This window comes from Moschus berezovskii, chromosome 5 (assembly GCF_049115385.1).
Source record: "Moschus berezovskii isolate FMDL1 chromosome 5, NW_MosBer_1.0, whole genome shotgun sequence".
NCBI lineage: Eukaryota > Metazoa > Chordata > Mammalia > Artiodactyla > Moschidae > Moschus > Moschus berezovskii.
Genome location: NC_142464.1, coordinates 7,985,913 through 8,130,091, shown reverse-complemented (window position 1 = coordinate 8,130,091; position 144,179 = coordinate 7,985,913). Strand labels below are relative to the sequence as shown.

Genomic DNA, 144,179 nt, shown 5'->3' with positions numbered 1-144,179 from the left:
AGTAGCTCAGTTCAGTTCAGTTGCTCAGTCATGTCCAACTCTTTGCAGTCCCATGGACTGCAGCATGCCAGGCTTCCCTGTCCATCACCAACTCCCAGAGCTTGCTTAAACTCAAGTCCATGAAGTCGGTGATGCCATCCAACCATCTCACCCTCTGTCATTCCCTTCTCCTCCTGCCTTCAATCCTTCCCAGCATCAGGGTTTTTTTCTAGCAAGTCAGCTCTTTGAATCAAGTGGCCAAAGTATTGGAGTTTCAGCTTCAGCATCAGTCCTTCCAATGAATGTTCAGGACTGATTTCCTTTAGGATGGACTGATTGGATCTCCTTGCTGGCCAAGGGACTCTCAAGAGTCTTCTCCAACACCACAGTTCAAAAGCATCAATTCTTCAGCACTCAGCTTTCTTCACTGTCCAACTCTCACATCCATATATGACCACTGGAAAAACCAAAGCTTTGACTAGATGGACCTTTGTCAGCAAAGTAATGTCTCTGCTTTTTAATATGCTGCCTAGGTTGGTCATAGCTTTTCTTCCAAGGAGCAAGCATCTTTTAATTTCATGGTTGCAGTCACCATCTACAGTGATTTTGCAAGTCAAAAAAAAAAATAGTCTGTCACTGTTTCTATTATTTCCCCATCTATTTGCCATGAAGTAATGAGACAAGGTCGTTCTAGTCAAGGCTATGGTTTTTCCAGTGGTCATGTATGGATGTGAGTGTTGGACTGTGAAGAAAGCTGAGCACCAAATAATTGATGCTTTTGAACTATGTGTTGGAGAAGACTCTTGAGAGTCCCTTGGACAGCAAGGAGATCCAACCAGTCCATCCTAAAGGAGATCAGTCCTGGGTGTTCATTGGAAGGACTGGTGCTGAAGCTGAAACTCCAATACTTTGGCCACCTCATTCAAAGTGTTGATTCATTGGAAAGACCCTGATGCTGGGAGTGATTGGGTCAGGAGGAGAAGGGGATGACAGAGGATGAGATGGCTGGATGGCATCACCGACTCAATGGCCATGAGTTTGGGTAAACTTCGGGAGTTGGTGATGGACCAGGAGGCCTGGCATACTGTGATTCATGATGTCACAAAAAGTCAGACACAACCGAGCGACTGAACTGAACTGAATGACACTGGATGCCATGGTGTTAGTTTTTTGAATGTTGAGTTTTAAGCCCGCTTTTCCACTCTCCTCTTTCACTTTCATCAAGAGACTCTTTAGTTCTTCACTTTCTGCCATAATGGTGGTGTCATGTGTATATTTGAGGTTATTGAAATTTCTGCCAGCAGTGTTGATTTCAGCTTGTGCTTCATCCAGCCTGGCATTTTGTATAATGTACTCTGCATATAAGTTAAATAAACAGAGGGACAATGTACAGCCTTTATGTACTCCTTTCCCAATTTGGAACCAGTCTGTAGCTCCATATCCAAGTGTACTAAGGCCTATGCTTAAAAATAAAAGTCTATGCCTAAAAATAGAGGTCTATGCTTAAACAGGTCTATGCTTTAGGCATGCTAGTAAGATCATGCTTAAAATCTTGCACGCTAGGCTTTAGCATTATGTGAACCAAGAACTTCCAGAGGTCCAAGCTGGATTTAGAAAAGGAAGAGGAACCAGAGATCAAATTGCCAACATTCTCTGGATCATAGAGAAAGGTAGGGAATTCCAGAAAAACATCTACCTCTATTTCCTTAGCTACTCCAAAGCCTTTGACTGGATCATTATAAACTGTGGAAAGCTTTTAAAGAGGTGGGAATACCAGACCATCTTACCTGTTTCCTGAGAAATCTGTATGTGAGTCAAGGAGCAACATTTAGAACCCTGTATGGAACAATTAACTGGTTCAAGATTGAGAAAAGAATATGACAGGGCTGTCTGCTGTCACCCTGTTTGTTTAATCTATACCCTGAGCACATCATGAGAAATTCAAGGCTGGATGAGTTACAAGCTAGAATCAAGATATGTGGGAGAAACTTCAAACACCTCAGCTATGCAGATGATACCACTCTAATGGCAGAAAGCAAAGAGGAACTAAAGAGCCTCTTGATGTGGGTGAAGGAAGAGAGTGAAAGTGTAGGCTTAAAACTAGATATTAAAAAAAAAAAAAAACACCCTAAGAGCATGGCATCCAGCCCCATTATTTTTTGGCAAATAGACAGGGAAAAGTTGGAAGTAGTGACAGATTTCCTCTTCTTGGGCTCTAAAAATCACTGCAGATGGTGATTGCAGCCAGGAAATTAGAAGACGTTTGCTTCTTGGCAGGAAAGCTGTGACAAACCTAGACAGTGTGTTGAAAAGCAGAGACATTACTCTTCTGACAAAGGTAGGTCCATATAGTTAAGGTGATAGTCTTCCCAATGGTCATGTACAGTTGTGAGAGTTGGACATAAAGAAAGCGGATCACTGAAGGATTGATGGCTTTGAACATCTTGAGATTTCCTTGGACATCAAGGACACCAAACCAGTCAATCTGAAGGGAAATTAACCCTGAATACTCACTGGAAGGACTGATGCTGAAGCTGAAACTTCAGTATTCTGGTCATCTAATGCGAACAGCTGACTCATGGGAAAAGTCCCTCATGCTGGGAAAGATTGAGGGCAGAAGGAGAAGAGGGCATCAGACGATGATATGGTTGGATGGCATCACTGATGCAATGAACATTAACTTGGGCAAACTTCGGGAAATGGTGAGGGACAAGAAGACCTGGCGTGCTGCAGTTCATGGGGTCACAAAGAGTCAGACATGACTGGATGACGAACAACAACAACATGTGCTTTGCACCTTGCTTTTTTATTTAACAACAAATTTCTGCAGAGTAAATATGACCACATAGTGTCATCCTTTTCAATGTCTGCTTGATATTCTTTTGTACAATGCACCATACATTATTGTGTCATTTTTAACCAATTTATTATTATTATCTGGGTTATTTTCAATCTTACAGAGTTGCAATGAAGATCTTCATACACAAAAATTTAATTGCTTATGCAAGTATATTTGAAGGATAAACACCTCAGACTGGAATTTCTGGATTAATGGTATTGTGTATCCAATCTTTAATATTCACTTTTTGGGCTCCAAAATCACTGTGGATGCTGATTGCAGCCATGAAATTAAAAGACGCTTACTCCTTGGAAGAAAATCTATGACCAACCTAGATAGTATATTAGAAAGCAGAGACATTACTTTGCCAACAAAGGTCCGTCTAGTCAAGGCTATGGTTTTTCCAGTGGTCATGTATGGATGTGAGAGTTGGACTGTGAAGAAAGCTGATCGCCGAAGAATTGATGGTTTTGAACTGTGGTGCTGGAGAAGACTCTTGAGAGTCCCTTGGACTGCAAGGAGATCCAACGAGTCCATTCTGGAGGAGATCAATCCTGGGTGTTCATTGGAGGGACTGATGCTAAAGCTGAAACTCCAATACTTTGGCCACCTCATGTGAAGAGCTGACTCACTGGAAAAGACTCTGATGCTAAGAGGGATTGGGGGCGGGAGGAGAAGGGGATGACAGAGAATGAGATGGCTGGATGGCATCACCGACTCTATGGACATGAGTTTTAGTGAACTCCAGGAGTTGGTGAGACAGTGAGGCCTGGCGTGCTGTGATTCATGGCGTCGCAAAGAGTCGGACACGACTGAGCAACTGTACTGAACTGAAAGGGTTACATGAAGTAACATGTTCACAATATGTGTTCTTATGAGTTCCTTATTTCCCCAAACCTCAGCAAATTCCACATATAATTTCCCCAGCCCCGATTTCTTCTCTTGATTGTCTGAAGCGTGGTCTCCATCTGCTGACCCTACATTGCCCTTACCTCTCCAGATGCAATTTGGTTTCCAGATGCTGGCTACATTATTTCACTTTCCAGCCTGCTGACACTGTACCAGAAAATTAGGCATTAAAAGCATACTCTTAATAGTATTTGGCGGTACTATATCCAAAAATACAAAAAGTCCCCAAATCTGCCAATCCTTCCTCCCTCTCTCTTCTCCCCATAAGTTTCCAAAGATAATTCTATAAAAGAAACAAAGCAAAATGGAAAACAAAGTACTGCTTAGTGACCATGGAGTCAGTGACCAGTGACCACAAAAGCACATATCTGGCAGAGGCTCAGGGGCTGTGGCTAAGGGTGACCTTTCCCACACCACCCACCCCTCACCCAACTCTGTAACATGGGAGGACTTGACAACCTATTAGGTTAGGAAATTATGGATAGAGATGCTGAGTTTGTCGGTAAATTGCCTAACTCAGTCACCTAAGAAAGAAGAGCAGAGGAGAATATTTCAGGATTAACATGTATTTTTAACTTAAAGCTTTCTCACCACTGGTGAAGGAAGTAGAATTTCCTGGATTTATTTATATATATGAGAGCAGCAGCTCCTCTTCCTCAAGTGGATGCAGGAAGACAGGGAGGAACGGAACAGAGGGGTCCTCCTCCCCCAGCTGTCAGAGCAAGACCATAAACAGAAGCCACCCTATTTCAGACCAGGACACGTTTCCTAAAACTGCTTATTTCTGGACAAAGTGAGTCCTGTGACACAGGCAAATCTACAAACACCTCTCCTTCTTGGTACATTGTGTTAATTGCTCAAACATGCCTAACTCTTTGCGACCCCAGGAACTGTAGCCCACCAGGCTCCTCCATCCGTGGAATTCTCCAGACAAGAATACCAGAATAGGTTGCCTTTCCGTTTTTGAGGGGATCTTCCAGACCCAGGGACTGATCCCAGGTCTCCCGCATTTTAGGCAGATTCTTTACTGCCTGAACCACCAGGGAAGCCCTAAAGTGTCAGTGGCTCCGTCATGTCCAACTCTTTGCCACCCCATGGGCTGTGACCTGCCAGGCTCCTCTGTCCATGGAATTCTTCAGGCAGGAATACTAGAGTGGGTTGCCATTCCCTTCTCCAGGGGATCTTCCCAACACAGATTGCAGGTGGATTCTTTGTCATCTGAACCACCATGGAAGCCCTTCATGAAGGTCTAATTTATTTTAGGCAGCCAGTGTGGACATTTGCAGGGAGCAATATTCCCTCCAAGCTCCTCTGTCCATAGGAATTATCCAGGCAAGAATATTGCAGTGGGTAGCAATTCCCTTCTCCAGGGGATCTTTCCAACCCAAGGATAAAACTCGAGTTTCCTGCATTGCAGGCAGATTTTTTTTTTTTTTTTTTTTTTTTTACCATCTGAGACACCAAGGAAGCATGTAATTGTTTTTATCTTTGTTTTGACACAAGTGGAAGGAAAGTATAATGTAAAATATTTAGATGAAGTTGAACTTCATTTTTAATTTAAGTATGAACTTCACTTTTGAAGACCAATGTATGAAAATACATAAAATGTGCCACTGGTTTCAATTTTTTAGAAATTACAACTTACCAAAGATAAAATGATTCTGATATTGCCTAGAGTCAGCAGAACATAACTAAAATAAAGATGTGATCTCAGACTCATGCTTTTTCATACTCTCTGCCTTAGCACATGTTGTAGACTATTCCGAAGTTTGTTCCCTCTGTCAACCTGGAAAATACCTACACATTCATCAAGACACAGCACATGTGACACCTCCTCTGTGCTGCCTTCCCTGCTCTTTCCTTTATTTTCTTACTCCAGCTCATAGTTATTTCTACCAAGGCACTCATCTCACTGAACAGAAACCAATTTTTCCTTTCCCTGCAATCCCTGCTAGAAAATGAGGTCCTTAAGAGTTTGTGGTTTGTGGTTCAGTCACTATGTTTCCAGAACTGAAGGCATTATCTGGAACACAGATACTCACTAAACATTTACAAAATAAATAAAGAAAAATATATGGCCACTTATGCTCTGGCTCATTAATTGGAACTAGAAATGACAAGGAATTTTAAAGAATGTCTTTTCTATTAAAAGATTGCCTAGAGGAAGAATTCCATTAATTAGTGGTCCCATAGAATAGAGAACTCACAAAATATGAAAATTGATACCTTAATAAAATTTCAGGAATATTTGTATCTTCTGGACACCTGGTAAGAACTTAGGAGGAAAGAAATGATTTCCATCTTCTGGATCCATAGGAGCATTAAGTGACTTTCAGTGAATTTCAGCCATTTGCTGACAAGGTTTATATATTCTAAAAACTATCACCTCCTTTTTGTTTTAATCATCTCTAAGATTTACTGGCAATCAAAGATAACTGTGTAAGAAGAAAACCTGCACTTCTGCTTAAGAATTTCTCTGTAGCTCATTCAACTTGCTCTTTTTGGTTTAACAATTCCCTGGATCAGTGTAAGCTGATAAGCACTTCCCAAATATAAGAGTTTATGAATCTAAATGAAAAACATTTCTCTTCTTGTTACGTTAAATAGAATGGCTTGAGACAGAAGGAACAAGATGGCGGAGGAATAGGACGGTGAGACCACTCTCTCCCCCACAAATTCATCAAAAGACCATTTGAACATGTAGTAAAGTCCACAAAACAACTTCTGAATGCTGGCAGAGGACATCAGGCACCCAGAAAAGCAGCCCATTGTCTTCAAAAGGAGGTAGGAAAAAACATAAAAGATAAAAAGAGAGACAAAAGAAGTAAGGACGGAGCTCCATCCCAGGAAGGGAGTCTTTAAAAAGAGAGAAGTTTCCAAACACCAGGAAACACTCTCACTGGCGAATCTGTGGCGAGCCTTGGAACCTCAGAGGGCCACATAACCCGCTTTTTTTTTTTTTAAGATCTTTTTAAAACACACAGATTACCCGCCAAACAGTAACTTCCAGCAGAGAAGCAGCACAGACCTCTGCATATGCCTAATGGCAAGCGGGGGCTGGGCAGGGAGTAGCCGGCTGAACTGCTTAGAGAGGGGACTGGGCTTGAATGCTGCGAGAACAATCTGAGAAAACTGGGCAGAGCAAAGCAGACTGGGATAGCTTCCCCACGAAAAGGCGGAAAGCTCTAACTGAAGACTCCACCAGCCCCACTCACAGAACAAAGGACTCAGCAGAGCGAAGCCAGCTGCGGTCGGCCCATCCCCCATCCCCTGCTGAGACAGACAGGGAGGTCAGCCAGAGCCGGAGGGGGCAACCGCGGCCCCAGAAAGGGGGCAGGCAGGCTTCGTTGCTAATCAAGACTTCTTGGGCTTGAGCCGGTCAATATCTACCTGAGAAGGTGTGCCAGTTGTACACCCAGAAAACCGAGTGGCAGGGACTGGGGAGGCGACAAGTTGCAGTGACCGCTTTCACCAAACACCTGGTCACCTGAGCTGCTCGGACCGGGGAAGGCACAAAACGCAGGCCCAACCAAGTCTGCGCCATTGTGGAGTACCTGAGAACCTGAACTTGAGCCGCTCAAACCTGGGAAGTGCATACAACCCAGCACCGGCCTCGGACAGTTCCCAGCAAAGCAAACTAGAGCCTGTTCAGTATAGACTGGGACAGCACACGCGCTGTGTGTGGTCGAGACACTGCGAGCACTCCCCACAGAAGCCAGAGATATTTGTCTGCACTGTTCCGCCCTTCCCAGAACAGGACTGAACAACTGAACCTTTAAAATGTGTCCGCCCGCAACCGGAAATTAGACACTGAAGAGACCAGCAAACAGAAGCTAAAACAGAGGGAACCACCTTGGAAATGACAGAGTAGTCTAGACACTACTCCAAGAATAAGACCAAAAACCAGAGACAAGAGGCTTAAGCCCGAATCCTGAGAACACCAGAGAACTCCTGAATTCAGGGAACATTAATCTAAGAAGCTCATCAAACGTCCCCATACGTACACTAAAACCAAGCACCACCCAAGGGTCAACAAGTTCCAGAGCAAGATATACCACACAAATTCTCCAGCAACACAGGAAAAAAGCCCTGAGCTTCAATATACAGGCTGCCCAAAGTCACTCCAAACCCACTGACGTCTCATAACTCATTACTGGACACTTCATTGCACTCCAGACAGAAGAAATCCAGCTCCACCCACCAGAACACCGACACAAGCTTCCCTAACCAGGGAACCTTGACAAGTCACCCGTCCATCTCCACACACAGCGAGGAAACTACATAATAAAGAGAACTCCACAAACTGCCAGAAGACAGAAAGGCAACCCCAAGCAAAGCAATATAAGCAAGATGAAGAGGCAGAGAAATACCCAACAAGTAAAGGAACAAGATAAATGCCCACCAACACAAACAAAAGAGGAAGATATAGGGAATCGACCTGATAAAGAATTTCGAATTTTGGTGGTGAAAATGATTTAAAATCTTGAAAGCAAAATGGAGTTACAGATAAATAACCTGGATAAAAGTATTGAGAAGATGCAAGAAAGGTTTAATAAGGACTTAGAGGAAATAAAAAAGAGTCAATATACAATGAATAATGCAATAGATAAGATCAGAAACACTCTGGAAGGAACAAACTGTAGAATAACGAGGCAGAAGACAGGATAAGCGAACTAGAAGATAGAATCGTAGAAATAAATGAAACAGAGAGGAAAAAAGAAAAACGAATTAAAAGAAATGAGGACAATATTAGAGACCTCTGGGTCAATGTTAAACGCTCCAACATTCGAATCATAGGAGTCCCAGAAGAAGACAAAAAGAAAGACCATGAGAGAATACTTGAGGAGATAATACTTGAAAACGTCCCTAAAATGGGAAAGGAAATAATCACCCAAATCCAAGAAATCCGGAGAGTCCCTAACAGGATAAAGCCAAGGCGAAATACCCCAAGACACATATTAATCAAATTAACAAAGATCAAACACAAAGAACAAATATTAAAAGCAGCAACGGAAAAGCAGCAAATACCATACAAGGGGATTCCCATAAGGATAACAGCTGATCTTTCAACAGAAACTCTTCAGGCCAGGAGGGAATGGCAAGACTTACTTAAAGTGATGAAAGAAAATAACCTACAGCCCAGATTACTGTACCCAGCAAAGATCTCATTCAAATATGAAGGAGAAATCAAAAGCTTTACAGACAAGCAAAAGCTGAGAGAATTCAACATCACCAAACCAGCACTCCAACAAATGCTAAAGGATCTTCTCTAGACAGGAAACACAGAAAGGGTGTATAAAATCGAACCCAAAGCAATAAAGAAAATGGCTACAGGATCATACTTATCAATAATTACCTTAAACATAAATGGGTTGAATGCCTCAACCAAAAGACAAAGGCTGGCTGAATGGACACAAGAACAAGACCCCCATATATGTTGTCTACAAGAGACCAACTTCAAAATGAGGGATACATACAGACTGGAAGTGAAAGGATGGAAAAAGATATTCCATACAAATAGAGACCAAAAGAAAGCAGGAGTAGCAATACTCATATCAGATAAAATAGACTTTAACAAAGGGTGTGAAAAGAGACAAAGAAGGAAACTACATAATGATCAAAGGATCAATCCAAGATGAAGATATAACAATTATAAATATTTATTCACCCAACATAGAAGCACCGCAATATGTAAGACAATTACTAACCAGTATAAAAGGGGAAATTAACAACAATGCAATAATATTAGAAGATTTTAATACCCCACTTACATCTATGGATAGATCAACTAAACAGAAAATTAACAAGGAAACACAAACTTTAAATGATACAATAGACCAGTTAGAATTAATAGATATCTATAGACATTGCACCCCAAAACAATCAATTTTACCTTTTTCTCAAGTGCACACAGAACCTTTTCCAGGATAGATCACATCCTGGGCCATAAATCTCACCTTGGTAAATTAAAAAAATTGAAATCATTCCAAGCATCTTTTCTGACCACAGTGCAGTAAGATTAGATCTCAATTACAGGAGAAAGCTATTAAAAATGCCAACATATGGAGGCTAGACAATACGCTGCTGAATAATGAACAAATCATAGAAGAAATCAAAAGAGAATTTAAAATATGCATAGAAATGAATGAAAATGAAAACACAACCACCCAAAAACCTCTGGGACACTGTAAAAGCAGTGCTAAGGGGGAAGTTCATAGCAATACAGACACACCTTAAGAAACAAGAAAAAAGTCAACTAAATAACCTAACTCTACATCTAAAGCAACTAGAAAAGGAAGAAATGAAGAACCCCAGGGTTAGTAGAAGGAAAGAAATCGTAAAAATTAGGGCAGAGATAAATGCAAAAGAAACAAAAAAGACCATAGCAAAAATAAACAAAGCCAAAAGCTGGTTCTTTGAGAAGGTAAATAAAATTGACAAACCACTAGCCAGACTCTTCAAGAAACAAAGGGAGAAGAACCAAATTAATAAAATTAGAAATGAAAATGTAGAGATCACAACGGAAAACACAGAAATACAAAGGATTATTAGAGAATACTATCAGCAATTATATGGAAATGAAATGAATAACTTGGAAGAAATAGACAAATTCCTAGAAAAGTACACCTTTCCAAAACTGAACCAGGAAGAAATAGAAAATCTGAACAGACCCATCACAAGCACGGAACTACAGGCTGTAATCAAGAATCTTCCAGCAAACAAAAACCCAGGTCCAGATGGCTTCAAAGCTGAATTCTACCAAATATTTAGAGAAGAGCTAACACCTATTCTACTGAAACTCTTCCAGAAAATTGCTGAGGAAGGGAAACTTCCGAACTCATTCTATGAGGCCACCATCACGCTAAGCCCAAAACCTGGTAAAACCCCACAAAAAAAGAAAACTACAGGCCAATATCACTAATGAACATAGATGCAAAAATCCTTAACAAAATTCTAGAAATCAGAATCCAACAACACATTAAGAAGATGATACATCATGACCAAGTGGTCTTTATCCCAGGAATGCAAGGATTCTTCAATATCCGCAAATCAATCAATGTAATACACCACATTAACAAATTGAAAAATAAAAATCATATGATTATCTCAATAGATGCAGAGAAAGACTTCAATAAAATTCAACATCCATTTATGATAAAAACCCTCCAGAAAGTGGGAATAGAAGGGACATACCTCAACATAATAAAAGCTATATATGACAAACCCACAGTAAACAAAATCCTCAATGGTGAAAAACTGAAAGCATTTCCCCTAAAGTCAGGAACAACACAAGGGTGCCCACTCTCACCACTACTATTAAACATAGTTCTGGAAATTTTGGCAACAGCAATCAGAACATCAGTCAGTTCAGTTCAGTTCAGTCGCTCAGTCATGTCCGACTCTCCGCGACTCCATGAATCACAGCACGCCAGGCCTCCCTGTCCATCACCAACTCCCGGAGTTCACTCAAACTCATGTCCACAGAGTTGGTGATTCCATCCAGCCATCTCATTCTCCGTCGTCCCCTTCTCCTCCCGCCCCCAACCTTTCCCAGCATCAGAGTCTTTTCCAGTGAGTCAACTCGTCGCATGAGGTGGCCAAAGTATTGCAGTTTCAGCTTTAGCATCAGTCCCTCCAATGAACATCCAGGATTGATCTCCTTCAGAATGGACTGGTTGGATCTCCTTGCAATATAAGGGACTCTCAAGAGTCTTCTCCAATACCACAGTTCAAAAGCATCGACTCTTCGGCGATCAGCTTTCTTCATAGTCCAACTCTTAAATCCATACATGACCACGGGAAAAACCATTGCCTTGACTAGACGGACCTTGGTTGGCAAAGTAATGTCTCTGCTTTTTATTATGCTATCAAGGTTGGTCATAATTTTCCTTCCAAGGAGCAAGCGTCTTTTAATTTCATGGCTGCAATCAGCATCTGCAGTGATTTTGGAGCCCAAAAAAACAAAGTCTGACACTGTTTCCACTGTTTTTCCATCTATTTCCCATGAAGTGATGGGACCAGATGCCATGATCTTAGTTTTCTGAATGTTGAGCTTCAAGCCAACCTTTTCACTCTCCTCTTTCACTTTCATCAAGAGGCTTTTGAGTTCCTCTTCACTTTCTGCCATAAGGGTAGTGTCATCTGCATATCTGAGGTTATTGATATTTCTCCCAGCAATCTTGATTCCAGCTTGTGCTTCTTCCAGCCCAGAGTTCCTCATAATGTACTCTGCATATAAGTTAAATAAGCAAGGTGACAATATACAACCTTGACGTACACCTTTTCCTATTTGGAACCAGTCGATTGTTCCATGTCCAGTTCTAACAGTTGCTTCCTGACCTGCATACAGGTTTCTCAAGAGGCAGATCAGGTGGTCTGGGATTCCTATCTCTTTCAGAATGTTCCACAGTTTATTGTGATCCACACAGTCAAAGGCTTTGGCATAGTCAATGAAGCAGAAATAGATGTTTTTCTGAAACTCTCTTGCTTTCTCCATGATCCAGCGGATGTTGGCAATTTGATCTCTGGTGCCTCTGCCTTTTCTAAAACCTGCTTGAACATCTGGGAGTTCACGGTTCACATATTGCTGAAGCCTGGCTTGGAGAATTTTGAGCATGACTTTAATAACGTGTGAGATGAGTGCAATTGTCCGGTAGTTTGAGCATTCTTTGGCATTGCCTTTCTTTGGGATTGGAATGAAGACTGACCTCTTCCAGTCCTGTGGCCACTGCTGAGTTTTCCAAATCTGCTGGCATATTGAGTGCAGCACTTTCACAACATCATCTTTCAAGACTTGAAATAGCTCAACTGGAATTCCATCACCTCCACTAGCTTTGTTAGTAGTGATGCTTTCTAAGGCCCACTTGACTTCACATTCCAAGATGTCTGGCTCTAGGTCAGTGATCACGTTATCGTGACTAACTTGGTCGTGAAGATCTTTTTTGTACAGTTCTTCTGTGTATTCCTGCCACCTCTTCTTAATATCTTCTGCTTCTGTTAGGTCCATACCATTTCTGTCCTTTATCGAGCCCATCTTTGCATGAAATGTTCCCTTGGAATCTCTAATTTTCTTGAAGAGGTCTCTTGTTTTTCCTATTCTGTTGTTTTCCTCTATTTCTTTGCATTGATCGCTGAGGAAGTCTTTCTTATCTCTCCTTGCTATTCTTTGGAACTCTGCATTCAGATGCTTATATCTTTCCTTTTCTCCTTTGCTTTTCGCTTTTCTTCTTTTCACAGCTATTTGTAAGGCCTCCTCAGACAGCCATTTCGCTCTTTTGCATTTCTTTTCCATGGGGATGGTCTTGGTCCCTGTCTCCTGTACAATGTCACGAACCTCGGTCCAGAGTTCATCAGGCACTCTATCAATCAGATCTAGTCCCTTAAATCTATTTCTCACTTCCACTGTATAATCATAAGGGATTTGATTGAGGTCATATCTGAATGGTCTAGTGGTTTTCCCTACTTTCTTCAATTTAAGTCTGAACTTCGCAATAAGGAGTTCATGATCTGAGCCACAGTCAGCTCCTGGTCTTGTTTTCGCTAACTGTATACAACTTCTCCATCTTTGGTTGCAAAGAACATAAAAAGACATAAAAGGAATACAAATTACAGAAGAAGAAGTAAAACTTTCACTTTTCGCTGATGACATGATCCTCTACACAGAAAACCCTAAAGACTCTACCAGAAAACTCCTAGAGTTAATCAGTGAATACAGTAAAGTTGCAGGATATAAAATCAACACACAGAAATCCCTTGCATTTCTATACACTAATAATGAGAAAATAGAAAGAGAAATTAAGGAAACTATTCCATTCACTGTTGCAACGAAAAGAATTAAATACTTAGGAATATATCTACCTAAGGAAACAAAAGACTTGTACATAGAAAACTATAAAACACTAGTGAAAGTAATCAAAGAGGACACTGATAGATGGAGAAATATACCGTGTTCGTGGATTGGAAGAATAAATATTGTAAAAATGAGTATACTACCCAAAATAATTTATACATTCAATGCAATCCCTATCAAGTTACCAATGATATTTTTCACAGAACTAGAACAAATAATCTCACAATTTGTATGGAAATACAAAAAACATCGAATAGCCAAAGCAACCTTGAGGAAGAAGAGTGGAACTGGGGGAATTAACCTGCCGGACTTCAGGCTCTACTACAAAGCCACAGTCATCAAGACAGTATGGTACTGGCATAAAGACAGAAATATAGATCAATGGAACAAAATAGAAAATCCAGAGATAAATCCATGCACCTATGGACACCTGATCTTCGACAAAGGAGGCAAGAATATAAAATGGAGAAAAGAAAGTTTCTTTAACAAGTGGTGCAGGGAAAACTGGTCAGCCACTTGTAAAAGAATGAAACTAGAACACTTCCTAACACCATACACCAAAATAAACTCAAAATGGATTAGAGAGCTAAATGTAAGACCAGATTCTATAAAACTCCTAGAGGAGAACGTAGGCAAAACACTATCCGACATAAATCACAGCAGGATCCTCCAGAGAACCACCTCCCAGAATATTGGAAATAAAAGCAAAAATAAACAAATGGGACCTAATTAAAATCAAAAGCTTCTGCACAGCAAAGGAAACTATAAGCGAGGTGAAAATGCTACCTATAGAATGGGAGAAAATAATAGCAAATGAAACAACTGATAAAGGATAAATCTCCAAAATATACAAGCATCTCCTGAAGCTCAATTCCAGAAAAATAAATGACCCAATCAAAAAATGGGCCAAAGAACTAAACAAACATTTCTCCAAAGAAAACATAAAAATGTCTAACAAACACATGAAAAAATGCTCAACATCCCTCATAACTGGAGAAATACAAATCAAAACCACAATGAGATACCATTTCACACCTGTCAGCATTTCTGCTATCCAAAAGTCTACATGCAATAAATGCTGGAGAGGGTGTGGAGAGAAGGGAACCCTCTTACAATGTTGGTGGGAATGCAAACTAGTACAACCACTATGGAGAACAGTGTGGAGATTCCTCAAAAAACTGGAAATAGAACTGCCATATGATCCAGAAATCATACTCTGGGCATGCACACCGAGGAAACCAGAATTGAAAGAGACACATGTACTCCAATGTTCATTGCAGCACTGTTTATAATAGCCAGGGCATGGAAGCAACCTAGATGTCCATCTTCAGACGAATGGATAAGAAAGCTGTTGTACATATACACAATGGAGTATTACTCAGTCATTAAAAACAATGCATTTAAATCAGTTCTAATGAGGTGGATGAAACTGGAGCCTATTATACAGAGTAAAGTAAGCCAGAAAGGAAAACACCAATACAGTATCACTTCAGTTCAATTTAGTTCAGTTCAGTTCAGTTCAGTCGCTCAGTCGTGTCCGACTCTCCGCGACCCCATGAATCACAGCACGCCAGGCCTCCCTGTCCATCACCAACTCCCGGAGTTCACTCAAACTCATGTCCACAGAGTCGGTGATGCCATCCAGCCATCTCATTCTCTGTCGTCCCCTTCTCCTCCCACCCCCAACCTTTCCCAGCATCAGAGTCTTTTCGAGTGAGTCAACTCATCGCATGAGGTGGCCAAAGTATTGCAGTTTCGGCTTTAGCATCAGTCCTTCGAATGAACACCCAGAATTGATCTCCTTTAGAATGGACTGGTTGGATCTCCTTGCAGTCCAAGGGACTCTCAAGAGTCTTCTCCAACACCATGGTTCAAAAGCATCAATTCTTCGGCAATCAGCTTTCTTCACAGTCCAACTCTCACATCCATACATGAGCACGGGAAAAACAATAGCCATGACTAGATGGACCTTTGCTGGCAAAGCAATATCTCTGCTTTTTAATATACGATCTAGGTTGGTCATAACTTTCCTTCCAAGGAGTAAGCGTCTTTTAATTTCATGACTGCAATCAGCATCTGCAGTGATTTTGGAGCCCCCAAAAATAAAGTCTGACACTGTTTCCACTGTTTTTCCATCTATTTCCCGTGAAGTGATGGGACCAGATGCCATGATCTTTGTTTTCTGAATGTTGAGCTTCAAGCCAACTTTTTCACTCTCCTCTTTCACTTTCATCAAGAGGCCTTTGAGTTCCTCTTCACTTTCTGCCATAAGGCTAGTGTCATCTGCATATCTGAGGTTATTGATATTTCTCCCGGCAATCTTGATTCCAGCTGGTGCTTCTTACAGCCCAGCGTTCCTCATGATGTAATCTGCATATAAGTTAAAAAAGCAAGGTGACAATATACAGCCTTGACGTACTCCTTTTCCTATTTGGAACCAGTCCGTTGTTCCATGTCCAGTTCTGACTGTTGCTTCCTGACCTGCATACAGGTTTCTCAAGAGGCAGATCAGGTGGTCTAGGATTCCCATCTCTTTCAGAATATTCCACAGTTTGTTGTGATCCACACAGTCAAAGGCTTTGGCATAGTCAATGAAGCAGAAATAGATGTTTTTCTGGAACTCTCTTGCTTCCTCCATGATCCAGCGGATGTTGGCAATTTGATCTCTGGTGCCTCTGCCTTTTCTAAAACCTGCTTGAACATTTGGGAGTTAACGGTTCACATATTGCTGAAGCCTGGCTTGGAGAATTTTGAGCATCATTTTACTAGCGTGTGAGATGAGTACAATTGTGCGGTAGTTTGAGCATTCTTCGGCATTCCCTTTCTTTGGGACTGGAATGAAGACTGACCTTTTCCAGTCCTGTGGCCACTGCAGAGTTTTCCAAATTTGCTGGCATATTGAGTGCAGCACTTTCACAGCATCATCTTTCAAGATTTGAAATAGCTCAACTTTAATTCCATCACATCCACTAGTTTTGTTCGTGCTCTCTAAGGCCCACTTGACTTCACATTTCAAGATGTCTGGCTCTAGGTCAGTGATCACGTTATCGTGACTATCTAGGTCGTGAACATCATTTTTGTACATCCCTTCTGTGTATTCTTGCCACCTCTTCTTAATATCTTCTGCTTCATTTAGGTCCATACCATTTCTGTCCTTTATCGAGCCCATCTTTGCATGTAATGTTCCCTTGTAATCTCTAATTTTCTTGAAGAGATCTCTTATTTTTCCAATTCTGTTGTTTTCCTCTATTTGTTTGCATTGATCACTGAGGAAGGCTTTCTTATCTCTTCTTGCTATTCTTTGGAACTCTGCATTCAAATGGGCATATCTTTCCTTTCCTCCTTTGCTTTTTGCTTCTCCTCTTTTCACAGCTATTTGTAAGGCCTCCTCAGACAGCCATTTTGTTTTTTTGCATTTCTTTTCCATGGGGATGGTCTTGGTCCCTGTCTCCTGTACAATGTCACGAACCTCGGTCCAGAGTTCATCAGGCACTCTATCTATCAGATCTAGTCCCTTAAATCGATTTCTCACTTCCACTGTATAATCATAAGGGATTTGATTTAGGTCATATCTGAATGGTCTAGTTGTTTTCCCTACTTTCTTCAATTTAAATCTGAATTTGGCAATAAAGAGAACATGATCTGAGCCACAGTCAGCTCCTGGTCTTATTTTTGCTAACTGTATAGAGCTTCTCCACCTTTGCCTGCAAAGAATGGAATCTATCCGATTTTTGTGTTGACCATCTAGTGATGTCCATGTGTAGAGTCTTCTCTTGTGTTGTTGGAAGAGGGTGTTTTCTATGACCTGTGCGTTCTCTTGACAAATCTCTATTAGCCTTTGCCCTGCTTCATTCCGTGCTCCAAGGCCAAATTTGACTGTTACTCCAGGTGTTTCTTGACTTCCTACTTTTGTATTCCAGTTCCCTATAATGAAAAGGACTTCTTTTTTGGGTGTTAGTTCTAAAAGGTCTTGTAGGTCTTCATAGAACTCTTCAACTTCGGCTTCTTCAGCGTTACTGGTTGGGGCATAGGTCTGGATTACTGTAATGTTGAATGGTTTGCATACTGTCGCATATATATGGAATTTAGAAAGATGAAAATGATAACCCTGTATCAGTTCAGTTCATTTCAGTTCAGTTCAGTCGCTCAGTCGTGTCCGACTCTCCGCGACCCCATGAATCACAGCACGCCAGGCCTCCCTGTCCATCACCAACTTCCGGAGTACACTCAAACTCATGTCCACAGAGTCGGTGATGCCACCCAGCCATCTCATTCTCCGTCATCCCCTTCTCCTCCCGCCCCCAACCTTTCCCAGCATCAGAGTCTTTTCCAGTGAGTCAACTCATCGCATGAGGTGGCCAAAGTATTGCAGTTTCAGCTTTAGCATCAGTCCCTCCAATGAACATCCAGGATTGATCTCCTTTAGAATGGACTGGTTGGATCTCTTTGCAGTATAAGGGACTCTCAAGAGTCTTCTCCAACACCACAGTTCAAAAGCATCAATTCTTCAGCGATCAGCCTTCTTCAAAGTCCAAGTCTCACATTCATACATACGAGGCAGCAAAAGAGACACAGATGTATAGAACAGTCTTTGGGACTCTGTGGGAGAGGGTGAGGGTGGGATGATTTGAGAGAATGGCATTGAAACATGTATGTTGTCATATGTGAAACGAATCACCAGTTCAGGGTCAATGAATATTACAGGATGCTTGGGTCTGGTGTGCGGGGATGACCCAGAGGGAGGATAAAGGGAGGATGGAGGTTGGAGGGGGGTTCAGGAGGGGGAACTCATGTACACCTGGGGCAGATTCATGTCAATGTATGGCAAAACCAACCAATATAATATTGTAAAATAATTAGCCTCCAATTAAAAAAAAATAAAGAATGGCTTGAGTTGCATGTTCTACTTTACTTTATACACATATGAAATGTTTTATTTCTCCTTGTGATTTTTTTTGCTTTTGTTTCAGTCACATATAAAATGAATCACATAAATATATTACCTAAGTAGGCTTATTGTGAAATAAGATTATGCAGTAAGACAATAACTCCATTGACAGAGTAGAAAGACAATTAAAAAAATTTTTTTTCTCTTCCCACTATCCGATCAACAACCAATTCAGAATGTAGCTCACAGATATTTTTTCATGTACAGAAGGAACAGCTATCTATTCTTAAGTCTTAGCTAGAATCAGAAGGAGGAGGAGAGGAAGTCAGAAGAAACGATGTAAAAAAATCCTCTTACTGAGATTGTGGGGAGAACAGAAAAAGAGAAGGACAGTGAGGTGCTCATATGTGTGTCTAATTTGAGGTTCTCTAGGAGAAGAAAATATTAAGAAGATGTGGCAAGAATACATATAAGAACTGTACAAAAAAGACCTTTACGACAAAGATAATAACGATGGCGTGATCACTCACCTGGCACCAGACATCTGGGAATGTGAAGTCAAGTGGGCCTTAGAGAGCATCACCACGAACAAAGCTAGTGGAGGTGATGGAATTCCAATTGAGCCATTTCAAATCCTGAAAGATGATGCTGTGAAAGTGCTGCACTCAATATGCCAGCAAATTTGGAAAACTCAGCAGTGGCCACAGGACTGGAAAAGGTCAGTCTTCATTCCAGTCCCAAAGAAAGGGAATGCCGAAGAATGCTCAAACTACCGCACAATTGCACTCATATCACATAGTATTAAAGTCATGCTCAACATTCTCCAAGCCAGGCTTTAGCAATAAGTGAATCGTGAACTTTCAGATGTACAAGCAGGTTTTAGAAAAGGCAGAGGCACCAGAGATCAAATTGCCAACATCCGCTGGATCATGGAGAAAGCAAGAGAGTTTCAGAAAAACTTCTATTTCTGCTTCACTGACTCTGCCAAAGCCTTTGACTGTGTGGATCACAACAAACTGTGGAAAATTCTGAAAGAGATGGGAATACCAGACCACCTGACCTGCCTCTTGAGAAATCTGTATGCAGGTCAGGAAGCAACAGTTAGAACTGGACATGGAACAACGAACTGGTTCCAAATAGGAAAAGGAGTATGTCAAGGTTGTATATTGTCACCCTGCTTATTTCACTTGTATGCAGAGTACATCATGAGGAACGCTGGGCTGGAAGAAGCATAAGTTGGAATCAAGATTGTTGGGAGAAATATCAATAACCTCAGATATGCAGATGACACTAGCCTTATGGCAGAAAGTGAAGAGGAACTTAAAGGTCTCTTGATGAAAGTGAAAGAGGAGAGTGAAAAAGTTGGCTTGAAGCTGAACATTCAGAAAACGAAGATCATGGCATCTGGTCCCATCACTTCATGGGAAATAGATGGGGAAACAGTGGAAACAGTGTCAGACTTTATTTTTGGGGGGCTCCAAAATCACTGCGGATGCTGATTGCAGCCATGACACAAAAAGACTCTTACTCCTTGGAAGGAAAGTTACGACCAGCCTAGATAGCATATTGAAAAGCAGAGAAATTACTTTGCTAACCAAGGTCTGTCTAGTCAAGGCTATGGTTTTTCCCGTGGTCATGTATGGATCTGAGAGTTGGACTGTGAAGAAAGCTGATCGCCGAAGCACTGATGCTTTTGAACTGTGGTGCTGGAGAAGACTCTTGAGAGTCCCTTGGACTGCAAGGAGATCCAACGAGTCCATTCTAAAGGAGATCAATCCTGGGTGTTCATTGGAAGGACTGATGCTAAAGCTGAAACTCCAATCCTTTGGCCACCTCATGTTATAAATTGACTCACTGGAAAAGTGTCTGATGCTAAGAGGGATTGGGGGTAGGTGGAGACGGGGACGACAGAGAATGAGATGGCTTGATGGCATCACCGACTCGATGGACATGAGTTTGTGTGAACTCCGGGAGTTGGTGCTGGACAGGGAGGCCTGGCATGCTGTGGTTCATTGGGTCGCAAAGAGTCGGACACGACTAAGCAACTGAACTGAACTGAACTGAGGGAAAGAGAGAGAGAAACCAAGGGAAGAGAGGGCACTAGGGGAAGGCAGTTGTGTCCACAAGCTGCCCATCTGCCCATATCTACCTGGGCACAAGCCACATCAAAGTAAACTTGGCAGCGTGAATAAAAAATGCTGCCTGCCACATTAGCAAACAAGGGATGTTTCAGGCCTCAAGCCACTACAGTCCCCCCACAAGTGAGCCCGGATGCTATCGGACTGGAAACAAAGAATGCTTACCATGTAGCATTCAGCAGCTGCAGTCAACCATGTGGTGCACCTGATGGAATTCAGGATGGAGACACATAGGCTGCTCACTGCCAAGCCCTAGTGCACTGCAGCTGCTCCCTGTGGTGTGCCCTGTGCAGACTCAAGATGAGAAAGCACAGGACTCCGGCCCCAGATAGCAGAGGTGCATGGCTAAGCAATGGTTTCAGTGAGCCCAGACTCCTATGTGTATGTTCCCATACGCTGAAAAGTGGTAAATTCCTTAGCTTCTTTAATTAACAATAATCTTTTCATATTATGACTAACTGGTTTTTGTTGTAGAATCTCCTATGTATCCTTGCTCTTCCTTTACCTCTTCAGAGCAGCTTCTCAAAGCTACTTGAGAGACTGCCTTTTGGAATTGAATCCTCAGTTCAAATCAGCTCAGTCACTCAGTAGTGTCTGACTGTTTGCAATCCCATGGACTGCAGCACGCCAGGCCTCCCTGTCCATCGCCAATGTTTACTCAGACTTATGTCCATTGATTTGGTGATGCTATCCAACCATCTCATCCTCTGTCATCCCCTTCTCCTCCTGCCTTCAATCTTCCCCAGTATCAGGGTCTTTTCCAAGGAGTCACTTCTTTGCATCAGGTGGCCAAAGTATGTGAGTCCTCAGAAAATCTGAATAAAACAGAATTCTCAACTTTTGTAGTGCATTTTTTTTTTTTTTTCAGTCTCCAGCAGCACAGTGTCATCAAGTAGATGGAAGATGTTATGGGTTTCAGTTCAGTTCAGTTCAGTTCAGTTGCTCAGTCGTGTCCGACTCTTTGCGACCCCATGAATCACAGGACGCCAGGCCTCCCTGTCCATCACCAACTCCCAGAGTTCACTCAAACTCATGTCCATCGAGCTGGTGATGCCATCCAGCCATCTCATTCTCTGTCGTCCCTGTCTCTTCCCGCCTCCAATCCCTCCCAGCATCAGAGTCTTTTCCAGTGAGTCAACTCGTCACATGAGGTGGCCAAAGTATTGGAGTTTCAGTTTAACATCAGTCCTTTAACATTCCCCAAATTTTTATTTTTCCCAAAATTTACATATCAAAGCCTTAACGTTACTGAATTCAAGTTTGATCTGCTCACCACATGACCGGCCAGTAATTTGGAGCCAAGGTGTTGAGGCAAGGAATAGCGACTGTATTCAGAAAGCTGGGTTTTTGAGAAGATGGTAGACTAATGTCCCAGAGTACCATCTTATCTGGGTCTGCATGAACAAAGTGGGGTGGGGAGTGAAAAAAGGTGAAGTAAAAAGGCCATAACTGAAGTGAAGTGAAGTGAAGTCGCTCAATCGTGTCCGACTCTTTGCGATCCCATGGACTGTAGTCTACCAGGTTTCTCTGTCCATGGGATTTTCCAGGCAAGAGTACTGGAGTGGGTTGCCATTTCCTTCTAAAGGGGATCTTCCTGAGTCAGGGATCGAACCCAGGTCTCCTGCATTGCAGGTAGACGCTTTACCATCTGAGCCACCAGGGAAGCCCAAAAAGGCCATAAATCTTGCAAGTATCTCTCGGCTTGGCCACATTGGAGAGGGAATGTGTTAATTTCTTCTTTTCTGCAGCCATTCACTGGTGGTCAGGGTCAGAATGTCTCCCTGTGAACTGAACCTTATCATGTAGGCAAAGAAGCAGGGTTTCCTATGTCAGGCCATTATGTATGCTCACAGCTACAGATAGTCTTCTCCCAATGGCTCAGCGGGTAAAGAACATACCTGCCAATGCAGGAGACACGGAGGCACAGAGAGTTCGACCCCTGGGTTGGAAGATCCCCTTTAGAAGGAAATGGCAATTCACTCCACTATTTTGCCTGGAATATCCCATGGACAGAGGAGCCTGGAGGGCTACAGTTTACAGGGGCGCAAAGAATCAGACACGACTGAGTGTGCATGCATACACACACACAATTATAGCAGCATCTTTTAGCGATTATGTTAGGGGAAGCACACTGACTGAAACCGCCCACCCTGGCCAAGCACCATAGTAACCATTTGTGTGAGTTGTTTTACAACAGTAAGTTCTGGTAAGGAACACTGAACAAATAAGCCACCACCAACCAGAAGAGTTTGGGAAGGTTAGAAAGATGACACCACGAGTCCAACCAGACTGTTTCCTGTGGCTGTAACTTCAAACTCGGGCTCTTCCTCTTTCATCTGTCAGAGGATGAACAGTGAAAGAGAGAGGAGTCTCCCTGGCTGCCCCTCCGACGGGCCCCCTTCAGTTTCAGTGTAGGGCAGGGAGAGTGACAGGGCCCTCATGGGGGCTCATGATTGAAACGGCTCATTATGTTGACCTCATGAGCAAAGAATAAAGCCACAATGACCCTTGAGACTGACCAAATTGCCCAAACAACACTCTGTTTTCTCACTCGCTCCTACCTTCTCAATACAAGACCACCAGATTCCAGACCTCCAGCTACGTGATCACACAGGGTGCAACTACAGTCTAATAATTAACCATCCCTTCAGAGAATTTTTCATTGGCGGGGTATAAGAAAGACCCTGTCAGAAAGAGAGGACACTGGTTCTCCTTCAGGGCCAATCATCCTGTTGTTTCCCTCTAATAAATTTCCCTTTTCTTCACCTCACTGCCTGGCCCTCTTTCTTTTTCTCTGCACTCACCTTCCAGAGAGGAAGGGAATCATCTCACGTTCTGTTTCAGCACTGAAAGACTAAAGCTGTCAGGCTTGGTCCCCCACCTTTGAAAATGACCCGCAGCTTCCAGAAGCTCACGTTTGCTTTCTCTTATTCAGTATTCCAGTTTGCTTGAGTCTTGTCTGAGTGTTCTAATATTAAAACAACAGTGGCAGCACTACTGCATTTCGATAGAGACACCAAAGTCATGATTGTCGGAGTTTGAGTTATTAGCGGCATTGCTTGGAAATTTCCTGATTGTTTCTTAGACATTTGTTTCTAATCAGATTGTCAGCTTAATGCAGATTTAGAATATATCTTCTCCCTGCCTGTACCAACATTCGCTGGGTGATTTTATTAGCTCCTCGGACGTATGTGGCTAAGATTGCAGTTTCTGTTCATGCCGTTTCTGGTGTAACTAGCATTTTTGTAACAGGGAAGAACGGAATCTGACTTCCTGTTGGATCTATTACTTCAACCTTTGCTCTCTGTTGCTGTTGTTACTATAATCACTAAAAGGATGCTATCTATCGCTGTGAGCATACATAATGCACTGCCTTGGAGAACCCGGCCCCTTTGTCTGATAAACTGCCTTTGTTAAGTTCACAGGGAGACATTCAGTCTCTGCCTACTTGAATGGCTACAGAAAAGAAGAAATTAACATGTCCGCTCCCGGAGGCTGACCAAGCCAGTGGATATTTTGCAAGAGTTGACTCACTGGAAAAGACTCTGATGCTGGGAAGGATTGGGGGCGGGAGGAGAAGGGGACGTAGAATGAGATGGCTGGATGGCATCACCGACTTGATGGACAGGAGTTTGAGTGAACTCCGGAGTTCGTGATGGACAGGAAGGCCTGGCGTGCTGTCATTCATGGGATCGCAAAGAGTCAGACACGACTGAGCGACTGAACTGAACTGAAGGCCTTTTTACTTTACTTCCTCATCTCCTCCTCCTCCTGTCTGCTGTATAAAAGAAACTGGAATCCAGACCCTGATAAGATGTTACGCTGGGATGCTAGTCCACACCTCTTCAGATACCTGGCTTTCTGAATAAAGTTGCTGCTCCCTGTCTTGACACCTTGTCTCCTGATCATTGACCTATCATGCAACGAGAGGACTGAACTTGGGTTTGGTAACATCTTGTAAAATCGGCTTTTAATAAAATTGAATACACCTTTTGCTGTTGTTCAGTCACTCAGTCATGTCCAACTCTGTGACACCATGGACTGCAGCAAGCCAGGCTTCCCTGTCCTTCACCATCTCCCAGAGCTTGCTCAAACTCATGTCCATTGAGTTGGTGATGTATACTTAGTGAAAAAAAAAAAAAAAGATGCTATTATAGAGATGTCCATAAAAATATAGCTAATTTTGGACTGTTTCTGTTATATTTCACACATGTGATTTATTTTTTGTTCTTAATTTTACTGATAACAAAACATGGACATACAAAGATGTCTGAAATTATTCATCTATATTAAAGTAGCAAGGATGGACATTTATATTTATGGAGACACACCCATCCCAGTCTCTAAGGTCATTAACTTATTAACCAGAGTCATAATAAATGATCACTAAGGATCAACTTACAATGCTGAAAATGATAAGCTTCACTTTCTGAAAGAAAGCAAGGCAGTGGTTCCAAGAGAATGCCAATGGAACGTCTTTCCAAATTTAGTAGTGAAGTCTTGTGAAATTCTCAGTGATTTACTATAAATGACTAGACAAGCTACTATTTGGCATTAAGATAAACCCAACTTAACAAAGTTGTGTTAATAATGCCACAACTCAACAATTTGCTCAGTGTCTTTTCATGCATTAGGGCATTTTAAGTTAAAAAATATAGAAAAGAAAGCCAGCACTTAAAATTATAATTATTAGGCTTACTACAAATCTTTCTTCCTGATGTTATCCCGGGTCAGACTTACAGTGTTACACCAAGAAATCATTAGCCCCTTCCTTCATAATCACTAGTTTCCAGTGTTCCTATTCTTGTTCCTGTCTTGTGTGTATTAGAAAAATTTTAAGAGGCAGTTGGTGCTGAGATTTAAGATGTGAGCCTTGTGCTCTGGACTGAGGCAGGGTCTGACGCAAAGCTCAGCTCTGCTATTTGCTGTCCATGGAGCCTTGGTAAGTTAATCACTGTGAGGGGTGATTTACTCTACTCCCGGGTATAATTCAGATAGGAAATATCTGTTATATAAGCATTTAGTGAGATGACATCTAAAAATTAGCATTTAACATGCCTAGCATATAATTTTAAATATTTGATAAATATTACTTATAATTAGATCACAAAATGAAAATTATAGCAAAACAAGGGAGATAGTCACAAGTTGAAACTTTTGAACATATGATTGATTCTTAACCAAACAGTTATTTAATATTTGAACAATGTGAATAGTCTCTCATGATGTATTTAGACTTTAAAAGATAGACTTTTATAATGGCTATCAAATTGTTAGAAATGATCGCTTCTTTTTCACTTTTTAATCATATTGAAGCATAGTTATGATTTACATTGTATTATGTGTTACAATGGAGAAGGCAATGTTACCACACTCCAGTACTCTTGCCTGGAAAATCCCATGGATGGAGGAGCCAGGTAGGATTCAGTCCATGGGGTCGCTAAGAGTCGGACACGACTGAGCGACCTTCGCTTTTCACTTTCATGCATTGGAGAAGGAAATGGCAACCCACTCCAGTGTTTTTGCCTGGAGAATCCCAGAGACGGGGGAGCCTGGTGGGCTGCTGTTTATGGGGTCCCACAGAGTCGGACACGACTGAGGTGACTTAGCAGCAGCAGTAGCAGGTTTTATAAGTAAAATCCAGAGATGATTTAAAGTGTATGGGAAGAGGTACTTCAGTTACACGCAAGAACCAATTTGAACACCCGTGGATTTCAGGCTCCATGAGAGTCCTAGACAAACCCCCCCACCCCCACCCCCAGGATAGCAAGAAACCACCAGGCCATAGCAATGAAAGTGCCAAGTCCTAACCGCTAGACAGCCAGGGAATTCCCAAGAACTCCTGTCCTTTAATGTACTAAGACAATAGACCTTAATTGTTCTCACCACACACACACACACACACACACACAAATGGTAATTATATGATGGGATGGAGGTGTTAACTAATGCTATGGTGGTAATCTTTTCCCAGTAGCTAACTGTATCAAATCAATACACTGTACACCTTAGACTTACACAATGTTATCTGTCAACTGTATCTCAGTAGAGCAGGGAAATTAAACAAAAAAACTAAAAATACACTTACCTTTGACCAAACTAGTATATTTAATTTTATAAATAAAATAAATGTACATTTGTATCTGATTTGTATTTATCTAAAATCTTGGAAGGAAAGTTATGACCAACCTAGACAGCATATTAAAAAGCAGAGACATTACTTTTTCAACAAAGGTCCACATAGTCAAGGCTATGGTTTTTCCAATAGTCATGTATGGATGTTAGAGTTGGATGATAAAGAAAGCTGAGCGGAGAATGGATGCTTTTGAACTGTGGTGTTGGAGAAGACTCTTGAGAGTCCCTTGGACTGCAAGGAGATCCAACCAGTCCATTCTAAAGGAGGTTAGTCCTGGATGTTCATTGGAAGGACTGATGTTGAAGCTGAAACACCAATACTTTGGCCACCTGATGCGAAGAGCTGACTCATTTGAAAAGACCCTGATGCTAGGAAAGATTGAGGGCAGGAGAAGGGGCAACAGAGGATGAAATGGTTGGATGGCATCACCGACTCAATGGACATGGGTTTGGGTTAACTACAGGAGTTGTTGATGGACAGGGAGGCCTGGCATGCTGCAGTTCATGGGGTCGTAAAGAGTCGGACATGACTGAGCGACTGAACTGAATTGAAAATCTTTTAGTAGATGTGGGGAACATGCATATTTTTCAGTGTTTAACCATTGTCTGCTAGGTTCTGTCACTTAGTGAGAGTCTTGGTTTCATTCCTATTGAAAAATAAGCTTAAGTAATGGTTGAGAATAGGAAAAATGATAATGAACAAGATGCCACATTATGCATGAAAAGTGTATTTGTTAACATTTTGTTCTAAATTAATTGTATATTTCATTTCAGTATAATGCCTAAGCAATGTTCTTGGTATTAAGCTTAACAATTTAAAGGATTTCAATTTTTTATTTAAGAAATGCACAATGAATCCATGCTTTCCTATCAACTACCCCTGTGGGAAGCCTCTTCTTGTGGACTGTGAACCAGGGCTTTACTACTGACAGTTCTGCTAGAATAAAACTAGGTGTTAGCCTGTAGTGAGGAAAACTTGCAGTGATTTGTCAGTGTCCTGATTAGAGTGCTTCAAAGTAAATAGTTTGACTGTGTAAATTAAGTAGATTAACATCCTCACATTGACCAATTGGTGGCATTGACCAGTATGGTAGCCCCAAGCAGGTATATAAATTCAAATGTAAATTAATTAAAATTAAATACATTTAAATGGAATTCCTTGGTCCCATCAACCATACTTCCAGTGCCATGCAGCCCATTTCCATTATGGTAAGAAGGTGTCCTGGGTGGCACTAGACTTGAGTTACCATTTTCCATTGTAATAAAAACTAAGGTTAAAAAAGAATTACTGAAATAACGTGAACACTAAATATTCATTTTTTTTCTCTTTTTCAGAATTACTGAAATAATGTGAAGACTAAACATTCATTTTTTTTTCTCTTTTTCATTCTTTTGTTTAATTTCTTTTTTCCCATATTCTTCTGCCTGTATTCTTCATCTCAATATAGTATCAGCCAATATGATTTCAGTTTCAAAATGGAATAAAGTAATTTCTTTTAAATAAAAAAATTAATTTAGAAAAACAACTTAAAGTAAAAAGGTTTCCTGAGAAATTTAGAGAACAATATAGAAATGGGTATTTTAAACACTGTATGTTAGGTGATTATCTAGTTAACAAGCAACTTCAGAATAAAAAATCTGTTAATTCATCCTTGATGAATTAGGCAAAACTGACGTATGGACGTGAAAGTTGGAGTGAAGAAAGCTGATCGCCGAAGAATTGATGCTTTTGAACTGTGGTGCTGGAGAAGACTCTTGAGAGTCCCTTGGACTGCAAGGAGATCCAACTAGTCCATTCTAAAGGAGATCAATCCTGGGTGTTCATTGGAAGGACTGATGCTAAAGCTGAAACTGCAATACTTTGGCCACCTCATGCGACGAGTTGACTCACTGGAAAAGGCTCTGATGCTAGGAGGGACTGGGGGTGGGAGTAGACGGGGACGACAGAGAATGAGATAGCTGTATGGCATCACTGACTCGATGGACATGAGTTTGAGTGAACTCCAGGAGTTGGTGATGGACAGGGAGGCCTGGTGTGCTGTGATTCATGGGATCGCAAAGAGTCAGACACGACTGAGTGACTGAACTGAACTGAACTGAACTTTGATTTTTAGTTCTTCATGTTAGAGAAAATTCTCCATCCTTTTCCAATTATTGTGAAGAATATTACACTTCAGAATTATTTCTCCAGACTTTCTTGAGAGAAACGGCCAGGCTTGGTGCTCACTGGGCCACTTTGCTGTTAGTGGTGACTACTGGCCCCTGAAGTAGAGCCCTCTGCTTCTGTGTGCTCTGAGCAATGGTGTTGGGGTTAGGAGCCTCCTTCTGCTCCATCACTGTAAGACAAGATGGGATGGGTTGTGTTCTCCCCAGGGCATCTTCCCTCCAGATCTCTTTCTCTTTCAAGTTTAGGTCATCTTGCAGGAATAAACCGACTCCAATTCAGATAAGAGTGACCTCACACCAGTCCCAGACCCAGGCATACCTTACAAATAAGATTTTACCTGAAAGCCCTGCAGTGGCTCAGCTGTTTTAAAAACTGGTTACCATACTTCTCTACCATTTGCTCCATTAGCCAACTGGGGAGATGATAACAACTTTTAATTAACAAAATGCACGATGCACAACAGGGTTTCTTCACTCCCCCACCCCAATCCCCATTTCATTAGGGCTTCCCTGATAGCTCAGTTGTTAAATAATCTGCCTCCAATGTGGGAGACCTGGGTTCAAGCCCTGGGTTGGGAAGATCCCCTGGAGAAAGGAAAGTCTACCCACTCCAGTATTCTTGTCTGGAGAATTCCACTGACTGTATAGTTCACGGGGTCACAAAGATTCTGTCAGACATGACTGAGTGACTTTCACATAGTTCCCCTAGTGGGTGTCTTTTTTAGACTTTTTAAAATATTTCCCCTGGAGGGAAACTTTTTAGACTTTTTTTTTTATAATTCAGTGAGCACACTGTTGGATCTTACTTCCCTGACCAGGGCCACAGCAGTGAAAGCGTGAGTCTTAACCACTGGACTGCCATGGAATTCCTGCTTTTTAGACATTTTTAACTAACCTTCCTAACATGAATACCTCAGATATATTGTGTATCTAATTATAATTATATATATTTAATACATAATTACTGTAGATATACTCAGGCTTTGTACTGAAAGGGTAACAGGCAGGAAGGCTAGGGGTCTCCAAATAGAGGAAATAGGCTGCAAGTGTCAGACATTTTTTATCTCTCTCTTGAACAGCAGGAGGAAACAAACTACAAGTGTCAGATTTTTTTCCCTTCTCCATACAAAATTAAAAGGAGGTTTCTCTTAAAATTCTGTGTTGCCATGATGACACCTGGTTCCACCTGAACTTAACTTTTCTCAAATCTGGACTAAACCAATGCGTTTTTGTTATGGAATTGTTTTTCTAAGCTATGTTAATGAACTACGTATTTACCCTAGACTCTTTCTTTCTTCAAGTTGGTTCCAGTGCTTAAGATCCAGAACAGATAAAGGCTCAACAAACCAGTATGTTTTACTCCTTCATTGTTCTCCTAATCTATGTTAATAAAACTATATATTTTCTTGGAAACCTGCCTTTCTTCAAGATTCATGTCAATCGTTTTATGGCCTGGGATGATTCACCTTGTGCCAATGTTATCTCAAAACGCATGTTGTGGATGAGGGGCCTGGTGCCATTCTCTGAGTTTTCAGACATCTCTTTTCTCCAACAAACAGCTTGCTGACAGGTACATAACATACTGCTAAAGGCTAGCAGGGGGGCACTCTTTCTGCCACCTTCTGATGTCTATGTCAGAAGATTTCTCTCTTTTATACTTTAATAAAACTTTATTACACAAAAGCTCAGAGTGATCAAGCCTCATCACTGGCCCTGGATTGAATCTCCTCTCCTCTGGAGTCCAAGAATCCCAGCAACTTTCATGACTCAGCAACAACGTTTCAGTACATAAAAAGAATAAGAATTTTTCACTTTCCAAGAATCAAGTTTTATCCTGTTGGGGGTGATGTTTCTCCCTTTGATAATTCCTGATAAGTGGGAATTGAAATATCAGAAATAGGTATCATTTTCTAGATACTTTTGTTAGGGGAAGCACACTGATTGAAACAGCCCACCCTGGCCAGGCACCATAGTAACCATTTGCATGAGTTGTTTTATGACAGGAGATCCTGATAAGGAATACAGAACTAATAAGCCACCACCAACTGGAAGAGTTCGGGAAAGGTTGAAAGGAAACACTGGGTATCTGTCCACTTCCCAGAATCCCTCTTGCTGGCATCCATCTTGGCTGAGCAGTGCGGTGCGTGTGCCACCAGGAAAGACTCTGAATGAGAATGAATAGCCAAAGACCACCTGGAAACTAATCCCATCACCATAAAACCCGAGACTGCGAGACATGCAAAAGAGTAGTTCTCTTGGGTTCCCTTACCCTACTGCTCTCCACCCGGGTGCCCTTCCCCAATAAAATCTCTTGTTTTGTCAGCACGTGTCTCCCTAGACAATTCTTTTCAGAGTGTTAGGCAAGAGCCCAGTTTCAGGCCCTGGAAGGGGTCCCCTTTCCTGCAACACTTTGTCTATGTTGCAGTGTGTACATTTCAAAGATTGTAACTCACTTGAGTGTCAGGATACAGAAAATATTTATTTTTTTCCTGCATACAACAGATTTGCATACTTTGGTAGGTTAGTGAGGAAATAAACTATCTGGGCTTTCTGAGAGGTTAAAGAAGTCCTTGGATTTGCCCTTGGAGATCTTGAGTCATTCTACTGTTTTCAGTGTAACTGCTGACAGGAAGGGGAGGACTGGGGAAGAGTATGGAAAGAGGGTAGGAAGTAGATGAAGATACTTAGATAATAGCACATGTTTTATTTCCCATATTTACTCAAGCTCATCATCTAATAGCTTACCCTCTCTTTTCTGAAACTCTAACTTAACAGGTTAGCGCTTAGAAAGCATCTCTCATTTCCCCTTTCTCAGTTAATAAAATCCCCCACCATTTCCTAAAAAGAAAATAATATTCAAATATTGAACACTGAATTCAACATGAGAAAATCATACTTTAATAACTGCTAAAATTTTACACTAATCTGCATGTTTTAACTTAATCAAAGCATCTTCTGTCATGTTAGTTGATAAATCAACAAATGTTTACAATTAAGACAACAAATAAGGTGTTTTGTTTATATTTTCCTTTATTATGATTCACACTTGTAACAATTAGGAATATTAAATTTTAAAGTGAAGTGAGATATTGTTCTTAAAATGCATTGAACTAAAGCAGCAGGTGAAAATATACTTTTTGAATTATTCTTTCATTTATTCAACATTCTTTGTGTGCACCATGTGCTGGAGGAAGCAGGTGCGGCTAAGGGAGCTGAGTGACCATCCTGCTTATCTGTCGAGACCCTCTCTTCTCAGGAGAGAGCCTCGCAAGCAGAGGGCTTTCCCTTGGGTTACAGCTCCTTATTGAAATTAGGCTCATGGGCACATAGTTCTCCACTCCCTCCTTTTTCTCCCCAAATTTTCACTGTATGCGGACAATAACTTCTTTAGGAAGCTCCATCCTCTCACATTCTGAGTCATTTCTGCTTGGAACAGAAACAAGCTCTTCATTAAAATAGCTCCACCAGACAAGGTTTTGATACTTTTCTCCCAACTTCTTTTTGCCCAAGTAAAGATGTGACCTCGAAAGGGCTGAGAGAAGATGACTAGAGGCAATGGATTCGTTCAAGTACATGATCAAGAGCATGTCATTTTTCTCCCTCCATGACCTCTTACCCTCATATACTCCACCCCAATATAAAAGTCACAAGTATGCCAAAAATGAAATGCTTAAAATAATTTCATACTTAAATACTTGTGCAACCTGTCTAGATTATCCTAAAATGTTAGCCTTACAATTGACACATTCATTTGGTGGAAGGAGGAAAAGAAGTGGAAATATTCACTCTGAATTCATTAAAGTTCTTTTATTTCTACTGTCTAAAGCATTTCCATTTATCTAGGAAGAAAAAATCCTCACTGTGAGTTTAATATTTATTTAAAGTATTTTCCTATCTGAATAAAGGAAATGACATTTAGGGACTCAGGGAAGAACAGGTGTAACTATGAGGGCACAAAGTCATAATGACTGACCTCATAGAACCAAGAAAAACCTGCCACAATTTGTTTCTGTGGCAACAACGGGATCCACGGTAGGAAGGAGAGTGCTTCTCCATGGGAAGTGGAAACCAGACATCAATTGACACAGAAAGGTGTCCCTTGGAATCACTCACACTCAACATTTGTTTAAAGATCATTGCCAGCCACTGAGAGTGAGTGGGAGGCTCTTAACTTTCAAAGGAACTTGAAAGGTTTTTGACGCTTTCTTCAGCTCTGGAAACTTAAGCAAAAGTGGTACACATGTATTTCAGCTCGTTTCTACAGATTTCAAGCTGAATTTTAGTTTTGCTTTTCCCCCTTCTTTTTAAACTTATTTTTTGAAGTACATTTGATTTACAATGGTGTATTAATTTCTGCTGTATAGCAAAGTGACTCAGTTATACATTTATATACATTTTTCTTTGTATTCTTTTCCATGATGGTTTAATCACAGGACACTATTGAATACAGTTAGCTCCCTGTGCTACATAGTAGGACCTTGCTGCTGATCCATCTTATGTGTCATAGTTTACATCTGCTAAGCCCAAACTCCCACTCCTTCTCCCCACTTGGCAACCACAAGTCTGTTCTCTGTGTCTGTGAGTCTATTTCTGGTTTATAGACAGGTTCATTTGTGTCATATTCCAAACATTATCGTACTCAGTGAAGTAGTCAGAAAGAGAGACTAATACCATATGATATCACTTATATATGTGTTTTCCTCTTTTTGTTTCCATCAAGTTAAACTCCAGTGTAGATATTTTGAACCCACCAATGTCGAGCTCTAACCAGTTTATAAAAAGGCATTAATATCTGTACTCCCAGGAATCATGCAGCCCCAGGGACTATTTGTATTTAGAAAATGGATTAAAGGCCACCTGAGTGTGTTTCTCCCTTTTTCAATAACTAGAATAACTAGAAAGGCCAGGAATTACTCTTTACAGGCTCTTCAGAAAACTCCTTATCTAAGTGGATTTACAAATATCTCTCCTTTTGGGGTAGGTTTCTCAATGTGACTCTGTTGCACACCTATCCTTTATTTATTTTATTTTTCAATGACAGAGGTGGAATATATTCTTTGAGATATAAAGTAGAAAGATTGACTTGATGTTAAACAAATAGATGAATATCCTTGTAAGCAGCTCTCTGCAGAAGCCTTTTTGTCACTAACATTAAACCAGGGACTCCATCCTCTACTCATCTCCAGTCCAAGCACACCTTTCAAACCTTTGGAGTACACAATACATTGCTTATCTTATTGGTTCTTTCTGTAGATCAAAGAAGTAGAACTGAAGAATAAGTATTTAACAGATGATCAAATCTCTTCTCCAGCTTCCCCTTCAGTAATCTTGGGAACAAACTGTGTGAACAAGATAGCATCTGAAGAAAGACAACAAGGATTTGACAAGCCTGCACACTGTGGGGGATGGTGATGACTCTGACCTCCATCTCAATGATTAGCTGGAATCACTTGCCTGTTTCCTTTTATAAACCTTCATGGCCCAAAGGAATCCTCAGACATGGTTATGCGGAACACCGAGTCCACCATCTCCCTGAATGCTGGCATTCTGATTAAAAGCAACTTTACTTTCTACCAACATTTCTCTCTCTTGTATGCTGCTTTTCAAGTGGCAAGCAGTCAGACCAGAGTTTGGTAACACCTTAGTCAAAGGAGGGCAGAAAGATTATCAGTGGAAAGGGATGTAGACGAGTTAATTACTTTGGTCTTTCCAAGTTGTCAACCCATTTGAAGTATTGAAACCCAGAGAATTTCTCCTAGAAAATTGGAAAGTTTCTTACTTCTCTACCTTAATCATCATTCCCTCCTCATCTCTGGGCATAAAGTAAAACATGCAATCTGTATTGATTTTCTCTTTGTCTTGTTTTGAATCAGGTATCTGAGGCTTGAGTCACTGGAAGGATGGAGTTGTCACCACTGAGAAAGCAGATCCTTCTAGTGGAGCAAGTGAGAACAGAGAACTCAGTGGTGGTGTGTAAAGGACACTTTAAGGTGCTGATTAGTGGTCCAAGTGGAAACGTCAGGAACTCTGTGAAATTCCAACATGGAGGACAGTCTGGAGGAGAGATGAGCATAACTGGAGAATAGAAATGCATCAAGCACAGAGCTCTGTCACTCTGTTCTATAAGACTCAGAGCAAAGAGCAAACCAGGCAAGGAGACTGACAGCAGAGCCCCTCCCTGCATATTTCCAGGACACGGTGTGCTCTCATCCAGGTAAATTGTGGAACAGGTTCTCCATCTGAGAAAGCCAGTGGCTAGTGAGGTAGCGTAAACAAGAAAGCCTGACATCCTAGAAGCCAACTGGAATACTTTTAAAAAAGCAGAAAATTATCAACCATGAAAAGAAGTGAAGTATGAAAGCTGAGGCCAGACCACAGTAGTTGGCATTGTAGGGGGCATGGCATGGCTTTAACAAGAGTGGGAGTATCAGTGGGAGCAAAATCTTGATTAGAATAAATTAAAGAGAGTTGAAAGAAGAATTGGGGACATGGATTATAAATCATGTTTAAAAAAAAATTTTTTTTTTCTACAAAAGAGAGCAGAGAAATAGAGCAGTAACTGGTGAAGTGGGCCAAAAGAGTGATTTTTTTTTTTAAAAAATATATAGGATGGGACAAACAATAGCAATGTTTTCAATAAGGAAAGATTGATGAATGATGTCAGAGGGGAGAGGAGAGAATTGATGGAGTGATATCTGAGTAAGCAACAGAGCACAAATGATGTGGTTGTTTTAAAGAAGAGCTCTACTTGAAGATAGTCATAGGGCTTTGCAACAGAAGCAGTGTAGTAGATGGACATGGTGATGGGAATCTGGATGCTCTGTGTCACAGACAGTTCTCAGGAAGAAAATTAAGTTGGAGTTTGGAATGCTGAATATTTATGAGGACTCAACAGCTATGGAGAGAAGAGGGAGGGAACAGGATTGGCTGGCAGGAAAATTCAAAGTACAGTGCATGCCTGGCAAAGCCATATCAACTCCAAAGACAACTTTGGATTTGTCACTTGGTGAAGGACTGATGTTGAAGCTGAAACTCCAATACTTCGGCCACCCGATGGGAAGAGCTGACTCATTGGTAAAGACCCTGATGCTGGGAAAGACTGAAGGTGGGAGGAGAAGGGGACGACAAAGGATTAGATGGTTGGATGGTATCATTGACTCAATGGACATGAGTTTGAGTAAGCTCTGGGAGTTGGTGATGGACAGGGAGACCTGGTGTGCTGCAGGCCATGGTGTCTCAAAGAGTAGGTCATGACTGAACGATTGCACTGGACTGAACTGTCTTTACATTGCTGCTACCCACTTCCCCCAAAACTTTTCTTTTCTTTCTTCCCTCTTCCCTCCCGCCCTCCCTTCATTCCTTCCTTTGCTGTGTTAGGTCCTACTGGTGCCACATGGGATCTTTGATCTTCATACGAGATCTTTAGTTGCAAACTCTTAGTTGCAGCATGTGGAATCTAGTTCCTTGACCAGGTATCAAAACTGGGCTTTCAATATCGGGAGTGTGGCATTCACTGGGAAAGTCTCAATGACTCTTCTTGAAGGGGTGATGTGGATGATACATCTGTATGTCCATCACAAATAATTTTTTCCATTTTCTCAGTACAGAGGCATTCAAAATCGGTATCCAGAAGGACAGTGAAATATGAGGTGAGGGAAGTGGAGGACTTGGAGACTGAGTGTTGTAAAATTGCCACCTACGTGGGACTGGTGAATGGTCTTGGGAAATATGGTGCGTTTCCAGGCAGCTCTTAGGGTGCATTTTAGGGGTAGTACTGCGGAATTTCAAGTGATACCAGACAGCATGATAGTTCAGTTTTCTCCAGTCACATTCATGTGCAGCTTCAGGAACAGAATGAGAAAAAAGGAAGAACTGAGAAATCAGTTAAGAGGGGGGGCCAGATCATTAGAGACTTGCAGGTCATTTAAGGACCTTGTCTTTTTCTCTGAATGAGTTGTGACGCCATCCAGGGTTGTTTAATCTTTTTGACTTTGAAGAATAATACACACATCTGGAATTTCATATATCATAAATGTACAGCCAAATAAATTATCACAGAGAAATCACCCATATAACTCTATCCGGAGGAATAAACAGGGCATAGCCAGCACCATAGAAGAGCCCCCCCTTGCCCTTTTCCAACAGTTATTCCCTTCCTCACTGTAAATGACGTTTACTTTCCTAACATTCATAGTTAATTATTTTCTTGCTATCTTTTTTTCATTTTTAATAGCTGTGCTACCACAGCTTGTATCCCTAAAGTCTAAAGATTAGATTAGGTGGTTTTAGCTTTGCCTTTTTCATCTTTTCTTAAGTGGAATCAATGTACTTTTACTCTTTTTGTATATGGCAGTTTTGCTTTACTGTTTTTGTTTTTCTTTAGTTTTTTTTGATGGGGTCCAATGTTTTCTAAAGTCTATTGAATTTGTTACAATACCGCTTCTGTTTTATGTTTTGGTTTTTTGGCCTCAAGGCATGCAGTATTTTAGCTCCTTGACCAGAAATCAAATCTGCACATCCTGCACTAGAAGCAGTCTTAACCACTGGACCATCAGGTAAGTCCCAACAATATGTTTCTGAGGTTCATTCACAGTGTTGTATTTTTAAATTCAGGCAACCACAGGATCAGTCCTAGGTCTGGTTTTCAGAAATCCCAGCACTGCAGTTATCAGGAGATAGTTTTGTGAAGGGAGTTGACTTTGTCTTTGTTTACACCAGGATAAGAACAATTTTCTTGGTCCTTACTCAGGTTGAAGGATTAGAATTTAAATTCCTGAGTTCATCTCTTTTGCCCTGCAAACTCTCAAGTCAACTTACAATAATTGCCTAATGCAAAGTCCTTAATCTTTATTTCCATGGTAATATTTTCTGCCAGCAGCTGCTTGATCAATTAAAACTTTGTCTTCTCTACACACCAGCTGTTTAGTTAGTGCATGAACTACTGTTTTGTTGCTCTTGTGCGCAGGCATTTTTTGTCTTTGTAGAATGTTCTTAGATTTTCAGTTCAGTTCAGTTCAGTCGCTCAGTCGTGTCCGACTCTCCGCGACCCCATGAATCACAACACGCCAGGTCTCCCTGTCTATCACCAACTCCTGGAGTTCACTCAAACTCATGTCAACAGAGTCTGTGATGCCATCCAGCCATCTCATTTTCTGTCGTCCCCTTCTCCTCCCGCCCCCAACCTTTCCCAGCATCAGAGTCTTTTCCAGTGATTCAACTCGTCGCATGAGGTGGCCAAAGTATTGCAGTTTCTTTGCAGACACCCAAATATCAGTCTTCATCACAGTATGCCTGAAAGAGTTTTTTAAAATGGAGACTGGCAATTAAATTTGTTAAGCTGTAGATGATTCTCCTTTCTTTTAGTGTAAGAATGACTTCTTGTTCAGTCTAAATTATAAATTCACCATTGGGCAGAAACATCGGGAAGACATTATCTAGATGTGGAAGATCATTAAATATTTCCTCTTCTCCTGGCTACAATTATTTGGAAGTTTTGCCTATAAAGCCATTTGAAATCCAACCTTGTTGAGGCCAAAATTTCTTTAATTTGAATCCACAGATACAGTTTTGCAGATATAAAAATTCTATAAGAAATCAGAAGCATTTTTGTAGAAAGAGATTTTAGCTTCATAATTCAATGTCTCCCAATGTAAACTGTGAGTACAGCTTTGGGAGTTCATACATTTTTTTTTTTAAAGAACTTGTGAACTAACAAATTTGAAAACCATTTGTTATATATACTTGCTCTAAAAGGAGAAAAACCTGAGACTCTCTCCAGCCCCTTCTCTCTTTAAAAACAAAAGGAAAGAACTGCCTGAACAGACAGAGCTACGGAGAAAAACTGGCCAAAGAGGCCTTCTGATCACCAGCTACAAGAGGCTCAAGAAAAGACTCTGATAGGGCCATAACTTCCGTGGCGGAGGCAGTCAGTGTTCCTGTATACTTGGTGCCATCAGGCTCCCCGCAAGCCAGGCAGCTGCACCACCTTCACGCTCATCTCTCACTGGGGCAGAGCTGCCACAGGGGAGAAAAAAAAGCTTGTGTCTACACACGCAGAGTCACTTTGGTAGTGTCCAACTCTTTGTGACCCTGTAGACTGTGGCCCTGCCAGGCTTCTCTGTAAGGGGGTTCTCTAGTTAAGAATACTGGAGTGTATTGGCCAATATTAGTTGGCATACCCTTCTAGAGCACTGTATTTCCTGCTGTCCTAGCCGCCAACTCACCTGAATACCTGGTGCTGCCAGAACCCCTGTGACCCAAGCAGCTGTACCATCTCCACACCTGGTCCTCACAGGGGCAAACCCAAGTCCTCCAGGGCAGCCTCAGGAACTAAACCCCAGTGGATGACCCACATGCAACGGTGGAGATAAAACCACAATTGAAACCCACGGGCAGTGTGGCTAAGGAAGAAGACCCAAAACCTTTCCACCAGCTGTACAAGCTGCAGATTAAATCCACATGATCAACTAGGCAGACTCTGTGTCTATGGAATATATAAAAGGACATTGAGAGCTCTCACAAAAGAAAAGGCACTAGTTCTGATAGCTGTGGACATTGGAGGCAAGAACACACAGGAGTAGGACCAGATTAGCATCTGAGCTGCCCCCACAGCAGGTCCAGAGATCAGTACAGTGTTGGAGGGCATCCTAAGGTGGACTGTGACTCCCAGTGAGGGAAAGGACTCTGATAGCAGTGACTCAAGAAAAACATTTATTATTCTTATTTTCACTTGTTCTGTAGATTCTTGTGGATTTTTACTTTTCTTTCCCCTCTCTGTTGTGGTTCATGATTTTATTGGCACTATGAAATCTATTAAACTTTTGAGCTTTTTCTTTTTTCTTAGTCACATTTTTTAATTGTTGCTATAAACCGCTGCCTCTACTTTGGGCTTTTGCAGCTCTGTGGAGTTTACTTTTTATTTATTTTTTTTTCTTTTCTCTTTTCTTAATTTTTTAAACCTATTAGTATTTTTTTTCTACATTTATTACTTTGTTTGCTTTTTCTACTGTTCTTTTCCCCTTGCAGTTAATCTTCAATGTATATAAATCTTCTTTATCTACCTCTATTTAAATTTGCATATTTTTCTTTCTTTTCGTCCCTTTCCTCTCAACATATTTGTTAGTTTCATTTCCATTGCTTTATTCCCCAATTGGCACCTTACTTTAGTTTTGTTTTCCAGGTTGCGCTTTAGTTTTGTTCTTTTTTTTTTTTTTTATTGGAGGCCAATTACTTTACAATATTATACTGGTTTTGCCATACAGTGACATGAATCCGCCCTGGGTGTACATGTGTTCCCCTTCTTGAACCACACTCCAACCTCCCTCCTCCCCTTATCCTCCCTCCGGGTCATCGCTGTGCACCAGCCCCGAGCATCCTGTATCATGCATCGAACCTGGACTGGTGATTTGCTTTACATATGATAATATACATGTTTCAATGCCATTTTCCCAAATCATCCTACCCTCGCACTCTCCCACAGAGTCTAAAAGACTGTTTCATACACCTGTGTCTCTTTTGCTGTCTCGTATACAGGGTTAAGGTTACCATCTTTCTAAATTCCATATATATGCGTTAGTATACTGCATTGGTGTTTTTCTTTCTAGCTTACTTCACTTTGTGTAATATGCTAAAATTTCATCCACCTCATTAGAACTGATTCAAATGTATTCTTTTTAATGGCTGAGTAATACTCCATTGTGTATATGTACAACAGCTTTCTTATCCATTCGTCTGCAGATGGACATCTAGGTTGCTTCCATGTCCTCGCTATTATAAACTCCAATGCAATGAACATTGGAGTACATGTGTCTCTTTCAATTCTGGTTCCTTGGTGTGTATGCCCAGGAGTGCGATTGCTGGGTCATATGGCAGTTCTATTTCCAGTTTTTTAAGGAATCTCCATACTGTTCTCCATAGTGGCTGTACTAGTTTGTATTCCCACCAACAGTGTAAGAGGGTTCCTTTCTCTCCATACCCTCCCCAGCATTTATTGCATGTAGACTTTTGGATAGCAGCCATTCTGACTGGTGTGAAATGGTATCTCATTGTGGTTTTGATTTGCATTTCTCTGATTATGACGGATGCTGAGCATTTTTTCATGTGTTTGTTAGCCATCTTTATGTCTTCTTTGGATAAATGTCTGTTTAGCTCTTTGGCCCATTTTTTGATTGGGTCGTGTATTTTTCTGGAATTGAGCTGCAGGAGCTGCTTGTATATTTTGGAGATTAATTCTTTGTCAATTGTTTCATTTGTTATTATTTTCTCCCAATCTGAAGGCTGTCTTTTCACCTTGCTTATAGTTTCCTTTGCTGTGCAGAAGCTTTTAATTTTAATTAGGTCCCATTTGTTTATTTTTGCTTTTATTTCCAATATTCTGGGAGGTGGGTCACGGAGGATCTTGCTGAGATTTATGTCACAGAGTGTTTTGCCTATGTTCTCCTCTAGCAGTTTTATAGTATCTGGTCTTACATTTTTATTCCATTTTGAGTTTATTTTTGTGTATGGTGTTAGGGAATGTTCTAGTTTCATTCTTTTACAAGTGGCTGACCAGTTTTCCCAATACCACTTGATAAAGAGACTGTCTTTTCTCCATTTTACATTCTTGTCTACTTTGTCAAAGATAAGGTGTCCATAGCTGCATGGGTTTCTCTCTGGGCTTTCTAATTTATTCCATTGATCTATATTTCTGTCTTTATGCCAGTACCATACTGTCTAGATGACTGTGGCTTTGTAGTAGAGCCTGAAGTCTGGCAGGTTGATTCTCCCAGTTCCATTCTTCTTCCTCAAGATTGCTTTGGCTATTCGAGGTTTTTTGTATTTCTATACAAATTATGAGATTATTTGTTCTAGCTCTGTGAAAAAAACCATTGGTAGCTTGATAGGGATTGCATTGAATGTATAAATCACTTTGGGTAGTATACTCATTTTCACAATATTTATTCTTCTAATCCAAAAACACGGTGTATTTCTCCACCTATTATTGTCCTCTCTGATTTCTTTCACCAGTGTTTTATAGTTTTCTATATATAAGTCTTTTGTTTCTTTAGGTAGATATATCCCTAAGTATTTTATTCTTTTCGTTGCAAAAGTGAATGGAATAGTTTCCTTAATTTCTCTGTTTTCTCATTATTAGTGTATAGGAATGCAAGGGATTTCTGTGTGTTGATTTTATATCCTGCAATTTTACTGTATTCATTGATTAGCTCTAGTAGTTTTCTGGTAGAGTTTTTAGGGTTTTCTGTGTAGAGAATCCTGTCATCTGCAAACAGTGAGAGTTTGACTTCTTCTTTTCCAATTTGGATTCCTTTTACGTATTTTTCAGCTCTGATTGCTGTGGCCAAAATTTCCAGAACTATGTTGAATAGTAGTGGTGAGAGTGGGCACCCTTGTGTTGTTCCTGACTTTAGGGGAAATCCTTTCAGTTTTTCACCATTGAGGATAATGTTTGCTGTGGGTTTGTCATATATAGCTTTTACTATGTTGAGGTATTCTCCTTCTTTTCCCACCTTCTGGAGGGTTTTATCATAAATGGAGGTTGAATTTTGACGAAGGATTTCTCTGCATCTATTGAGATAATCATATGGTTTTTATTTTTCAGTTTGTTAATGTGGTGTATTATATTGATTGATTTGCAGATATTGAAGAATCCTTGCATTCCTGGGATAAAGCCCACTTGGTCATAATGTATGATCTTCTTAATGTGTTGTTGGATTCTGATTGCTAGAATTTTGTTAAGGATTTTTGCATCTATGTTCATCAGTGATATTGGCCTGTAGTTTTCTTTTTTGTGTGGGATCTTTGCCAGGTTTTGGGATTACGGTGATGGTGGCCTCATAGAATGAGTTTGGAAGTTTACCTTCCTCTTCAATTTTCTGGAAGAGTTTGAGTAGAATAGTGTTAGCTCTTCTCTAAATTTTTGGTTGAATTCAGCTGTGAAGCCATCTGGACCTGGGCTTTTGTTGGCTGGAAGATTTCGGATTAAAGCTTCTAGTTCCGTGCTTGTGATGGGTCTGTTAAGAATTTCTATTTCTTCCTGGTTCAGTTTTGGAAAGGTGTATTTTTCTAAGAATTTGTCCATTTCTTCCAAGTTGTCCATTTTATTGGCATATAATTGCTGATAGTAGTCTTTTTATGATCCTTTGTATTTCTGTGTTGTCAGTTGTGATCTCTCCATTTTCATTTCTAATTTTATTGATTTGGTTTTTCTCCCTTTGTTTCTTGATGAGTCTGGCTAGTGGTTTGTCAATTTTATTTACCCTCTCAAAGAACCAGCTTTTGGCTTTGTTGATTTTTGCTATGGTCTCTTTTGTTTCTTTTGTATTTATTTCTGCCCTGATTTTTAAGATTTCTTTCCTTCTACTAACCCTGGGGTTCTTCATTTCTTCCTTTTCTAGTTTCTTTAGGTGCAGAGTTAGGTTATTTAGTTGACTTTTTTCTTGTTTCTTGAGGTATGCATGTATTGCTATGAACCTTCCCCTTAGCACTGCTTTTGCAGTGTCCCAGAGGTTTTGGGTTGTTGTATTTTCATTTTCATTCATTTACATGCATATTTTTATTTCTTCTTTGATTTGTTGGTTATTCAGCAGCGTGTTGTTCAGCCTCCATATGTTGGCATTTTTAATAGTTTTTCTCCTGTAATTGAGATCTAATCTTACTGCATTGTGGTCAGAAAAGATGCTTGGAATGATTTCAATTGTTTTGAATTTACCAAGACTAGATTTATGGCCCAGGATGTCATCTATCCTGGAAAAGGTTCTGTGTGCACTTGAGCAAAAGGTGAAATTCATTGTTTTGGGGTGAAATGTCCTATAGATATCTATTAGGTCTAACTGGTCTATTGTATCATTTAAAGTTTGTGTCTCCTTGTTAATTTTCTGTTTAGTTGATCTATCCACAGGTGTGAGTGGGGTATTAAAGTCTCCCACTATTATTGCGTTATTGTTAATTTCCCCTTTCATACTTGTTAGCACTGGTGTTACATATTGCGGTGCTCCTATGCTGGGTGCATAAATATTCATAATTTTTATATCTTCTTCTTGGATTGATCCTTTGATCATTATGTAGTGTCCTTCTTTGTCTCTTTTCACAGCCTTTGTTTTAAAGCCTATTTTATCTGATATGAGTATTGCTACTCCTGCTTTCTTTTGGTCTCTATTTGCGTGGAATATCTTTTTCTAGCCCTTCATTTTCAATCTGTATGTGTCCCTCGTTTTGAGGTGGGTCTCTCGTAGACAACATATATGGGGGTCTTGTATTTGTATCCATTCAGTCAGACATTTTGTTTTGGTTGGGGCATTCAACCCATTTACCCTTAAGGTGATTATTGATAAGTATGATCCCGTTGTCATTTTCTTTATTGTTTTGTGTTCAAGTTTATACACCCTTTCTGTATTTCCTGTCTAGAGAAGGTCCTTTAGCATTTGTTGAAGAGCTGGTTTGGTGATGCTGAATTTTCTCAGCTTTTGCTTGTCTGTAGAGCTTTTGATTTCTCCTTCATATTTGAATGAGATCCTTCCTGGGTACAGTAATCTAGGCTGTAGGTTATTTTCTTTCATCACTTTAAGTATGTCTTGCCATTCCCTCCAGGCCTGAAGAGTTTCTGTTGAAAGATCAGCTGTTATCCTTATGGGAATCTCATTTGTGTGGTATTTGTTGCTTTTCCCTTGCTGCTTTTAATATTCGTTCTTTGTGTTTGATCTTCGTTAATTTGATTAATATGTGTCTTGGGGTATTTCGCCTTGGGTTTATCCTGTTAGGGACTCTCCGGATTTCTTGGATTTGGGTGATTATTTCCTTTCCCATTTTAGGGAAGTTTTCAAGTATTATCTCCTCAAGTATTCTCTCATGGTCTTTCTTTTTGTCTTCTTCTTCTGGGACTCCTATGATTCGAATGTTAGGACATTTAACATTGGCCCAGAGGTCTCTGAGATTGTCTTCATTTCTTTTCATTTGTTTTTCTTTTTTCCTCTCTGTTTCATTTATTTCTACAATTCTATCTTCTATCTTGCTTATCCTGTCTTCTCCCTCCGTTATTCCACTGTTTGTTCCCTCCAGAGTGTTTCTGATCTCATCTATTGCATTATTCATTGTATATTGACTCTTTTTTATTTTCTTTAGATCCTTGTTAAACCTTTCTAGCATCTTCTCAATCCTTGTCTCCAGGTTATTTAGTTGTAACTCCAATTTTCTTTCAAGATTTTGAATCATTTTAACTATCAATATTCGAAATTCTTTATCAGGTAGGTTCCCTATATCTTCCAGTTTTGTTTGTGTTGGTGGGCATTTATCCTGTTCCTTTACTTGCTGGGTATTTCTCTGCCTCTTCATCTTGCTTATATTGCTGTGCTTTGGGTGGCCTTTCCATCTTCTGGCAGTTTGTGGAGTTCTCTTTATTATGTAGTTTCCTCGCTGTGTGTGGAGTTGGACAGGTTGCTTGTCAAGGTTCCCTGGTTAGTGAAGTTTGTGTCGGTGTTATGGTGGGTGGAGCTGGATTTCTTCTCTCTGGAGTGCAATGAAGTGTCCAGTAATGAGTTATGAGATGTCAGTGGGTTTGGAGTGGCTTTGGGCAGCCTGTATATTGAAGTTCAGGGCTATTCTCCTGTGTTGCTGGAGGATTTGCGTGGTATGTCTTTCTCTGAAACTTGTTGAACCTTGGGTGGTGCCTGGTTACAGTGTAGGTATGGAGGCATTTGATGAGCTCCTATGGATTACTGTTCCCTGGAACAGGAGTTCTCTGGTGTTCTCAGGATTTGGACTTAAGCCTCTGCCTCTGGTTTTCAGTATTACTCTTGCAGTAGGCTCAAGACTTCTCCATCTGTCACTTCCAAGGCAATAGGCAGTTCCTTCTGTTTAAGCTTCTTTTGTTTGCTGGTCTCTTCAGTGTCTAATTCCCGTCCTGATAGAAGGAAATGGTGGTGGACATTTTTATAGGCTCACCTGTTCAGTCGTGCTGTTTGGAGGGAGTAACGTGGCTAACAAATATTACTGGCATCTGTGGGGAGTGCTCACAGTGTCTTGGCTACACTGGGATTGCCCCCGTTCACGGTGTGTGTGCTTTCCCTGTTTATGCTGCTCAGGTTCTAGGTTGCTCTGCCAGGAACTGCCCGAGGCCATCGCTGGGTTGTATGTACTTCCCAGGTCTGAGCCGTTCAGGTTCAGGTACTCAGGTACTCCACAAAGGTGCAGACTTGGTTGGGCCTGCGTTTTGTGCCCTTCCCCAGTCCAAGGAGCTCAGGTGACAAGGTGTTTGGTGAGCGCGGTTGCTGTAACTTATCACCTTCCCGGTCCCTGCCACTTGGTTTTCTGGGTATACAACTGGTGCACTTTCTCAGGCAGATATCAAATGGCCAGAACCCAAGAAGTCTTGGTTAGCAAAGAAGCCTGCTTGCAGCTTGTTATCGGATGCCTTTCCGGGGCCACGATTGTTGCTTCCTGCTCTGGCTACCCTCACCTGCCTGTCTCGGTGGGGGATAGTGGATGGGCCGCCCGCATCTGGGTAGCTCTGTTCAGTCCTTTGTCCTGTGAGCAGGTCTGGAGGTGTCTTAGGTTGGGGCTTTTTGCCTTTTCACGGGGTAGCTATCCCACAGCCTGCTTAGCTCTCTTAAGTTAGCTCTCCCAGATTGCCCTTGGGGCATTCAGGCCCAGTCCTCACTCTTAATGATGCAGCCGGCACCTCCCTGCCCAGCTCCCACTTGTTGGAGGGGGGTGCGGGCGGCTGCGCTACTTCTCTGTTGGGAGTAACCGATGGGCACATTGTCTGTGGGTTTTAATTATTTATTTTTCCTCCCGGTTATATTGCCCTCTGAGGTTCCAAGTCTCATCACAGACTCGCCAGTGAGTGTTTCCAGGTGTTTAGAAACTTCTCTCTTTTTTTAAGCCTCCCTTCCCAGGACGGATCTCCGTCCCTACCTCTTTTGCCTCGCTTTTTTATCTTTTATATTATTTCCTACCTCATTTTGAAGACAATGGGCTGCTTTTCTGGGTGCCTGATGTCCTCTGCTAGCATTCAGAAGTTGTTTTGTGGGATTTACTCAGCGTTCAAATGTTCTTTTGATGAATTTGTGGGGGAGAAAGTGGTCTCCCTGTTCTATTCCTCCGCCATGTTCCTGTCTCCCCCCTTTAGCTTTGTTCTTAACTGGTAGATATAATGTTTGGTTTCCTTTGTTTACAGGGTCAATCTATTGTACTTTATTTTTATTGGAGTGTTTTGACTTTGCTCATGGGTGTATATGTATATATGTATATTCCATTATTTTAACTATTATTTGCCTGATTTTGTAACTGCCATTTGTCTGGGTCTTATCTTTGGTTTCTCATTTTTGGATATCTGTTTTAATCTCCCTTAATGCCATAACAAACCATTTGTGGAATCTTTGTTTCTGACCAGAGATCAAGCCCCAAGCTTTTGAAGTGGGAGCACTAACTCCAAGACCATAGATTACCAGAGAACTAACCCTAGGGAGTATCAAATAGTGAGAACTCACACAAAAGAAACCACTGAACACAAGACCCAGCATCACCCAACTACCAGTAACATCCTGTGCAGGATGCCTCATCCAAACAACAAACAAAACAAAAGTACAAACCCAATCATCAGTAGACAGGATTAGCACCTCACTCAGATCTTCAAGACCAAGATAATCACGAAGGTGTGATCACTGACCTAGAGCCAGACATCTTGGAATGTGAAGTCAAGTGGGCCTTCCGTTCCGTCATTCAGTCGTGTCCGACTCTTTGCGACCCCGTGGACTATAGCCTACCAGACTTCTCTGTCCATGCGATTCTCCAGGCAAGAATACTGGAGTGGGTTACCGTTTCCTTCTCCAGGGGGTCTTAGGAAGCATCATTACGAACAAAGCGAGTGGAGCTGATGGAATTCCAGCTGAGCTATTTCAAATCCTGAAAGATGATGCTGTGAAAGTGCTACACTCAATAGGCCAGCAAATTTGGAAAATCCAGCAGTGGCCACAGGACTGAAAAAGATCTGTCTTCGTTCCAATCCCAAAGAAAGGCAATGTCAAACAATGCTCAAACTACTGCACAATTGCACTCATCTCACACGCTAGTAAACTCATGCTCAAAATTCTCCAAGCCAGATTCAGCAATACGTGAAACATGAAATTCCAGATGTCCAAGCAGGTTTTAGAAAAGGCAGAGGAACCAGAGACCAAATTGCCAACATCGGCTGGATCATGGTAAAAGGAAGAGAGTTTCAGAAAAGCATCTATTTCTGCTTCATTTACTATGCCAAAGCCTTTGACTGTGTGGATCACAACAAACTATGGAAAATTCTGAAAGAGATGGGAATATCAAACCACTTGACCTGCCACTTGAGAAACATGTATTCAGGTCAGGAAGCAACAGTTCGAACTGGACATGGAACAACAGAATGGTTCCAAATAGGAAAAGGAGTACGTCAAGGTTGTATATTGTCACCCTGCTTATTTCACTTGTATGCAGAGTACATCATGAGGAACGCTGGGCTGGAAGAAGCACAAGCTGGAATCAAGATTTCCAGGAGAAATATCAGTAACCTCAGATATGCAGATGACACCACCCTTATGGCAGAAAGTGAAGAGGAACTAAAAAGCCTCTTGATGAAAGTGAAAGAGGAGAGTGAAAAAGTTGGCTTGAAGCTCAACATTCAGAAAACGAAGATCAAGGCACATGGTCCCATCACTTCATGGGAAATAGATGGGGAAAGAGTGGAAACAGTGTCAGACTTTAATTTTGGGGGGCTCCAAAATCACTGCGGATGATGATTGCAGCCATGAAATTAAAAGACGCTTACTCCTTGGAAGGAAAGTTATGACCAACCTAGATAGCATCTTAAAAAGCAGAGATATTACTTTGCCAACCAAGGTCCGTCTAGTCAAGGCTATGGTTTTTCCCGTGGTCATGTATGGATGTGAGAGTTGGACTGTGAAGAAAGCTGATCGCCGAAGAATTGATGCTTTTGAACTGTGGTGCTGGAGAAGACTCTTGAGAGTCACTTGGACTGCAAGGAGATCCAACCAGTCCATTCTAAAGGAGATCAATCTTGGGTGTCCATTGAAAGGACAGATGCTAAAGCTGAAACTCCAATACTTTGGCCACCTCATGCGATGAGTTGACTCACTGGAAAAGATTCTGATGCTGGGAGGGATTCGGGTAGGAGGAGACGGGGACGACAGAGAATGAGATGGCTGGATGGCTTCACCGACTCGATGGACATGAGTTTGAGTGAACTCCGGGAGTTGGTGATGGACAGGGAGGCCTGGCGTGCTGTGATTCATGTGGTCGCAAAGAGTCGGATATGACTGGGCGACTGAACTGAACTGATGAACAACTATATAGCAATAAAATGGATAACCTGGAAGAAATGGACAGATTCTTAGAAAGGTCCAATCTTCCAAGACCCAGGAAGATATAGAAATTGTGGACAACCCAATTATAAGCAGAGAAATTTAAGCTGTGATAAAAAATCTCCCAAAATACAAAAGTCCAGGACCAGATGGCTTCACAGGAGAATTCTATCAAACATTTAGAGAAGAGCTAATGCCTATCTTCTCACACTCTTTCAAAATTTGCAGAGGAAGGAGCACTTCCAAACTCATTCTACGAGGCCACCATCGCCCTCATCCCAAAATCAGACAAAGACAACACAGAAAAGAAAACTACAGGCCAGTATCACTGATGAAGATTGATGCAAAATCCTCAACAGAATATTAGCTACGAGAATTCAGCAACACATCAAAAACTCATACACAATGATCAAGTTGGATTTATTCCAGGGATGCAAGGATTCTTCAGTATATGCAAATCAATCAATGTGATACACCTTATTTACAAACTGAAAGATAAAAACCATATGATAATCTCAATAAATGCAGAAAAGCCTTTGACAAAATTCAGCACCTGTTTATGATTAAAACGCTTCAAAAAATGGGCATAGAAGGAACCTACTGCAACATAGTAAAGGCCGTCTATAAGCCTATAGCAAATATTATTCTCAATGGTGAAAACCTGAAAGCATTACCCCTAAAATCAGGAACAAGACAAGGGTGTCCACTTTCACCACTATTATTCAACATCTGGAAATCCTAGCTATAGTAATCAGAGAAGAAAAAGAAATAAAATTAGTCCAGATTGGAAAAGAAGAAATAAAGCTCTCATTGTTTGCAGATAACATGATATCGTACATAGAAAATCCTAAAGATAGTATCAGAAAATTACTAATCAGTGAATTTAACAAAGTCGCAGGATACAAAATCAATACACAGAAATCACTTGCATTTCTATATACTAACAATGAAAAATCAGAAAAAGAAACTAAGGAATCAATCCCATTCACCATTGCAACAAAAAGAATAAAATATCTAGGAAGAAACTTCTCTAAGGAGAAAAAATAACTGTACACAGAAAATTATAAGACACTAACGAAAGAAATCAAAGATGACTTAAACCAATGGAGCAATATTCCATGTTCCTGGGGGGGAAGAATCAATATTGTGAAAATGACTATACTACCAAACGCAATCTATAGATTCAGTCTGATCCCTATCAAATTAACAATGACATTTTTCACAGAACTAGAACAAAAAATTCCACAATTCATATGGAAACACAAAAGACCCTGAACAGCCAAAGCAGTCGTGAGAAAAAAGAATGGAGCTGGAGGAATCAACCTTCCTGACTTCAGATTATACTACAAAGCTACGTCATCAAGACAGTTTGGTACTGGCACGAAAACAGAAATATAGGCCAATGGAACAAGATAGAAAGCCCAGAGATAAACCCATGTACCTATGGGTACCTTATTTTTGACAAAGGAGGCAAGAATATACAAATGAGACAAAGACAGCCTCTTCAGTAAATGGTGCTCGGAAAACTGGACAGCTACATATAAAAGAATGAAATTAGAACACTTCCAAAAAGCACACACAAAGGTAAACTCAAATTGGTTTAAAGACCTAAATGTAAGACCAGAAACTATAAAACTCCTAGAGGAGAACACAGGCAGAACACTCGATGATATAAATCAAAGCAACATCTTTTATGACCCACCTCCTAGAGTAATGGAAATAAAAACAAAAGTAAACAAGTAGGGTCTGATTAAGCTTAAATGCTTTAGCACAGCAAAGCAAACTATAAGCGAGGTGAAAAGACAACCCTCAGAATGGGAGAAAATAATAGAAAATGAAACAAGTGACAAAGGATTAATTTGCAAAATATATAAGCAGCTCATACAACTCACTACCAGAAAAACAAACAACCCAATCAAAAAGTGGGGAAAAAAACAAACAGACATTTCTCCAAAGACATACAGGTGGCTAACAAACACATAAAAAGATGCCCAAAATTCATCATTATTAGAGAAACGCAAATCAAAACTACAATGAGATATCACCTCCCACCAGTCAGAATCAGTTCAGTTCAGTTCAGTTGCTCAGTCGTGTCTGACTCTTTGCAACCCCATGAATCACAGCACGCCAGGCCTCCCTGTCCATCACCAACTCCTGGAGTTCACTCAAACTCATGTCCACAGAGTCGGTGATGCCATCCAGCCATCTCATTCTCTGTCGTCCCCTTCTCGTCCCACCCCTAATCCTTCCCAGCATCAGAGTCTTTTCCAGTGAGTCAACTCATTGCATGAGATGGCCAAAGTATTGGAGTTTCAGCTTTAGCATCAGTCCTTCCAATGAACACCCAGGACTGATCTCCTTTAGAATGGACTGGTTGGATCTCCTTGCAGTCCAAGGGACTAAGAGTCTTCTCCAACACCACAGTTCAAAAGCATCAGTTCTTTGGCGATTAGATTTCTTCACAGTCCAACTCTTACATCCATACACGACCACTGGAAAAACCATAGCCTTGACTCGATGGACCTTTGTTGGCAAAGTAATGTCTCTGCTTTAGGCATCAACAAAAAGTCTACGAATGATAGATGCTGGAGAGGGTGTGGAGAAAAGGAAATGATCTTGCACTGTTGGTGGGAATGTAAATTGATAAAGCTACTATGGAAGACGGTATGAAGATTCCTTAAAAAACTAGGAATAAAACCACCATATGACCCAGCAATACTACTCCTAGATATATACCCTGAAGAAACCAATATTGAAAAAGACACATGTATTCCATTGTTCATTACAGCACTATTTATGATAGCTAGAACATGGAAGCAACCTAGATGTCCATCAACAGATGAAAGGATAAATAATTTGAGGTACATATACACAATGGAATAATATTCAACCATAAAAATGAATGCCTTTGAGGCACTTCTATTGAAGTGGATGAACCTAGAACCTATTATACAGAGTGAAGTGAGTCAGAAAGATAAATATCATATTCTAACATTATATGAAATCTAGAAAAATGGTACTGAAGAATTTATTTACAGGGCAGCAATGGAGAAAGAAACATTGAGAATAGACTTATGGACATGGGGGAGAGGGGAGGAGAGGGTGAGATGTATGCAAAAAGTAACATGGAAACTTACATTACCATATGTAAAATAGACAGACAATGGGAATTTGCTGTATGCCTCAGAAAACTCAATTAGGGGCTCTGTATCAATCCAGTGGGGTGGGGTGGGGTGAGGAGGGAGATGGGAGGGAGTTTCTAAAGGGAGGAATATATGTATACCCATGGCTGATTCATGTTGAGGTTTGACAGAAAACAACAAAATTCTGTAAAGCAATTATCCTTCAATAAGATTAATTTAAAAAGAAAGAGGAAATCTTCTCTTCTAGAAAAATGTAAATGTCACAGGCTTTTTGTGACATTTATATTTTTCTAGAAGAGAAGCTTTCCTCTCTTTTTAAATTAATTAATCTTCTTATTGAAGGATAATTGCTTTACAGAATTTTGTTGTTTTCTGTCAAACCTCAACATGAATCAGCCATGGGTATACATATATCCCTCCCTTTGGCAATGGCAAGCCACTCCAGTACTCTTGCCTGTAAAATCCCATGGACGGAGGAGCCTGGTAGGCTGCAGTCCATGGGGTCGGTAAAAGTCGGACACGACTGAGCGACTTCACTTTCACTTTCCACTTTCATGCGTTGGAGAAGGAACTGGCAACCCAGTCCAGTGTTCTTGCCTGGAGAATCCCAGGGACAGGGAAGCCTGGCGGGCTGCCGTCTAAGGGGTTGCACAGAGTCAGATATGAAGCAATTTAGCAGCAGCAGCAGTACACTGTAGGGGACAGGGGTAAGAACAGGTTAAGAACCAAAGAGTCTATATTAAACAGTGATTTCCTAGCCTAATACAAAGTATTTAACGTTACTGCCAGACTCCAGGATCAGCTGTAATCCAATAAATTGTCTTAGCAAGATCAGGTATATCTGAGAAATGTGCTCCATCATGAGCTTCCCCAGTGAACATCTGTGACAGTGTTTCTAAAATGTGTCCTGTAGGATATGGGACAGGGAGATGCTCACTGGAAAAAATAAATGTGGGAAGCAATACATTCTACAGTCCATATATTCAGTTCAGTTCAGTCGCTCAGTCGTGTCCGACTCTTTGCGACCCCAAGAATCACAGCATGCCAGGCCTCCCTGTCCATCACCAACTCCCGGAGTTCACTCAAACTCATGCCCATCGAGTCAGTGATGCCATCCAGCCATCTCATTCTGTCGTCCCTTTCTCCTCCCGCCCCCAATCCCTCCCAGCATCAGAGTCTTTTCCAGTGAATCAACTCGTCGCATGAGGTGGCCAAAGTATTGGAGTTTCAGCCAGAGTTCATATATTAGATTGAACCAAATGAATTTTGTAGGCAATTTCATAGATTTCAAACTGTATCTGAACCCATTAGTTATTGCCTATATTTTCTTCTGCCCTTGTATTTTAAACCCCTAATTTTGCTGGACAGAATTTATTTTGAAATTATGATACTGGTAATAAATACATAGTACCAGGAATTAGTAAAAAGCAGAGACATCACTTTGCTGACAAAGGTCTGTACAGTCAAAGCTATGGTTTTTTCAGCAGTCATGTATGGATGTGAGAGTCGAACCATAAAGACTGAGTGCCAAAGAATTGATGCTTTTGAACTACGGTGCTGGAGAAGATTCTTGAGAGTTCCTTAGACAGCAAGGAGATCAAATCAGTCAATCATAAAGGAAATCAACCCTGAATACTAATTGGAAGGACTAATGCTCCAACGGTCTGGTCACCTGATGCAAAGAGCCAACTCATTGGAAAAGACCCTGATGCTGTGAAAGACTGAGGGCAGGAGAAGTGGTCAACAGAGGATAAGATGGTTAGGCAGCACCACCAACTTAATGCACATGAGTTTGAACAAACTTTGGGAGATAATGGACAGGGAAGCCTGGTGTTTTGCAGTCCATGGGGTTGCAGAGTTGGACACGACTGAGTGACTGAACAATAACCAGGAATTACAGCTGGTCAAAAACCAAACTGCTATTAAAGAAAATTAATCATTTGCTTTGAATGAATCAGCCACTAAAACAGCTGGCACACCCAAGGCTGACACTGCCATGTCCTGACACAAAGCACTGCATGATGCGTGGTCAAGCAGACATTTGGACAGTGATGCAATGGGGAAGAGCATCTCTCCCATGTGTCACAGGAGCACATGTGAAAGTTTTCAAGAGCTGCAGCAATGGTTCTGCAGTGGCTACGGATACTGAGAACGTACTATTCATTTCCACCATCTAAACATTAGAGACCACTACCATCTATGTATCACGTTTTAATAGGGATTCTCTGCTAAAAAGTTTCATTCCTTTATATCTGTCCCACTATTTGGGTCATATTTTGTGTTAGAAACAATGTTTAGCCCTTCTATTTTCAATGTAAATAAAAAGCCTTTACTGTATCACATCAGTTTGCTCTTTCTAGGGGATGTTATAGTGCAATTAACTACAAAATAAGTCAATGTAACATTTATTCCCATTTCATCAACCTTATGAGTAGAAATAAAAGGTACTGAACTAAAATATGCATAATAATCAGGCTTTTGTACTAGGTTTCAAATGTATTTATTTGTAAGTATACATATAAAATATAATTAAATATACTTTATTGAATGTGCAGAAGAAACTTTTCATTGGCTATTTTCATTATTTTACCATTTGATACACAACTGTGTACCCCACTTCCAGAACACTAAGTAATTGTACATGTCTAGAGTGCAGAGTCAAAGATGAGAGATAATTTTATCGCTGCTAGTAGCTCAAAACAAGTACTTTGGCCTGATAGCTCGTATTAAGAAGGTATTTCTCAACTTTAATTTCAGAACAGTATAGTAAATGTTTCCATGATTTTCTGGAACATAATCACTACATAAATTTAGGATCTGACTGGGTCAGATTGATGAGTAAAGCTTTTGGAATAAGGGCAATTTATCTGCAGAAAAGGACACAAATGTGTACTGCTGTTGCTTTTACCCTGAATGTATTGTCATAAATATAGACTGTATTAAATCAGAGTACCTGCAACATAACAGGACAATTTCTCATAATCATTTTATTTTCCAGCTTGCATTCATTCTATTGTCTATTTTTTTTATAGACCTGAAGGTTTATTCACTGGAATCAAATAGGCAATGTCAGAAAGATTTTATGAACACATATTGTAAGAACATACAAACTCACTCTACAGAACATTCATCTAGTTTTTAATTCCTTTCTTAAAAAGACTATGTTTAACAACATACTTATTATCCCTTGGGTTTCCCTGGTAGCACAGATGGAAAAAGAATCATCTCACCAATGGAATCATTAAACCAATTAATCATATCGTCTTAAAATGTTTAAATTCATAGTATTGAAAGCAAATGCCAATTACTACTGAAACAGAATATACCTAAATGATACATTATGTCCAAGATTTTCTCCCTCACCAAATCCTTAAGAAAACTTGTTCTTAAGAAACACTAAGATTGTTAGCATATGGGGATTTTAAATACCATTTCTTTTTTTAATCAAATAGTATTAAATTATAGATTGGAACTCAAGATTCTACTCATATTATTTACTGAAGTCTTTATTGAATTTGTTACATTGCTCTATGTTATGTTCTTAGCTTTTTGGCTGCGGGCATGTGGGATCTCAGCTCTCTGAACAGGGATTGAACCCACCTCCCCAGCAGTCTTAATGACTGGACCTCCAGGGAAGTCCCTCTCCTCTTTTCCTATGTCTTGACATTTTAATGTACTTGAGTTTCACCAACTCTAAATAAGCAAGGAAAAAGTAGCACAAGATGAGGCGGGGGTGAAGGGTGGGGAGTAACATGTCAGAATGTGTGGGAAGAAGGGAAGGGAAAGAGGGAAGAGCAAGCATCCCAGTCTTCAATGTCTGCAAAACTGAGACCCCTATACAAAGGCTCCGCCAGTGCACCCAACTGGTATGACAACTAGGGCCTACTAATCATTCAGTTACACAGCAGGGATGGGGGCATTTTAGAACTTAACTTTATGACTTAACCATAAGGCTTCTGAGAAATGTATTTTGCAAAGTTCTGTACTGCACCTTCTATTCTAAGTCTACACTATAGTCTCAACCCAGTTCTTTCAGTCTTTATTTCTAACATGAGGACAAGTCATCCAATTACCAAGGACTTCACTATCTTTTCCATTAAAGAAAGGAAGAGGAGAAAGACAGTTACTCGTCTAATAAAATAAACATATCAGCTTAGGCTATAATTTTAATTTCATTTTATCATTATTTATAACTGTAGACATACAAAAGGCTTCCCTGATGGCTCAGATGGTAAAGAATCTGCCTGCAATGCAGGAGATCTGGGTTCAATCCCTGGGTCAGGAAAATCCCCTGGAGAAGGAAATGGCAACCCACTCCAGTATTCTTGCCTGGAAAATCCCATGGACAGAGGAGCCTGGCGGGCTACTGCCCATGTGTTGCAGTGTCAGACAATACTGGGCAACCAATACACACAGACATGCAAAAGCATTATCTGTATGCTATCATGTGAATGACAATCTATTTCATTGTAGAAAAAGGCTTATATAAAGAATAGCCTATTTCAGATGACAATGGCATGTGAAGAATATTTATATCGGCTAGCAATTTAAGGATCTAGGACCATATGATTTTAAAAGCAGCACTCTAAGACAATGAAAATTGTAATATTTCTTTTTTCCAAACTTGGGTTCCTCCTCTTAAACTCCAAAGATGTGTACAGCTAAATATATATATATATGTAACTGAGAACCAAGTGAGTGAGATGTCATGAACAATTCAAGCAGCCAGTTTTATTTCTTTCTTCTTCAACTCTCTCCACAGCCTCACTACCACCCTAAACAGAACTCCCTTCAGTCCCAGAGTGAAGGGCCTAGAAGTTGCAATAGACATGTATCCTGAAATCCATACAGACTAAGAATAAATCCTGAAATTCATCACCTGGGGGTACCTGTTAAAAGTAGTTTCCTAGATCTTATCTCAGATCTACTGAATTTGAATCTTGGGATAAAACCCAAGAATGTGCACTTTTAATAAATCATTCAAAGCTTAGGTCATTTCTGAAGTTTCAAAGGCCTTTAAGTTTCTTCAGGTATTAAATAGATACTGTCAATATCTACAGTCTACTTCTGAACAGAGGTCTAAAGATTTTTTACATGCCTTGATGAATCTAACAGCTCACTAACTTGTAACTGGATGGCAACATCTCACTCTTTCCGTTTTGGGGTTTCCTTAGTGCTTTTAGATATAGCCTCACATAACTCTTAAAATATTTCATCAACCAAAAGAAGACTGTGTCTTACTATGCTGTAAGACGGTGCTGTGATCTATAAAGGCAACACATAACCAGAAGGTGCGATAACATTTCAAAAAAAAACATGAAATACAGCACATGTCTAAGCCAGTGTTACCACCAAAGGAAGAACCTCTCATCTCACGACCCAAGAACCCTAAAGAGAGTCTCCTCAGCCCTTGGGGGTGGCGGTGGGGAGGGGAGGGAGGGGGTAGAAAATGGGGACCTGCAACTTGAATCCACACGCTTGTGATAAATTACCAGATTACCCCAATCAACAAACAAGTATTATTTTCTAAGACTGCCAAGGAATGAAAGATTGGAAAACACCAATTTTATATAAAGTGCAGGTTTGAAGATCAGAATTCAGTTTATCTTCTTGTTGCCTCACTGGGCAACCTTAGTGACTTGATTTCTCTGGAGTCCTTAGGCTGCTCCAAGGTTATTAAATTAGGACTACTCTAGGCTACTTCTAAAGCCTCTTCTATCTCTAAAATTCTAAGATTTTCTTACACTTATGTTTCATGAGTACATAATCATGTAAAATAACATTCACAGGTTATTTAATTAAAAGTCTACATTCAGTCTGTCATTTAACAGATTTTTTTTTATTAAGCACTTCATCTGTGCCAGGCATCCAAGAATCTGGGAAATCCATATGGACATACAAGTCTCCTTGCTGTTGGTAAGTGCACATTACTGTGAATGAATAATGCATTTTACTGTGACCACTCTTTGTGTCTCTTTAAGCAGTTAAACAGTGAAGTTTACTGAATCATGCCTGAATAATGGAAATCTGCACAGATAATAGAAAGCCTGTCAATATAAAATAAATAAATATTAACTTTAATTATACACATGACTTCTGCCAAGACATAATAACACTTTTCTTCTCCATACCTTTCACTTGCTCTTTTTTAAAAAAAAAAAGTACATTTAAATTTATTGGAAACTGCATTTACAACCAAAATCAATTTTTAAAATATATTTATAAAAATAGTTTATTTTAAAGGCTCTCAATAGGACTTAACATTTTATTTTCAGATATACCAAGAAGATAATCAGTATGGTCAATATATTTTAATTCATGATGAAAGGTGCCCCAGATTATTAGATTGAGGCATACTATTTAATTAGGCAAGGTTCAAAGTATTAATTAAATATTACATAATTGGATTCCCCTCCACAAGTTTAACATTAAATTTTCATAAAGTTTACAATATATATCAACCTACAACTGAAGGAACTATTTTTTAATTTACAATGCTTTAAAAATCTAGCTCCATAATCTCTTTTTAAAAAATGCTTCCACATATATATGCATGTGTGTATATAAAAGTACACATTTCTCAGGAATGCATACATCGACCTAATAGTAAGGTCCAAAATGAGCAGAATTACCATCTCCAGAAGAGGAAGGCGGAGGCAGGGGTGGGGGGGCTGGAGGTGGGGCTAGGGAGTAGGGTAGGGGTATTATCGGGTGAGGGGCCACAGCAGGGGCAACCCAGCCCATGTTTGTGGAGGCAGGCGGTGGAGGTGGAGGGGGTGGGGGGGGAGGAAGGGAGAAGTTATGCATGTCAAACCCTGGAGGAGGGAAGGGATACTGTGGCATCATGGGGCTATCCTGTCTCTGTGGCGCAAATCCTGAAGTGTCCTGAGGGACCATGTGTTCTGCGTTATAAAACTGTGGAGGTTGGGGCCTGCCAGGGCAAGATCGAGGATATCTACCCTGGGAAAATCCTCTTGTGAATTCTCTGTTGTGATATCCTTTGGAATGCTCTGAAGCAGAGCTATGAACATTCCAATTGTGATGTACTTCTGCAAAATCTTCACCTTTGAAGGAAAGAGCATAAACACAAAATTAATTTTCATACATCAAAAAACAGTCTTTAAAATTTTAAGAATGCTTTAACTTCCAGTATATCTTACAGTAGTTATAATTTTATAAGGCTTAAAATGATCAACTTTAAATGAATCCCAAAGGTCAAAGGATCAGAAGTTTTCTCCACTTCCACTCACACGCTCAAAGGTGGTCAAATAGGCTGAGCAGGGAGCCAGTCAGCACATCCCCTCAATGACAATGCAGATCACATGGGGAACATAGACTTTGGTCTGTACTGGCAATAACTCCCTAAAAGCCTTCCTCCACTTCCTGCACTTGGGGTGGAGTCGGAGAAAACCCAGGAAGAGTCAGGACTTTCATCACTGCCCAGCATAACAAGGCCAGCCCCAATAGTGTCAGGAGCAGTAATGAGGCACTCTTACATTCAGCGGACACAAGAGGAGGCCTGCCTGTGCCCAGCAGTAATGAGACACCCCCAGCCTCAGATGTCAACTGAAGCTAAAAAGAAAAGCTTAACTCTTATCCTCACCTGAACGAAAACAGCAATAATGCAACCTCCTTCCTTTCCCCAAAAGAACAAAACAATGTTTTAGGTTGGTGCAAAGGTGACTGTGGTTTTGCATTGTTGAACTTTTGCCGTTTCACATTGGAATACATTTTTAAATAAATGTGCTTATGTTATACATCATTTTAATGCATATTTCTCACTTTATTTTTTTTCCTAATGACTTATTATTTGCTATTTACTTTATATTTATTTGAGACTGGAGAAATGATGTCAGACAAGAAGTAAATATGAGTAATTTTATTATTCAAGATCAAAATTGGTCATAAAGCAGTATTAATATCAGATAAAATAGGCCTCAGAATAGGGACATTTTATGATAAAGGGGTCAGCTACCAAGAAGACTTAGCCATCTTAAATGTGTACGCACCAACTACATGCTCTCTCTCAACAACTGACAAGATAACCAGATGGAAAATCATTAAGGATAGAGAAAATGCTAAATAATACTCCTCTAAATAATACATTGGTCAAAGAGACTGTGTCAAGAGGAATAAAAACAAAGAAACATTAAGCTAAATCACAATAAATAAAATATATGAGCTACTCTGGAACAGATTCAAGGAGTAAAGTCTTTAATAACATAAACTCCCACCTTAAGAATCTATAAAAACCAAAGCAAGCAGTAGAAAGTTAATGATAAAGAGTTAGAAGAACGCAAATGCTATTAGAAAAATAATAAATAAAAATCAATAATAAAGAATTGGCTCTGTGAAAGATCAATATAATTTGAAAATCTTCTAAGCAAAAGTGAAAAATACAAAACACAAATGATCAATATGAAAGACATCAAAATGAAGACAACCCTGCAAACCAACTCTACATACATAATTTGACAAATTAGATGAAATGGACTAACTCCTTGAAAAATACAAGCTAATATAACCTATCCAACATGAAAAAGTAAGTAAATTATTAAGTAAACTGAATTTATAATTAAGTCTCCCCAAAGAGCTATCTCCAGTCTGAAGTGGTTCACTGGAGATTTTTTACCAAATATAAAAAAATTAACAGCAAGTCTACATGCTCAAACTACCGCACAATTGCACTAATCTCACACGTTAGTAAAGTCATGCTCAAAATTCTCCAAGCCAGGCTTCAGCAATATATGAACCGTGAACTCCCAGATGTTTAAGCAGGTTTTAGAAAAGGCAGAGGCACCAGAGATCAAATTGCCAACATCCGCTGGGTCATGGAGAAAGCAAGAGAGTTCCAGAAAAACATCTATTTCTGCTTCATTTACTATGCCAAAGCCTTTGACTGTGGGGATCACAATAAACTGTGGAAAATTCTGAAAGAGATGGAAATACCAGACAACCTGATCTGCCTCTTGAGAAACCTGTATGCAGGTCAGGAAGCAACAGTTAGAACTGGACATGGAACAACAGACTGGTTCCAAATAGGAAAAGGAGTACGTCAAGGCTGTACATTGTCAACTTGCTTATTTAACTTATATGCAGAGTACATTATGAGGAACGCTGGGCTGGAAGAAGCAAAAGCTGGAATCAAGATTGCCGGGAGAAATATCAATAACCTCAGATATGCAGATGACACTAGCCTTATGGCAGAAAGTGAAGAGGAACTAAAAAGCCTCTTGATGAAAGTGAAATAGGAGAGTGAAAAGGTTGGCTTGAAGCTCAACATTCAGAAAACTAAGTTCATGGCATATGGTCCCATCACTTCATGGGAAATAGATGGAAAAACAGTGGAAACAGTGTCAAACTTTATTTTTTTGGGCTCCACAATCACTGCGGATGCTGATTGCAGCCATGAAATTAAAAGACGCTTACTCCTTGGAAGGAAAGTTATGACCAACCTTGATAGTATATTAAAAAGCAGAGACATTACTTTGCCAACAAAGGTCTGTCTAGTCAAGGCTATGGTTTTTCCCGTGGTCATGTATGGATGTGAGAGTTGGACTGTGAAGAAAGCTGATCGCCGAAGAATCGATGCTTTTGAACTGTGGTGTTGGAGAAGACTCTTGAGACTCCCTTATACTGCAAGGAGATCCAACCAGTCCATTCTAAAGGAGATCACTCCTGGGTGTTCATTCGAAGGACTGATGCTAAAGCTGAAGCTCCAACACTTTGTCCTCCTCATGTGATGAGTTGACTCACTGGAAAAGACTCTGATGCTGAGAAAGGTTGGGGGCGGGAGGAGACGGGGATGACAGAGAATGAGATGGCTGGATGGCATCACCGACTCTGTGGACATGAGTTTGAGTGAACTCCGGGAGTTGGTGATGGACAGGGAGGCCTGGCGTGCTGTGATTCATGGGGTCGTGGAGAGTCGGACATGACTGAGTGACTGAATTGAACTGAACTACATGTTTTCAAGTATACAAAAAACAAACAAAAAATCTCAATTCATTTTTATGAAGCTACTCTGCTGACAACAAAACCAGTTAAAAATAGTCTGAAAGAAAACTAGACCAATACCTCTCATGAATATAAACATAAAAATCCTTATCGAAATATGAGCAAAATTCAGCAATATTGACAAAGAATTACACACCATGGCTAACTGATTTATTCTCGTGATGTTCATTCAATATTCTAAAACCAATGTAATCAACTTTATTAACAAGTTAATGAAAGATTCATGTCATATTATCAATGAAGAAAAACAATTGTCAAAATTATTATTCATGATTTCTGAAAAAACGTTTAGGAAGACTAGACAGAAACATCCTCAACTTGATAAAGAACACCTACAGAAACCCTATCAGTTCAGTTCAGTTCCATCGCTCAGTCATGTCCGACTCTTTGAGACCCCATGAACCACAGGACGCCAGGCCTCCCTGTCCATCACCAACTCCTGGAGTTCACCCAAACTCATGTCCATCGAGTCGGTGATGCCATCCAGCCATCTCATTCTCTGTCGTCCCTGTCTCCTCCTACTCCCAATCCCTCCCAGCATCCGACTCTTTTCCAGTGAGTCAACTCGTCGCATGAGGTGGCCAAAGTATTGGAGTTTCAGCTTTAGCATCAGTCCTTCCAATAAACACCCAGGATTGATCTCCTACAGAATGGACTGGTTGGATCTCCTTGCAGTCCAAGGGACTCTCAAGAGTCTTCTCCAACACCACAGTTCAAAAGCATCAATTCTTTGGTGATCAGCTTTCTTCACAGTCCAACTCTCACATCCATACATGACCACAGGAAAAACCATAGCCTTGATTAGACGGACCTTGGTTGGCAAAGTAATGTCTCTGCTTTTTAATATGCTATCTAGGCTGGTCATAACTTTCCTTCCAAGGAGTAAGCGTCTTTTAATTTCATGGCTGCAATCAGCATCTGCAGTGATTACCTAGTATTATACTTAATGGTAAAATACTGAATGTTTCCTTCTATGATCAGGAATAAAACGTATTTACTGAACATAGCGCCAGACATTACAGCCAGTACGGAAACGAAACAGAGTTAAAAAGCATACAGATTGGGAGGGAAAAGACAAACACTGTTTATCTATTTGCCACTGACATAACTCTCTACATTGAAATCTCAGGAGAAAAACTCCTAGAATTAGTGAATTAAGCAAAGTCACAAAACACAAGCTAAATATAGAAACAATAATTATTTCTGTATTATAGAAATGAACACATGAACACAAATTAAAAATGCAACAGCAGTTACAATGATTTCTCCCAAACTGAAATACTCAGGTGTATATCTAACAAAAAGATGTACAGAACTTGCATTCTGAAAACTGCATAATGTGAAAGAAATTTTAAAAATATCTAAATTAATGGAGATGTATACCATGTTTGTGGAATGGAAGACTCAATCCAGTTAAGATGTCAATTTTCTCCAAACCAATACACAGGTTCAATCCAATTTCTATCAAAATCCAAGCAAGACTTTCTGTCAATATAGGGAAGTTTATCTCAAAAGTCATATGGAAAGGCAAATGAATTAAAATGGCTAAAAATAATTATGAAAACTTTTAGTAAATAAAAGAAAAATCTTTGGAATGTTAAGTCTAGGAAAGGAATTCTCAGACTCCATCAAAGAAAAGCAGATAACTTGGGCTTCATCAAAACAAAAAATCTCATTCTGCAAAGCTCCTTTATAAGGATGAAAACTCAAGCTAAAGAAATATTAGCAATTAAATACAAACTCTCGTAACTCAAGAGTAAAGAAGAAACACAATTAGAAAATGGGCACAATATGAACAAAAAAAAGTATTGAAGGGATATAGACAGCAAACGAGCACATGGAAAGCTGGTCAATATCACTAGCCATTAGGAAAATGCAAGTTAAAATCACAACTACGTATCATTACATACTTATTAGAATGGCTAAAATAAAAAATAAAAAACGATGACAATGACAAATGCTGGTGAGAATGCAGACAAACTGGGTCACTCACACACTAGTGGCAAAAACATAAAGTGGTAAAGCCACACGAAAAACAATATGACAGACTCTCAAGAAACTATACATGGAACTACAGTGGGCCCTTAAATAACACGGTTTGAACTACATAGGTCCACCTTTAAGCAGATTTTTCTGAATAAAAACATACTATACAACCCATGGTTGGCTGAATCCACGGATGTATAGCCATGGATACAGAAGGACTTAACTCTGTTAAGTCACACAGAGTTTCAACTGCATGGAAGGGAGGGGGATGTCAGTGCCCCTCCCCCTGAAGTTGTTCACTTGTCAACTGTATTATATAACCCAAATGTACTCTTGGACATTTATCCCAGAGAAATGTGAAAATTTGTGTTCACATAAAAATCTGTGCACAAATGTATAAAGCAGCTTTATTCATAAAACCTAAAACTGTAAACAATACAAATGTCCTTAAATGGATGAATGGTTAAACCACCTGCAGTATATTCATACCACAAGACCACCACCCTGGAATGAAAACAGACAAACTTAATACATACAACAATCTATATGCTCCAAAAAAATATGCTCAGTAACAAAACCCAACTGATAATTTATATAAACCATTCTTGTGAGGACAAAATAAACCATTCTTGCCAATCACAGAAATGGCACACAGATGAGTGGCTGTCAGGTGCTGAGGAAGAGGAAGAAGAAAGGAAGTGTCTGTGGATATAACAAGGCAATATGAGGCCCTTCTTCTGTGACTGCAGTGGTGTCAACAGCTAACAAAACACCTTGATTTTACCTTAAGCACCATATCATTTAATTCTAAAAATGGAAGCAAACAGGTTTCTTGAAAAAAAAGACTGATAAGCACAAAAAATTCTTCTACTTTTTACCCCAAGGGGCCACTTTTTATACCTACGAGCTTGAAAACCACCCGAGTGTCCCTTGTGCCTCTCCTACCACACCCCACCCCAAGCTGTGTGATGCCTCCAATGCTGGCAGATGCCAGAAAGTACAAGAAAACCCCTAGGTATCTCCCTCAGTTTTATTACTGAGGAGTATATACAGATGTAAACGAAGATTAAAAACTACTACATACTACACTGAGGAGTGCCAAAGAATGCTCAAACTACCACAGAACTGCACTCATCTCACACGTTAGCAAAGTAATGCTCAAAATTCTCCAAGCCAGGCTTCAACAGTACGTGAACCGTGAACTTCCAGATGTTCAAGCTGGATATAGAAAAGGCAGAGGAAATAGAAATCAAATTGCCAACATCCAGTGGAACATGGAAAAAGCAAGAGAGTTCCAGAAAACTTTCTAATTCTGCTTTATTGACTATGCCAAAGCCTTTGACTGTGTGGATCACAACAAACTGTGGAAAATTCTGAAAGAGATGGGAATACCAGACCACCTGACCTGTCAAGAAGCAAGAGTTAGAACTGGACATGGAACAACAGACTGGGTCCAAATTGGGAAAGGTGTACATCTGTCACCATGCTTATTTAACTTATATGCAGAGTACATCATGAAAAATGCTGGACTAGATGAAGCACAAGCTGGAATCAAGATTGCAGAGACAAATATCAATAACCTCAAATATGCAGATGACACCACCCTTATGGCAGAAAGAAAAGAACTAAAGAGCCTCTTGATGAAAGTGAAAGAGGAGAGTGAAAAAGCTGGCTTAAAGCTCAACATTCAGAAAACTAAGACCATGGCATCTGGTCTCATCATGTCATGGGAAATAGATGGGGAAACAGCAGAAACAGTGACACTTCTATGTTTTTGGACTCCAAAATCACTGCAGATGGTGACTGCAGCCATGAAATTAAAAGATGCTTGCTCCATGGAAGAAAAGCCCAACCTAGACAGCATATTAAAAAGCAAAGACATTCCTTTGCCAACAAAGGTCCGTCTAGTCAAGGCTATGGTTTTCCAGTAGTCATGTATGGATGTGAGAGATAGACTATAAAGAAAAGTGAGCACCGAAGAATTGATGCTTTTGAACTGTGGTGTTGGAGAAGACATTTGCGAGTCTCTTGGACCACAAGGAGATCCAACCAGTCCATCCTAAAGGAGATCGGTCCTGAATATTCATTGGAAGGACTGAAGCTGAAGCTGAAACTCCAATACTTTTGGCTACCTGATGTGAAAAACTAACTCACTGGAAAAGACCCTGAAGCTGGGAAAGGTTGAAGGCAGGAGGAGAAGGGGACGACAGAGGATGAGACGGCTGGATGGCATCACCAACTCAGTGGATAAGAGTCTAAGTAAACTCGGAGTTGGTGATGGACAAGGAAACCTGGAATGCTGCAGTCCATGAGGTTGCAAAGAGTCAGACGCAACTGAGTGACTGAACTGAACTGAACATTGAAGAGGGCATGGTAACCCACTCCAGTATTCTTTCCTGGAGAATCCTATGGATAGAATTCCATAACAGGTTCCAGTCCCTTGGGTCACAAAAGTCGGACACAACAGAAGAGATTTAACATGCATGCACGTTTTCTACATTTAACTCACCAGGTTCATTAAATTCAGATCTGAATTTTTTCCGACCTTGAACCTGAGATTTTTTCCTCTGTTTGGCTTCTTTTTCCTTTTCATCATCACTGAAATCCAAGGCCTTACATGAAAAAATAGATTTATGTCATATGCATTTACCAATTCAATGGTACATTTTCAGAGGTAAAGAGAATAAAGCACTTATTTAAGTGACCCTGAAAGTTAACACATGTACACATGACACAAATCAGAAGGCATAACCCCATGGCCATGTGGATGCTAAAATAGGACTGCTTCTGATTAAGTAATCCTCTAAGTGGGCATTCACTGACTCACAGAGCTTCAGCAAAATCACAAATTAACACAGATCATGAACCTTTAGCACTGTTTGAGAACATCCACAATGACCAAAGTTAAATCTATAAAGAATTTACAAAACTGAGACTACATCAGAACTTCTGAGCACATTGAAAAACTCTTATAATTGTATTTTTCTTTTATAAAATAAAAATGCAAAAGTAAAAATTAATGCTATTTTTAAGAATATATATACTTATTGCTGTAATTTTCATGTTTTAATAGAGACCATATATATCAAGCTACTTTGAAATGTAAAATATCATTGCTGACAAGAAAAAGAACACTCTTTTTAGGAAGGTGAGTATATTGTAAAAAATGGAGAAGTAGGTAGACTGTAATTATTTTCTACCTCCAAAAGAAAAGCAGCTTATTAAAATACAAGTACCATCAATATATATCTTCACATCCCATGTGGTGAATTTACTAACCTAAAAAAAATTGTTTTAAATGATGATAACTTTGCCTTTACCAGATATCAAAAAAATTGATAAAAACAGGACACTATAAGGAAAATGATAATCTGATAATAATTAAAATGTGACTGAAAATATTTTTTTCTGAAATGACCACAAACTCTAATTGCGCGTTATAAAAGGCATCCGAGGGGTGGGCAGAGCACACGGGCTGGCAGAAGGCAGTGTGACTAGTGAGCAGTTTCGAGGACATCCTTCAGGTCAGGAATGAGGGATGTATAAGACTGAGTCCTGTCTTTCTTTCTCAAATACTGTGTGAAAAGACACTTACCTCTGGTGGTGGTTCTTGATCATTCTTCCATGATGCATCTGATCCCCTATCCCTAGGGGAAAAAACAAAGGTCAAAGGGTCAAAGTACTTATTAAGATTCTGTTAAGTGCTTATAACCTAATAGCATGGAAAATAAAAAAAGTAAAAGACCTAAGCTCAATCTTAATTTGCAATATATAAGATGATAAGAGAAAAGAATAAAGGCTCATTTCTGTGTTCTTTATTTAAGAATATGTGGGAAGAGCATACATATGTATTAGGAGTGGAGAATCAGAATGAGAAGCCGACACCACACTGTGCAAGGCAACGTGCTTCTGCAATTCTTCAGCAGCTCCAGGTGCTCTGACTCTGACTGATACTCTCGTAATACCTGAGCTCAGCTCATAAACCTCCTTCAGTAAATACCTATCCAAGACCACAGACAGATGTTCCAGGTGCCAAGGACACAAAAAAGGGAATACGAGGCATTTCCTTAAGACTACAGGTTCAACAACAGAGATCACAACATGAAATGCTTCTTCCTTGATTCACCTGAGAATTATCAATGATCCTCCATGAGTAAGCAAGGTTTGCTCCAAGAGTGACTCTCAGAGCAGAGGGTGAGACAGACAAAGGCATCAAGAGTTTGGGGAGGAGGAGCTGTGAAGATCTGATAGGACACACTTTTTGGTGAAAAGTTTTATACTCTATGACCAACAAAAGCATGTAGATCTATTACGATTATAATTTCTGACAGCTCCTTTTTAGTTGTATCTGTTTGATCCTGATTTCACAGTTTGACAATATTTGTTATTCAATTACATTACAATATTACAAAGTATTAGCAGTAGATGTTGTCCTCATTGCCTGACATCAAATCTCAAAAATAAATGAAACTCCCAGGAATTAATTAATCCATTAATCCATGAAAATCAATTAACAGTTGTCTATGGGCTCGCACAACATGAAATCTTTTTTTCTGAGTCTGCTCTACTGTTTTAATTTGGAATTCTGTTATTATACATAAAGCTTTATCAATGACTTTTCCATTTTTAATTATTATCTTCTACCCATGCATTTATCATGGCTCCAGGGCTCCTTTTTGCATGGATACCATCTCACGGCCTGCAGTGATCTTAGAATGAAATCTTCTAAAGACAGAAATGGCAGAAGTTCCCTAACTGGGCATTACCACAGAAAATCAAAAACTACTACACAAAATAAGCAACATTTCCAACAGCACCTTTAACAAGAGTAAGTTCACGGGGAGCTAAGATTAAAATAACCCAACTAAAAGCAGGTAAGCTGGAGATAAGTTCAACTTCTCCACCTCAAAGGAAAGGAGTTCCCTTGACCAACAGAAAAAAATGCAGTCTGTAACAGAACGGACTTCATCAGGCAGGGCTTCTGCAGAGTGGGCTCGATTTCCCGATTCTTTAGTTTCTTATTCTTTCTTTGCAAAAATAGACAAAAATTCTCGTTCTTGCAAATTAGAACAAAGACTGCTTCTAAATTTATCTAAAAACACCTTCAGAAAAATCTCTTCAACCTATTTTAAGCTAAAATATTTTACCCCTTAAACGCTAATATGTGGAATATCCAAAGCAACAACTTAATATTCAAACAGAACAAAATGCTAATTATTTAAGGCATGATTTTAAAGCATACTAAAATTTTTATAACTTTGCTGTATTTAATTCACCTTTCATGTTAACGGTTATTTAGAAAAATTAACCTTATGTAGCCTGAAGAACAACTTAAGTTCCTGCAGGTACTTCTGTGTTTTCTTAAACAAGAGTTTAACAAATTATCAGGAACAAAATATTCATCTCATTTCAGAGATTTCCAAATATTAAAACTCAGACTGGATTCAGTATGTAAGTGGTAAAGAGGCCTTCTCCCAGCTGGGACTGGTACCATGGTTTGACAAGCACCAAAGTGACTACTCACACTATCTTCTGCAAAAACCACACTACTAATGCTTCAACTGTATTTCAAGTTTCCAACTGAAACACAGCTAGATTTCAAAGGGACTTTTGTGTTAAACTGAGTACAAAATCTTTTCAGATTTAAGATCTCTTCCCTAATCCTTTGCAGTATTTTCCTCCACTCCTAACTGGGCAACATTTTATTGGTTCATATTTATAACATCTTTCCAAAGCATTCAATTTACATTTACAGAAAAACGTTATTCTACTTTAATTCATATGCCACTGGTTTGTGCAAAAATTAATTATGTAATTATAGTAACAAGTCTGATAAAAATAGCTCTACAGCTAACACCTGGCAACAAATTTATACCTGACAAATATACAGCTCATCAGTGGAAACAAGAAATATTACTGGATACACACCACAGGATAGCATACAGCACATTTACAGACAGAATGGAAACCACTGGTTTGCTGGTTAAGTCAACTCTGTAAATTGCGGCTTGATACACAACACATAAATGTTCTTCTATAAATGTACAATTTATAAGCAACCTAAAATTTACTCATTTTCTTTTTTCAAGAATTATAAAGTTGCATTAAATAGTGAACCTTATGAATCAATTGGAGAAGGAAATGGCAACCCACTTCAGTGTTCTTGCCTGGAGAATCCCAGGGACGGGGGAGCCTGGTGGGCTGCCGTCTGTGGGGTCGCACAGAGTCGGACACGACTGAAGCGACTTAGCAGCAGCAGCAGCAGCATTAATGCAATCCAAAGAAATCTTTCTTTACAATGGAAAAGTTGTAGCACATACATGCAGGAAAGTATATAATGGAAAAGATAATGAATTAAAATTCAGAAAATTTATATGGCCCAAATGTGCTCTTATCAGTTGATCATGTCATTTTGGGCAAAAAATACAAATGATCTCTACCTTGTAAAACCTGGTAACAACTGTAGCTTTCAGAGACGTTACCAGGAAGACAAATGAGCTCTTTGGAAGAGAGATATCATCTTAACTGCAAGAAACTACATTACTAAGAATTACTCGTAAAACACAAACACTAGATAAGCAAAGAAGTAACATGCCAATAAAGTACTTACTGTTTAAGCTTCTCTGTGAATATATACTGGGTGAAGTCTTTCATTGATGGAGCAAAATACATAGTGTCCTTTATTTTAATACCTTTATTTTCAATATGCTCTGAAGAATTAAACCGTAATACATAAAATGGATGTGCAACAGGTCCAAATATCTCAAATATCTATAAAAAAGAAGAAACATAAAGTTCTCCTTTGACAGTAAAACAAGGACTTGAAAAGTTAGTACTATTGGGACTTCCCTGGCAGTCCAGTGGTTAAGCCTTCACCTTCCAATGCAGAGGGTGCAGGTTGAATCCCTGCTTGGGAAGTTAAGATCCCACAGGTCTGCTGACCAAAATCCAAAACATAAAACAGAAGCAATACTGTGTGTGTGATTTTTCAGATTCCAGTCACCTGTCAATCGACATGTAAGTGGCTTCCACATCTTGGCCACTGTAAATAGTGCTGCTATGAACTCTAGCATACATGTACCTTTGCAAATTATAAGTTTTCTCTGGATATACACTCAGAAATAAGACTGCCGGATCATACACTAACTCTACAGATTTTTAAGGAACCTCTATACCACTGTCCATAGTGGCTGCACCAATTTACATTACCACCAACAGTGAAAGAGTTCCTTTTACTTCACACCCTCTCCAGGGTTTATTATCTATAGACTTTCTAGTGATGGCCATTCTGACTGGTATAAGGTAATACCTCACTATAGCTTTTTTTTTTTTTAATTATTTTAATTGGAGGCTAATTACAATATTGTGGTGGTTTTTGCCATTGACTGACATGAATCAGCCATGGGTGTACATGTGTTCCCCATCCTGAATCCCCTCCCACCTCCCTCTCCATCGCATCCCTCAGGGTCGCCCCAGTGCACTGGCCCTGAGCACCCTGTCTCATGCATCGAACATGGGCTGGTGATCTGTTTCACATATGATAATATACATGTTTCAGTGCTACTCTCCCAAATAACCCCACCCTCGCCTTCTCCTACAGAGTCCAAAAGTCTGTTTTTACATCTGTATCACTTTTGCTATCTCACATATAGGGTCATCGTTACCATCTTTCTAAATTCCAGATATATGCATTAGTATACTGCATTGGTGTTTTTCTTTCTGACTTACTTCATTCTGTATAACAGGCTCCAGTTTCATCCACCTCATTAGAACCAACTCAAATGTTTTTAATATCTGAGTAATATTCCATTCTGTATATGCTGACCTGAATTTATCCAATAATTAGAGATATCGAGCATCTTTTCATGTGCCTACTAGCCATCTATATGTCTTCTTTAGAAAAATGTCTATTTAGGTCTTCTGCTTATTTTTGATTGGGTTGTTTGACATTGACTTGTATGAGCTATTTGTATATTCTGGAAATTAATCCCATTGTAGCATATTTTCTTCCAGTCTATAGGCTTTTTGTTTTGTCTATGTTTTCCTTTAATGTGTAAAAGCTTTTAAGTTTAATCAGATCCTTTTTGATTATTTTTGTCTTTCCTTCCATTACTCTGGGAGACAGAGCTAAAAAAAAACACTGCTGTGATTTATGTCAAAGCGGGTTCTGCCCATGTTTTCCTTTAAAAGTTTGATCATATCCTGTCTTGTATTTAGGACTTCAATCCATTGTGACTTTACTTTAGCAACATGGTGTTAGAGAATGTTCTAATTTCAATCTTTACATATAGCTGTCCAGATTTTCCACTTACTAAAGAGACTGTCTTTTCTTCATTGCATATTGTTGCCTCTTTCATCATAAATTAATTGACCATAAGTGCATGAGCTTATTTTCCAGCTTTCTATCCTGTTCCACTGATCTATTGCTCCCTTTTAAAGCCTAAAGTTTTAGTTTTTTTCATGTTAAATATATTTTTCATAATATATAATTTCTGTGGCTATTTAACACTGCTTTATAGGTCTAGCAGAATTTAACATATCTTATATTGTAGAATACGGAGACAAGCTCCCAATTTGTTCAGAAACGATGCCATAATGAACACCTTTATCTGTAAATCTCTGTACTTCAGAATTCCTGAAAACTAGTTCATAAGGGATGGAATTATCAAAGCCAAAAGTATGATTACTACTAAAACTCTTGATGCAAATTACTACATAACACTCCAAATAACAATTTAAATCAACTGCATCGAAAGTACCTATTTTATTACATCCTCAGTTGCTGATTGACTGAAAAGTCCTCATTTATTAAAAAGTAAAACAAAAAACAATAACAAATGCTCGAACAAATGCTCAAAACTAAACATAGAGAAAATGATCAAGAAATTCAACTTATAGCTGGCATAAGTTGATAACATTTTAAAAATTCCCTAATATAAGAATTCAACATTAAAAATGGAATTCATTTATTAATTATCAACAGGAATTAATCATTTCTAGGATTAAAGGGCAAAAGGCAGAATTTCAAAGCTGAAGTTGCCCTCCTTTAAATCAATGGGAAACAAGGAAGGAGACGGGAGGGGGGCAAAAAAAATCAGACCACCTGTGTTATAAACTGCAGTTTGCTCCTTGTTAGCTATTGTGATTTCTGAATAAATGAGGATAAGTCTATTTCCTTACAATTTCAGTGAAGTTAAAAAGATACAGAAAATATTTGACATTGCAGCTAATTATTACTGTTACTGAAAAGGAGAGGGAAAAGGAAGGATGTCATAAATAAAAGGAATCATGGAAATAATCAGTTTTAATTCAGTCAGAAAAGCAGGAAGTGTGAAGGTTTCCCTAGTCTCTTCTCCCTGGTCTCCCCAAGAGGTATAGCAGCATCCCTGTGCTCAAGAGCTCCCTCCCCAGCCATCTCCACTCACCTCCACTCCTCTCTCTCAACAATTTCCCAGGTTAAGCCCCTAGACTCTCTCAAGCCCCTTACAAAGGTACCAGCAGTAAATAGGGTTTATTCTGTATTTCAGTACTTCTTCCTCTGAACCAAAAGTACTGAGACCCATACTTGAAACAAAAGTATTAAGCCTAGGTATTTGAAAGGGAGAAAAGTCAATACCACCCTTCAGGTATTAAAAGTCTTTCTTCTCTTCACAAACTTTTTCAAAAGTTGCCAAAAAAGCATTAACTCTGGACTCCAATTAATTCTGTCACTGATAGCTTTGCAATTCTAAGAGACTCATTTATTTTGGTAAATTAGTCTGTCAGCCTAAAAAGTAGGCAGTGCAGGGTGGCAGGGCCCTCATAAAAGCCGGATCCCTTTCTAATCTGTCAGGACGGAACAGCAGGAAAAGGCACAGAAAAGGGAAAATTACGTTAGTTGCTCTAATAATATAATTCAAAATAGATGCTTTTTCTTTTTTCTGATTAAACACAAATTAATTCTATTTCTTAAAATAAAAAGATGTCAACTGTCGCTTATCTAGGAAAAACTAAACCCCAAAAAGTTTTCTTCAGAGACAACATCTGGTTTCTCAATTGTCTGTTATCAATTCAATCCTTATTTACTTAGCCTATATAATCTACAAAGGACTCTCAACTATACACAGTGGAATATCCTGAGGTGAATAAAACTCTGCCCCTGCTGCTGGAAAGAGAATACTTGGTTGATATTTATATTCTTCATCTTGGAAGATTTTATGTCCTCCAATGATCACTCAGAATTATATATTTGTTGGGTAAAACGCAGACATGCAGCATGCAGGGTTGTTCCCTGCAGGTAAGGATGTTAAAAGGGACCTAATCTTATGATGGTACTACAGCACATATTCACAATTCCCCAGAAAGTGCTTACAGTGACACTTTACCGGTATCACCGAAAACTTTTTCCATTTCAAAGATTCCACTCTCAGCTTCCACATGAGGAAGTCAAAGTCTAAAAAGTTTCAAGAGCCACTATTCAAAGGGCCACACAAAGCAAACGGGTTTATGAACTACTATGCATTGGAAAGTCTCCTGCACCCAACTGAGTACATGGAAGAACTGTGTCTTATTCAAAACACAGACCCACTACCTGGCAAAGAACCTGACAAATGTCAGGAAAAAAATTCTATACAACAACAAATTAAACCAATTTACAGACAGACACAAATTACTGAAGAAAATCTGGAATGTACTAAAATTTGAGAGCTCTAGATTGCTCACATACTAAAACTAATAAACTTAAGATACTAAAGTCAGAAAATCCAATCAACAAAGAAAGAGGGTAATTAGTAGGATTTGAGTATTGTTTTACAAACCTTTCCTGCTGCCTGTCGATCAGTTTTAAAAATTACAGTCTCCTCATTAACTGGAGGTACGTTAGTCATAGATTCAATTATTACTGAAAATGAAAGAAAATAGATTATTTCAAGATTTAATCAGAAGATAATGCAGAATTCAAATCAGAATTTAGGCTTTAATTCCCACATAATTTAAAATGAGATTTAAGGTGGGAAAATATACCTTAACCATTCCTCCTGGATGAACAAGTAGCATAAGGAAATATATTCTACATTATTTTCTTTTATACGAAAGCTACAATTCTGGGAAAAAAGATTAAAGTACAAAATATCATGGAAAGCTGGAATTACCCATTAGTCAAAAGTCAACAAGTCAAGCTGTGGACATTTTCTCAATCAATTTTTATCCAAAAAATAATCACATTTAGTCACATAACTCCTGTTTTAGAAGAAATTAGTCTTCTTTCTCACCGTAGAAAACCTTTTCTGCAAAGTACTGATTACATACCGATATAAGAAAAACTTAAAAGATTTCACAAAAACATTTTCCCCTGAACGGATGAAGGATAGAGCTCCCAGTAATGTGGCTCCCAGGTGCACTGGGACAACCCTGAGGGATGGGATGGGGAGGGATTTGGGAGAGGGGTTCAGGATGTACACCCTCAGCTGATTCATGTCAATGTATGGCAAAAACCACTACAATATTGTAAAGTAATTACCCTCCAATTAAATAAACAAATAAAAAGACAAAATGCATTATCTCCCCAGTCTGGCACACTCCCCTGTTCTTGTAAGTGCCGTAAAAGTCAAACTAACAATCTACAACAGCAAAACGAAAACAAACCCACATACACATTCACACAGACACACATACAAACTAGATTCTTAAGAAAATTAAAGCAACAAACAAAAATACTCCATCACATTACACAAATAATGCCATCTTCACTTGGAAAATGAAATATTAGTTGATTATTAAAATCCATTCAAGGATTTTCAATTGTATCCCAATTAATTTTAAGAGTTAGTACTTCTAAGTTGGAACATGCATTAAGGAATGGGCAACAATTTTTGAGCTAGATCTGGTTTTGTAATAAATACGACAAAGGTTGATAATAATACTGAATAATGACAGAATTTCCCAGGGTCAAATTACATGCAAATTAAGAACTACCTAATTCAAAACCCTCAAATCTTATAGAAAGGTAAGAGTGCCTGAAGAACTATGGACAGAGGTGCGTGACATTGCACAGGACACAATGATAAAGACCAACCCCAAAAAAAGAAATGCAAAAAAGGCAAAATGGTTGTCTGAGGAGGACTTACAAATAGCTGAGAAAAGAAAAGATGCCAAAGGCAAAGGAGAAAAGAAAAGATATATCCATTTGAATGCAGAGTTCCAAAGAATAGCGAGGAGAGATAAGAAAGCCTTTCTCAGTGATCAATGCAAAGAAATACAAGAAAACAATAAAATGGGAAAGGCTAGAGATCTCTTGAAGAAAACTGGAGATACCAAGGGAACATTTAATGAAAAGATGGGCACAAAAAAGAAAAGAAATGATATGGACCTAAGAGAAGAAGATGGAGAAGACAATGGGAAGCCACTCCAGTACTCTTGCCTAGAAAATCCCATGGATGGAGGAGCCTGGTAGGCTGCATTCCGTGGTGTTACTAAGGGTCGGACACGACAGAGCGACTTCACTTTCACTTTTCACTTTCACACATTGGAGAAGGAAATGGCAACCCACTCCAGTGTTCTTGCCTGGAGAATTGCAGGGACGAGGGAGCCTGGTGGACTGCCATCTATGGGGTCGCACAGAGTCTGACATGACTGAAGTGACTTAGCAGCAGCAGCAGCAAGAGAAACAGAAGATATAAAGAAGAGGTGGCAAGAATACACAGAAGAATTCTACAAAAAATTCTTCATGACCCAGATAACCACGATGGTGTGAACACTGACCTAGAGCCAGATATCCTGGAAGGTGAAGTCAAATGGGCCTTAGGAAGCATCACTACGAACAAAGCTAGTGGAGGTGATTTCAACAGTTGAGCTATTTCAAATCCTAAAAGATGATGCTGCAAAAGTGCTGCACTCAATATGTCAGCAAATTTGTACAACTAAGCAGTGGCCACAGGACTGGAAAAGTTAAGTTTTCATTCTAATCCAAAAGAAAGGCAATGCCAAAGAATATTCACACTACCACACAACTGCACTCATCGCACACGCTAGCAAAGTAATGCTCAAAAGTCCCCAAGCCAGGCTTTAACAGTACATGAAACGTGAACTTCCAGATGTTCAAGCAGGATTTAGAAAGGGTAGAGGAACCAGAGATCAAACTGGCAACATCCGCCAGACTGTCGAAAAAGCAAGAGAATTGCAGAAAAACATATTCTTCTGCTTTAATGACTACATAAAAACCTTTGACTGTGTGGATCACAACAAACTGTGGAAAATTCTTAAAGAGATGGGAATACCAGACCACCTGACCTGTCTTCTGAGAAATCTGTATGCAGGTCAGGAAGCAAGTTAGAAGTGGACATGGAACAACAGACGGGTTCCAAATCAGAAAAGGGGTACATCAAGGCTGTATATTGCCACCCTGCTTATTTGCAGACTACATCATGAGAAAAGCTGGCCTGGATGAAGCAAAAGCTGGAATCAAGATTGCCAGGAGAAATATCAATAACCTTGGGTAGGCAGATGACATCATCCTTATGGCAGAAAGCGAAGAAAAGCCTGTTGATGAAAATGAAAGAGGAGAGTGAAAAGGTTGGCTTGAAGCTCAACATTCAGAAAACTAAGATCATGGCATTTGGTCCCATCACTTCATGGCAAATAGACGGAGAAAACCATGGGAACAGTGACAGACTTTATTTTGGAGGGCTCCAAAAATCACTGCAGATGGTGACTACAGCCATGAAATTAAAAGACACACTCCTTGAAAGAAAAGCTGTGACCAACCTAGACAGCATATTAAAAAGCAGAGGTATTACTTTGCCAACAAAGGTCCATCGAGTCAAAGCTATGGTTTTTCCAGTAGTCTTATATGGATATGAGAGTTGGACTATAAAGAAAGCTGAGTGCTAAAGAACTGATGCTTTTGAACTGTGCTATTGGAGAAGACTCTTGAGAGTCCCTTGGACTGAAAGGAGACCCAAATAGTCCACCCTAAAGGAGATCAGTCCTGGGTGTTCATTGGAAGGACTGATTCTGCAGCTGAAACTCCAGTATTTGCCCACTTGATGCGAAGAACTGACTTATTGGAAAAGACTCTGATGCTGTGGAAGATTGAGGCAGGAGGAGAAGGGGACGACAGAGGATGAGATGGTTGGATGGCATCACTGACTCGATGGACATGAGTCTGAGTAAGCTCCAGCAGTTGGTGATGGACAGGGAGGGCTGGCGTGCTGCAGTCCATGGGGTCGCAAAGAGTCAGACATGACTGAGCGACTGTGAACTGAAGAAAAGAGTACATAAGAGATTTTTTTTAACATGATCGTATGGTGAAACTACACAGAAGTATCACCACAACAGAGTTGATTGATATTTAATGTTATTTTCCTTTTTGTAAAAGGTCCAAATAATGTTACATGTTTTAAGTTTTCAAAACAGAGTGTGTAACAAGCAAGGTCAATAGCAGCACCTGCTGTTCGATTCATTAATCTTTATTTCTACCAGGTTGAGAATTTTGTTAGTCTATTAGGATGTGTTAGTCAAAATAGTATCTTTAAAAAGCATTATTTCATATGTATCACATAATTTACTTTTCTTTCCCTTGAGAATGAACAATATGACCTAAACTTTTTCTATATACATTAAGTCTAATAAACAGTTGACTCATACTATGTAATCAAGAAATTATCTTTCTGATTTATTTTTGCATATTATTAAGTACCACAAGATAGTAAATGTAATGACTCAAGAATTATGTAATGAGTTTTACTAATTATGATTTTTATAAAAAAATTGGAATTTTCATTAATAAACTACCATATTGTAAGTAAGAATTATTTTTTTTAAATAGTGATAATTTAAGAAAAGATGAAAAGAACAGTTTCAGAAGGATAGGTGTTTTAACTCTTCTCTCAATGTTTGATAAAATTCACTTGTGAAGCTGTCATGTCCTGGAGGTTTTTAATCATGGTTTCAATGACCCTGCAATTCTACTCCTGGGCACATATCCAGAGAAAAACATGGCCCAAAAAGATGCATGCATCCCAATGTTCACTGAAGCACTGTTTACAAAAGCCAAGACATGGAAGCAACCTAAATGTTCCTTCACAGAGGAATGCATAAATAAGATGTGGCACACATGTTCAATGGAATATTACTCAACCATTAAAAAGAATGAAATAATGTCATTTGCAGCAACTTGGATGGACCTAGACAGTGCCAGACTGAGTGAAGTCAGACAGAGAAGGAGAAATTTCATATGACATCCCTTATATGAGGAATTCAAAAAGAAATGATAGAGAAGGACAGGAAGATGGTGGAGGAATAGGATGGGGCAACCACTTTCTCCCCCACAAATTCAGCAAAAGAACATCTGAACGCTGAGTAAATCCCACAAACCAACTTCTGAATGCCGGAAGAGGACATCAGGCACCCAGAAAAGCAGTCCATTGTCTTCGAAAGGAGGTAGCAAATAGTATAAAAGATAAAAATAGAGACAAAAGAGGAAGGGACGGAACTCCATTCCGGGAAGTGAGGCCTTAAAAAAAAAAAAAAAACAGAGAGAGAGAGAGAAGTTTCCAAACACCTGGAAACACTCACTAGCGAGTCTGCGGCGAGACTTGGAAACTCAGAGGGCAACATAACCGGGAGAAAAAAGAAATAATTAAAACCCACGGACTAAGTGCCCAGAGGAAACTCACAGCAGAGAAGCTGTGCAGACGCCAGCACCACCCACTAGAAAGCGGGGGCTGGGGAGGGAGGCACTGTGGAAGCACTTAGAGAGAGGACTGGGCCTGAACGCCCCGAGGGCAATCTGAGGGCGCTAACAGGGGACAGCTAAGAAGACTGTGGGATAGCGAATCCCGCGAAAAGCCTCAACCCAAGACTCCGCCAGCCCTGCTCACAGAACAAAGGACTGAGGAGAGCAAGCCAAATGCAGTCAGCCCACCCCTGATCACCCGCCGAGACAGGCAGGGGAGGGCAGCCAGAGCTGGAAGGGGGCAACTGCGTCCCCAGGGAGGCTTCCCATTACAAGCTGCAGGCAGGCTTCATTGCTAACCAAGACTTCTTGGGTTCGGACAGGTCGATATCTGCCAGAGAAGGTGCGCCGAATGTACACCCAGAAAATTGAGTGGCAGGGACCGGGGAGGTGATAAGTCGATAAGTCGCAGCGACTGTGCTCGCCAAACGCCTGGTCACCTGAGCTGCTTGGACCAGGGAAGGCACAAAACGCAGGCCCAACCAAGTCCGGGCACTTGTGGAGTACCTGAGTACCTGAACCTAAGCCGCTCAGACCTGGGAAGTGCATGCAACCCAGCGCCGGCCGCGGACAGCTACTGGCAGAGCAACCTAGAGCCTGAGCAGCATAAACAGGGAAAGCACACATGTGGCGAGCGGGGGCAATCCCATTGTAGCCGAGACACTGCAAGCACTCCCCACAGACGCCAGTGATATTTGCTAGCAGCATCCATCCCTCCCCACAGCATGTCTGAACAGATGAGCCTATAAAAGCGTCCAACACCACCACCTTGTGTCAGGATGGGAATCAGACACTGAAGAGACCAGTAAACAGAAAAGCTTAAACATAAGGAACTTTCTTGGAAGTGACAGATGGAGAAGTCTAGAGCCTACTGCAAGAATAAGACTGAAAACCAGAGAAAGAGGCTTAAGTCCAAATCCTGAGAACACCAGAGAACTCCTGTTCCAGGGAACATTAATTGATAGGAGCTCATCAAATGCCTTCATACATACACTGAAACCAGGCACCACCCAAGGGTCAACAAGTTCCAGAGCAAGACATACCACACAAATTCTCCAGCAACATAGGAGAATAGCCCTGAACTTCAATACACAGGCTGCCCAGGCGACTCCATAACCCATTGACATCTCAAACTCATTACTGGACACGTCACTACACTCCAGAGAGAAGAAATCCAGTTCCACCCACCAGAACACCGACACAAGCTTCACTAACCAGGGAACCTTGACAAGCAACCTGTCCAACCCCACACACAGCGAGGAAACTACATAATAAAGAGAACTCCACAAACTGCCAGAAGACAGAAAGGCCACCCCAAAAACAGCAATATAAGCAAGATGAAGAGGCAGAGAAATACCCAGCAAGTAAAGGAACAGGATAAATGCCCACCAACACAAACAAAACAGGAAGATATAGGGAACCTACCTGATAAAGAATTTCGAATTTTAATTGTGAAAATGATTCAAAATTTGGAAAGCAAAATGGAGTTACAGATAAATAAACTGGAGAAAAGGATTGAGAAGATGCAAGAAATGTTTAATAAGGATTTTGAGGAAATAAAAAAGAGTCAATATAGAATGAATAATGCAATAGATGAGATCAGAAACACTCTGGAGGGAACAAAAGGTAGAATAATGGAGGCAGAAGAGAGGATAAGCAAGCTAGAAGATAGAATTGTAGAAATAAATGAAACAGGGAAAAAGAAAAACAAATTAAAAGAAATGAGGACAATCTCAGAGACATCTGGGCCAATGTTAAATGCACCAACATTCAAATCTAGGAGTTCCAGAAGAAGAAGACAAAAAAGAAAGACCATGAGAGAATACTTGAGGAGATAATACTTGAAAACTTCCCTAAAATGGGAAAGGAAATAATCACCCAATTCCAAGAAATCCGGAGAGTCCCTAACAGGATAAACCCAAGGAGAAATACCCCAAGACACATATTAATCAAATTAATGAAGATCAAACACAAAGAACAAATATTAAAAGCAGCAAGGGAAAAGCAACAAATACCATACAAGGGGATTCCCATAAGGATAACAGCTGATCTTTCAACAGAAACTCTTTAGGCCAGGAGGGAATGGCAAGACATACTTAAAGTGACGAAAGAAAATAACCTACAGCCCAGATTACTATACCCAGCATGGATCTCATTCAAATATGAGGGAGAAATCAAAAGCTCTACAGACAAGCAAAAGCTGAGAAAATTCAGCATCACCAAACGAGCTCTCCAACAAATACTAAAGGATCTTCTCTAGACAGGAAACACAGAAAGAGTATATAAACTAGAACCCAAAACAATAAAGAAAATGGCAACGGGATCATACTTATCAATAATCACCTTAAACGTAAATGGGTTGAATGCCCCAACCAAAAGACAAAGGCTGGCTGAATGGATACAAAAACAAGACCCCCATATATGTTGTCTACAAGAGACCCACCTCAAAACAAGGGACACATACATACAGAAAGTGAAGGGCTGGAAAAAGATATTCCACGCAAATAGAGACCAAAAGAAAGTAGGAGTAGCAATACTCATATCAGATAAAATAGATTTTAAACAAAGGCTGTGAAAAGAGACAAAAAAGGAAACTACATAATGATGAAAGCATCAATCCAAGAAGAAGATATAACAATTATTAATATTTATGCACCCAACATAGGAGCACCGCAATATGTAAGACAATTACTAACAGGTATGAAAGGGGAAATTAACAACAATGCAGTAATAGTGGTAGACTTTAATACTCCACTCACACCTATGGATAGATCAACTAAACAGAAAATTAACAGGGAAACACAAACGTTAAATGATACAATAGACTAGTTAGACCTAATAGATCTCTATAGGACATTTCACCCCAAAACAATGAATTTCACCTTTTTCTCAAGCACACCGGAGAAGGCAATGGCAAGCCACTCCAGTACTATTGCCTAGAAAATCCCATGGATGGAGGAGCCTGGTAGGCTGCAGTCCGTGGGGTCACTAAGGGTCGGACACGACTGAGCGACTTCACTTTCACTTTTCACTTTCACACATTGGAGAAGGAAATGGCAACCCACTCCAGTGATCTTGCCTGGAGAATCTTAGGGATGGGGGAGCCTGGTGGGCTTCCGTCTATAGGGTCACACAGAGTTGGACACGACTGAAGTGACTTAGCAGCAGCAGCAGCCGCAGCTCAAGCACACACGGAACCTTTTCCAGGACAGATCACATCCTGGGCCATAAATCTAACCTTGGTAAATTAAAAAAAAATGAAATCATTCCAAGCATCTTTTCTGACCACAATGCAGTAAGATTAGATCTCAATTACAGGAGAAATACTATTAAAAATGCCAACATATGGAGGCTGAACAACACGCTGCTGAATAATGAAATCATAGAAGAAATCAAAAGAGAATTCAAAATATGCTTAGAAATAAATGAAAATGAAAACACAACAACCTAAAACTTCTGGGACACTGTAAAAGCAGTGCTAAGGGGGAAGTTCATAGCAATACAGGCACACCTCAAGAAACAAGAAAAAAGTCAAATAAATTGTACATCTAAAGCAACTAGAAAAGGAAGAAATGAAGAACCCCAGATTCAGTAGAAGGAACGAAATCGGAAAAATTAGGGCAGAGATAAATGCAAAGGAAACAAAAGAGACCATAGCAAAAATCAACAAAGCCAAAAGCTGGTTCTCTGAGAAGGTAAATAAAATTGACAAACCACTAGCCAGACTCACCAAGAAACAAAGGGAGAAGAACCAAATCAATAAAATTAGAAATGAAAATGGAGAGATCACAACCGACAACACAGAAATACAAAGGATTATTAGAGAATACTATCAGCAATTATATGGAAATAAAATGAATAACCTGGAAAAAATGGACAAATTGCTAGAAGAGTACAACTTTCCAAAACTGAACCAGGAAGAAATAGAAAATTTGAACAGACCCATCACAAGCACGGAACTAGAGGCTGTAATCAAAAATCTTCCAGCAAACAAAAGCCCAGGTCCAGACAGCTTCACAGCTGAATTCTACCAAAAATTTAGAGAAGAGCTAACACCTATTCTACTCAAACTCTTCCAGAAAATTGCTGAGGAAGGGAAACTTCCAAACTCATTCTATGAGGCCACCATCACCCTAATCCCAAAACCTGGTAAAGATCCCACAAAAAAAGAAAACTACAGGCCAATATCACTAATGAACATAGATGCAAAAATCCTTAACAAAATTCTAGCAATCAGAATCCAACAACACATTAAAAAGATCACACATGATGACCAAGTGGGCTTTACCCCGGGAATGCAAGGATTCTTCAATATCCGCAAATCAATCAACGTAATACACCACATTAACAAACTGAAAAATAAAAATCATATGATTATCTCAATAGATGCAGAGAAAGCCTTTGACAAAATTCAACATCCATTTATGATAAAAACCCTCCAGAAAGTGGGAATAGAAGGGACATACCTCAACATAATAAAAGCTAAATATGACAAACCCTCAGCAAACATTATCCTCAATGGTGAAAAACTGAAAGGATTTCCCCTAAAGTCAGGAACAAGACAAGGGTGCCCACTCTCACCACTACTATTCATCACAGTTCTGGAAGTTTTGGCCACAGCAAACAGAGTAGAAAAAGAAATAAAAGGAATCCAAATTACAAAAGAAGAAGTAAAACTTTCACTGTTCGCTGATGACATGATCCTCTACACAGAAAACCCTAAAGACTCTACCAGAAAACTCCTAGAGTTAATCAATGAATACAGTAAAGTTGCAGGATATAAAATCAACACACAGAAATCCCTTGCGTTCCTGTACATTAATAATGAGAAAATAGAAAGAGAAATTAAGGAAACTATTCCATTCACTGTTGCAACGAAAAGAATTAAATACTTAGGAATATATCTACCTAAAGAAACAAAAGACCTGTACGTGGAAAACTATAAAACACTGGTGAAAGTAATCAAAGAGGACACTGATAGATGGAGAAATATACTGTGTTCATAGATTGGAAGAATAAATATTGTGAAAATGAGTATACTACCCAAAGTAATTTATACATTCAATGCAATCCCTATCAAGCTACCAACGATATTTTTCACAGAACTACAACAAATAATCTCACAATTTGTATGGAAATACAAAAAACCTCGAATAGCCAAAGTAATCTTGAGGAAGAAGAATGGAACTGGGGGAATCAACCTGCTGGACTTCAGGCTCTACTACAAAGCCACAGTCATCAAGACAGTATGGTACAGGCATAAAGACAGAAATATAGATCAATGGAACAAAATAGAAAGCCCAGAGAGAAATTCACGCACCTACGGACACCTTATCTCTGACAAAGGAGGCAAGAATATAAAATGGAGAAAAGACAGTCTCTTTAACAAGTGGTGCTGGGAAAACTGGTCAGCCACTTGTAAAAGAATGAAACTAGAACACTTCCTAACACCATACACAAAAGTAAACTCAAAATGGATTAAAGATCTAAATATAAGACCGGAAACTATAAAACTGCTAGAGGAGAACATAGGCAAAACACTCTCCGTCATAAATCACAGCAAGATCCTCCATGACCCACCTCCCAGAATATTGGAAATAAAAGCAAAAATAAACAACTGGGACCTAATTAAAATTAAAAGTTTCTGCACAGCAAAGGAAACTGTAAGTAAGGTGAAAAGACATCCTGCAGAATGGGAGAAAATAGCAGCAAATGAAACAACTGACAAAGAATTAATCTCCAAAATATACAAGCAACTCCTGCAGCTCAATTCCAGAAAAATACACGACCCAATCAAAAAATGGGCCAAAGAACTAAATAGACATTTCTCCAAAGAAGACATAAAGATGGCTAACAAACACATGAAAAATTGCTCAACATTCCTCATAATCAGAGAAATGCAAATCAAAACCACAATGAGATACCATTTCACACCAGTCAGAATGGCTGCTATCCAAAAGTCTACATGCAATAAATGCTGGAGATGGTGTGGAGAAAAGGGAACCCTCTTACACTGTTGGTGGGAATGCAAAGCAGTACAGCCACTGTGGAGAACAGTGTGGAGATTCCTCAAAAAACTGGAAATAGAACTGCCATATGATCCAGCAATCGCATTACTGGGCATACACACCGAGGAAACCAGAATTGAAAGAAACACATGTACTCCAATGTTCATTGCAGCACTGTTTATAATAGTGAGGACATGGAAGCAACCTAGATGTCCATCTGCAGATGAATGGATAAGAAAGCTTTGGTACATATACACAATGGAGTATTATTCAGCCATGAAAAAGAATACATTTCAATCAGTTCTAATGAGGTGGATGAAATTGGAGCCTATTATACAGAGTGAAGTAAGCCAGAAAGCAAAACACCAATACAGTGGAATTTAGAAAGATGGTAACCTTAACCCTATATACGAAACAGCAAAAGAGACACAGGTGTATAGAACAGTCTTTGGGACTCTGTGGGAGAGGGTGAGGATGGAATGATTTGGGAGAATGGCATTGAAACATGTATATTATCATATATGAAACGTATCACCAGTCCAGGTTCAACGCATGATACAGGATGCTCGGGGCTGGTGCACGGGATGACCCAGAAGGAGGATATGGGGAGGAGGGAGGTAGGAGGGCAGTTCAAGAAGGGGAACACATGTACACCCAGGGCAGATTCATGTCAATGTAGGGCAAAACCAACCAATATAATATTGTAAAGTAACTAGCCTCCAATTAAAAAAAAAAAAAAGAAATGATACAAATAAACTCACTTATAAAACAGAGACTTACAGACTTAGAAAATGAACCTTTGATTGCCTAGGGAGAAGGGATAGGGCCTTTGGGAAGTCATGTACCTACTGCTATGCTTAAAATGGATAGGGAGCAAAGGTCTACTGTAGAGCACAGGAAACTCTGCTCAATGTTATGTGGCAGCCTGGACGGGAGTGGGGTTTGGGGGAGATTGGACACAGGCATATGAATGGCTGAGTCCCTCCCCTGCTTACCTGAAAGTACTAAACACTGTTAACAGGCTGTACCCCTGCAGAAAATGTTTTTGGTGTTAAAAAAAAAGAAAAGACCAAAAGATAAATGTTCATTTCTACCACTGATTGATTATACAACAGATCACAGGAGCAAGTGACTCAAACTCTTCTATGTCCCTTAAGTCATAAACTAAGGACTGGTGGACCATTTAGGCCTTTTTCTCAGTTCAAAAATCCTATGACTTTGTCAACTTTCAGTCCTATTTTTTGGTGTCACTTACTAGAGTTAATAGTAGCAACATTAATTTCAAAGTCTATCCTATACTGACATTATATTTGGGGCTAAAAGAAATCTGTAAAATTTAGTTCCCATATACTCCAATGGGTTCATATTTCATGACATTAATGTCAGTGTTAAATTATAGAACTTTCTAATTTACTTGTTTGTAAGATAAAATCAAAGGCAGTAGGCAGAGTAACAGCTCTCTACCCACAAAAAAAGATATCCACACACCCAAATCCCTGAACCTGTGAATGTTATTTTGTATTAAAAAGAGAGACTTTGCTGATGTGAATAAGGCTAAGCACCTTGCAGTGCAAAATTACCTCGGTTAACAGTGAGTAGACCCAATCTAAGGAGTCCTCAGAAGCAGAGAATCTTCCCAGTCTGTGGTGATCCATCAGAGGGGGATGTGACGATAGAGATGATCAGAGAGAAGCTACATTATGGACTTTAAAAATGAAGGGAGGGGGCCATGAGCAAAGGAATGTGAGTGATCTCCAGATGCTGGAAAATGTCAAGAAATGCATTCTCCCTCAGAGCCTCCAGAGAGCAACTTGGACCTGAAGGACCCCTTGATTTTGGTCAGTGGGACCCATCACACTTCTGGCCTACAGTACTGTAAAGTAATAAATGTGTTGTTTTAAATCTGTAGTAACTTAACAGCAATAGAAAACACATGTATCATTCAAATATATTTTGGAGAAATTTCCATATCAGTAAAAGCACACTTTAAATTTTTAAAAAGACATTGTATTTATGTACTACTTATATAAGTAAAAACTGAATTTATCTGTTCAAACCTAACAGCTATAAAATGAAGTATTATAACATATTTTGGAGAAAATTCCCTAACCATAAGTCTTTGATTATTAGTTAATTCTTGGATATAAATTATAGTTTTTATTAATAAAAATATATACATACCTAATTGTTCAATAATACTTGAAACCATCCCAAGAGGCTTTAATTCAATATCTTCAGGCAGAACAATAGTGAGTTCTTCAACAGAAGGTAGTTCCTGTAATATAAAAAAGCAGTAATCTTCCTCCAGCTTCAAGGACTTAATTTTTTTTTTTTTTTAAAAAGGACAGTTTCCATGTACTGTGCTATATCTGTTTCTGAGAGGTAACATTAAGTATTTATCATCTCTTGGATGTCATCCTTTCTAGTGTCTGAGCATTTCCCCCACTTCGACATCTCCCCACCTAAGTGATTCAAAAGATCTAATATCTATAACCTAATCCATAACACAGACCTAAATACCACTCTAGATTTTTCCAATCGACTTGAACAAGAGACCACCCTAAAAGAGATAATATAACTCCCAGAGACATTCCACTTGAAGAGAATTAATTCTATTGGCTCCGATTTCTCTACAGGAGAGTTCTCTGATCTGTCTTAATGTGGTTAGTTAATTAATTTGACTATGATTAAACAGTTTAACAGAGGAACAGCTAACTTTTCTGAGGCTGTGTGAAAGGAAGATTTCTGGTTTCTTCAAGACAAAATACATAATTTCTGGAAACAATGTAGTAAGTTTCAGCTCAAGAAGCTATGAAGCTGTTGCCTGATTATCTTCTTCCCTGTCTAGGTTAAAACCAAATTTCTTTACTTTCTGACCCAGGTGCTAAAAATTTGTCAGTTGCTACAGAAACCAGATATTAAAGTGGAGAAGATGTTGAAGAAAAATCTAAGAAAGCAGACCTTAGGCTTTAAATTAAATAAATAGAGCTTTCTGTTAACCTTTGTCAAATGATCACAACTGACTCTCCCAAGAAAAGTTTTTCCCTAAGAAAGGAATAAGGAAAGTGCAAAGATCCTATTAATGGTATATGAGGGTTAAGTCTGGGAGAGAAAAGATGACTTTTGGAGAACTGTTAAAAAAGACAGGAAAACCTAAATCATACAGAGCATTTTAGATGAGCATGAACTCAAAAGCCTCTTAATGAAAGTGAAAGAGGAGAGTGAAAAGGTTGGTTTGAAGCTCAACATTCAGAAAACAAAGATCATGGCATCTGGTCCCATCACTTCATGGGAAATAGATGGAAAAACAGTGGAAACAGTGTCAGACTTTATTTTTTTGGGCTCCAAAATCACTGCAGATGCTGATTGCAGCCAGGAAATTAAAAGACGCTTGCTCCTTGGAAGGAAAGTTATGACCAACCTTGATAGTATATTAAAAAGCAGAGACATTACTTTGCCAACCAAGGTCCGTCTAGTCAAGGCAATGGTTTTTCCCGTGGTCATGTATGGATGTGAGAGTTGGACTGTGAAGAAAGCTGATTGCAGAAGAATCGATGCTTTTGAACTGTGGTGCTGGAGAAGACTCTTGAGAGTCCCTTATACTACAAGGAGATCCAACCAGTCCATTCTAAAGGAGATCAATCCTGGATGTTCATTGGAGGGACTGATGCTAAAGTTGAAACTGCAATACTTTGGCCACCTCATGCGACGAGTTGACTCACTGGAAAAGACTCTGATGCTGGGAAAGGTTGGGGGCGGGAGGAGAAGGGGACGACGGAGAATGAGATGGCTGGATGGCATCACCGACTCTGTGGACATGAGTTTGAGTGTACTCTGGGAATTGGTGATGGACAGGGAGGCCTGGCGTGCTGTAATTCACGGGGTCGCAGAGAGTCGGACACGACTGAGCGACTGAACTGAACTGAACTGATATCTCAGATACTAATTTTCCTCTACAGGACCTCCAGTAGAGGTTCTTAACAAAAATTACCCCAACAGAACTGACGCATAACTTTCTTCTGGGATTCTGCTTTCTGGTCAAGGGCTAGTAATGAAGACCACACTGAGGACCTCAACCAACTCAGTGCTGAAGACCGACCTCTGCATGGTTATTCTGCTTGTATCGAAGGAAAGGACTATATCTTACACATCAGAATCTCCCTGAGTACTTCCAGGGAAAGGACAACTACTTGTCATTTTATCATATTAAATATGGAAGCCTTTTTTAGGTAAGACCTGGTTTGAAAGTGCTCAATAGAGAAGGGAGTTCAGTTATTAGACAGTGAAAGTGAAGTTAAGTCGCTCAGTCGTGTCTGACTCTTTGCGACCCCATGGACTGTAGCCCATCAGGCTCCTCAGTCCATGGAATTTTCCAGGCAAGAGTACTGGAGTGGGTTGCCATTTCCTTCTCCAGGGGATCTTCTAACCCAGGGAAGAACAAACTGGTAAATGTGACAGAACAATCTTGTTTAAGAAGTTCCAAGCTAAGCAGAAACCCACACCCAGTTAAATATGCAACTAGAGAACTGTATAATACTGGGGGCTGACACCGGTCTCACCTGGGCTCTGGGAATGGCACCTCTTACGAGTGCTGATTCGCATTTTCTAATGCAGCAGCTCTGGCTGCAGCAGACCTGGGAGGTCCAGTGTGTGCATTAAGTCCTCCTGAAGGAGGTTGTCATTAGCCCCAGCATACAGTCTCTGAGCAGACAACCCACAAACTAGAGGCCAATTATACTAAGGAGTTCTCACACTGTTCCAAAGAGTTCTTGCCCTGTTGCAAAAAGTTCTAGGTCCCACAACAGATTACCCAAACTTGGGATCTGGCAAAAGGACAGAGAACCCACAGGGAATTTGACTTTGAAGGCCAGTGGGATTCAGTTATAGAACTACCACAGGGCAGGGGAAACAAACTCTTGAAAAGCTCAAACAAAGCTTGTGCACACCAGGACCCAGGAGAAAGGCACAGTGACCCCAAGAGACTGACCCAGACTTGCCTGAGAGTGCCCAGGAGTCTCCAGCAGATGCAGGGTTGACAGTGGCCTGCCACAGGGCCAAGGGCACGGAATACAACAGTCCTGGGAGTCCAGGCATGCGGACACAGGCCCTTTTGAGGGAGGTCACCATTACTGCCATTATCCCTACCATACAGGGAGGGACTCAGCCCCACTAATCTGTAGATAACTGGATTAAAGATTTACAAAGCATGGCCCCTCCCATCAGAGCAAGACCCAGTTTGCCACACAGCAAGTTCCCCCCATCTGGAAGCTTCCACAAGCCTCTAATCCTTATCCATGAGAGAGCAGACAAATGAAAATCACAATCACATAAAACTAACCAAACAGACCACGTGGACCTCAGCCTGTCTAACACAATGATAACTATGAGCCATGCCATGTACAGCCATCAGACAGACAGGTCATGGTAAAGAGTTCTGACAAAACGTGGTCCACTGGAGAAGGCAATGGCAAACCACTTCAACATTCTTCCCTTGAGAGACCCATGAACAGACTGAAAAATCAAAAAGATACAACACTGAAAGATGAACTCCCCAGGTCGGTTGGTGCCAATATGCCACTGAAGAAGTGCAAAGAAAGAGCTCCAGAAGGAATGGGAGGATGATCAAAGTGGAAAGGATGCCCAGCTGTGGATGTGTCTGGTGGTCAAAGTAAAGTCAAATGCTATAAAGAACAATATGCCTCAGTACAGTTCAGTTCAGTCGCTCAGTTGTGTTCGACTCTCTGCGACCCCATGAACCACAGCACGCCAGGCCTCCCTGTCCATCACCAACTCCCGGAGTTCACTCAAACTCATGTCCACAGAGTCGGTGATGCCATCCAGCCATCTCATTCTCCGTCGTCCCCTTCTCCTCCCGCCCCCAACCTTTCCCAGCATCAGAGTCTTTTCCAGTGAATCAACTCGTCGCATGAGGTGGCCAAAGTATTGGAGTTTCAGCTTTAGCATCTGTCCTTCCAATGAACACCCAGGATTGATCTTAAATCAAGGTAAATTGGAAGTGGTCAAACAGAAGATGGCAAAAGTGAACATCAACATTTTAAGAATCAGTGAATTAAAATGGATGGGAATGGGCAAATTTAATTCAGATGACCATTACATCTACTACTGTGGGCTATAATCCCTTAGAAGAAATGGAGTTGCCCTCATAGTCAAAGAGAGAGTCCAAAATGCAGTACTTGGGTGCAATCTCAAAAACGACAGAATAGTTTCTGTTTTCAAGGCAAACCATTCAACAACACAACAATCCAAGCTTATGTGCCAACCACTTATGATAAAGAACTTGATGTTGAACAGTTTTTTGATGACCTTCAAGACCTTCTAGAACAAGCACCAAAAAAAGATGTCTTTTTCATCATAGGTGACTGGAATGCAAAAATAGGAAGTCAAGAGACACCTGGATTAACAGGCAAGTTTGGCCTTGAGAGTATGAAGCAGGACAAAGGCTAACAGTTTTGCCAAGAGAATGTACTGGTCATAGCAAACAACCTCTTCCAACAACACAAGAGACGATGCTACACACAGACTTCACCAGATGGTCAGTACAGAAATCAAACAGATTATATTCTTTGTAGCCAAACATGGAGAAGCTCTATACAGTCAGCAAAAACAAGACCAGAAGCTGACTGTGGCTCAGATCATGAACTCCTTATTGCAAAATTCAGACTTAAATTGAAGAAAGTAGGGAAAACCACTAAGCCATTCAGGTATGACATAATCAAATCCCTTCTAATTATACAGTGGAAGTAACAAATACATTAAAGGGATTAGATCTGATAGAGTGCCTGAAGAACTATGGATGCAGGCTCATAACAATGTACAGGAGATAGTGATCAAAACCATCTCCAAGAAGAAGAAATGCAAAAAGACAAAATGGTTGTCTTAGGAGGCCTTACAAATAGTTGAGAAAAGAAGAGAAGCAAAAGGCAGAGGAGAAAAGGAAAGATATATTCATATGAATGCAGAGTTCCAAACAATAGCAAGGAGAGATAAGAAAGCCTTCCTCAGTTATCAATGCAAAGAAAGAGAGGAAAACAACAGAATGGGAAAGACTAGAGATCTCTTCAAGAAAATTCGAGATACCAAGGGAACATTTCATGTGAAGATGAGCACAATAAAGGACAGAAATGGTATGGACCTAACAGAAGCAGAAGATATTAAGAAGAGGTGGCAAGAATACGCAGAAGAACTCTATAAAAAAGAACTTCATGACCAAGATAACCATGATGGTGTGAACACTCACCTAGAACCAGACAGGAGTGCGAAGTCAAGTGGGCCTCAGGAAGCATCACTACAAACAAATCTAGTGGAGGTGATGGAATTCCAGTTGAGCTATTTCAAATCCTAAAAGATGATGCTGTAAAAGTGCTGCACTCAATATGCCAGCAAATTTGAAAAACTCAGCAGTGGTCACAGGACTGGAAAAGGTTAAGTTTTCATTCCAATCCCAAAGAAAGGTAATGCCAAAGAATCCTCAAACTACTGCACAATTTCACTCATTTCACATGCTGGCAAAGTAATGCTCAAAATTTTCCAAGCTAGGCAACAACAGTACATGCACTGAGAACTTCCAGATGTTCAAGCTGGATTTAGAAAAGGGACAGGAACCAGAGATCAACTGCTAAAATCCACTGGATCATAGAAAAAGCAAGAGAATTCCAGAAAAACATCTACCTCTGCTTTATTGACTATGCTAAAGTCTTTGACTGTGTGGATCACAACAAACTGTGGAAAATTTTTAAAGAGATGGGAATACAAGACCACCTTACGTACCTCTTGAGAAACATGTATACAGGTCAAGAAGCAACAGTTAGAACCGAACATGGAACAACAGACTGATTCCAAATTGGGAAAGAAGTACGTCAAGGCTGTATGTTGTCACCCTGCTTATTTAACTAATATGCAGAGTACATCAAGCGAAATGCCACACTGGATGAAGCACAAGCTGGAATCAAGATTGATGGGAGAAATATCAGTAACCATAGATATGCAGATGACACCACCCTTATGGCAGAAAATGAAGAAGAACTATAGAGCCTCCTGATGAAAGTAAAAGAGAATTGTGAAAAGACTGACTTAAAACTCCACATTCAAAAAACAAAGATCATGGCATCTGGTCCTAACACCTCATGGCAAATAGACGGGGAAACAATGGAAACAGTAAGAGACTTTATTTTCTTGGGTTCCCAAATCCCTGCTATGGTGATTGCTGCCACGAAATTAAAAGACACTTGATTCTTGGGAGAAAAACTATGACAAACCTAGACAGCATATTAAAAAGTACAGACACTACTCTGTCAACAAAGGTCCGTCTACCCAAAGCTATGGTTTTTCCAGTAGTCATGTATAGGTGTGAGAGTTGGACCATGAAGAAGGCTGAGCACTGACAAATTGATGCTTTAGAATTGTGTTGAAGAAGATTCTTGGGAGTCTCTTGGACCGCAAGGGGATCAAACCAGTCAATCCTAACGGAAAACAATCCTGAATATTCACTGGAAGGACTGATGCTGAAGATCCAATACTCTGGCCACCTGATTGGAAGAGCTGACTCATTAGAAAAGAGTCTGATGCTGGAAAAGATTGAAGGCATGAGAAGGGGATGAGAGAGGATGAGATTGTTGGATGGCATCACCAACTCAACTGACATGAGTCTGAGCAAACTCTGGGAGATGGTGAAGGACAGAGAAGTCTGGCCTGCAGCAGTCCATGGGGTCAGAAAGAGTCAGACATGCCTCAGTGACCGAACAACAGCAATGCAGCCAAACAAAGATGAAAACTGCTCGCTCTTTCACCAAATTACAGTAAGGTATAGAGCAAAATCTTTCATTACTTTCAGATTGTAATAAAGCCTGCTGGTTAAATAAAGCCAGGAGTTTGTAGATAGAGGAAAGGAAGAAAAGCAGAAATGCCGTTAGATCTTTTATGGAAACCCTCGAACCAGGTAGGAGGGCAGATCGCATGCCAGTAACACCTAAGACACAAATCAATGCTATTCTCAATAAATAAATGCTATTTTTGACTACAAAATGGAAGGCTCCTTATTTTGTATTTTCTATAAGAAGGAATAAAGGCCTGTGCAATATAATTATATTTTGATCCAAACCGAAACTCTGGTACTGTTTTCATCGTTTTTAATTTTAAATATAGAAGTTACACATGTTCCTGTTTTTTTTTTTTTAATAAAAACTTCAGTAGTACAGAAGAATACAAAAAATTTAAAACATGAACAGCAAATAAATTTAACAAATAAAAAGCAAATAAAGAGAAAGCAAAAATCTCCCCTACCCTATTCCGTTCAACCTTGTTCCAATTCCTCTCCATAGAGAGCTGTTAACAGTCTTTCAAATATGTTTACTAGGCAGACACAAACTTTACATTTAACTTTAATACGTCTCATTCAAATAAAGTATCCATATTGTAATATAAGCTATGCTTTTCGCGTTATATCGTGCACATCTTTCTACACCAAAAGTAAGTATCCATTTTATTTAAACTCTTATGGTATTCCACTATATAGATGGACTATAACTTAGTATACCAATCATCCTATATAATATTAATCTGCACAGCTTTAATTTTCATTATTACACAAAATGATACAATGAACATTCTTTAATACATACCTTTGTGTAACTCTCATGATAAATTCTTCTAAGTAGAACTGCAAGATCCAAAGGTATAAACATTTTTAATTTTGACAAATACTGCTAAATCTCCTTTCAAAAAGGCTGCATCAATGCACACTTCCATGAATGATGAAGAGATTTTCCTATTATCAATGTCATCACTCAGAAGCAAACTTTAAAGCCCACCTGATAGGTCCATAATAGTATCCTGCCTTAAATCTAAATTTCTTCATTAATCAGGACAACATGTTTCCTAGCTATCTGAATGTATTTATGAATTGTTTGTATACTTTACATATAGTTCTTCTGAAAGGTTTATCTTTTTATCAGTTTGTAAAATTTTGGGTTTTAAAGAACATTTGCCCATTATCAACTATACAGCAAATATCCACTCCCTTATCTCCCAAATATATCAATCTTTTCCTTTTTTTCGATTTTAACTTTGTATCACATTTATGAAGACCTCTATAAACAAGATCACGTTTGAAAAATTGTTCCTTTCCTTACTTTAGTTTCACTTTTAAAATTATATGTATGATGAATAGAGAGAGTAACATCGAAACGTAAATTAGCATATGTAAAACAGCCAATGGGACTTTGCATTCTGTCTCAGGGAACTCATACAGGGGCTCTGTATCAACCTAGAGGGGTGGGATGGCGAGGGAGATGGGAGGGAGGTTCAAGAGGGAGGGGACATAAACGTAAAACTATGGGTGATTCATGCTGATGCTTGACAGAAAAAAACAAAATTCCATAAAACAATTATCCTTCAATTAAAAAATTAATAATAAATAAAAGTACTCTTATCAAAAAATAAAATAAAATTACATGAACACAATATCATGCTGAAATTCATGTCTAGTGTTTTTCTTGTTTAGTCACTCTATTATGATATTTTCAAAAAAATAAGTTCTCTGACTTTTCAATATTGCTGCTGCTGTTGCTGCTGCTAAGTCACTTCAGTCATGTCCGACTCTGTGTGACCCCATAGACGGCAGCCTACCAGGCTCCCCTGTCCCTGGGATTCTCCAGGCAAGAACACTGGAGTGGGTTGCCATTTCCGTCTCCAATGTGTGAAAGTGAAAAGTGAAAATGAAGTCGCTCAGTCATGTCCAACTCACAGCGATCCCATGGACTGCAGCCTACCAGGCTCCTCCATACATGGGATTTTCCAGGCAAGAAGAGTACTGGAGTGGTTTGCCATTGCCTTCTCCGACTTTTCAATATTAGCATACTGTATTTTGCACTGTTCAAATAACCGTGGTTAGTATGACTACAATACAAATGTCAAGCAAGTATGATGGTCATGGGCTTGTATCTCTATCAGGAATATTTCAAATGTCAAGCATGAGAATGCATTTTGATTGGGATTTTTTTTTTAATAAGGTTAAGAAAAGCATCCATATATTAATATTTTTGTGTCTCTTTTTTAAGTGAGACATGATGACTGTTAAACTTTACCAAATGCCTTTTCATCATCTTTTGAGATTATTATCACATAAATCACTCTGAGTTGAGCATGTCAAACTATACAGGGTCTGATGGAGTCCTGCAATCCTGCTCCAAGGAGGTCTGTTAGACAGCCAGCATGAGAGATAAGGGAAGGTAAAAAAGCCAGACTATCTTCAGTGAGATGGGGCCTCGCACCTGTGTTCAAAATATAGGATGGCAAGCTCCCTGAACTGCTACTACTCCATTTCCAACCTATGTATTAATAAAACAGCAAGTTTTCCCTACTAATGGGGAGGATTTCTGATCTCACATAGAACAAAATGTAAAATACAGACATCATACTTCTAATTCCTGCTCACTGACCCCAGGACTCTGAAACGTGGGAATGTGGAGTTTTCTGTGATTCCTACAGAAGGCAAATGAAGGCAGTCAACTGCTTCTTGATGGTTAAAGACCCTACCTATAAAAGTGATATGCAGGAAGTCTCTATCACAAATGCTCTGCAAAACACAAAAGGTATGTATACTACATATAACTTAAGAGATAAATGGATCGGCCTATTACAATTCCAGGTTAACAGCCTGTTTTGGAATTTTCTTTTGAAAGTCTAGTTAAGCCATCCAGTATATTTGCTTTGGAAATGGCAGACGTTCTGGAAACTGAATCAATGGAGCAAAGAGATATTTGTCCTTTTCAAACAAGCATGCTAGGAAACAAGGGATAAAAGATAAAGGGTGCAAAAATCTCCCAAACTCCCTCAAGAATTCATCCAAGGGATGTACTTTCCATGAAGATTTTTGACTGGTTTGAAGGCATAATTTTAGAAGGTTCAAAGGGAAAGTTTCTTGGACTGCAATGTCAGACTATCAATATAAGATCCTGTCTCGATATGTATATGTCTCAAGTTATCTTAACTTCCCTAACCATTAAGCTAAAGAACTGTACCACCACCACGCCTAGTCACTCTTTATCAAATTATCCTGTGGTTTTGCTTTCTTGTGAATATAATAATGTCTAACATACTATTCTTTTACCTGCTTAAAGTCTATGTCTCAAACTAGACAACAAATCCAACAAAAACTAGGACCAGGTCTGCCTTGCTTCTTGCTATGGTAGGAACAATGACTATCACAAAGTAGGTATTTAGTATATATTTATTAAATGAATTTACTTAGGTCATCAATCCAAGCTAAAAACAAACAAACAAAAAATTTAAATTGGAGTTTTTCAGTCAAAGCAGAAATCAGATAATGAAACTACAATTCTTAAAATTCAAAAGAGAATCCTCAAGGAATGAAAAGGATCTCAACCCAGCATTCTCAAAAAGAAAGTAAAAAATAGGGTGACTTCCAATTAAGCTTTACTGCACAGAACTGACACACAGATACCTCAGGTTTGCAGCAGCAAGTATTACTGTAGCCAGGAGAGTAACACCTGGCCCCCTAGTAATATAGCAGTTGCCCTGGTAAGACAATGAATAAATCTGCTCAGTCTCATCAGTTCAGTTCAGTTCAGTAGCTCAGTCGTGTCCAACTCTCTGTGACCCCATGAATCACAGCACGCCAGGCCTCCCTGTCCATCACCAACTCCCGGAGTTCACTCAAACTCATGTCCATCGAGCTGGTGATGCCATTCAGCCATCTCATTCTCCGTCGTCCCCTTCTCCTCCCGCCCCCAATCTCTCTTAGCATCAGAGTCTTTTCCAGTGAGTCAACTCGTCGCATGAGGTGGCCAAAGTATTGTAGTTTCAGCTTCAACATCAGTCCCTCCAATGAACACCCAGTATTGATCTCCTTTGGCAACCCACTCCAATGTTCTTGCCTGGAGAATCCCAGGGATGGCGGAGCCTGGTGGGCTGCCGTCTATGGGGTCGCATAGAGTCGGACACGACTGAAGCGACCTAGCAGCAGCAGCAGCAGCAGGATGGACTGGTTGGATCTCCTTGCAGTCCAAGGGACTCTCAAGAGTCTTCTCCAACACCACAGTTCAAAAGCATTAATTCTTCGGCGATCAGCTTTCTTCACAGTCCAACTCTCACATCCATACATGACCACAGGAAAAACCATAGCCTTGACTAGACGGACCTTGGTTGGCAAAGTAATGTCTCATAACCTTCTTCAAATAAAAAACAAAACTTTGTTTTCCACAAGTGGAGAAAGGATGTGTATATGTGATAGAGACGAGGAGAAGCACACTCCAGTGACAAAGAACAAAAGAAAGGGACCAAAACACACAGTAAAGGGCACTAGGCACTAGTACCTCACCAGTGCAGAGTATATAGAGACTCAGAGATAAGACACATAACAACAACAAACCAAAAGGCTGAAGGCAGACATGATGAGGGAAATCCGGGCCCTTCATCATATAAACAAAACCAAGTGTCATGAAAACAAAAGGCAAGAAGGCTATTTACAGCTAGTTAGGAAGATTAAAGCATGAGCCTGGTTTACCTATGACCCTCACAGAAAGATTAATGAGGGAGTAGGAAAGACTCCTACTCTGCTTATCTAATACAAGACACTAACTAATTTGATTATTTAAATTTAATTAATCAAAATAAAATTTACAATGCAGTCTTCAGTAGCACTAGCCACAAGTGTTCTGTTGCTGTGGTATGAAGACAGGGTTAATATAACAGGACATGTCCATCACTGCATGAGGACTGGCTGGACAGCACTGCTTTACACACTCATACATCCAAAGAGCTCTCCATTACTAAATATATACCCAAGTATAAGCGGGCCAATCTATTTTTAGCCATTAATACAAGTATAATTTTAGGACCACATCGTAAGAGTATGCACCATATTAGATCTTGACGTTAACCTGAATACCTGGGAGATGAAGGTGTGCGATAAATCTTTGTCATTATTGTTATTTGTTATTTTCCAAAATTAAAAGGAAACTAACAACTTGTTCTGGATATATACTATCTGCTGCTGCTGCTGCTAAGTTGCTTCAGTCGTGTGCGACTCTGTATGACCCCACAGACTCCATCAGGCTCCCCTGTCCCTGGGATTCTCCAGGCAAGAACACTGGAGTGGGTTGCCATTTCCTTCTCCAATGCATGAAAGTGAAAGTGAAGTTGCTCAGTCATATCTGAGTCCCAGCAACCCCATGGACTGTAACCCACAGGCTCCTCTGTCCATGGGATTTTCCAGGCAAGAGTATTGGAGTGGGGTGCCATTGCCTTCTCCGATACTATCTGCAGCTAAATATAAATACCTATGCTTTCATGTGTGCTTAGCTGCTAAGTTTTGTCCAATTCTTTGTGACCGCATGGACTATAACCCACCAGTTTCCACTGTCCACGTGATTTTCCAGGCAAGAATGCTGGAGTGGGTTGCCATGTCCCACTCCGGGGGATTTTCCTGACCCAGGAACTGAACCCACATCTCCTGCATTGGCAGGCAGATTCTCTACCACTAAGTCATCAAAAATAGTCATAGCATTCAGCAAAACACTGAAAGTTGACATACTAATGAAATACAATCCTCTACTTCTGGCACATCTACACATCCAAGTCAAAGGCTTTATTAAAGGGCAACACAGGGTTTCTTACAATAGTGTTCAGTTCAGTTCAGTTCAGTTCAGTCACTCAGTCGTGTCCGACTCTCCGCGACCCCATGAATCACGGCACGCCAGGCCTCCCTGTCCATCACCAACTCCAGGAGTTCACTCAAACTCATGTCCACAGAGTCGGTGATGCCTAGGAAAGCTTAAATTAGATGACAGAACCATCTTCCACCAGTACAAATTATGCTCATTACTCAAAAACCAAATCATCAGGGAAGTTCAAATGATCAAATTCCACTGCTGTGAAAAAGGCCTCCGCAGGAACTGAAAAACAGAGCTGACTAGACTCCATCTGATGCCAGTTCTGAATCTGCTCTTCCTCACTCACTGCATCAGTAAAGTCATTTTTGGGTTATCAGTTTTATCTGTCTATAAGTAGTGAGAAACTAAGCAAAAAAATAGTTCTCAACAATTCATACAAGTGACTAATAGTACAATTTTTTAAAACATTTAACAGCATGCAATCAAAAAGAACATTAATATAGAAATTACATAACAGACTTGAACAAAGTTACTCTGATTCTGAAGAACAGATGTTATGATCTTCAGCTATGGCATTAAAGAAATGCAAGGTCCTAACCACATCTCTAGTAGCCGTGAAAGATCAACAACTGTCTGTCATGAGAATATGATTATATTCTGATTCTTGGAAATCTGTATGGCCTACACGGTTGCTTAGTTAAACAAAATATTCAAATATGTAGCATTTAACATTAAAATTTATCCTACTAAAAATTAAACTGTAGATACGCCAGTCAAAAAATGGTGTCTAAGACTTTCATCACAAAAATGGAAGGAGCTAATCGGTCAGAAATGGCCCTCTGAAAAAACAATATCTTACAATGGCCCTGACTTCCCTAGGAAGGCTTATCACGGGGGCAGGGTGGGGGGGATCAGTAATTCATGCTCTTTTCAGGTAAAATTATCTAAAGAACTTTGATTTAAGTTTTCACTCACAAACACAGAAAAAGGGCAGCAAATAGTGAGAAAGAAATCAAACATTCCAAATGGCAACTGTTAGGTAGGTAGAATAGGGAAAAGGAGTCCAAAATGGCTGTGGCCAAAAGACAAGAAAGGGAAACGCCCGTGAAAATAGAACAAAGGAAGGTCAGAGGACCAGAGTGAGAACCACAGGTAAAACAAACAACACTCCTGGCTGGCCCAATTTACATAGGGCAGGACCCGGGCGGGGTGGGGGGTGGGGGGGAAGCATATAAAAAGAGGAGCCAAAGCTAGCTCTCTCTCTCTCCCGCGCGCTGGGCCGCTCTTCTCTTCGCGTCTTGGGATGGACGTGCCCTCACGCCTCAAAGATGGATTTTCCTGCTATCTTCTAAATAAAATAGAGCTGTAACACTGATTTGTCTAAGAGCTATAACATGGTCCATTCAAGACCTGAGAGCTATAACACAGTTTGTCCAAGACCCGAGAGCTGTGACACACTGAGGGTACTTTAATGTCCGTCACCTCAAATTTTTGTTGTGACGAGACAAAGAACCGAGGAACATACACACGCGTGACACAACTAACCCATTTGATGCCAGTTTGGGGAGAACTTTAAAAACCGAGGAAAATGGAATAAAGCCATCCCACCACTTTCTCATGTTACCCAGGAACAGAGGACATGCATGTAGCAGCCAATCCCCTGATACTATCAGGGGAGCCTTCACTAATACGGTTGAAAAGCAGGATTCCATCCCTGGAGTACTGAGAGATGTGATCGGAAACTTTTTTTTCTTATAGTTGGTAAAACATGTTGGAAAAAAGAATGGATTAGGTCTGTACACTGTCAACTATGACCACAGAAAACATTTAGTCAAATTCACCAACTTCTCCAGGGAAATTAGTTTACAACCATAGAGTTCAGCTATTTTTTAAGCTATCACCAACAGTCATTAATTTGTCCTCATCAATTCTATCATACATGACACTAAGATTCATACTAGCCCATCGAATATTTTCACCTAATAAATGAATGTACTTCTTTGAAGTGTCTTTATATTTTCCTTTTTTAATAAAATACAATGTTCTCATCCCATTTTTCTCTAAAATTTCTATCACAAAAACAAAGTTCAAAAGAATACTTTCAAAAGCTGACTGACATGATTAAAACCATAATCCATCTCCGTAAGAAAAAGCTTTCAATGATGACTATAGCCCTAAACATTACCTTTTATGTCAACTGAGGAATCCATACATCACAGAATCTAAGACATTGACTTCATGTACCACAAAAATAAAAGCACTACCAAGTAACTGTAAAGCTAATCACTGCCAATAATTATTAGTACCAACTTTTCAGAAGTGTTCAAGGGTTAAAAAGTGTCCATTTTAGAATTGACAACATTTTAACTGCAGGGAAGATAAATGAAAAAGAAACATCCCCTAACTGACACTGGAAACATAACACTCCTGCAACAGACTTGGTCCTTCCTGGGAAAGTTCCTGTTCTCTTCACCTGTCCCTTTCCATGGAGATCCTACCCACCTTTCAATCTAAGGTCAAGCCATGATGCCTTCCAGACCACTACAATGCAAGTTAACTCCCCTCCCCCTCAGCCCTTCCACTTCCGGTATCTGAACCATTTACAAGTCATTCAGTGGTCAGCTCTCTGGTGTTACTCTGCTTTCAGCCAATTGTGCATCCTCACTCTCCAGCTGGAGTCTTCTTTACAGACACTCGTCTTTATTAAAACAGCCACAACTCACTCATTAAATCTACAGGAGTCAGGGAACCTAATAAAATGCTTTTCTCTAATAATGATCATACACATGTATATACAGAAGACACATATGGATACTCTACTGAATAAATCAGTATTTATCTAGGGTCATTTGTGCTTCATAGAAGCTTACTGAAATAAATATGCAATGAAGTACAAAATTTTAATATTTTAAAAAAATGTGAGCACCAAGTATTACTGAAAACCTACCTCCTTTCAATGATATAAGCCATTTAAATATCAGGCATTTTGAGAATAATATTAAAAAGTGTCATCAATAGTCTAAGGCATGATATAATTCCACATATACCAGATTCAACAAAAGCTGACGCTAAATAAGGTCTACTACACATTTAGGACAAAACTTATAAATCAAGTTAGGCCCTGAAAACACCACAGTCAATCAATGATATTAAGAGTAGAACAAGGTGCAATACAATTTCAAGACTGTGAGAAGTAAAAAAAACTGAAATAATCCACTGTAACTTCTGTTCACTTCAGGTTGCCTAGGTATTTCCAGATCCTCACATTAGGAAGTTTCATGATTTGGGTCTTCACTGTCATAATCAGAAAAACTATACTTACCCTAACTACAACTACACAAAGTGCCAACCTAATTATACTGCATAATTATATTGCCTACTGTATATTCTGTATATAGTATAATATAGGCAGTCTTTAAATTATGAAAGTAAATTTACCAAGAGTTTGTCATGCTCAAAATTCTCCAAGCTAGGCTTCAGCAATATGTGAATCATGAACTTCCAGATGTTCAAGTAGGTTTTAGAAAAGGCAGAGACACCAAAGATCAAATTGCCAACATCTGCTGGATCAAGGAGAAAGCAAGAGAGTTCCAGAAAAACATCTATTTCTGCTTCATTGACTATGTCAAAGCCTGTGATTGTGTGGATCACAACAAGCTGTGGAAAATTCTGAAAGAGATGGGAATCCCAGAACTGCAGGTCAGGAAACAACAGTTAGAACTGGACATGGAACAACAACCTGTATGCAGGTCAGGAAACAACAGTTAGAACTGGACATGGAACAACAAACTGGTTCCAAATAGGAAAAGGAGTACGTCAAGGTTGTATATTGTCACCCTGCTTATTTAACTTACATGCAGAGTACATCATGAGAAACGCTGGGCTGAAAGAAGCACAGGCTGGAATCAAGATTGCCGGGAGAAATATCAATAACCTCAGATATGCAGATGACACCACCCTTATGGCAGAAAGTGAACAGGCCTCTTGATGAAAGTGAAAGAGAGAGTGAAAAGGTTGGCTTGAAGCTCAACATTCAGAAAACGAAGATCATGGCATCTGGTCCCATCACTTCATGGGAAATAGATGGAAAAACAGTGGAAACAGTGTCAGACTTTATTTTTTGGGGCTCCAAAATCACTGCAGATGCTGACTGCAGCCATGAAATTAAAAGACGCTTACTCCTTGGAAGGAAAGTTATGACCAGCCTAGATAGCATATTAAAAAGCAGAGACATTACTTTGCCAACCAAGGTCCGTCTAGTCAAGGCTATGGTTTTTCCTGTGGTCATATACGGATGTGAGAGTTGGACTGTGAAGAAAGCTGATCGCCGAAGAATTGATGCTTTTGAACTGTGGTGCTGGAGAAGACTCTTGAGAGTCCCTTGGACTGCAAGGAGATCCAACCAGTCCATTCTAAAGGAGATCAATCCTGGGTGTTCATTGGAAGGACTGATGCTAAAGCTGAAGCTCCAATACTTGGCCACCTCATGCGACGAGTTGACTCACTGGAAAAGAGTCTGATGCTGGGAGGGATTGGGGGTAGGAGGAGACGGGGACGACAGAAAATGAGACGGCTGGATGGCATGACCGACTCGATGGACATGAGTTTGAGTGAACTCCGGGAGTTGGTGATGGACAGGGAGGCCTGGCGTTCTGTGGTTCATGGGGTTGCAAAGAGTCGGACACGACTAAGCGACTGAACTGAACTGAACTGAACCTACAAGTACTTAATGTTTTCCTTGGTCATGCTATATTACACACATAAATATACATTATCTCTACTGCAGTATTATTCATGTTTTATCCCCATGCAATCATAATTGCATCCCCAAACACTGCTGCTGCTGCTGCTGCTAAGTCACTTCAGTCATGTCTGACTCTGTGCGAGCCCATAGATGGCAGCCCACCAGGTTCACCCATCCATGGGATTCTCCAGGCAAGAACACTAGAGTGGGTTGCCATTTCCTTCTCCAATGTGTGAAAGTGAAAAGTGAAGTCACTCAGTTGTGCCTGACTCTTAGTGACCACATGGACTGCAGCCTATCAGGCTCCTCCGTCCATGGGATTTTCTAGGCAAGAGTACTGGAGTGGCTTGCCATTGCCTTCTCCGAAACACTGCAATCATAATTTTTAATATTATGTAACTTCAGGTTTTCATAAGAGACAACAACAGGCACTAATTTATACAATTAACTTCTGACTTAGAAATGTCACAATCCCATAAATGTCCTTAGGACTCTAAATCTTCATCACATCTAATTTATTTGAAAGAAGAGGACATTCGCAACTGAGAACTGAGAGAAAATTCTTCAAAAAGAATCTAATTTTCCAATTCACTGAAACACTTCATAAATCCTATGTGGTTTAAATGTACTTCCAAAACTGTAATATGTGTGCTGTTTTACATTTATTGTATAGATTATATGCAAACCTTCTCTGCTTTCAAGTGTTTATGTTTTAAAAGAATGATTCCCCTGGTTAACTTTAAGTCCTATGCTGCATTCCTACACTAAGTAAAGAGATGATTATGACTACTCTGCTTTCCAATGTGTCTATGGCTGACCAATCCCTCTTTTCTCCTCTTAATCAGGTTATAACAACATCTTGTCATCCCAAAGGACCACTGCAACTCTGTTTAACTCTAAAAGGACAGTCTTGAGGTCACTTTACTTTAGTTCCCACATACTTAAAAATATAGATCTGTAACAGTTAGTAGGCACATCATCAGGATCTAACGATCCAACAATAGAAAAAATTTAAAAAGTTACGATCCAGGAAGGCAACATTCCTGCTTAAGGAACAAACTAAAGAGGTAAAAATTAAGCTCAGCATGCCTAAACAAAAGCTAACAGAGTTCTGCCAAGAGAACACACTGGTCATAGCAAATACTCACTTCCAACAACACAAAAGACGACTCTACACATGGATATCACTACATGGTCAATACTGAAATGAGACTGATTACACTCGTCACAGCTGAAGATGGAGAAGCTCTATACAGTCAGCAAAACAAGATCTGGAGCTCAGTGTGGCTTAAATCATGACTTCTTTATTGCAAAATTCAGGGATAATTGAAGAAAGTAGGGAAAACCACTAGACCATTCAGGTATGACCTAAATCATCAAATCCCATATGATTATACAGTGGAGGTGACAAATAGACTCAAGGGATTAGACCTGGTAGACAGAGTGCTTGGAGAAGGATGGACAAACTAAGTTCATAATATTGTATAGGAGGTGGTAACCAAACTCATCCTCAAGATAAAGAAATGCAAAAAGGCAAAATGGTGGTCTGAGGAGGACTTACAAATAGCTGAGAAAAGAAGAGATGTGAGATGAGGAAAGATATATCCCACTGAATGCAGAACTCCAGAGCACAGTTAAGGAGAAACAAGGTAGCTTCTTAAATGAACAATGAAAAGAAAGAGAAGAACAACAGAATGGGAAAGACTAGTGATCTCTTCAAGAAATCTGAAGATAAAAAGAGAACATTTCATGCACACATGGGCACAGTAAAGAAAAGAAACAGTACAGACCTAAGAGAAGCAGAAGATATTAAGAAGAGGTGGCAAGAATACATAGAAGAACTATACAAAAAGGTCTTAATGACCTGGATAACCACGATGGTGTGGTCAATCACCTAGAGAAAGACACTTGGAGTGTGAAGTCAAGTGGACCTGAGGAAGCATGACTACAAAGCTAGTGGAGGTTATGGAATCCCAATTGAGCTATTTAAAATCCTAAAAGATGATGCTGTTAAAGTGCTGCACTCAGTATGTCAGCAAATTTGGAAAACTCAGCAGTGACCCCAGGACTGGAAATGGTCAGTTTCCATTTCAATTTCAAAGAAAGGCAATGCCAAAGAACATTCAAAGTACCATGCGATTGTGCCCATTTCACATGCTAGCAAGTTAATGCTCAAAATCCTTCAAGCTAGGCTTCAACAGTACTTGAGAACTTTCAGATGTACAACCTGGATTTAGAAAAGGCAGAGGAATCAAAGACCAAATTGCCAACATTCCTTGGATCATGGAAAAAGCAAGGGAATATCAGAAAAAAATCTATTTCTGCTTCACTGACTATGCTAAAGCCTTGGACTGTGTGGATCACAACAAAATGGAAAATTCTTAAAAGAAATAGGAATACCAGACCAACTTACTTGTCTCCCGAGAAACCTGTATGTAGATCAAGAAGCAACAGTTAGAACCGAACATGGAACAACAGACTGGTTCAAAATTGGGAAAGTAGTATGTCAAGGCTGTATGGTGTCACCCTACTTACATTATGTGAAATGTCGGGCTGGATGAATCACAAGCTAGAACCAAGATTGCCTGGAGAAATATTAACAACCTCAGATATGCAGATGATACCACTTTAATGGCAGAAAGCAAAGAGGAACTAAAGAGCCTCTTGATGAACGAAAAAGGAGAGTGAAAAAGCTGGCTTAAATCTCAGTATTCAAAAAACAAAGATCATGGCATCTGATCCCCTCACTTCATGGCAAATAGGGAAAAACTGGAAACAATGACAAATTTTATTTTGCGGGGCTCCAAAATCACTGCAAGTGGTGAGTGCAGCCATGAAATTAAGAGATGCTTGTTCCTTGGAAGAAAAGCTATGAGAAGCCTCCACATCACTTCACAGACAAAGATCCATGTAGTCAAAGCTATGGTTTTTCCAGTAGTCATGTATGGATGTGAGAGCTAGACCATAAGGAAGACTGAGTGGCGATGAATTATTTGATGCTTTCGAATTGTGGTGCTGGAGAAGACTCTTCAAAGTCTCTTAAGACTCCAAGGAGATGAAAACAGTGAATCCTAAAGAAAATAAACCCTACGTTGGAAGGACTGATGCTGAAGCTGAAGCTCCAATACTTTGGCTACCTGATGAGAAGAGCTGACTCACTGAAAAAGACCCTGATGCTGGGAAAGACTGAGGGCAGGAGGAGAAGCAGGCAAGAGGATGAGATGGTTAGGTAGCATCACCAACTCAGTGGACATGAATTTGAGCAAACTCTGGGAAATAGAGAAGGATAAGGAGGCCTAGCGTGCTACAATCCATAGGGGTCACAAAGAGTGGGACGTAACTTAGCATCTGAACAACAACAAATGCCTCAACAATAGGCAACAGTTCAGAACATGAGAACCTTTATGAAGAGTTAGGCCATAAAACCAGTAAAGCTGGTCTTTGTTCTAAAGATCTCATAGATGTATCACAAACTCAGAAACTGGTACTAAATATTTGACCTATTTGAATTTATGTACACCTTTTTGCAAAGACAACACAGGATATTTCACTGGTGTTCCTCAAAATTTCATTAGAAAATTAGTAGACTACACACAGCAAACAGTTCCACTGCACAGCCCTGCTGCCTGAAAAGATACACACCGTTAGACCTGAACAAAGGCACATTCAATACCAGCTAGAGCTACTTTTCACTTTCATGCATTGGAGAAGGAAATGGCAACCCACTGCAGAGTTCTTGCCTGGAGAATCCCAAAGATGGGGGAGCCTGGTGGGCTGCCATCTGTGGGATTGCACAGAGTCGGACACAGCTGAAGCGACTTAGCAGCAGCAGCAGAGCTACTTTATGTAACAAAGGAGGGAACGTTTCCCAGGAAGCATGAACTGTCATCTGAAAAAAGACAAATTCAAAGCTAAGTAATAGCTGTCTCAAAAGTCAGCAAAGAATATGGCATGAATAGCCAGTTCATGGAGAAGGTGAAAGTAGCACATATCAAATGTTCTACAGAATCAGGAACAAGAAATCCAAGTGCAAGCTAGAGGTAAAATGATTGAATCTACAGGCAAACAGAAGTGAGTCAGAAAGTAAAATGACACTCAGAGCTGAGAATGCCAATAAGCACATAAAAGAAACAGCACAGCCATCCTCAATAGCTACCTTGGTTCCCAATGGCTTTCCTAGCCAAGTAAGTTTACAGTAAACCCCCCTTCTCCTGATGTAATCTGGTCTCTGTTGCAGCTCCAAGAGTCCAATCTATGTCATATGTGATTAACTGCTTCCATGTATTTCCCTCTTCCCCTCCACAGAAGATAAAATTATTACTGACTAAACAACAGCTGCCATGTTCTAAGCCTCCCCTTCCCATGAACTCATCCCTTGTGGTTTGTATGGGGTTGATACTACCCATACTCTTCAAAATTCACACACTTTCGCACTCCCTTCTGTCACTCATCACACACACTCCCACCCTCACACTCGCCCATATGCTATCATTTACACTTTCCTACACACTCTCCACACGAGAGTACAGAAGTGACCATGCAACTCATGTCCAGGCAATCAGAATACCCATCTCACTAGCTTCAATTATTTGTTCAGACAGATGAACCAGGCCCCCAGTAAACCAATCCAAGTTCTATCCACGACATTCATTCAGGAGTATCAGAGGCCAAGCCACTGGCCACATGCAGAAACATCTCCTGAACAACGAAGAGCAGATCCTAAAGACAATGAGTACTTGTAACCACACCATTCTTGAGATTCAGGGCCAAGTCATTCTCTTCCTTTGAACTTGAGAGTGCAAGTCCCGAAGGAGTCCTCATATACTCTTCTAGAGCCCAAAAGATTTATGGCAGACCAGGGACCTCATTCCTCTACATATCTCCAGTACCATATGTAGGAGTAGGAACTTCTAGTACATTTGCTTTCTAATCCTAAGAATATAAAATAGTGTGAGGAGCTAGTTAAGAATCCAAAAAAAAAAAAAAAAAGACTACAATTGCCCCTTCCATCCTTCCCAAAGATCCTTCAGAACTAGCACAAAACAGAAGAGACCCTCTCAGTATTTCAAGTTTTAAAAACTAACATATTTTCCCAGCAAAAAATGAATTTTGATATGACCTAAGCATACATTCACACAATTCAACAGCACTTCCAGCACTTCTCTCCGTCATTTACTGTCTGCCTCTCCAGCAGGTGTATTTAGGGCAGATACCAGATGGGTCTCGTTTCCAGCACCTGGCACATGGCAGGTGTGTTGTAATAGTTTAAACGTGAGTGAATGTCAGATGCCCACTCACTCACCCATTCCACAAGTCACATATGACTCTTGACTGACAGCCTGATATCTGAAAAGCACTCTACTGGGCACTACATGAGCCACGAAGATCAGCTATGACCCAGTCCTCAAAAATGTGGATACAGACTCTTTTTGACTTTCTGATGAAAATACGGGCACTCTATCGAGAAAAATACCTAAATAAATTGACTAAGATTTTGCATTAAATTTCAAGGAATTCCCAAGGGAAGAATTTCAGATCTAGTAGGATAAATAAGAAAACGAAACACATGTACACACCAAAGTACTATGATCTTTTATTTGTTGATTCTTATATTCTAAGAGAGATTTAAGTAGAAAAGTGATTAAAATACAGGGATAAGACCAAACAAATCTGCCAATAACTTCAGAAAATAATCATAAGTTGGGAGAGCCTCTGTGTAAAAAAACCACTGAGATTAAGGTCTGCAGTATGAAAACATAAAATCACTGATGAATTTTCACACAAATTCCAGGGTTCTCAATACACAAGGCATAACTGAGATAGAAAATTCCTTATTACGAGTAGAGAAAAAGGAAATAATCGATCTAGTATGGTCATAAAGAGTTTCTTGAATGTCTCTAGGCTTTAAAAATTTCACTCTAATCTTGTTTTACTACTTCACTGGCTTAAGCGTTTCATAACTATAATTAGGGAAAATTAAATTTCTTAAAAATATTAACAATAACTAAAAGTACACGTGGGAGTTGAAAAAAAAACATATGGCAATACAGCCCATACTGTGAAATTCTGAGAAGACTCTCCTCTTATACCATAAGGCTTCAACAAGACTATCATTAACCTCCTAGAAACAGCATACAGTCTAAGAGGAAATAACCACGCATTCAAATGCCAATAAATATCAATCCACAATAAACAAGTTTTCTCCAACTGTAATAATGAAAACACTCCAAAAGCTTCCAGTAAGCAGAAATCCTCAAAAGTCCAACTGATCTAATTTTACTTTCTATTTCTCCAAATGCAATTGATTAAAAAAATAGTTTCAACTGCTACTGAACTAAAGTTTCTCTGAGTTTTGGAACTCTTCCCAAAAAAAGAATTGTACATCTTACAATCTTTAGGGAAGATAAGAGTGAAAGGCAGCAAGCTAAACTAGATGCCTAGCACATTATTAATGTTAGCATTAGAAGCAACTTGAGAAATTACTCAGAATCAATCCTTTCTTTCACTTAAGAAAGCCAAGGCATGGCAAAAGTATGACCAGTAAAAGTTGAGAGTGGTCTTCAAATTCATGGAGCAGATATAGGCCAAATGAGATCATATCAGTATCATAAAATATTTTAGAACACATAAATTAAGTTTAGTAACAAAGCTAAGTACTTACACTAAGAAGTAACTCATCTTTTGTTTTAAGAGGAAAATTCTTATTTTCCTTCTCAACTAGTAAGTCATCTTCTCCATCTGATATAACTGGAGGAAGGGACATATGAGAGGAAGACGATGAGGACGATGATGATGAAGAGGAGGAGCTTGAACTATCGGAATCTGTTTCACTATAGAGAAGAAAGAGTTGAAAATACAAAAGCATTATTACAATGGTATTAAAATATAATTATTCAACTAGAAAATATCTGCCTTACTAGATGTTTATGATTGCTGGTGTAATTCAAAAGCTAGCATTTTGAAATTGACTACGCTGTTTGGAAAGCACTCTAATCCACTGATCACAAAACCCCTGCTCTAACCCAAACCCTCTTTTTACAACTGTCTCTTATGTGATGCATCAGTCTGAAGCATGTGACTTATCACTGACGGAAGAGAATTCTGGGCCAGTCCTTATTAGTCACCAAGGATCAGATCAATTAAGCAAAGAGACTTTCTTCTCAGTGTTCAATTTGGAAAATTTTCCAAGTTACCATCCATGCTGAACACTCCACTCTCTGAAAACCCCTTTAGCCCTTGATTTCCACAACAATTGTTAGAGTCAAAAACTATCCTCTTAGCTTGAATTGTTCGCTGGCACCCCCTTCAGCTCCTTTTATGTGTTGTTTCTACAAGTCCTATACTCATGTTCTCTTCTCTCCGGTACTCTTTCCATGTATAACCTCCAATGAGTTCAGTCATTACCAATGTGCTGCTGCTAAGTCCCTTCAGTCGTGTCCGACTCTGTGCGACCCCATAGACGGCATCCCACCAGGCTCCCCCCTCCCCGGGATTCTCCAGGCAAGAACACTGGAGTGGGTTGCCATTTCCTTCTCCAATGCATGAAAGTGAAAAGTGAAAGTGAAGTCGCTCAGTCATGTCCGACTCTTAGCGACCCCATGGACTGCAGCCTACCAGGCTTCTTCATCCATGGGATTTTCCAGGTGAGAGTACTGGAGTGGGGTGCCATTGCCTTCTCCGTGCAGATAACTGCTAAATCTTCAGTCTTGATATCCCTAAGCTCCACCGCTAAACTCTTAATAACAACTGCCGAATTAATGACCTACACACTCACAAGCTAAAAACTGTGCATTTTCCCTACTAATTCTGTTTCTCTCTTTCAGTTTCTCTTGTATTTCATTGAAATACAAGAATCCAGTCACTAGAGGTAGAAACCTTGGAACTGTACCAAAGTATTGCATGCTCAGTCAACGATGAAATTGGTAACCATGACTCCTATTCCACTAGAAAAATCTAAATACAGTGCTATTAGCTGATGTTAAGGAATGAGGGTTCACTCTACTACAGCTGATGATGACATGGTTGTTATGTAAAAAATATTTTATCAGAAATGCACAGTAACGAATTTACAGGGAAGGCGGCTTGCTGTCTGAGACTTGTTTTAAAACTATCAAGTTAAAAGTTAAAAATGTTAGGTAAAACAAAGTTAAGGGGACTTCCCTGGTGCTCCAGTGATTGGGAATCCACCTGCCAATGAAGGGGACAAGAGTTCAACACCCTGTCTAGGAGGATTCCACATGCTGTGGAGCAACTAAGCCCAGTGTACCACAACTACTTAGCTTTTCACACCTAAAGTCCGCGCTCCACAAGGAGGCCACCACTATGATAAGCCCACGTACCACAATCAAGAGAAGCAGCCCCCCAACCTTGCCTAACTAGAGGAAAGCCACGCCTGCACAACACAGCCAAAAATAACTAAATAAAACTAGGAAATAATGGAAGCTGTGAAACTTGGTGATGGCTATGTGCATATTCATTATATTACTCTGAGTTTGAAAATGTCCACAATAAAAAGTTTGAAGTACAGAGGGTGGGACAGGGTGGGAGGTGGGAGGTTCAAGAGAGAAGGGACAAATGTATACCTATGACTGATCCATGTCAATGTACCGCGGAAATCAGCCAACACAACATTGTAAAGTGATTGTCCTTCAACTAAAAGTAAATAAATTTTAAAATATGTATAAAAAAAAAAGTTTAAAGTAAGGTTTACCTGTAATCTGACGTTCAAATTTACATTTCCATACCAGAATTGTCCTCCTACTGCTTGCCTGACATCTCCAATTTGTTGACAGTGAAATCTCAAATTAACTGTCTAAATTTAACATTCCTATTGGTTTACAGCCCCCATCCCAGAAAGGTTTCTCCCCATCTCAGTAAACAGCACCACCATCCACCCAGTTGATGCCCCTCTCCATAGGCCGCCGCCGCCGCTGCTGCTGCTGCTAAGTGGCTTCAGTCGTGTCCGACTCTGTGCGACCCCATAGACCGCAGCCCACGAGGGTCCCCCGTCCCTGGGATTCTCCAGGCAAGAACACTGGAGTGGGTTGCCATTTCCTTCTCCATCATAGGCCACTACCTCATGTATTAGCTATCCAAATCGGGGAATATTTCAAAATATTCAATCCAAACACCGTCACACGGTGGACTAACACAACATCTTTCCATTGCTTTCACACTAGCCAACCAGTTCAATTCTTTCTCCACAGAGTAAAACATCAAAATGCTAACTTGAGCATGTAAATCATCTGCTTAAAATTCTTCAAATTTATCTAGCAGTTAGAATGAAAACTAACATGGCCAGAGGGTCCTACCTGGTTGGGTTCTCCTACTACAAGTGCCTTGCTTGTTCCTTCCTTGCAATTTTCAACAACTCAGTTTTTTTTTATTTTTAACTTCATTTTTCGTCCCTCTCACCAGAATGTAAGGAGAGGATCGTGTCTATATTGTTCACCGACACAGCATGGCATAAAACACACTCAAACACTTGCAGACAAGGTTCAGCGTGGTTCAGTGAACTCGCCTCCCACCACAGAACTTTCCTGTATAAAAGACAGGAGGTAGGGCGGGAGAAGCCTCAAAAAAGCTACGCAAAGCATGCAGTAATAGCTGAATCACTTTCCTCTAATTTCATGAAAAACTCATCACCAGAGAAATTCTACGAACTAACAAAACTGTCAGGAGTCAATCTGAAAAGAGACAAAACCCTTTATCTGATGCCCCATTTATCTGGTTCAACCAGCAAGAATACACATTAAACTTCAGAAAAAGATTTGCCCCAAACTTTAAATTATAACCCCCAAAGAAATACACCACGTCGAGTGGTCATGGGAATAGGCCCCCAGACTCAGGTTTTCTACCTTCTAACTGAAAACGACAAACTGTCCACAGATGGCTGTCGGACTCCCAGCCTTCTCCAAGGCTCCTCTAAGCGAGCGGCCCCGACGGCCACGCTCCCTCCCGGAGTCACTACAGACGCGGCGAGGGGCGCCCCGGCTGCAGGCCCTCCTGCCTCCTCGGCCCAGGCCTCCCGCTACCAGAGCCGCCCCCGCGCGCCCGGCCGCCAGGGGCACGACCTGTCCGAGTCCGAATCTGAGTCGGAGTCCGAGTCCGACGTCTCCAGGCCGCTCCCTTCCGGAGGCGGCCCCGGGAGCGACAGCGGCAAGAGCTGAGGCAACGGTTCGCCCGCAGACTCCGGGGGCCCCTCATCGGCCGGCGGCGCTGCGACCGGAGCGGGGTCCGGGGCCGGCGTGGCCACATCATGGCCAATTCCGACGCCGGCGCCACCGAATTTCAGTGTCTGCAGCTGAGCGGCGGCGGCCTCCACCACCTCCATGGCGCAAACTTAGGACGCTCGCGCCGACAGCAAAAGATGAACAGGCCAATTCACGCGCCGCTCGGATAACCACACGCGGAGCCGTCACAAGACGCGCCCCCGCAGCAGACGCAGCGTCACTTCCGGGCAGCGTGTGACGTAACGAGACGCAGCGGCGATTCCTGGGGCGGGGCGGTTCGAAGGGTTTGCACGCGGAGCTGAGCGGTCCTAAAGCCGCTGGTTTCCCTGCGTCCTGGGAAACACTGCTCACTGTGAGAGGACAGATGGAGAGACTTTCCTGCTGCTAGATCTCAGGCGTTTAAACGGAGGCTGAGATGGGAAGGAGAGATGGCAGGACTGGGAGACGCCTGATGGGGCGAGGCCCTGCACATTGGAAACTTGAATCAGGAAGTCTTGAACCAACACACACAGGAAACTTTCTTAAAGTTAAGTGGAGTTACAGCAGTGGATAGGCAACAAACACAATGACCATCCATCGCCAAAATTACAACTCATATTTTTGTTTGTTTGTTTTCTCCAAAGCGCTCGCAATTTAAAGAGCATATCTGAATGCAGAGTTCCAAAGACTAGCCAGGGGAGATAAGAAAGCCTTCCTCAGAGATCAATGCAAAGAAATAGAGGAAAACAATAGAATAGGAAAGACAAGAGATCTCTTCAAGAAAATTAGAGATACCAAGGGAACATTTCATGCAAAAATGGGCTCAATAAAGCACAGAAATGGTATGGACGTAACAGACGTAGAAGATATTAAGGAGAGGAGGCATAAATACACAGAAGCACTGTACAAAAAAGATCTTCACAATCAAGATAATCACGATGGTGTGATCACTCACCTATAGCCAGACATCTTGGAATGTGAAGTCAAGTGGTCCTTAGAGAGCATCACTGCAAACAAAGCTAGTGGAGGTGATGGAATTCCAGTTGAGCTATTTCAAATCCAGAAAGATGATGCTGTGAAAGTGCTGCACTCAATATGCCGGCATATATGGAAAACTCAGCAGTGGCCACAGGACTGGAAAAGGTCAGTTTTCATCTCAATCCCAAAGAAAGGCAATGCCAAAGAATGCTCAAACTACCAAACTATTGCACTCATCTCACACGCTAGCAAAGTCATTCACAAAATTCTCCAAGCCAGGCTTGAGCAATACATGAACTGTGAACCTCCAGATGTTCAAGCAGGTTTTAGAAAAGACAGAGGCACCAGAGATCAAATTGCCAACATCCGCTGGATCATGGAAAAAGTAAGAGAGTTCCAGAAAAACATCTATTTCTGCTTCATTGACTATGCCAAAGCCTTTGACTGTGTGGATCACAATAAACTGTGGAAAATTCTGAAAGAGATGGAATACCAGACCACCTGACCTACCTCTTGAGAAACCTGTATGCAGGTCAGGAAGCAACAGTTAGAACTGGACATGGAACAACAGACTGGTTCCAAATAGGAAAAGGAGTACGTCAAGGTTGTATATTGTCACAATGCTTATTTAACTTCTATGCAGAGTACATCATGAGAAACGCTGGGCTGGAAGAAGCACAAGCTGGAATCAAGATTGCTGGGAGAAATATCAATAACCTCAGATATGCAGATGACACCACCCTTATGGCAGAAAGTGAAGAGGAACTCAAAAGCCTCTTGATGAATGTGAAAGAGGAGAGTGAAAAAGTTGGCTTGAAGCTCAACATTCAGAAAACTAAGATCATGGCATCCGGTCCCATCACTTCATGGGAAATAGATGGGGAAACAGTGTCAGACTATCACCACTGCGGATGCTGATTGCAGCCATGAAATTAAAAGACGCTTACTCCTTGAAAGGAAAGTTATGACAAACCTAGATATCATATTAAAAAGCAGAGACATTACTTTGCCAACCAAGGTCAGTCTAGTCAAGGCTATCTATGGTTTTTCCCGTGGTCATGTATGGATGTGAGAGTTGGACTGTGAAGAAAGCTGATTGCCGAAGAATTGATGTTTTTGAACTGTGGTGTTGGAGAAGACTCTTGAGAGTCCCTTGTACTGTAAGGAGATCCAACCAGTCCATTCTAAAGGAGATCAGTCCTGGGTGTTCATTGGAAGGAGTGATGCTAAAGCTGAAATTCCAATACTTTGGCCACCTCATGCGACGAGTTGACTCAGTGGAAAAGACTCTGATGCTGGGAGGGATTGGGGGCAGGAGGAGAAGGGGACGACAGAGAATGAGATGGCTGGATGGCATCACCGACTCGATGGACGTGAGTTTGAGTGAACTCCGGGAGTTGGTGATAGACAGGGAGGCCTGGCGTGCTGTGATTCATGAGGTCGCAAAGAGTCCGACACGACTGAGCAACTCAACTGAACTAAACTGAATCGTGGGGGAAACATGTTGCTTCCTGTTGATGTTTTAGTTGACACTTTCGTAGAAAGTGTGGAATGGGCCTGAAATGACTAATGGCCTGAGAAACTATTACTCTAGGTCTTAAGGAAGCCAAGCAAGAAGTTCTTAGAATTTAAGAAGAGATAAGAATTGTCTTGTTTTCCTGTTAGAACTTCAATTTGGTGCATTAGCCCCTCAGATAATAATAAATAGTAATCATTGTGACCATTTAGTAAGCATGCATATGTGCCAGGGACTGTGCCTAAGACACTATCCGTATTCACGCAGTTTCATTATGTGCCCTGCACAGTACCAGACCTTCATAGAAATTACAAGAATAATACATTGTCTTTGGTTTTAAGGAGTTTACCATTTAATTGAAATAAAAATGTCAATGCACAGGAGATAGAGATATTTGAAATGTGGAATAGAATTTGCTAGTTCAGCAATGATAGAAAGTTCAAGACTGACAAGATGTATCATAGAACTTTTCCAAATAGAAGCAGGAATTTAAAGTCGAGGTACTAGTTGCTAATACAGTGATTAAGCACAAATTAAGCTCAGTATGTCCAGCTGAATTGACCTGTGTTTGAATCTTAGCTCTACCATTGCCATGTTGGTGTAACTGATTTGGGAAAGAAAGCCTGACATAACTAAATTTCATTTTCTTTATCTATAAAATGGAGGTAAAAATACGATCTTACTTTTGTTGTTGTTCAGTTTCTCAGTCGTGCCTAAGCTATTTGCAACCACATAGACTCCAGCAGGCCAGGCTTCCCTGTCCTTCACTGTCTCCTGGAGTCTGCTCAAACTCATGTCCATTGAGTCAGTGATACCATCTAACCATTTCATCACTGTCTCCCCTTTCTCCTCTGCACTCAGTCTTTGCCAGCATCATATTCTTTTCCAATGAGTCAGCTCTTCACATCAGGTGGCCAGACTATTGGAGCTTCAGCATCAGTCCTTCCAATGAAAATTCAGGGTTGATTTCATTTAAGATTGATTGGTTTGATCTCCTTGCAGTCCTAGAGACTCTCAAGAGTCTTCTCCAACACCACGGTTCAAAAGCATCAATTCTTCCCCTCCCAGCCTTATGTTATAGTCCAACTCTCACATCCATACATGACTGGAAAAACCATAGCCTTGACTATATGGACCTTTATGGACAGAGTGATTGATGTCTCTGCTTTTTAATATGCTGTCAAGTTTCCTCATAGCTTTTCTTCCAAGGAACAGCATCTAATTTTATGGCTGCAGTCACTATCTGCAGTGATTTTGGAGACCAATAAAATAAAATCTGTTGCTGTTTCCAGCTTTTCCACATTTGTTTGCTATGAAGTGATAGAACTGGATGCCATGATCTTAGTTTTTGACTTTTAAGACAGCTTTTTCACTCTCCTCTTTCACCTTCATCAAGAAGCTCTTTAGTCCCTCTTTGCTTTCTGACATTTAGGGTGGTGTCATCTGCATATCTGAGGTTATTGATATTTCTCCGAGAAATCTTGATTCCAGCTTGTGCTTCATCCAGCCCGGCATTTTGTATGATGTACCTGTGAAGAAAGCTGATCGCCGAGGAATTGATGCTTTTGAACTGTGGTGTTGGAGAAGACTCTTGAGAGTCCCTTGTACCGCAAGGAGATCCAACCAGTCCATTCTAAGGGAGATCGATCCTGGGTGTTCATTGAAGGGACTGACGCTAAAGCTGAGACTGCAATACTTTGGCCACCTCATGCGACAAGTTGACTCACTGGAAAAGACTCTGATGCTGGGAAAGGTTGGGGGCGGGAGAAGAAGGGGACGACTGAGAATGAGATGGCTGGATGGCATCACCGACTCTGTGGACATGAGTTCGGGTGTGCTCCGGGAGTTGGTGATGGACAGGGAGGCCTGGCGTGCTGTGATTCATGGGGTTGCGGAGAGTCGGACACGACTGAGCGACTGAACTGAACTGACCCTGCATATAAGTTAAATAAGTAGGGTGACAATATACAACCTTGAGTTCTCCTTTCACAATTTTGAAACAGGCCATTGTTCCATGTTTGGTTCTAACTGATGCTTCTTGAGCTGCATACAGGTTTCTCAAGAGGCAAGTAATATGGTCTTGTATTCCCATCTCTTTAAGAATTTTACAGTTTGTTGTGATCCACACAGTCAAGACTCAAGTATCTCATTTAGTTCTTATGAATATTAATTAAGGTTTTATATAAAAGAATGGCATGTGTCATATACATGTTTAGTGCACAAAATTCCATGGAAAATAGAATAATACATGGATATGAATAAAATGATGCTATAGTGACAATGATCTTTCAGATTTATGCAGAGAACAAATTTGGGTCAGAGAGATCCTCCAGTTAGCCAAAAAAGTCTTGAGTTTTTCCAGGAATTGGGTGCCAAAAGTCTTAATTAATGATACAGTCAGTGAAATAGAGTAAAGGAAATCCCGAGCATCAGAAGAATCAAAGTAGTCGAAACTGTCTAACTGAGAAAACTGGGAAGGAGTTGGCATTACTAATAAACATGAAGGACTTGGAACAAGATAATGAGTTTGTGATGTTGAATTTGAGGAAAAACTGGACAATTGAAAAATACCCGTAGTCCTTTGAGAGGAGTTGAATAGAAAGGTCAAGACCTAGGTTTGGGAACAATCCAGATATCTATTTGTTCACTCAGTGATCATTTACTTACTAGTGTGCCCATGCTTACATCGTGAACTGGGCAAATGGAAAGGTGATTTAAACACAGGCCCTGCCTTAAGTAGCTAACAGTTTAGTAGTAAAGGCAAGTTGAAAACCAAGAATAAGTACTTCAGTATAGAACTGTTTTGTAGCACAGGCATGCACTACAGAAGAGGGATAAACCAAAGGAACAGTAAACAGAAAACAATAGAGAGTAAAGAAGGTTTTGCAATGAGCATGACAAATGAACTGGAATTTTAAAGAGAACCAGAAATCAAAGAAAGTAGATGTCACATTGATGTTGATCTGAAAGAAATGACTGATATTTCTTCAGCAAAGATGGATCAGGATCAGCAGAGAATTGCAATTCTGGACCTGCAAAAAAGGCAAAATGGTTGTCTAAAGAGGCCTTACATATAGCTGAGAAAAGAAGAGAATCTAAAAGGAAAGGAAAAAAGGAAAGATATATCGATCAGAATGCAGAGTTCCAAACAATAGCAAGCAGAGTGAAGAAAGCCTTCCTCAGTGATCAATGGGAAGAAAGGAAAACAATAAAATGGGAAAGACTAGAGATCTCTTCAAAAAATTTAGAGATACCAAGGAACATTTCATACAAAGATGGGCACAATAAAGGACAGAAATGGTATGGACATAACAGAAGCAGAAAATATTTGAAGAGGTGGCAAGAATACACAGAAGAACTGTACAAAATAGAGCTGAATGACCCAGAAAACCATCATGGTGTGATCATTCACCTAGAGCCAGACATCCTGGAGTTCGAAGTCAAGTGGCCCTTAGGAAACATCACTACAAACAAAGCTAGTGGAGGTGATGGAATTCCAGTTGAGCTATTTCAAATCCTAAAAGATGATGCTGTGAAAGTGCTGCACTCATTATGCCAGTAAATTTGGAAACCTCAGCAGTGGCCACAGGACTGGAAAAGGTCAGTTTTCATTCCAATCCCAAAGAAAGGCAATGGCAGAGAATGTTCAAATAGTTGCATTCATCTCACACATTAACGAAGTAATGCTCAAAATTCTCCAAGCCAGGCTTCAATAGTACATGAACTGAGAACTTCCAAATGTTCAAGTTAGATTTAGAAAAGGCAGAGGAACCAGAGATCAAATTGCAAACGTCTATCTGATCACTGAAAAAGCAAGAGAGTTCCAGACAAACATCTACTCATGCTTTATTGACTATGCCAAAGCCTTTGACTGTGGATCACAACAAACTATGGAAAACTCTTCAAGAGAAGAGGAATCAAGGGCACCTTACCTGCCTCCTGAGAAACGTGTATGCAGGTCAAGAAGCAACAGTTAGAACTGGACATGGAACAACAGACTGGTTCCAAACTGGGATAAGAGTATGGTAGGACTGCATTTTGTCACCCTGCTTATTTAACTTATATGCAGAGTACATCATGCAAAATGCCAGGTTGGATGAAGCACAAGCTGGAATCAACTTTTCTTGGAGCAATATCAATAACCTCAGATATGCAGATGTCACTACCCTTATGGCAGAAAGTGAAGAAGAACTATAGAGCCTCTTGATGAAAGTGAAAGAGAAAAGTGAAAAACCTGGCTTAAAAGTCAGCATTCAAAAAGCTAAGATCATGGCATCTGATCCCAACACTTCACGGCAAATAGATGAGGAAACAATGGGAACAGCAACAAACTTTATTTTCTTCGACTCCCAAATCACTGCAAATTGTGAGTGCAACCATGAAATTAAGACACTTGCTCCTTAGAAGAAAAGTTATGACCAATCAAGACAGCGTATTAAAAAGCAGATATATTGCTTTGTTGACAAAGTTTCATCTAGTCAAATCTATGCTTTTTCTATTAGTCATGTGTGGATATGACAGCTGGACTATAAAGGGAGCTGAGCGCCAAAGAATTGATGTTTTTGAACTGTGGTGTTGGAGAAGACTCTTGAGAGTCCCTTGGACTGCAAGGATATCAAACCAGTCAATCCCAAAGGAAATCAGTCCTGAATATTCATTGGAAGGACTGATAATGAAAATGAAGCTCCAATTCTTTGGCTGACTGATGCAAAGAACTGACTCATCAGAAAAGAACCTGATGCTGGGAAAGACTGAAGGCAGGAGGAGAAGGGGACGACAGAGGATAAGTTGGTTGGATGGCGTCACTGACTAGATGGATATATGTTTGAGCAAGCTCTGGGAGTTGTTGATGGACAGGGAAGCCTGGCGTGCTGCAACTTATGGGGTCACAAAGAGTTGGACATGACTGAGCAACTGAACTGAACTGATGTTATCAAGAGCATAGACATTGGAGATCATCTGAAGTGCTATGTCACTTCAAAAGTTTGGTGTCAAACTTCCAACAGGATTAGTCTGGATATCTTGGGAAAGTTGTCTCATCAGATGTCATCTGTTTCAGCTCCAGGAAGTCTCTACTTTCAAGTCACCAGATTACGTGCAGCTCCAGTCAGGGTTCTGGGCTTCCTGTAGGTGTTCATGTGGATACAGGAGTCTATGCCCTGGGGTTCAGCTCCACAAGGCTTGATAAGCAATACCTGATAGGAGCCTTTCCACTGAGGTTGAGGAGAGTTCTATTAGAGCTTCCCCAACAGATGAAATCTGCAGTTTACTAAGTGTGAGTCTTAGGATTTTTGTCTCTCAGACGCACTCTCTGAAAAGGTTGTTATACCAAAACATGGCTATTTTTAATAGATGCAAGTAGCCTTTATAATATTGGAGTATCTCTCGTTTATTAGTTATGGCTCAAAAGAAGCAGGAGCCAAGGTTCATTGGGCATCCTCTGACCATCCTCAATGTTGAGTGTCCAAAGGGGAGGTCCAAAGCAGGTGGATCTGAAATTTAGAAGGACCAACAGCAATGCTTTTGGCCAAAGTATTTGGAGTACCTCTACAAATGCTGCCAACTGAGTCTTCCAATAATGCCTTTAATGTGTTAAACTGAGGGCTGGGGAAAGCCCAGTGAAAGTGCAGAAAAACTGGCAAAATAGCACAGACTTGTCAAAGTACCTGGCGGTACAATGGGTTCCTCCATCACTATGAAGTTGAGAGGAGTTCCTCAGGTAGGGGTACAAAGGACCTTAGCCACAGAAGAGGCAGTAGCCTGTCTGCAAAGGAAGGCTTCAGTGCAGTGTGAAAACATACACATCGTGACTAAAACATATTTCTATTCATAAGAGGAGGAAGTTATGTGAAATTCATTTTCCAGACGTTGAATTGTCCATTGAAGTGAAGTGAAGTCACTCAGTCATGTCCGACTGTTCGTGACCCCATGGACTGTAACCTACAAGGCTTCTCTGTCCTTGGAATTTTTCCAGGCAAGAGTACTGGAGTGGATTGCCATTTCCTTCTCCAGGGGATCTTTCTGACTCAGGGATCGAACCCAGATCTCCCGCATTGCAGGCAGATGCTTTACCATCTGAGCCACCAGAAAATTGTCCATTAGGTAGTTTAAAATGTCTAAGAGCAATATGAACAGGCTTCCCTGGGTGGTAATTCGGACAAGTGGAACAAGTGAGTTCAGCTCAATTCAGTCGCTCAGTCGTGTCCAACCTTTTGCGACCCCATGGACAGCAGCATGCCAGGTTTCCCTGTCCATCACCAACTCCCAGAGTCTCTTCAAATTCTTGTCCATTTAGTCAGTGACACCATCCAACCATCTCTTCCTCTGCCGTCCTCTTCTCCTTCTGCCTTCATTCTTTTCCAGCATCAGGGTCTTTTTAACGAGTTAGTTCTTCACATCAGGTGGCCAAAAAATTGGAACTTCATCTTCAACATCAGTCCTTCCAATGAATATTCAGGAATGATTTCCTTTAGGATTGACTGGTTTGATCTCCTTGCAGTCCAAGGGACTCTCAAGAGTCTTCTCTAACACCACAGTTCAAAAGCATCAATTCTTTGGCTCTCAGGTTTCTTTATAGTCCAACTCTCACATCCATACATGACTACTGGAAAACCGGTAGCTTTGACTAGACAGACCTTTGTCCGCACGGCAACGTCTCTGATTTTGAATACGTTGTCTAGGTTTGTCATGGGCTTCCCTGATAGCACAGGTGGTAAAGAATTCACCTGTAATGCAGGAGACCCTGGTTCAATTCCTGGGTTGGGAAGAACCACTGAAGAAGGGATAGGTTACCCACTCCAGTATTTTGGGGCTTCCCTTGTGGCTCAGCTGGTAAAGAATCTGTCTGCAATGTGGAAGACCCGGGTAGCATCTCTGGGTTGGGAAGATCCCCTGGAGAAGGGAAAAGCTACCCACTCCAGTATTCTAGCCTGGAGAATTCCATGGACTGTATAGTCCATGGGGTAGCAAAGAGTCAGACACGACTGAGCAACTTTCACTTTCATGGCTGATTCATGTTGAGGTTTGACAAATAGAAACAAAATTCTGTAAAGCAATTATCCTTCAAATAAAAAAATAAATAAATTTAAAAGCATCATTCTTAACATATGAAAAAAATATAAAAACACAATTATTCCAAGCATTGTGGACGAAGTATAAAGCACTAAATAAGAGGAAGTAAATCTGAAGCTTAAAATTATGGAAAAAAAAGAAAGTTATTTCCCTGTTCTTGGTTTCCTCCCCTCCCTTTGATTTTAAACAGGAAGACAGAACTCCTCATACCTTGAGACCTGATACATCTCAGGTACCAATCATGATGCTAATCTATTTATAAGCATCATATTTAATCCTTGTAGTGTTTCATAAGGGACTTCCCTGGTGGTTCAAATGGTAAAGAATATATCTGCAGTACCAGAGACCTGGGTTTGATCCCTGGGTTGGGAAGATCCCTTGAAGAAGGAAATGGCTAACCAGTCCAGTATTTTTTCCAGGACAATTCCATGGACAGAGGAGCCTGGTAGGCTATAGTCCCATGGGATTGCAAAGAATCAGACATGATGGAGCAACTTACACACACAAAGTATCATTATCCTCTTTTATTCACAAAGAAACAGGTTTAGATAGATTAATAAAGATTTCCAAGATCACAGAGCTTGTAAGATAGGAGTTGACATGTCACCCCAGGTAGGTCTGATTTTACATTTGTACTCTTTTTCCTTTTCCTTTCCTTTTCTTTTTTTAAAATTGATGTTGTGAACGAAAAATATTGCCTGCTACATCAGTAAACAAAGGGATGTTTTAGCATTCAAACTATCAACTACTGCAGCAACTGCAGAATGTGCATCTTGAGAGGATTCAGGACAGAGAAAAGCCTGACACTGGCCCTAGAGAGTTAAGGTGCACATCAAAGGGATGATCTCAGGGTGCCTAGACTGTGGCTTCTTCCTTCTCACAGAAAATTGTTATACTTATTAGCTTGAGATGTCTGGTTTTCTTTCATTAGCGATCATCTTTTGAATTTCAACTACCTGTTATTTTTTGGGGGGGGGCAGTTATTTTGTTTTTTGATTTTTTTTTTCAAAAACATGTATATATTCTGGTTCCTCTCTTACATCTTCAGATCAGTCCCTCAGAGCTATTTGATAGGGTGTCTTTTGGGCTTAAGTCTTCAGTATATCCACAAAATAAAACATAATTCTCAACTTTCAGGTTGTACCTTTTTGTTTCAGTTGAGAATATATAATGGATTTACAGCATTTTATTAGTTTTCAGTATATGGATGAATGTTTCTCTTCCCAAGTAAAGGCAAAAAAAAACATTGACTAGCTTCATCAGCTGCATCCAGAAGAATGCGCTGCACAAATAATTTACAGTGAAGAAGTTACTTCCAGTGGGCTTGGATGTCAGTAACTTTAAGGTTGGAAACAATAAGGTGTCAAAGGACAGCAATGTCCTTTACCACCCAGAGGCCCGAGACAAAGCTCGATCCTTGGCCCTAACGTTTTCTCACTGATAAAACAGAAAAGCTATAGACTTGGTACAAGGGATAAGAGGCCTTGAGACCTGTAATCTTCTACTGAAAATTTATGCCTTTGTTATTGTTTGGTCACTCAGCCATGTTTGACCCTTTGCAACCCATGGACTGCAGCACGCCAGGCTTCCCTGTAGTTCAGCATCTCCTGGAGCTGGCTCAAACTCATGTCCACTGAGTCAGTGATGCCATCCAACCATCTCATCCTCTGTTGTCCCCTTCTCCTCCCGCCTTCAAACTTTCCCAGCATCAACGTCTTTTCCAATGACTCTGCTTGTCCCATCAGATGGCCAAAGTCTTGGAGTTTCAGCTTCAGCATCAGTCCTTCCAATGATATTCAATCTTGATTTCATTCAGGATTGACTGGTATGATCTCCTTGCTGTCCAATGGACTCTCAAGAGTCTTCTCCAGCATCACCATTCTAAAGCATCAGTTCTTCTGTGCTCAGCCTTCTTTATGGTCCAACTCTCACATCCGTACATGACTACTGAGTAAACCATAATTTTGACTATATGGACATTTGTGGGCAAAGTGATGCTTCTGCTTTTTAATAGGCTGTGGAGGTTCCTCATAGCTTTTCTTCTAAGGAACAAGCGTCTTTTAATTTCATGGTTTCAGTTACCATCCACAGTGATTTTGGAGCTCAAGAAAATAAAATCTGTCATTGTTTCCATTTTTTTCCCCATCTATTTGCTATGAAGTGGTAGAACTGGATGCTATGATCTTAGCTTTTCGAATGTTGAGTTTTAAGCCAGTATTTTCACTCTCCTCTTTCACCTTCATCAAGAGGCTTTTAGTTCCTCTTTACTTTCTGCCATTAGGGTGGTGTCATCTCCGTATCTGATGTTATCGATATTTCTACTGGCAAACTTGATTGCAGCTTGTGCTTCATCCAGCCTGGCATTTTGCATGATGTACTCTGCATATAGGTTAAATTAGCACGGTGACTTTACACAGCCTTGAGGTACACCTTTCCCAATTTTAAACCAGGCCATTGTTCCATGTCTGGTTCTAACTGTTGTTTCTTGACCTGCATACAGGTTTCACAGGAAGCAGGTAATTTCCATCTTTTTAAAAATTTTCCACAGTTTGCTGTGATCCACACAGTCAGAGGCCTTAATGTAGTCAATGAAGTAAATGTTTTACTGGAATTTATTTGCTTTTCCTCTGATCCAATTAATATTGCCAATTTTATCTCTCGTTCCTCTGACTTTTCTAAATCTAACTTGTCCCTTAGAAGTTCTCAGTTCACGTATTGTGAAGCCTAGCTTGAAGGATTTTGAACATTACCTTGCTAGCATGTGAAATGAGTGCAACTGTGCAGTAGTTTGAACATTCTTTGGCATTGCCTATCTTTGGGATTGGAATGAAAATTGAGCTTTTCCAGTCTTGCGGCCACTGCTGAGTTTCCCAAATTTGCTGGAATTTTGAATGCAACACTTTAATATCATCATCTTTTAGGATTTTAAATAGCTCAGCTAGAATTTCCCCACCTCCACTAGCTTTGTTCTCAGTAAAAAAGCCCGCTTGACTTTACACTCCAGGATGTCTGTCTCTAGGTGAGTGAGAATATCATCGTGGTTGCCCAGGTCATTGAGACCTTTTTTTGTATAATTCTTCTGTGTATTCTTGCCACCTCTTCTTAACATCTTCTGCTTCTGTTAAATCCATAGTTTCTGTCCTTTATTGTGCCCATATTTGCATAAAATTGGACTTTCCTGATAGCTCAGTTGGTAAAGAATCTGCCTGCAATGCAGGAGACCCCAATTCGATTCCTGGGTTGGGAAGATCTGCTGGAAAAAGGATAGGTTACCCACTCCAGTATTCTGGCCTGGAGAATTCCATAGACTTCATATTCCATGGGGTTGCAAAGAGTTGGACAGGACTGAGCAACTTTCACTTTCACTTTGCATGAAATATTCCCTTGGTATCTCTGATTTTCTTGAAGTGATCTCTAGTCTTTACCATTCTATTGTTTCCCTCTATTTCTTTGTATTGTTCATTTAGGAAGGCTTTCTTATCTCTCCCTGATATTCTTTGGAACTCTGTTTTTAGATGGACTTATCTTTCTCTTTATCCTTTGCTTTTTGCTTCTTTTCCTTTGTCAGCTATTTGTAAGGTCTCCTCAGACAACCATTTTGCCATGTTGCATTTCTTTTTCTTTGGGATGGTTTTGGTCACTGCCTACTGTACAATGTTACAAATCTCTGTCCATAGTTCTTCAGGCACTCTATCATATGTAATCCTTGAATCTATTTGTCACTTCCACTGTATAATCACAAGGGATTTGATTTAGTTCATATCTGAGTGGCCTAGTGGTTTTCCCTACTTTCTTCAATTTAAGTCTGAATTTTGTAATAAGGAGCTTGTGATTTGAGCTACAGTAAGCTTCCAGCTTTGTTTTTGCTGACTATATAGAGCTTCTTCACCTTTGTCCTCTAAGAATGTAATCAGTCTCATTTCAGTATTGACCATCTGGTGATGTCCATGTATAGAGTTGTCTCCTATGTTGTTTGAAGAGGGCGTTTGCTATGACCAGTTCATTCTCTTGGCAGAATTTTATTAGCCTTTTCCCTGTTTAAAATTTTGTACTCTAAGACCAAACTTGCCTGTTACTCCAGGTATCTCTTGACCTCCATCTTTTGCATTTCAGTCCTTTATGATGTAAAGGACATCCTTTTTTTTGATGTTAGTTCTAGAAGGTCTTCACAGAGCCATTCAACTTGATCTTCTTCAGCTTTAGTGGTTGGACCATAGACTTGGATTACTGTGTTGTTGAATGGTTTGCCTTGGAAACAAACCCAGATAATTCTGTCTTTTTTGAGATTACACACAAGTACTGCATTTTGGATTCTTTTGTTGACTATGAGGGCTACTTCATTTTTTCTAAGGGAATCTTTCCCACAGTAATAGATATAGTGGTCATCAGAATTAAATACACCCATTCTGGTCCATTTTAGTTCACTGATTCCTAAAATGGTGATGTTCACTCTTGCCATCTCCTTTTTGACAACTTGATTCATGGACCTAACATTCCAGGTTCTTATGCAATATTTTTCTTTACAGCATTTGACTTTACTTTCACCATTGGACACATCCATCACTGGGTGTCCTTCTTGTTTTTGTTCAGCTTCTTCATGTTTTCTGGAGGTATTTCTCTGCTCTTCTCTAGTTATATTGAACACCTCCTGACCTGGGGGCTTTCCTCTTTCAGTGTTCTATCTTTTTGTCTTTTTCATGGGGTTCTCAAGACAAGAATGCTGAAGTGGTTTGCCATTCCCCTCTCCAGTGGACTACATTTTGTCAGAACTCTCCACCAAGACCCATCCATCATGGGTGGTCCTACATGGCATAGCTTATAGTTTCATTGAGTTACACAGATCTGTGATCCATGTGATAATTTTTGTTAGTTTTCTGTACTTGTGGTTTTCATTTGGCCTGCCTTCTGATGGATGTTGTAAGAGGCATGTGAAAGCTTCTGATGGAAGGGACTGGCTGTGAGGAAAATAGATCTTGCTCTGGTGTGCAGAGCCATGCTCAGTAAATCTTTAATCCAGTTATCTGTTTCTGGGTAGGGTTGTGCTACTTCTCTGTAAATTGGCCTGAGAGGCCCAGTCCTGGAGTCTTGTAGTCTCTATGAAATGGCTATAGTCCTTGTTAGACCTAAGAGAGACCTCCTCCAAGAGGACTTGTGCCAACATGCTGCACCTTCCAGGACTGCTGCCACCAGTGCCCCTGACCCTGTGGCAGGCCATTGTCAACCCACCTGTCCACTGGAGACTTCTGAACACTCCCTGGTAAGTCTGGCTCCGTCTCTTGTGGGGTTACTGCTCCTTTCTCCTGGGTCCTGGTGCACACAAGATTTTGCTTGTGCCCGCCAAGAGTCTGTTTCCCCAGTCCTGTGGAAATTCTGTAATCAAATCCCACTGACTTTTAAAGTCAGATTCCTTGAGAATTCCTAGTCCCTTTGCCAGGTCCCAGGTTGGGAAGTTTGTTGTAGGGCCTACAGCAAGAACATCTTTGGTTAACTGTTCTCCAGCTAGTGGATTGTCTGCTCGGCGGCAGTATGGTGGGATGAATGGAGACCTTCACAAGACTTATGCCACATACTCTGCCTCCCAGGACTGCTGCTGCCAGTGGCCCTGTCCTCAAAGCGGGCCACTGCTGACTCACGCCTCTGCAGGAAATCCTCAAACACTTAGGCAGGTCTGGCTCAGTCTCTTGTGGTGGTCATTTTTGCATTCCCTGGGTCCTGGTGTGCACATGGTTTTGTTTATGCCCTCCAAGAGTCTCTGGCAGGTATTAGGCTTAGTTTTAAAGTTGATTTCGCCTATCCTACCATCTTGTTGCAGATTCTCCTTTGTCCTTGGTCATGGGGTATCTTTACTTGGTGGGTTCCAACATCCTCCTGTCAATGGTTGTTCAGCAGCTAGTTTTTGCCTTAAAGGATGGTTTTTGCCTTAAAGGGCTCTTTATCCTATAGGGTATTAATTAATTCTGTGATGAGATTTTGAGGGAACTAAGGAAATCAACCCTAAATATTCACTGGAAGAAGTTCTAATATTTTGGCCATCTGATGGGAAGAGCCGACTCATTGAAATAGACCCAGATGCTGAGAAAGACTGAAGGCAGAAGAAGAAGAGAGCGATACAGAGTGAGATGGTTGGATGGTGTCACTGATTCAATGGACATGAACTTGGGCAAACTCCGGGAGATGGTGAGGGACAGGGAGGCCTGGCGTGCTGGTCCGTGGAGGTGCAAGGAGGTGGACACGACTTGGTGACTGAACAACAACAAACTGAATTACGATGGGAAGTATTCTGTAAATTTTGCTAGTATCAGTTGGAGATTTTGCCCATAAGGAGGGTGGTAGCAGATTCAATGAAGACAAATGATCAGTGATTTTGTGCTCAGTTGCTTAGTCATGTCTGAGTCTTTGTGACCCCATGAACTATAGTCCACCAGGCTACTCTGTCCATGGGATTTTCCAGGCAAGAATACTGGAGTGGGTTGCAATTTCCTCTTCCAGTGGATCTTCCAGACCAGGGATTGAACCCACATCTATGGCATCTTCTGCATGGTCAGGCAGATTTTTTACTACTGAGTCACCTCAGAGATGGAGCAAATAAAAGGTGTCAAAGGATCATTTAATTCACTTGATTGGTTGCTTTGATGACTACTGTCAATTTCTAGAATACTTCCTCCTTTTGAGAGAAGGAAATTCCAGCATGATAGTGTTCCAATTAGCCTAAAAAATAGACAGGGGTATAGTAAGGGGAATATTTCTAAGGAGTAAGGGGAATATTTCTCTTAAAGAGCCTAAACAAAAGGGAATCGGTTCAGAGACAGGATACTCTTTAGGCTCATTAGAAACCCCCACTACTGGAACTGTTCTATCCCTCTCAGGCTAGCGCTGCTTTACAGTGATGGGGCTGAGCACCAGAGTGTGGCTCTCATGTCAGCTCGGACTGAAAGAGACTCACTCCCCATCTGGAGAAATGTTTCTCCAAACAAATTGAAAGGGAGGATTGAGATGAGCCCCTGCACAGCCTCATTCCTTAGCATCCTCAGAATTGGGAGGATGCTGGAAACTCTAAGGGCTGAAGGCACCTTACAGTTGCAACAGTCAATTTTCCTATGTCCTAGCTCTTTGTAGAAATAGCAAAAACTAGGAGAATTTTGGTTTCGTTCAGGAACTTTCCTCTGATGGATTTGAAGATTAACACCTATGGTGGTCATACATCTAGTGTATGAGAGAGTTGGTTTGCTGGATTAACTAAATCTGGAGTGGACATAATTTCCTATTGTGTCCTCGTTCTTCTTACAAGAAATGAAAGGTCTCAGCTCAGTCCCTAAATAAACATAGAGGTAAAAGCCACTTGGGTGGAACCAACATCTGAAGAAAGACCAGAATTTTCTTTAAAAATAATTTGAGGTTGATTGTAATAGTTATGAATTAACGAGTTTTGAAAAATGTTGTGATGAACTTAACTAGCTGTTGCCTGAGCCTGATCATATAAGCTAGCAATTTTTCTCCCAGGTGTAATTCTAGAGACCTCTCTGGGCTTTCCCAATTTGTGGTTTCATTGAGTGCTGGACCTGGCCTTCACCAAAAGTATGTAAACTAGCTGATGTAAGTCAGATTAACCAGGTTGATACGTTTGAATGACTATATTAAATTCCTCACGAAATCTGGGAAAATGTGGGGTTACTTGGGAAAAAAATCTTTGAGTATGGCTCACAGTTCAGCTTTAGCCCATGGAGCATAAGAAATTTAGACTTTAGCCCCTGGATCCTCAGAAACCCTCATTTTAAAGGGATGAATTCTGACAAGTTCAGAAGGAAAGAGAATGGGAGAGTTTAAGGGGGAAAAGAAAGCTTGATGAAAGAAAAAACAGCCGTTTCAAAGGAACAGCCCTTGTTCCAAAGGGGATGTGCCAAAGACCATTTCAGCCAGTTTCCATGAAAGAGTCTGATCTCAGATCAGACCAACATACTAAATGAGTGCTAGAAAAATATAACCTTTCAGTGGGTCCTGAGTAAAGCCTGGGGAGGTCCAAACACAAAGAAAGCCAGAGGGCATGAGCTTGAATGCAGGAGGGCATACCTTCCAGCTCCGGAGTTGGTGAGAAATCAGGGAGCACAGTGGGCTCAGAGTGGGCCACACCCGTAAGCCAGCCAGTCGCAGAGCCACTGGCGTCTTCTCTCATCTTTGTGTGCGCCCCAGAGTGTCGACGAAAAACAAATGTGTTTCCAGATATCTTTCCAGCAAAGATGGGTTTCTTTGGGTTTGGCAGAGAACTGCAATTTGGTATCTGCAACTATGGCAAGGCACTTGTAAGTCCCCAGCACATGTGAATAGGAAAATTCCAGATGTAAGGGATGGAGGGGACTGTTGTAAACAGTGTCCATGGCTTTTCACTGGCTGAAAGAAGGGGAGACCTTTCCTTACTGTCTGGGTCCCCCATCCACACAAGACTCAGAGAGGTTCATTTTCTAGCCTCTCAACTCGACTTAATTATGGTTTGTTTATTAGTTTTTTACAGGGAAAATAAGTAAGATTCTGTAAATTACTGTTTAACATCCTAAATATTTGCAATCATACTTAGCAAAACACCCTGCTTTGCTCCTTAAAGCTTCGCATGATCCAACTGCTACTTTTCTCTCCAGTGTCCACCTCCTGCATTGTTCCTTCCCTGTGCCATCCATCACACTGGTATTCTTGGTCTCCCTCCAACACATTTTTCATACGGTGTTTTCACTTTGTTGTCCTCCTCTCATGTTCATTTCCTCATTTTTCTCACATCTCTGCTCAAACCTTATACCCTAGATAGGACATTCCATTCCACCCAGTCTGAGACCTCAGGCTATAATGAAAAAATTTTATTGGAATCGAGTTGCTTTACCGTGTTGTAAAATAAAGTGAATCAGCTATCTGAATACATATATCCCTTCCTTCTTAAACCTCTCTCCCAACCCCCATCCTACCCCTCTAGGACTAAGCTGGGTTTCCTGTGTAATACAGCAGATTCCCAGTAGCTATCTGTTTTACACATGGCAGTGCACATATGTCAATCCTAATCTCCTGATTTATCCTCCCCTCTACTCTACCCCTAGTCCACACATCCGTTTCCTATGTCTGTATCTCTGTTCTTGCAAATAGGTTCATCTGTACATGCTGTATATGTGTTAATAGATTTACTTTTCTCTTCCTGATTTACAAGTAGGGAAGATCAAATCTGACTCCTTATTGGATCTGTTTCTTTTACTTTAAACTTTGTGCTCTAAAAAGCTTTTAGGTTTAATTAGGTCCCATTTGTTTATATTTGCTTTTATTTCCATTACTCTGGGAGGTGGGTCTTAGAGGATCCTGCTGTGATTTATGTCAGAGAGTGTTTTGCCTACGTTTTCTTCTAGGAGTTTTATAGTTTCTGGTCTTATCTTTAGATCTTTAATCCATTTTGAATTTTTTTTGTGTGTGTATGGTGTTAGAAAGTGTCCTCAGTTCAGTTCAGTTCAGTCACTCAGTCATGTCCGACTCTTTGCGACCTCATGAATCACAGCACGCCAGGCCCCCCTGTCCATCACCAACTCCCAGAGTTCACTCAAACTCATGTCCAGAGTCGGTGATGCCATCCAGCCATCTCATTCTCTGTCGTCCCCGTCTCCTCCTACACCCAATCCCTCCTAGCATCAGAGTCTTTTCCAGTGAGTCAACTTTGAGGTGGCCAAAGTATTGGAGTTTCAGCTTTAGCATCAGTCCTTCGAATGAACACCCAGGATTGATCTCCTTTAGAATGGACTGGTTGGATCTCCTTGCAGTCCAAGGGACTCTCAAGAGTCTTCTCCAGCACCACAGTTCAAAAGCATCAATTCTTCGGTGATCAGCTTTCTTCACAGTCCAACTCTCACATCCATACATGACCACAGGGAAAACCATAGCCTTGACTAGTTTCATTTTTACAAGTGGCTGACCAGTTTTCCCAGCACCACTTGTTAAAGAGATTGTCTTTTCTCCGTTGTATATTCTTGCCTCCTTTGTCAAAGATAAGGTGTCCATAGGTGCTTGGATTTATCTCTGGGCTTTCTATTTTGTTTCATTTATCTATATTTCTGTCTTTATGCCAGTACCATACTGTCTTGATGACTGTGGCTTTGTAGTAGAGCCTGAAGTCAGGCAGGTTGATTCCTCCAGTTCCATTCTTCTTTCTCAAGATTGCTTTGGCTATTCGAGGTTTTTTGTATTTCCATACAAATTGTGAAATTATTTGTTCTAGCTCTGTGAAAAATACCGTTGGTAGCTTGATAGGGATTGCATTGAATCTATATATTGCTTTGGGTAGTATATTCATTTTCACTATAACTATTTTTCCAATCCATGAACATGGTATATTTCTCCATCTATTTGTGTCCTCTTTGATATTTTTCCACCAGTGTTTTATATTTTTTTATATACAGGTCTTTTGTTTCTTTAGATAGATATATTCCGAAGTATTTATTCTTTTCATTGCAATGGTGAATGGAATTGTTTCCTTAATTTCTCTTTCTGTTTTGTCATTGTTAGTGTATAGGAATGCAAGGGATTTCTGTGTGTTAATTTTATATCCTGCAACTTTACTATAGTCATTGATTAAATCTAGTAATTTTCTGGTGGAGTCTTTAGGGTTTTCTATATGGAAATCATGTACAAATGGGACCTAATTAGACTTAAAAGCTTTTGCACTATGAAGGAAACTATAAGCAGGTGAAAAGACAGCCTTCAGAATGGGAGAAAATAATAGTAAATGAAGCAACAAACAAAGAATTAATCTCAAAAGTATACTAGCAACCCCTACAACTCAATTACAGAAAAACAAACGACCCAATAAAAAAATGGGCCAAAGAACTAAACAGATATTTCTCCAAAGAAGACATACAGATGGCTAACAAACACGTGAAAGGATGCTCAACATCACTCATTATCAGAGAAATGCAAATCAAAACCACAATGTGGTACCACTTCATGCCAGCCAGAATGGCTGCTATAAAAAGTCTGCAAGGAATAAATCCTGGAGAGGGTGTAGAGAAAAGGGAACCCTCTTACACTTTGATGGGAATGAAAACTAGTATAGCCACCAGGGAGAATAGTGTGGAAATTCCTTAAAAAACTGGAAATAGAACTGCCATGAGACCCAGCAATCCCACTGCTGGGCATACACACCGAGGAAACCAGAACTGAAAGAGGCATGTGTACACCAATGTTCTTCGCAGCACTGTTTACAATAGCCAGGACATGGAAGCAACCTAAATGTCCATCGGCTGATGAATGGATAAGAAAGTTGTGGTACATATACACAATGGAATATTACTCAGCCATTAAAAAGAATACATTTGAGTCAGTTCTAATGAGGTGGATGAAACTGGAGCCTATTATACAGAGTGAAGTAAGCCAGAAAGAAAAACACCAATACAGTATACTAACGCCAATATATGGAATTTAGAAAGGTGGTAATTATAACCCCTCATGTGAGACAGCAGAAGAGACACGGATGTATAGAACAGTCTTTTGGACTCTGTGGGAGAGGGCGAGGGTTTGATGATTTGGGAGAATGGCAGTGAAGCATGTATATTAGAATATGTGTATCGGAGCGCCAGTCCAGGTTTGATGCATGGGACAGGGTGCTCGGGGCTGGTGCACTGGGATGACCCAGAGGGATGGGATGGGGAGGAAGGTGGGAGGGGTGTTAAGGATGGGGAACACATGTACACCTGTGGCTGATTCATGTCAATGTATGGCAAAACCACTACAATATTTTAAAGTAATTAGCCTCCAATTAGAATGAGTAAATTTATATATATATATAAAATACTTTGTGTTCTACTGCTTTTGCTACAAGTTAAAAATACTGCCTATAGCCTGAAATATAGATGATAGCCCATTCTCAAGGCTCTGATTTTTAAAGGTATAACCCTTTTCCATTCATATAGAGATTTTAAAAAGTTGCAAAACAGAATAACAGGAACATTGTGACCTGACCTAGGTGGACAGTTTTAAGAACAAAGGATTCCAACACCAGGAAGTTTGCAGCAACTAACTACACCCCGTCACCTTTTAGTCTAAAAGAAGCCTAAATTCTAACTGAGGGAAAATGATTCTTTTTGACACTAGTCCACTGTTTTCTCAGTCTGCTGGTTTTCCAAATAAAGTCACAATTCCTTGTCCCAATGACTTGTCTCTCCATCTATTGACTGGTCATGTGATAAGCAATATAAGTTTCATAAACGTGGCTCAGAGGTTAAAGCGTCTGCCTCCAATGCAGGAGACCCGGGTTCGATCCCTGGGTCGGGAAGATCCCCTGGAGAAGGAAAAGGTAACCCACTCCAGTATTCTTGCCTGGAGAATCCCATGGACGGAGAAGCCTGATAGGCTACAGTCCATGGGGTCGCAAAGAGTTGGACACGACTGAGCGACGGAACGGAACGGAAACACCTACTGCTGTAGACTGACAATTGGTGTCCCAAAATGCATATGTTGAAATCTAATTCCCAATATAGTGGTACTAAGAAGTGGGGCCTTCAGAAAGTTATTAGATTATGAGGGAAGAGCTCTCATGTATGAGATAAGTGTTCCTATAAAACAGACCTCAGAGAGCTCTCTTGCTTTTCTGCCATGTGAGATAAAAATAAAATTGAAAAAATAAAAGTCTGCTAACAGGAAGGAGGGCCTTATTAGAACCTGAACAGGTGGGCACACTGATCATGAACATCAAGGCTTCAGAACTGTGAGAAGTAAATTTCATTGTTTATAAACCACCCACACTATGGTACTTTGTTACAGCAACTCAAACTGACTAAAAGATCAACACTCCAGGACACAGTTGTAACGGTTTATTAAATTGGGGCTTTTGAACGAAGCATCACAGTACATGTGGCTCTGCCTTCAAGGAAGTGGTGAACTTCAAATGAAACAGCCAGTTAATTTACGAAAACCTTAAACTCCCTTCCTCACATCAAAAATACGACAAAGCAGAAGGAAGGGCAGTTAAATAATTTTATTGAGAAAGTTTTGGAGGAGAAAGTAGATGGATTGTTGTGATTGTCACCCCCTCCCTTAACTCCCTTACCTCTCCTCTCTGCTGTCTCCTCTCAATACAGGAAGGACCAAAAAACCTAAAATAATAGCTAGCTGGGAAAGAAGAAACAGTAGGACAGGAGAAAGGAGACCATGTACTTCCATTACCAAGTCCAAGCTCTTACTGCTCCCCAGGAAAGAGGCCAATAAGTCTACAGACAATTTGCTGGGACAAGGAATAGTGACTATTTGGAAAGCCCGCAGACAGGGAGGATGGTGGACAAGTGTCCCAAAGAACCATCTTACCTGAGTTAGAATTCAGGCTTCTTTTAGACTAAAAGGGGTGGGGCGTGGTTGGTTGTTGCAAGCTTCTTGGTGTCAGATTCCATTGTTCTTTCAGCTGTCCACATAGATCCGGTCACAATGTTCCTATAAAAGTCCACCAAGACAAATGCTATCCTAGTTCTTCAAGTTTTTATCTCTATATGAATGGAGAAGTGTTACAACATTAAAGGTCACAACTTTGAGAATGGGTTATCGTGTGTATTTTGGACTATAGGCAACATTCTTAACTAGTAGCAAAAGCAGTAGAACACAAAGTTTAAGGTAAAAGTAACACCCAGTGTGGAGAGATTACATGTTACAGTTCTTCGTGCTGTCACTAATCTGCCCCAAGTAAAAGACTTCAAATGGAGAGAGATGAGAAATCAGATGTAGAGTTTGGATTATCATCTAGGACACATTGCTTTTGTGTTGTGGCTGTGTTTGCCACTTTAGAAGATGACAGTACTTTCTCTAATCGCACTGAGCATAATAGTATGAGGAAAGGAGTGTTCACCCAGACAGAATGTGGACTCCCACCAGGCAGATGCAACAGGACTGTGGAACACAGAAGCACAGCTTCTCTTTGGATTAAGCTGAATGAATCTGCCAGTTCAAAGCACTGCTACAGAGTCATAGCCCCCACACATTCCAGCCATTTGTCCCCTGAACCTGGATGAGTCCCGCAGGGCTGCACTCTTTTATAACCAAGTCCACACACCCCTTACAAAGGTGTAGAAAAGCACACTTGGTTAAGAGCCCAGAATATTTCAAACACACAAAAACTGCTGCAAAGTAAAAGGCAGAGTTCCTGACCCAAACCAGAGATGCAGTGCAATCCATTTCATCACTTTCTTGCCTAGAATCATTCACCTTGTATGTTGTCTTGATTATGCCTAACTTTTGGAAGCTGTCTCCTTCATAAATCAGACCTGATGCTCAGCTTCAGTGCCTGGTTGGATGAGGGGCCTGTGTGGGCATGGCCAGGGTCTCCTTCATCCTCCCAGACCCTCAAGTCCAGCACAGGGGAGGGCCTGGGGGTTGGTGCCTTCCTTGCAAGCTGGCTTCCACAGCAGAAGTGGGCTCCAGGTTAGAAAGGGGGTCTTAGACATAATGAACTGCTAGACCCAAACCATATTCTATATCTGTCTTTGTTTAACTCTTTGTTCTTGTGGCAACCTCTTTGTCGTTTCCTTTCAATCCCATCACATCAGACTTTGCATCCATTATTATGTTTCTTTGTACTCCTTTGAACCTATTAAATGTTATCTCTCTATCCCAACAACACAGTTCAGAATTACCTAGGCTAATGGTACTTTGGAATCACTGAAGTGAAAGTCATTCAGTCATGTCCAATTCCTTGTGACCCGATGAACAATATAGTCCATGGAATTCTCCAGTCCAGAATACTGGAGTGGGTAGCCCATCCCCTTCTCCAGGGAATCTACCCAACCCAGGCATGGAACCCAGGTCTTCCGCAATGCAGGCAGATTCTTACCAGCTGAGACCCCAGGGAAGTCAGAATCACTGCTGCTGCTGCTGCTGCTGCTAAGTTGCTTGAGGCTTGTTTGACTCTGTGCAACCCCATAGACGGCATCCCACCAGGCTCCCCCGTCCCTGGGATTCTCCAGGCAAGAACATCGGAGTGGGTTGCCATTTCCTTCTCCAATGCGTGAAAGTGAAAAGTGAAAGTGAGGTACACGACTGAGTGACCCCATGGACTGCAGCCTACCAGGCTCCTCCATCCATGGGATTTTGTAGGCAAGAGTACTGGAGTGGCTTGCCATTGCCTTCTCTGGTCAGAATCACTCAGTTCAGTTCAGTTCAGTCACTCAGTCGTGTCTGACTCTTTGCGACCCCATGAATCACAGCACGCCAGGCCTCCCTGTCCATCACCAACTCCTGGAGTTCACTCAAACTCATGTCCACAGAGTCGGTGATGCCATCCAGCCATCTCATTCTCTGTCGTCCCCTTCTCCTCCCGCCCCCAATCCTTCGCAGCATCAGAGTCTTTTCCAGTGAGTCAATTTATAACATGAGGTGGCCAAAGTGTTGGAGTTTCAGCTTCAGCATCAGTCTTTCCAATGAACACCCAGGATTGACCTTCTCTAGAATGGACTTGTTGGATCTCCTTGCAGTTCAAGGAACTCTCAAGAGTCTTCTCCAGCACCACAGTTCAAAAGCATCAATTCTTTGGCAATCAGCTTTCTTCACAGTCCAACTCTCACATCCATACATGACCATGGGAAAAACCATAGCCTTGACTAGACGGACCTTTGTTGGCAAAGTAATGTCTCTGCTTTTTAATATGCTATCTAGGCTGGTCATAACTTTCCTTCCAAGGAGTAAGCGTCTTTTCATGGCTGCATTCAGCATCCGCAGTGATTTTGGAGCCCCTCAAAATAAAGTCTGACACTGTTTCCACTGTTTTTCCATCTATTTCCCATGAAGTGATGGGACCAGATGCCATGATCTTTGTTTTATGAATGTTGAGCTTCAAGCCAACCTTTTCATTCTCCTCTTTCACTTTCATCAAGAGGCCTTTGAGTTCCTCTTCACTTTCTGCCATAAGGGTGATATCATCTGCATATCTGAGGTTATTGATATTTCTCCCAGCAATCTTGATTCCAGCTTGTGCTTCTTCCAGCCCAGCGATCCTCATGATGTACTCTGCATATAAGTTAAATAAGCAAGGTGACAATATACAGCCTTGACGTACTCCTTTTCTTATTTGGAACTAGTCTGTTGTTCCATGTACAGTTCTGACTGTTGCTTCCAGGTTTCTCAAGAGGCAGGTCAGGTGGTCTGGGATTCCCATCTCTTTCCACAATTTTTTCCACAGAATTTTCCACAGTTTATTGTGATCCACACAGTCAAAGGCTTTGGCAGAGTCAATGAAGCAGAAGTAGATGTTTTTCTGGAACTCTCTTGCTTTCTCCATGATCTAGCGGATGTTGGCAATTTGATCTCTGGTGCCTCTGCCTTTTCTAAAACCTGCTTGAACATCTGGGAGTTCACGGTTCACATATTGCTGAAGCCTGGCTTGGAGAATTTTGAGCATGACTTTACTAGCGTGTGAGATGAGTGCAATTGTGCGGTAGTTTGAGCATTCTTTGGCTTTGCCTTTCTTCGGGATTGGAATGAAGACTGACCTTTTCCAGTCTTGTGGCCACTGCTGAGTTTTCCAAATTTGCTGGCATATTGAGTGCAACCCTTTCACAGCATCATCTTTCAAGATTTGAAATAGCTCAACTGGAATTCCATCACCTCCACTAGCTTTGTTTGTAGTGATGCTTTCTAAGGCCCACTTGACTTCACATTCCAAGATGTCTGGCTCTAGGTCAGTGATCACGTTATCATGATTATCTTGGTCGTGAAGACCTTTTTTGAACAGTTCTTCAATTACCTCTAAGCCAGGGGTTATCACTGTGAACAGAGCTGTTGCCTGCTGGGCTCACCGATGCTTCATGGGCTGCATTTGAACCAGGAAGGCTAGAGGGCACATAAAAGAGGATGGTGCCATGAAGTCCTGAGTCATTTTTATATGTCAGTCATGCCTCTCTAAAGGTGATTTTTTTTTTTTTTTAAGCAGAAAGAAAAAGAAGCTTTGAGTATTTTCCGAACTGTTATAACCCAGGTAGATGTAAAGGTAATACACTCAACAAATTTCTTCCACTTCATTTTTGATTATTTTCAGTTTTGCCTGAAGCCAGGATTTACACTACCCTATATCTAAAGTTTAGTTTACAGGCAAATATTGAGTATTTCTATTTGTTGCCTATAATTCAATCTTGAAGTAATTGAAAATGATTTTACTCTCCCAAGAGAAATATTTTCTTTTTAACAAAGCAATGTGAAAGTTAAGCAGAGGTCAATCAGTAGTTGAACGACTCCATGAACCAGCCAATTAGAAAGTAGCAGCTGTCATCACTTTCAGTTTGGGGAGGAAGCAGTAAAAACACATGTTTTATGGTTTGTTTTTTCTTTGCTGGGTCAGAGAAAATTATTTTCCTGCTTCCTTGATGAGATTTACTAGTGATGGAGGGAAAGTTCTTTTTCTCTCTCTTATTTTTTTTTTTAGGGAAAGTTCTTATAAGAAACACTTTGTTTTCCTCTAGATTCCAAAATCAAATATTCTCATTGAATTCTCTGCATTAAGTGATGATGGCAATCAGTGGATTATTTACTGTATATATCATAGGAGGGTGATATTTGAGTGATGGAGTGAGGAAAAGATGCTTTGGCCTAACTGGGCTGGAGTCCTTTTGTCAGACACTCTGGAGCCCTTGTGAGGAAGGCAAGAGCATCTCAATGTTGTTCAGAGACTGAGAGGTAAGTCCGTTTTCAGCACTTCTGAATCAGACAGTAAGATAAAAGTAGCAATCCTACCACCTCTGTGTAGTCTCTCCTCCCACCTGGCAAGCCCAGATTAAGAATTGTTAGTTTCTTTCTCACAGCAGGATCTGACCATATAGTTAGCTGTTTCTGGAGGCAGTAAGTTTAAAACCATACTGTTTTCCATATTTCGAGCAGAGGCTAAGAGGATATTGAAAAAAATCTTATATTGAGCTTGAAGGTGGACTGGATGACTTCTGGGATAGTAATCTCCAACATTTTATTTTTTGGTACCTGTATCTGTTTTGTGGTCTTTTCAAATGACCAGTCAGTTGTGCTACAATAAAACACAGAGGAGAGGCTGAGAAAACAGCAAAATTTATTATACTCACAGGTTCTTGAGGCAGTAGAAACAGCACGCCAAACAGAACCACCTGGGAAAGTCTCCTCGGTTGTCAGGAGGCAGAGGACCAGGAGGCAGGGGAGATGCGGGACACAGCCCTTGTTGGGGTTTCTGTGGGGAGAGCAAGACGGCGTTGCATGAGCAGTTTGGTGGGCTAGTATGAATATCTCAGGAGTGGGAATCTTAGAGGTAGACCCTGAAATGATTGAGGCTGAAGAATGTTGCCTCCAGGTTCAAAGCAGTTCTGACTGGACTGGTGACTCTGGAGACAGCAGGAAGCTGTCTCCCAGAACTGGCTAGCCCCTTTTTTTTCCTTTACAATGTCAAAGCATTATACAGAAAATTTTAAATATTTTTGGTACAGAAACTTATCATAAAATGATTTGGAAATACATGCCCCTAAAAAGCTGAAACTGCAATACTTTGGCCACCTCATGCGACGAGTTGACTCACTGGAAAAGACTCTGATGCTGGGAAAGGTTGGGGGCGGGAGGAGAAGGGGACGACGGAGAATGAGATGGCTGGATGGCATCACCGACTCTGTGGACGTGGGTTTAAGTGAACTCCGGGAGTTGGTGATGGACAGGGAGGCCTGGCGTGTTGTGATTCATGGGGTCGCGGAGAGTCGGACACGACTGAGCGACTGAACTGAACTGAACTGAAATATGCATATACATTTACTTATAAATTATATGTGTACCATACATGAATATTATACAAAGTACATTCAGATAGAAATTAGAAAATGATGAATTTTAGATAATACTTTAGATGAAATGAAGTACACGAAAATAATTCAAATTTAAAAGCAATACAAACTTTAAAA

The 144,179-nt window shown here is 40.4% G+C and overlaps 1 protein-coding gene across 1 annotated transcript; it reads right to left on the bottom strand.

Moving 5' to 3' along the window:
- Positions 1-58,533: 58,533 nt before the first annotated feature.
- LOC129561604 (H/ACA ribonucleoprotein complex non-core subunit NAF1) lies at positions 58,534-115,970 on the bottom strand. The gene is made up of 8 exons (XM_055434338.2): positions 115,581-115,970; positions 112,169-112,337; positions 88,294-88,387; positions 75,189-75,271; positions 71,003-71,163; positions 67,988-68,039; positions 66,902-67,004; positions 58,534-59,453 (listed from the first exon to the last, which is right to left on the bottom strand). Exons 1-8 carry the CDS (start codon positions 115,838-115,840, stop codon positions 58,990-58,992), a joined length of 1,386 nt encoding a protein of 461 aa, XP_055290313.1. The 5' UTR covers positions 115,841-115,970; the 3' UTR covers positions 58,534-58,989.
- Positions 115,971-144,179: the final 28,209 nt, after the last annotated feature.

Coding starts and splice junctions, on each gene's coding strand:
- LOC129561604 (XM_055434338.2), bottom strand. CDS start 115,840: ATGGAGGTGGTGGAGGCCGCCGCCGCTCAGCTGCAGACACTGAAATTC. Junction 88,388..112,168: donor AAGATGAGTTACTTCTTAGT/GTAAGTACTTAG, acceptor TTTATATTACAG/GAACTACCTTCTGTTGAAGA. Junction 68,040..71,002: donor TTCACAGAGAAGCTTAAACA/GTAAGTACTTTA, acceptor TTTTTCCCCTAG/GGATAGGGGATCAGATGCAT.